The 123814-nt window shown below is 37.0% G+C and overlaps 5 protein-coding genes and 1 non-coding gene across 10 annotated transcripts; 3 read left to right on the plus strand and 3 right to left on the minus strand.

Moving 5' to 3' along the window:
- The first annotated feature begins 35027 nt into the window (after positions 1-35027).
- Positions 35028-41378, plus strand: LOC146141118 (uncharacterized). The gene is made up of 6 exons (XM_083391821.1): positions 35028-35136; positions 37131-37280; positions 37608-37796; positions 37926-38125; positions 38717-38927; positions 39483-41378. Exons 1-6 carry the CDS (start codon positions 35076-35078, stop codon positions 39863-39865), a joined length of 1194 nt encoding a protein of 397 aa, XP_083247947.1. The 5' UTR covers positions 35028-35075; the 3' UTR covers positions 39866-41378.
- Positions 35944-36080, plus strand: LOC146141119 (U4 spliceosomal RNA). The gene has a single exon (XR_014501386.1). It is a non-coding gene; the product is annotated as a U4 spliceosomal RNA (small nuclear RNA).
- Positions 41379-41505: 127 nt separating the features above from the next.
- Positions 41506-99614, minus strand: LOC146141120 (WD repeat-containing protein 64-like). The gene is made up of 29 exons (XM_083392819.1): positions 99246-99614; positions 97826-97956; positions 96170-96272; positions 95429-95535; positions 95324-95353; positions 94945-94998; positions 94520-94682; positions 93605-93713; positions 92446-92586; positions 92040-92116; positions 90511-90695; positions 89378-89462; positions 88528-88676; positions 87902-88025; positions 87517-87635; positions 85679-85807; positions 83262-83351; positions 76941-77036; positions 75826-75962; positions 74527-74752; positions 73882-74001; positions 72999-73141; positions 72364-72482; positions 71330-71519; positions 70217-70423; positions 65830-65965; positions 65116-65187; positions 62840-62962; positions 41506-41994 (listed from the first exon to the last, which is right to left on the minus strand). Exons 1-29 carry the CDS (start codon positions 99397-99399, stop codon positions 41926-41928), a joined length of 3588 nt encoding a protein of 1195 aa, XP_083248945.1. The 5' UTR covers positions 99400-99614; the 3' UTR covers positions 41506-41925.
- A 673-nt stretch (positions 99615-100287) lies between these two features.
- LOC146141121 (RNA-binding protein 4.1-like) lies at positions 100288-108203 on the plus strand. Of its 4 annotated transcripts, none has more exons than XR_014501281.1 (6): positions 100288-100674; positions 101208-101328; positions 101827-102010; positions 102506-102701; positions 104114-104217; positions 108048-108203. XR_014501281.1 is itself a non-coding variant. In XM_083391149.1 (6 exons), the coding sequence occupies exons 1-6, from the start codon at positions 100517-100519 to the stop codon at positions 103507-103509; spliced, it is 894 nt and encodes a 297-aa protein (XP_083247275.1). In that variant the 5' UTR covers positions 100292-100516; the 3' UTR covers positions 103510-104090. The 4 variants fall into 4 exon arrangements, 3 of the variants coding, with proteins under 3 accessions (XP_083247276.1, XP_083247274.1, XP_083247275.1); XM_083391149.1 differs by lacking the exons at positions 104114-104217; positions 108048-108203 and adding exons at positions 103059-103276; positions 103493-104090 and having other exon boundaries at positions 100292-100674; XM_083391150.1 differs by lacking the exon at positions 108048-108203 and having other exon boundaries at positions 104114-104941.
- Positions 107899-109492, minus strand: LOC146141122 (D-aminoacyl-tRNA deacylase-like). 2 transcript variants are annotated; one of them, XM_083391151.1, is made up of 6 exons: positions 109306-109492; positions 109142-109232; positions 108974-109076; positions 108729-108861; positions 108480-108565; positions 107899-108170 (listed from the first exon to the last, which is right to left on the minus strand). In XM_083391151.1, the coding sequence occupies exons 1-6, from the start codon at positions 109490-109492 to the stop codon at positions 108114-108116; spliced, it is 657 nt and encodes a 218-aa protein (XP_083247277.1). In that variant the 3' UTR covers positions 107899-108113. The 2 variants fall into 2 exon arrangements, with proteins under 2 accessions (XP_083247277.1, XP_083247278.1); XM_083391152.1 differs by lacking the exons at positions 107899-108170; positions 108480-108565; positions 108729-108861; positions 108974-109076 and having other exon boundaries at positions 109138-109232.
- LOC146141123 (protein lin-52 homolog) lies at positions 109386-110228 on the minus strand. Its single transcript, XM_083391153.1, has one exon. The coding sequence runs from the start codon at positions 110183-110185 to the stop codon at positions 109844-109846; it is 342 nt and encodes a 113-aa protein (XP_083247279.1). The 5' UTR covers positions 110186-110228; the 3' UTR covers positions 109386-109843.
- Between the last annotated feature and the right edge of the window lie 13586 nt (positions 110229-123814).

Here is a 123814-nt window from a genome sequence, read left to right on the forward strand (position 1 = left end):
TTTTTGCTTTAACAGCATTCAGGTCGTATAATACAGCAGCGCTTAAAGTCCAAGTGCGCTTCTCCACAGCAGATGGAACGCGTCCTGGAAAACACAACCTTTCGGCGGGGAAAATTATCACGTCACCGGTTTCGTCGCGTTAATGACCCTCTGCTTTTTGTGAGTAAGACAACCCGAAGAACCCACCGCTTCTGGTTTGTTCCCAGTTTCGTAACGGTTTCGGATATTGCGGCTTCAGCGTTCGACAAAGGCGTTTCTCCTTGGCGTTATATACACGTGCTTGAACCTGCGTTTGGTCTTTGGCATCAGCTAGCCTCAGGACTTTCCAAAGGCGACTCAAGACCCCCGTATAGGAATGAAAATACAGATTTTGGAACTCTTCTTTTGGGAGCTGATTTGTTTTCTGAAATACCACAATGAATGACAATGGACGAAAATGCATTAAATCTTCAAAGTGTAAAAATATATTTTTATCTATTGCATCTAAACGAAGAGGCTTACAGATAGCAACATAATTTCAACTTATATCAAAGCAACAAATATTCGCGTAAAGTCTTACATAAAACGTTGGTTTTTGTGACTTTCGGTGCGAATGTTAAACACACGGTTTCAGATATTCGGCGAAGCGTATCTCTTTTACGTTAAATACACGTGCTTGAACTTGCGTTTGGTCTTTAATGCCTGTTAACCAGGGGCATTCCAAACTGGAGGCATAGAGCAACAAGTTTTTGGTATCGAGTTTTAACAAGTTCCAGAAATGTTTCCATCAAGCTTCCTAGATCTTCAGTCCGAAAAATTGTTTAGATAAAAATGATTAAAACTCGTTCAATGTTAAGTATTTTTGCGAACGGAACTTCTAAAAAACCTTATCGCGCGATACGACAGCTATTATTACCGAAATTCTTATATAGAACAAAAATTATGTTAACAGACCCGCATCAATTTCCCACTATTTGACTTTCGAGGTGAATGTTTAAACTTATAAAATGCAATCCCGAAGCGAGTTTCACAAAGAGGTATAACAAGTAGGGGGCTGCTTCGTGGAGCTAAATTTTAATTTAGACACTTTATATAATTTTCACCAGCTTTGATTTCCTAGATATTTGTGAGCCTTTGGTCAATAAGAGGTACAAAGTTAGACTTTTGGGGATATAACAAGTCATTGATTAAACAAAAATATTCAATATGTTTATACGACCAGTTGTAAAACTGGTGTTTTAACTAAATCGTTTCGCAACTTTGCCACGCACACACGGGCGGTCGGTAAATGAGGCTTGTAAGTTAAAAGTCGCCAAACAATCAAGATTCACTCAACTGCCGTGTGTTTGCTGAAAGGTGATCGTTCCTTTGCACAGCGTAAAGCAGGGCTGGGCAATCTACGGCCCGCGGGCCAGATCCAGCCCGCCAACGTAAATCATTCGGCCCGCGACCTATTTACAAACTGGACACGAGGTCATTCTTCATATTTGTTTGGATATTTAAACTACCTTAAAGCAATTTGTTGTTCCGCTTTTCTAGTTCCTCCATAGAGTGTAAATTGCAAAATACCCCCTAGTTTTATCCGTGATTGACAGTCGTTAAGGTTGGTGTAATAAGATGCGTAAAGTTTACACAGTTCAAATATAACAGCACGCAAAGATATTTCTTAAGTTTGGTTTTGGCCCGCGACTATAGAAAAATGTTGCCCACTGCTAGCATAAAGTAACCGCGACAGGCCGGTGCTCAAACCTCAAGAGAAAGAAAAAAGGAGCGAGAGGAAAAGAGAAAAGTGAGAGGAGAAAAGAGCAACGCGAGTGAAGTTACAAAAAGTGCGACCGGGTATTTTCTCCTAACGTTTAAAGGGCCCACGACAAAAGACCAGAGTGGTACATTATTCGTGGTGCCTTGTGTAAACTTGGGCCACTCGGGGCTCCGCGTTGAGGACCCTTGGGGGCGGATGAAACACAAACGTCGCCATGACAACCGAAAAAGGGCCTTACCGAGTGTCGAACCGGATACATTGGGTTTCTCTGTTGTATTATTGTTAAGAAGGTGTTTTTTCGGATTCAAAGAACAGATGCTTTGAAGTGCTTTGGACTTTTTTTTAAGTATACGACTTGCGCGAAAGAGTTGGTTTATTGAAGTGTCTTTTACATTAAAACTCGAAACAATCTGGAAAAAATAATTTTTGTTTGAGAATAGTAATGACGTCATTGGGTTGCGGATCGGATTGCGATAACTTTTGTCAAAAATATCGGTATGGGAATAAAAAGAAATATTGCTCGTACTGCAACATTTTGCCGATTTTGTAAATTACGACGGAACTCCAATTTTTTAATTTTATCCATACTACCGGTGTCAGCTTCGATTGAGTGGTCAGTAGAATAAAACACAAAAAATAGAGGTACTTGGAAAGAAAAATAGAGTCGGAACACTATATACGGATCTGTTCATGAGTTTAATGGTGAAAATAACGGCCCAAATAGACGTTAAAAGCGATGGCCTTCATATCACTGATGATGGCATTAGAAATTGCCGAAACGTTTGTAAATAAAGCATGTCGCTTTTAACGTCTATTTGGGCCGTTATTTTCACCATTAAAATAGAGTCGGTTCGCTGAAAACATCCGATTTCGCGAGAATTAATCCGCATAACGTCCGCTACAATACAGCCACGAAACCTATTCTAATGTTACAAAAATCCGCCGACTATTTATTTATTTTTTGCTACAAGTTTCTTCAAATATACTTTTGTAGTTTTGACTATTTTAACCAGAGAGTCGAACCGTTTGACTTTTCCGTTTCAGGTTCGGTTCGGGTTCAAGGATTTTGTCGGAATACGGTTCGACAAAGATGTTCTTGTGTTGTTTGTATCAGGTTCGAACAAGCATGAACAGATGGAATTGTAAAGTTTATTGTTATTTGAGTGGGGTGTCCAATACTTAACATTTCATTCTGAAACCGATACCCGATACTTAAAACAACAAGTATCGCTATTTTATACCAAATGACGTCATTATTATCCCCAAAAGGCGAAATAGAAGAAACTGAGGCGTTTAAAAATAATATTCAGCTATTAGACCAAAATTTGCTTTCGCCTTATTAAAGGTTAGTAAAGTTTTCTTTAGTTGTTAACCTATTCTCTTTGATAAATTTACCTTTCATGGTAGAATCGCAAATTATGACTGAAATTCCAACATCAATTTGGTATCGGATCGGCACCGATATCACCCTAGTATCGGGCGAGTACCGATACTATCATTTGGTATCGGGTATTGAATCCGATATTATCAGACATCACTACGTTGTAGCGTATTGGCTATAGAGGTTGTAGTTAAAAACGTAGAATAAATATCAAAGCCCATTCTACAAAAGATGCGTTCGGGGAGGTTAACCGCTTTTCGGTTACATTCAGAAGTATAGAATATTTCGCATTTTGTGAACTTTTAAAATGAATTCTAAGATAACTGCTGATGGTTGTAGTTCGTCAAAAGCGTTCACAAAAATGCTTCCTCCCTTTGTATTGGCATTGATATTCATTGTAAGTTTATTATCACATGTCCGCAGCAACTCAAACAGCACTTGATAGTTCCTTAATTGTCGCTCTATTGTGTCTTGATGTGAGAAAGAGTGTCATTCACTTAACACACAGCATACGTTACATCTCGAGTCATCTGTTTACGTAGTGAGGCGCATACAATACTGAAAATACGCAATAGGGACATAATGTACGCACATACTCTTTGATCAAGTGTTACTTGAGGGTCCCGTGAAGATCAATTTCTAACGACAAAGAAGGTGCTTGCTAAATATAGAACGCTCGAGTTAGTTAACAACATTTCAAGAACGTCATTATTGTCCTTAACAATCGATTTTTAACAGTAGCATTGCCAATTATGTTCGTTCAAATAGGTGAATATCAGTTACGTAATATGAACAATTGTAAAACTATTTTGGTCATTTCTGTGATAACAATGTGAACAATTTATATAGTGCCATTTCATTAAGTGCTAAATTAATAATATGCAAACCTAGGAACTAAGCATTTTTACACTTTTGATTATTCAAAATAGTTACTTCTGAAAAAACATTTTAACAACGATAAAATAATTATCTTAAGAAATTGGGGGTAAATGGGTTGTACAAACAGACTACATATATATAGAAATTAAAAATCGCTTTTTATATCAAAAGTTTACCCTGTCGGTAACCACCGTTGCGATAAGCTGTGAAAACGTTGGTCCTATGCTGCGTTAGTATCAGTTAATTTTTTACGCTTGTGGCGTAACTATTGCTGTTTGGTGACGTCACACAGCAGTCGAATATAAATCAATCGACAAGGCTGAAAGCAAAGGGAAATTGCCACTTCAGGAAAACCAACAGGTTCGCCCGTTTTTGCTTGAGTAACTTCCGATAAAAGTATGAAAACTCAACAGTAGGACAAAAGCAAATACACACGCTACTGGGAAGCAATCAAACACAACCAATTGAAAGTTATGAATCGTCAAACTTCAGTGGAAGCGTTCACTTAACAGAAACCAACATCTAACGCTTATTCCAATAGCACCGGAGGCTACCAGCGCCATAAAACTGCCACATGTCAACCAACGCGTTAGAGAGAGAGGATTTAGTGCTTCCGCTTTGGATAGTTTAGGAGCCAAATATTGACTGAGAGCGGCGATGTTAAACAATTGGGCCGGCCTCGAAATATTCGAGGTGACATCAAGAGTTTGTAACCTGCTGTCGGTTCCTCTTAATTATTAACTGCTAGGTTGATTGCCTAATATGGGCTCGTGGAAAAATAGTTAGTGAGAAACGATATACGTTTTCGTGCATCTTGTTGATACAAGCAATTCTCAGTGCATAGTTTATAGCTCACATATACCTAAGGTAACTTCCCCTGAAATTGCCCCAAACCAACTGCAATTAAATACAGGCTGCGTCCTCTTAACACTTCTCTTAACTAAGAGCACCTGGAATGGAAAATACCAAGCAAATCTCCAATGTTCTGTTTGTGGAGAGAAAAGAATACTAACCAGCTGTAAGACAACTTATGGCGCAATATACTGGTATAGGATACTATTCTTGTCAATGGGCACGGAAAGTTTATCAAATAATATCTTACGCAAGGGTATCTTTTCGTTGAGACACATTAATGTTTATTGCTTTAATTTCGTACAATCTGCCTTCATTTTAAGTTGCTTTCGCATAGATGTTTGTGCTTTTCTTATATTTGATTCAGGATATTGCGATTGCATTTGTTTAGGTTGATATACTCAACATGCTTAGAACTGTTAAAAGGCATTTAACGTATTACATATCGCGTAAAATACGACAAACATGTGTTTTATTGCGATCTTTAGTGCCGGTGTTAATGTTATACATGTCATACAGAGATTTTCTCAGAATAAGCAAAACATATCAATTGCAGGTGTGAAACAATTACACAAAAACACCACTGTTACAAAACAGCTGCCGCCGTGTGACGTATAACAATGCTAACTTCTAGCCCCAAAATTTCCCAAATGAAATTCAAACAAAGCTGCTTGCCAAAACAGCTAGATTTAAGTTGGTCGCCACAAAACAAATTGTCCTAGGCTTTGCGGTTCCGGGGTATTTATAGCAGCAATTCTGTTTCCCCTTCATTAGCTCATTGAACACACAAATGAGATGATTGCAGAACTCCATTGCGCAAATAGAGGCTGTGATCTTTCCAATCGCTCACAGGTCAGTATTTCGTGGAGGTTTCACTATACCCGTATGGTTTTGTCATTGAAAAAATGCACAAAGTGTGATTGTTTTTTACAAGCAAATAAACAAATACGGCTGATTTGTTTATTTGTCTTGCTAAAAAATTTGGTCCTACAGATGTAACGTCACACCACCGGTTATTATGACATCATAATGCAGTGCCGTGTATGTTGGATCACGTGACAACCTCTTTGCACCACGTAACACCACGTTTATGTATTTATTATTGACAAACCACAATGAGGGCTCTTTCTCTTGCTTATGCTAGCAAACAGAGGATTGAATAAAAATCAAACTAAACTCCTTACACCTTATCACAGTCAAAGGAGTAGTTATACATTAGTTAGGAATGCGTGCAAATCCACTCGACCTTTTGAGGTATGAAATTCGTTATCAAGGTACAGTACAGATCTGTGCACAGTGTACCCAACTGTAAAATCGTTGTTTTATAAAACGTGTGCCGCCAATATGTTTTTGTTATTTGTTTAATGTGCCGCAAGCTAAAAAGTTTGAAAACGACTATAGTTTAAACTTTCAGTTTCGATAAATTCAAGTGGGCTCCTAAAATGTTAGTGAACTTTTATTCGAAGCCCCCACGAGGTGATAACCCGGGCAAATCGCCCCCGTACCCAACCACACGCGCGATCGCTTGTGTGACGTCATAATGACGAGTTAAGTTGACAGAACTAACGCTGTTTGCTATATCGTATTTAAAGACGGCGCAAAAATTCCAAAAGAGGGGTCTACGTCACATTGACGTAACATGAAGCAAACAAGTGTTAAATTTAGAGCAGCTTTACCATAAAATGAAATTGTGAAACTTGGAGTGGGTAGTGATAAAAATCGCTGTTGGCACTAAAATAACTGGTGATAAGTGCGACTTGAACACACAAATTTGAGTTTATTCTGCGTGGGTGCGAATAAAATTAGACTGTGCAAACCTATTAAGGAGCCTATAGCTGAGATTGAAATAAAATTAATAGCTCTATGATTACACAAATCAGCCAATTTTACCATATTTGTTTGTTTTGCATTTTACCGTAATTAAATATAGAACGAAAGATATCAGAAGTAAATATTACCCAACCTTAATAGAAAAGGGGCATTTTAAAGCAAAAAAAACAAATCTGGAAAATTAGGAAGTGATGTAAGGTTAAATCAAACAAAGACATATATTATGCAATACAAACAGAAATGAGACATATATAGGGCTAAAACAAATAAAACGCAAATACAATGCAAACTGGAAAATTTGACAGTGATGGACAATTAGGAAGTCAAATCAAACATGTAGATAAATATAACGCGTTCGTTTAACCATTCCGATATCGTCTTTGCTTTTTGAGGAAGTGTATACGAGTCGAAACTATTGAGGCAATCTTGTTCAAACAACAGTCGACGTCCTTTGTAACGATATAGACTTCCTTGGGAGTGGTTTGAAGTTTGACATTCTGGTATTTCAACTTAAAGGTCAACAACGCCACTAGAACATTATTTTTTTGTTGTTTTATGGACGTTTTGTCTAATGTCATGTTTGGTGATAGGGTTTGAACATGAAAAAATAAATAAGATATATTTGTAACGTTTAAAATGTTACTTATTTCTGTATAGGACTAACTAAAACTACAATCATTTTGTTGCGGATTAAAATATGTTCCAGGAATCCTTTTTTAATTTGTCATTAGTAGGCCTACTGTAAGAGTTGGCATTTCTTAGATTGAATGTCCATAAAGAGAAAGAATAACTTTATTCTCACCTTAACTTGTTATTATTATAGTGTGACGAATCCATCTTATCATATGCTTTCATATCAAGTAGTATTTGCCAAATGCGTTGGCGAACAAAGGGATTTGTACAACTAAAGTTACCGTAGTTCCATATTCGGTTTTTGCCGAGCAAAATCTGGGAATGTAACGCCTTCTGTTTTGTCAAAAAAAATACCTGGAATTCCAATCCGCGACGTAATCATTACGTAGGCGGCGTGAATATGTGGGTGGCGAAGCGTAATTTATCAGCAAAAAGCAGTTCTTGTCTTTTACTTGTCACTCATTCTAGGCTGAGACAATTTCTCTTTGTGACGTAACAGGGTAGATCGTCCGATATTGTGACGTAACACATTACGATGGATATCTTAAATAAACGTTGCAGATATCGCATCAATTTGGCAAATTGACAGGACATTGAGTGTGTTTTAAAACGCTCAACTTAGCCAATGCACAATAATTCTGATTCGAGTATATTAATTATTTCAAGAGACATTTAGCAAATCATCTTGAAGAATATATTGGTAAACATGTTTAAATTAGTTATCAAAAGTTTTACTATCAAAGTTTAAAGCTGACAAAGGTATCCAGATAATATTTTTTTGGAAATTTCTAATATAACTCCATTCATTTTCAATACATCACTACTGATATTTATCTTTCACAGCATTAAGCAAAAAAGTATGAATCACATTCAGACGCTGAAAACATGTCGAAATTTTCAGAATTACTAAATCGGCGCCATTTTGAAATTGGAGTATAGCCTCTCAATATAAGAAGAAACGATTGGACTATTGGCATGGGGCAAAGTAATTTAATTTAAAAAAAATAGTGCTGATTTTGTTTATATTTCTTTAAGATCTTTAAACAATCCTTATGCGACAATTTTTAAATTTATAGTTTTAGTTAAGACTATTTATACAAACAGGTATAAGACATAAAAAATATTACAGAACTATATATCTCGCCTTATGAATAGGCCTAGATGATATGGAATAACTCACACTGGAGAAAAAATATTTCAGTCATAATCTTAAGAAATGATTTCATGTTTTATACCTGTTTTTGTTAACAGTCTCACCAATTCTGATATGAAAGCAAGAACCTTATTTTTACATTTTATTTTCCGCGGAAGATTCCTTACTTCCAAAAGTGTTCAAGTTTTAGTTTATTCACATCCCTTCCAAGCAAATAGTCATTTGTCGAATAATAAACTATAGGGAAAGAAAATGTTTCACAGCGAGAAGTATTCGCGCAACTTGTGGTTAAACCCGACCGCCATTTACAAAAATCACGACAATTTAGCGCACAAAGGAATAATAAGGGTGACATTTCTTCACAAAGGCACACCTATTACTAGCACACGTGCGGCAAATTACATGGCCGACGGCGTGCGCTATTTTCGTCCGAATTCGCGTTTAATGTCAATGCGCAATCTAATTGAAGAACAGGGGCAAGCAGCTTGTTATCTCTCAAAGGTCAAAGTTCGTCGCGAAACTTGCTCTGATCCATTTAACTGGCTTCATACAGCATAAAGCTAAGGCCCAATTTCATACTTGTGCTGTTCCGTCGTTATATCAACATCACCAAAACACAAATTTTCTCACTTTTTTTGGATAAGCAAAAATAAACTTTTCCGGGAGCAGTTATAAAGCGGTTTCGATGAGACGCCTGAAAAAATCACAAAGCTTATATAGACACATGTAACACATGTTAGGGCGTTTCGAAGGTAAAAAGTCGCTAAAGACGAAGATGAACCTTCCAAAAACCTAATAAAAACGCTATAATGTTAGATAAGTATACAAGTTTAAATAAAGTTTAGTTGCCATACTTTAAAAATGCATAGTTATACCATTTGCAACGTGACAACTGATTATAACATTTGGAAGATGACCAGCTGCAAAAGACAGCGATGAAATTCTCCAAACGAAGCACATACAGACAACATGTAAAATATGTTAGGAAGTTGACAACTGATGGTAAAATTTTGAAGGCGACAAGTCGCAAAAGACAACGATGAACTTCTCCAAACGAAGCACATAAAGACACCATATGTTTGATCATTGTAACGCTTTCTTTCAAGTGGCTTCATATAGCTGTGTTGTCCTTTGATCTCACCGCGTTCTACTAAGAAATTAACCGCAAAAAAGATCAAAGACCTTGTTGCAGCAAACTAGCGTTTGATAAAGTTAAGAACACGCCGCGAGCTGCTTTGATTGTCTACGCGACAATGGGCCGCGACGCGACACCCGCAAAGTTCCGGGGGGAGGGGGGCATGCTCGGGGGCGCATCGTGAGAGCGCGATAAGCGAGTGTGACGTCACAAACGTGACTCATGCGCCTTTGTACGGCGGTCGGGCGTCGTGAGGCTGAAAGTGTTTTGTTGGGTAAAGTGGCGAAACACTTGCGTATACTTAGCTGGACGACCTTCTTTATAAATCTTATGGGAACCACAAGATATTTCATTAAGATGATTAAGGTACCCATATTGTACACTGAAAGCCATTGCAGACTCACCGAATCTGTCGATCAATGATGCAAGCAGAGCAGGCTAGAAAAACAACTAGCCTGCAGTGAGGTTCGAACTCATGACTTCCGGTCAAGCCGGGACCGTCGCTCTACCAACTGAGCTATGCAGGCTCAGAGAGGAGCGAGTCGAGAAACAACCATACGCCAATACTTGCTCAATCTGTACCCATATTGTTTGTTAAGTTTCCTTAATTTAATATAACTGTTGATCATGATAATCCAAATCCGCGGTCCACCCGGGATAGCATTATCGGCAGGCTGCATATATGGATGTCCAATACTTCGTATTGACAATTATTATGAGAAGCAAACGATGTTTCAATAAGAAGAGTAAGGTTCCCATATTGTTTTGTGTGAGTAAGGTTCCCGTATTCTTTATCCGAAGTTTACCTGGAATAGCATTATCAGTAGGCCGCAAATATGGATGTTCGATACTTGCATTTATACCAATACCCGTTACGTTGAGCAAATAGTACCGCGGTCTGCTCCAAAACCAAATAAGGTCATTAATATAAGCGAAATTGTTTACATTGAAACGCCCAACAAACTGAATATACTGTTGCTGCCAGGCATTATATTAATTATAAAGAGGTTTCTTCCGACAAATATTTATTCTGTACCGACGTTTCGATAACCTATCCAGGTATTCTTCTTCAGGGCCAGATTGGAAACTTTGGATATCGCGCGGGGGAGATGTTTTGCAGCTAAAAAAATGCGCGTCTGAAAATAAAATTTCGACTTGAACTTGCGCGGCTGAAAATAAACCACCAGGCTACCGAACGTTGTAAGTTGCGAGTCAGGGCATATATATATAGGCAATATGCCCTGAACAAGTCCAACAGAACGTTTTGCTTTGCCGTTAGAAGCCTATCTTACCTACGATTGATTATTCACTGGAGATAACGCTTGGTTTGACCACCGATATTGGATGAAATACATACATTAGTTTGCTATCGGATCAGCAGCGATATAACACTGATATCGGACGTGTACCGATATCACTCGGTATTTGTATCGGCTCGGATGCGATATTATCGGACCACCCCAGTAGGGATTCCCTAATCGCCAAACATAGTTTGATTTATCGATGACTATCAACTTCTTCTATTCGCTCACAGAACTATTTGGAGATTGAATTTCATTCGCGTGTCATTAATAAAATTTCTGTTCAATATATATATATACAAAACATCTAAGAAAGTTTAACAAATCAACGTATGTTAAAACAATTACGGGTGTTAATAGCCTATTGTGTATCTCTATATATCAGTAGTTTCTAAGCTGTTGGTAATTACCCCCATTTAGCAACCCTATAGACACTGGAAATCCTCTATCAGCCTAGGATACATTGTAGGAAGGTTTACGCTCGTGTTTCGCCGCAGGAGGTAAACCAACAGTGTGTTGCATAGGAAGGGCAGAATGTTGCCACAACAGTTGAGTTAAATTTGTCACATCGTAACAACACGGAGGGCCTCAATGCCAACAAGTGCAAATATAAACTGCTACCGAAAGGGCAACGACTTCCGTCGATGTTATGACAGCGAAAATCGTCACTAACTGTGAGAAAGACAGTCGCTAAAACTCGCGCGTAATAATCCTGCTTTGCGTGATGTCACCGCACGTGGTGAAAGAGGAGGCTTTATAGACTGCGGTGGCCACTTGAAATATTGCCCTTTGCACTTTAAACAACTTGTCAAAACTTTACAGCGACGGGTCTTGTGTAAACTAAACTGTTACACTACATTCGCGGGAGGTTATTTAACGGTTGAAGTCCGCATTACGTATTACGGAAGTCCGATAATGTCAAATCGTATAGCCTATATAGCCAGTGCCGAGTAGTCTAACAAACTCGGTTAATTTTTTAAATACGTCTACTCTAATTTTCGTTCAGATTAAAGCTTAATCGCATTTTGTTACAGCTTTTGGTATTTATTTTTAAATTTATTTCAAAAACACGCCGCGCCGGAGGAAGGTATGTGTTTTTATTTGGTTGTGACTGTTTAGCTTCACAACATAATATCTCACGTCGCTAATAAGCAGTAACGCAATTGATACATCATTATAGGCTCAACCATATGTGAGATAAATATTGTGCATTCAAGGAATTTTGTTTTTGTAAATATTGCAGCAGGAATTTTATTATGGTTTAACATTCCCGATGATCCGAAACTGCTTAATTGGTCACATTTAAATGTTTAGATTATTGAACTTATCAGCTAGTCGAAGTATGTAAAGTTTCATTATTTTAATCACCATTAAAGCGTAAAACGAAGCATGTTGTGTTTACAAAAAGACACAATAATAAATTTTAATTCTAAATGTATTATTAGGGGGATGGCTGGGATACATTTTCAGGGCTGACGTCACAATGTTATGCCATAACGTTAAGTCACAAGTTACGTTAAAACGTGACGTATTTTTTGTATTGTCACGACGTAAAAATCGAATGCAGTGTGAAAAAACGCCGTTGTATATCGTTCAAATTATGCCCAAGTAACCTTCCTAGTTAAATTCTTGCTAGCTTGAACATAAGTTAGTCCATTGCAAGATATGCTTGCCTGTAGTATTTAGTCAACCCGAGTTAAAGAGTTAGCCGGTCTTGTAGCGAATTCCAGGAAAGGGCGTTGGGCGGATGCAACTAAATATGACATCGTGGGAAGTGCAGTGAAAACTTCACACGGTCACAAGACTCTTGGTGAGAACCGGTACAATCCGGGCATCACAGGGCGTTACGTTGGTCTTACTCTGCACGCTTAGATAGAGAAGGACTTCGTTGTATGACCTTTGAGATGTTATTGGTCATATGAGCGTCTATTTCAAAAAGGTTTGAAAACATAAAGTTGCGAAGGACGGGTGAGCATTCAGCATTCATCACATGTGCTGCCAATTTCAAGTTAATTGATTATTCACATAAGACATGGTAAATTCGAGTATTTCAACTAATGATATGACTTAGTACAAAAAAGGATTTGTTTAATTTTTTTTTAAAGAAATTTTTCAGCAAGAAAAGAGACAGAATATGGTATGACGTTTCAGGCAATTCACAATTTTCCACGAGTCTCTATTACTTTTACTGGTGTGTCTAATACAGCGCTTTTTAACCGGTGCGCTATGGAACCTTGCCATGTGCGCCTCAGAAAACAGAAAACCTATCTGAAAATATAAAACATATTTTTTTTTGTCATATGTTAGTTACGCTTTCGGCTCAGCTAGTTCACCCCACGTCCACACGGTTATTTAAAGACAGAGAAACCGTGAAGCCTATAAAATGCAAACTAGAAAGCATTTCAAGAAAAATATCGGTCAAATAAAAAAATTGTGTGGGAGGTAAAGCACGTCCTATACACAGCCTTCGAAATTGCATCAGTCTAGCTGTTTGGGAATCCTGGTTGTTTTTTCCGTTGGGAAAAGTACTCAAAAAGGTGTTGAAGCCTCTTTCAAAATATTGTCTTTTGCTCACCATCGAGTCAGACCGAATCAAACGCTTTTAACAGCTGGTCGCAAAGAACTAGGCTCACAGGTTCAAGTCTAAATCAAGGGTCCGGAAAAAACAAACATTAGCACGAAACTAAAGGCGTTAATGTTTGTTGAAACTTGACGCGTTTCCGGCAAGTTTTAAGGCTTTCACAGTCTTGGACACTCCAAAGCGGCATGGGAAAGTGTGAAAGCAAATAAAAACACGGCGACGAGGCGCTGGCGCGACGGATATAATTGTCCTGCAGCGCTCCGGAACGACGAGACAGGTGCTGTTGATTCCGGTGGGCAAAGTTTTGCCGCTTTTTTTACTTTAACACACAACACAGCGACTATTTGCGGCACGAACACGTCGTTTGAAGTCAAGTGCTGATCCATGGGCGGGCACTTAACGTTGGCGCCTCGGTATAGTGCGAAATAAAGTGTTGTTATTTCGCGCCGTTGAGAACGAACAGGTGCTGTTTTATGGGCGGGCGGGGTTCTGTGATCTTCGCGGGCAAACCTGCAATTCTCCACAAAAACTGGGACTTTGGGTTTATGTTGGTGTTCGCCCCCCAGGGGTGGACGTGGACCCATTGGGGTTAGCGACACAAAAATTTTACACAATGGCAAGAGAACGTTTACGAGAATGAAAATCAGATTAGAATAGTTTATTTTGTGCTAATCTAATTTCCGGTAATAAGGAAACACAACATCTTGCTTCAATTGGTTTGCTATATATGCAGAGTTACCATAAATCATGATCCAAAAATAAGAAGATAACACAACACCAAAACATATTTTCCCGGATAATCAAATGTAATATCGCAATGCAGCTAAAAGTTACGCGAAACTTTACGGCGTTTAGTAGAAGTAATGACATTTTTATTTAAGAAGTATAGCTTAAATGAAATTCCTGGGAAATAAAGGCGGAATGGTAGCCAATATGCGTGTTGTCTGCAAGCAGGAGGTTTTTACAGAGCAACCGCTGGACAAAATGTTGCCCGATTGAAAAGACACTTAAATGAAAATATGAAAATTTACCTTTTCTATTGTATTGTGTTTATCATTTTCTATTATTATGAACATCCACAATTTAGTGCTTTACTTTGTGAGTTATATTGACGTTGTTTTCTATAGTGACCGACAACAAACAGAGGAAAACAACCATGTTGGTTGTGGAGTTAATTCGCGATGAAGGCTTAAGTGTAAAAATGTTGCGTCGCTTTTAATTATAAATTTTAAACAGGTTCGACTATTTTGTCTGGTCCGGTCCATCTTGAACCACAAAAATGCAAAACAGTTTACTTCTGTTCAAAACAAACAACAATGTTTCTACTGGAAAACTGCCCTGCGAATTATTTAAATACCACAAGTTCACCAGACTGGTAATTGTAGCGCACTTCTTTTTAAACAATATTTTTTGATTTGTATAATGATATATTATATTATGTTATTTAGATTATAAAATACACTTTAAAATGTTATATCCAAAAACAAGTGGCATGCAAGTTGGTAGGAGGGCACGTGTTTCATAAACCGAACGTCCAAAGGTCATGGGCAAGGTCATTTCTTGGGCACTACAACATGATTCTCACGCCCACTCAAACAGTTTTGTACTGGGGAAACTGAATAGCTGCAGGCGCCAGCTTAAAAAAATTTGTTCGGGCGTTTCTGCTGGGTTTAACCTTGGAAATACCCTATGAAGCACAACGTACAGTTACAGCTAAACTCACAGTCGTTTGATGTTAAATTGCAGACTGTTAGTTATCCTATAATGTCCGCGTTTGGTGAACAATTTTACCATTTTGTTTTTGTTGTAGCTTCTCGTGACCTTAAAAAATAGGAAAGCGTCGACAATTTACGAGGAGGAAAAACAAGATATTTGCATGTGGAATTGATCACAAACTTTTTGGCAAGGAAATTACGTGGGCGTGAAAAACGGAAAGCGAAATTTCCAATCTTTTCCCCCAAATTTTCCATTTTCAGACATTTGTTCGTTTAAATGTATCGGTTTAAGCTCCTTCTGTGGCCAGGGTTAAGTAATTTTTTTTTAAAGCAGGACGGATACCTGTAGCATAGTTTGGAATAGTTGGTTAAAATGGCAAATATTGAATATTTGCAAACATATTGTATTATTATAGGCCGATAAGACATACATCCTTTGATCAGTTGATAAAATAGATAAATTTGTACAAAGTCGACGAGACAAATTTTCCAGAAAAATCTGGCCCGCGGGTTAAAGTTGCCGATGCCTGTTTTACAACTTAAGTCAAACCAGCCAGTCGCCATTTTGACGCTTGGGTCTCTTGAAGCGATCGCCGCATACAAGCTTTAACCGAAGTTTTCTGCGAAATTCGTAATACAATAACCGAAAATGCGTGTTTATTTACTCAAATATGAATAAGTTTTTATAATAAAAATATTGTAAATTTGCTTTACTAATTTAGATTTATTTTTTTATCTGGACTCTAACGTAGATAAGAATTATTTGACAAACTTTCTTATAAGGCAAAAATTGAAAAAAGTTACATCTGCTAACATCTTTAATTTAAAACTCATGAGGATTGTTATGAAATTCCCTGTTAACTGTCAACAATAAAAAAAATTGGAATATGGCGTTAAATGCCCAGACATTATCATTTAGTAGTTAATTGACGTGTGAAAATTTCTTTGACCGTTTATAAATAAGTTTTGCATGAAGTTTAAGCTTTCAATTTTGTTCTAGGTCCCTAATTTTTTTTCTAAGTTAATTAAAGCAAAATGAGACTAATACTAATTTTAATCTGATTTGTTAATTGCTTGTGTGCTCTGATTGTAGCTCTAATCCAGGCTTCGTAAAAATGATACTTTGTCCAAAGGCATTTTTAGTCCCTCAGACAAAACAACAACAAATTTGAATTAATGCTCTTTGGCCGAAACTATTTGTATGTGATCGTATAACATCCCCATTCATCGATTCACGATCGACATTAACCCTTATATAAATAATGACGTAAAACATTTCAGTCAACCCTTCCAATGTTGCCCGGCAGACCAAGTCGATAAATCTTGGTTCTCTGTTTGTTTTTCCTGTTAACTTAACGCAGCACTTCAGAATTTTCGGGGATAAAATTACAAGATGCTGCCTCCGTGTAAACATAATGAAACGCGAGACGGCTGTATGACGTAATAATACCGCCATTATTACAGCACTTCAACCGCGACGCGAGACATCGCCGCCCGCAATAAAGTTTACCTTCGCGCCGCGACCGACAATTTTCAAACGTAAACAAAAGAACAATAACAACAAGGGCACTGGTGAGTCACAACCGGCCTGACAATGGGGCCATTCAGGGGGCAATTTACGCCTTTTTGTCGAGGGGAGGCGGACCCTGTCTTCGAATAGAAATTCAGGGGACGGTTTACCGGTTCCAGCCGCCCTGAGAAATGGATTTGTTACGTCACCTCTTATTCCCCCCGAAAATATGAACTGGTGACAATGGTGTGGCATTGTTGAAATGAACATTGGTCGAATTAAGCTGTTTAGGTTAAAGTGGTGTGAAAGGATATTTGATACTTGACCATTTGTTCCGATAACGATATTTTGGTCACAGAGATTGCGGACCAATCCGTTCCAGTGATTTCATTACTGAAGTCAGATTTAAGGGCAAAACCTTAAAACGGGCTATTGGAAATTATAATTTTATCGTTTATTTGTGTTGGGTTGAGAAGTTAAACGAACTAATATAAATATAGTTCAAATGCATCTAAAAAATATTATTAAACTAACCAGTATTTTTAGGTTTGGCTTTGGTAGGGGAAGTGAAATTTGGAGAAGCCGCAAATATTTCTTTTATTTATTTAACTGCTAATTCTTGGCGATGGTTATACAAGTGGGCAATATTGAAAAAAAAGCGGTTGGAGAAATTTAAAATACAGTATAGGTGTCTCAAATCACATTTAAAAAGAACCCGAATATGGTATTAGCTATAACGATTCGGTATTATAAATTAAGGATGATGATATAGTGCGATATAACACGTATCTAAGACCTTCAAAATCCGGTAGAACAACGGAAATCGGACATCCTAATCGGCAAATTTATCTTTCCAAAGAATAAGTTTCCGTTGCTTTGCAATTTGATTGATATAGGAAATCGCGCAAAACGGCAAATTTCGCTTCCTAAAGAATGACAAAATGTCCTGATTAAAAGTGACGAGGTAATCGCACAAAAGCGATGATTTTTAATCTCAATAGCAATTTGTTCGTCGCCAGGATTTACACAACACCTCCGAAGGCACGCGGAAATGCGCAGGTTGGTTAGTGGACAAACTTGATCGTGGCCAAATTTTCTCACGGGCCGACGGGAAATTGAATTACACAGTCGAGCGGCGAATGGCACACAAAACAAGCTAAGTCGCACTCGTATAAACTAGACCCCTGTACTGTGGAAGCCGTAAGCTGCAAGAAAGCGTAACGTTTCGCAAACAAATCGAAAAGGACCGCAAGATCGGCCACTAACCGCCACCGTGAATAACCACAAACTGCCGCAAGTTCATTTCGCCATTTCGACTTTTTCCAGTCACGCCATGGAGCGGTCATTAACGCACGATTTGCTTTTATAAACGCACGAATTGTCGGGAGAAAAGCTGCCTTATCTAACTTTAAAATTCATTACTACAAGTTAATTGGCGATCCAATATATTCCAATAAAAGTTGTTGTTCGGTTAATCACCAATAAAGGCAATTGAATAACTCAGGGCTTCGCAAACATTTTATTCCGCGACCCTTTTTCTTTTATTAATTTTTTTCGCAAACGTTGGTTATTTGACGGTGTTAACGTATAACGTTTGTGTAGCTCCGGAACTCATGTACTGAAGTAAATGCCTACCTCAAAGATTATGATTTTTTGCTCAAGTTTGCCATTTTTGTATCGAAGGAAAAAATTTCAAAACATTTTGTCTAACGTTGGTGTAGTTTTTTATTTGGGACCCTAAAACACGTTGCGCGACAATCTGCAGTGTCGCGATCCCCAGTTTGGGAAACAGTGAAATTGATCACGTGATAGTCTAGTTCGGGGTCAAACAGAGGTCACAAAATCAAACAGAGGTGACCCCTAAACTTAGTAAAAAGCGCAAGCGAATCACAAGAATAAGAGAAACAGCAATGTTTAATGACTATGTACAATGTGGAGTATGTTTAATGTATTGCTATCGCCAAAATGTTGTGCAAAGCGAAATGTGTATGTTTTTGGAATAATGGTTGCAGGTTAACGTTAGTTAACTGTAACAAAATAAGATAAATCGTCTCGTTACAAGTCATCTTACAAAGGCTGTCAAGTCAAATTATTGGCAAAATGACTAAAGTCCAAGTCAAGTGATTTTCAACATATAGGCTAACCAGGCAAATCCATGTCATTTCATTGTCATTAAAACCCATTGTACTCTTTGATATTTCGCATAGCAAACATTAAAAACGTAAGAAATATCTATAGTTGGCAATTTTACATTTAAATTGAGGTAAATAGCCCTATATAACAAAAATGCCTGTTAAAGAACTTAAATGTAAATCCAGTGTTTTTGTCCGCCAGGCCAAGTCATCTAAATCGGTGAAACTTAATTGAATTAGTTCATTATTAAGTCAAATGCAACAATGTCACTCACAATTTTGCTAAAAAATATCACAACACCCACTATATTTAAAAAAGGTAATTTTCCCCGCTTTGCCATGATAAATTTCGAAGGCGAAATGAAAAACGTGCCGGAAAAACCAGGCATGTTTGCGCTGTAGCTGTTTGCTTAATCCTAGGCCTGTTTGCCGATCTATTGTGACACACTTGTGGTGGGATTAGGAAAAAAGTTATTTTTACTTGCCACTAACGCTGCTTTGAGCCTTAACTTGTGTGGTTAACCTGGCAAATAAAGCCACCCCGGATTGCCTTAGCGCTGTTGATTATCGTGGCGAGGATTTTTTAGGTATTTTTGTCCATTAACAATCGAACGCTGCAATAAGTTTTCGCATCGGAACTTCCGCGGCGGATTTTTTTCTCTCGTTCGTGATAAGGAGAGGTCGGGGGGACAAAATTTCCGCCTTACAACGTCATCAGACCGCGACGCCCCTTGTTACGTCACACAGAAGAACAAAGCGTGCGCTTTTTTCGCGAGAAACAACGACTGAGTTCACGCACCTTTGCAATCGAGGCCCTTGACTGACACATTTTGTGTTTCTTTACACAGAAACATCTTTCTTGGGTACACTTTATGCACGGATCTGTAATGTAACTTAATAATTAATTGCAAAGCTAATAAGGTCGAGTAGATCGACATCATCTTCATTAAGACGTTGCGATACGAGCTTGTATTATATTTCAGTTAATGTCACGTTTTTTGCTTTGCAATTTAATAACATCCTTCTTAAGATTGAATTTTATTTGGTATATGTTTCGATTTGTTACAATCTGTTTGGACATCCCGATTTAGAGTTCTCTAAAACTCTACAATTATTCGATGCCGACCAGGACTTTTGCTTAGGCCCTGCTAGACTTTGATGTAAAATTGTTACTTTTTTACAGTTTTGTAATATTGTAAATGTGTTATACCTTGATACTGTTGAGCTACTTTATTATATTGGTGTCACGACAAAAATGCATTTCTCCGGCGATCAAATCGTCATCAAATCAATGAATAAAAAAATAGTGTTGTTAAAACAGATCCATGTATAATAATGTAATGTAATCAGGCCACTTAAGGGAAGGGTAATTAAACTCAGGACTTCAGTGTGATAGTCTCAAATGTACAGTGTGATCATTTTCTGAATCTGTCTTGTTTTGTGGTGACTCTGGTGATTTTACTGCCTAAAAAGCTGTTTGCAACTCTTCAACAATGAGTCGAAATATACAGAACTGTGCAAACCTTTATGGATATAAGCTACAATTTAACGACCGTGTGGAAGTTTTCACAATAGGCTGAAATCATAAATTGCTCAAAACTTTATTTTAAAATAAAATGTCCTCCTCGTTAAAGCTTGTTTTAACCAATCCGTTTGCCATCTTTTTTCTTCGCTCAAATTTCCTATTTTATAAAAGCAAATGGATTGCCGCGGAAGTTTCCAGAACCTTGCAAACGACCGTGACGTCAGGTAAAAAATAACGTTTTGGAGCAGTCAGGGCGGAGAACTGCACAGTCTGCAATTCTGCTGTTTCGGTCTAAATACACCCAGGCGCAAGCAGTTTCGACCGCAAAGCAACGCATCGGGACAAAGACGTTTGCCATGCATAGCCCCTGTATCAGGTCAAGCGTAAAGCAGGCTAAAAATGCATCTGCGCGTTCTGTTGACATCTGTGAGCGGAAAAAATGAACGTCTTGATTTAGAAATTCCGTTGGGGCATTTGCATTTGCGCCGGGGTGGCGAGAGTTTATAAATAGAGCCAAAAATATTTGCCGTCTATTTTTGCGCCTTTGATAAACTCTATGCTGGATGAAAGTGATTGATTGCTTGTTTTTTGCAGTATACAACCTCTTTTCAGTAACCTAATTCAAACATAAATTCTTGTTTAAAATTGGCTGGACAAAAATATATGTTCGGGGATTGAAACTTTTAAAAACATCAAGCATAAAAAACATTATTCTGATGAAGATAGTAAATTGAATTGATTTTTACATTATTTTTTTTGGACCTCATAAACGCGGGTGAGCTAATCTGCGGTTTGCGTTTGTTTAAAATATGCAACTTGGTAACATAGAAAAAATTATTATTTTTCCCCAGGACTATGCTATAAAAAAACAAAAAAATTAAAAATCCAACAAAATATTAAAATTGACTGTAAAGTTCAACAACAAATGTTTTGTGCTCGATTTAAAGCAGCCAATCAAAAAGGTGAATAAAAAGACTGTTGAAAAATTATACAAACAGTTGCTCGAAACAAAAAATAAAAATCCGTAAACAGAATGCCGCACCGGAGTAAGTACGTTTTCTCCTTTATGAATCACAAGCTGAGGTACTCACAAGGGAGAAACAAACTTCTGTGGAGCACTCTAGGGCGAAAACAATAGCATCAACCAAGATATCTGATTTTATAAATGACTGTAGGTGGTATACTTGTGGATATAGCAGGAAAATTTCCAAGATGCCGTGAGTTCAGATATCTATTAATAGTTAGTCGTTATGTTTTCTGTCTAAAATTGTGGCAGAATTGGCAAAGCGACCGTTTCAACAAAGCGCAACCAACCGTAGCGAAAAAAACGCCGACTAGACACGCATCGCTGAACAGTGAGAGATACAAAATTCCCGATTCTTCGAATAGCATTTTGAATCGCGGTTGAACGAAAACTTATTTTAGGTCGCACGAAAACCAAAGTAAACATTTTTCTTTTCCTATTTTAGCTCGTTCAGTTAACCAGGCAATACGCCCACGCTTTATCTGGTTATTTTTGGTTCAAAAAAGCTTCCATTTCGCTTTAAGTTTGTTTACCGTTACAGAATACAAAGATAGACCCCCTAAATTACTATCAACTGAAATGTGATACGTTACAATACGTGCACATATTTCGATGGGGACAAAAATCGTTATGCAAATGTCCACCGAATATAGAATTCTCTGACGTAAAATAATAATGATGGGGTGAAACAAAACAATCATGGTAGGTCAAGCAACAATTACCCATCTGGGTATTTTAGGATTTTTTTTGGTTTAGTTTTTGAGGTTGGTTACCCCTACTTAATAAAGCACCAAATCTTTCGCAGATTGTCATGCTTTTTGACTTATATGGATTTATACGATCAGAAGACAAAAGTCATTTTTTTAACTAATATATATATAATATATATATGATTATATATTAAGACCAACAGTATTACAAGCCCAGCGCCGTAAATCACCATTCCGCTAAATTAACGATTCTAGCATTAATGGCGTTATTTGCACCGATGTTAACAAGTGTTGGCTTTTTATCGTCATCCCGAAACCGTTATATCAAACGTTCATAACCACACAGGTTATACAGCGTTAACGAATAGCATATGAAAACTTGTACTTGTCAGTAAAACCTTTTTTCTTTAAAATTTAGCAACGTGAAGCAAGTTATTATTTTAAGTAAAAACGAATGGCAATATAGACTTACCCCCAAATGGTAGCACAACGTAACAGGGTTAAAAACAAGTCATTTTGAAAAATGCAGTTCGTGTCATTTGCGAATAATAATAAGTCAAGTCCCAGTCCACGTCATTGTCATAGCAACTCAATCCATTTACATAACAAAACTCGTAAAGTTGGTAAACTCGTCTGATCCTAAGCGATATTTTGATTAGCACACAAAAAAGCCTTACGTGGGCAAACGGTTTTGCAACCAAAAAATATTTCAAAACCCTCAGGTTAAGTAATTACAGCAGGGCAACTTCCCCAAACGGTGTATTCTGCAGCACTTGCCCCACCTAGCAGCCAACAGATGCACGCTCATAGCTCCACACCAGCTATACAACAGTGCCTCATTTTTTTCTATAGGCGCGTTGAGTTTTGGCTTGCTGAACCGCTAAATGACTCATGTATGGAGTTGGCTAATTGACCTTTCGATAGAGTTGGTCAGCGAAGCATAGAATGAAAGGAAATGATATTAAGCCTATAAGTTGATTGTATTACTTTGCTATAGTCACGTAAGTCAACGGTTGTTAACCGTTTTGTATTAGTACACAGAAAGCCATCGCAGACTTAACGAATCTGTCGATCAATGATGCAAGCAAGGCGAATATAACAATCCTAGAAAGATAAGATTGCAAAACATATCAAATGGTAAACTATACACTTGGTAGTAATAATTTTACGAAATGACCCCTGCGATATGGTTAATACAGCTACCGAGAATCAAGGAAAAAAGCAAAAAACACTGTTTTAGGGGATCTGCCCCTGTCGGAAAATTTTCATCAACAACAATAAGATTACAGTACAACGCATTTTTAATATACAAGGGGCTTTTTCCACTGGGATTTAAACCTCGAATCGTTACAGCATCACAAAAACCATTACAGCATCTCAAAAACTACGTAACAACAAAAGGGCAATCACCCTGGGCTGAGTGTCTGGAAATATTTCAAGTATCCGCTTCTTGACTCAACTGGGAAAGTATGAAGCCGCCTTACCAATTTCTTGGCACAAATGGCGCAATATAAACCATATTAAATATAGATTGATAAAAGAGCTCATCTTTATAGAATCCAAAACCAAAAGTTTGTTGGGCTTGCAAAGCACCAAGCGATAAGAATTCCAACAGTGTTCACCCCAAAGCCATTTTTGTTTCAAAAATTCATAATAATTAACAGCCGCAGTTTTTGCCTCGTAACAATATGCTTGAATACACATGTATGGTGATAATTTTATCTAAAAGCATTTACTAGCGAAATTAAGTTTTGATACGAAACAGGATTATTGTGCAGCGCCCTTTAAAATTGAACGCTGCTTCAACAAAATACGTCATGTTACAATAAACCAACTTATTACAACATCAAACGTAATCAACTGTCGCCCCTAGAAAAATTTTGGAAATCAGAAAATCCCTTAAAGGCTCTTAATTGAACACTTGTTGCAATAAGAGGGGAATCACCTATCTGGAGATATCTTAATCTTAGAAAGTTTAGAGCGGAAATCTTGGTGTATTACCCTGTGGGAATGCGTTGAAAAAATTGATAAAGCCTGTCGCTTAAGCGCTGTTCGTCATTTTGTAAATGTAATTAAGTGGAAGATGATGATAATTTTCGAAGTACTTTTTCGCGCACTGCTTTGGATTACGCTTGCAAGCAACTCACAAGTACATGGTAAGGTTATAAACGATAATGTACCGTATTAAAATACGAAAATATCTAAAATACGAAAATATGCTTTATTTCTAATCACCAGTATTTTGCTTTATGTTTGAAATCGCAAAATAGAAACACATTAATAGTAATTAAATTGTGATTACTGATTCAACCTGCTTTTATTCGGCGGCCATATCAGTGGTGACAGAATTTAACAATTTACAAGTTTTCAAATGTAGAATGGCATAACGCTATGGCAATCAAAATACTCACATTGTGCAAAAATTATAAGACAAATGATATTTAAACCACAAAAATCAGGATTTAGTATACGGAATGGTTATTTCTCGACATGCTCTTCACCGAGCCTGCAAAGCTCAGTTAGTAGAGCAAAGGTCACGCTGTGGCTAAAGGTCGTGAGTTCGAACCTCACTGCAGGCTAGTTGTTTTTCTAGCCTTGCCTTGCTTAAAATTAAATTCTTTAGCAGTCAACTACAGTAGTTACGGTTGGCCCCTCTAAATGGCTCTACGACATAGCTTGCGTTTAAAAAGCCTTTTTTAGTACTATACCACATGTTACACGCATGTTTATAGCTTATAGCACATTCAATAACTTTGGGATAATTATGTGAGAATATTCATTTGCATACACACTTGTTAAGCTGACTGAGGTTAGGAATTGCAAAACCGGGTTCAAACCGCTTAAATCAATGTAATCTAACAGTTACTTGCTGCACGAATAAACAGTATCACAACATAAACTCAGACAAACACATATATATATAACACTTATACGTGCTGTCGCGCATATTTTTAACGTTATAGGGCTCTTTTGGCAAGTTAATATCTAAAAAAAATGCACGATATACGTAGACAATCTATTAGCTTAATACGCTAGCGATAAGATTGAGAGTCGGCCTTGCGTAATACACGTCATTGCTTGCGTTGCGTCACTATCACTAAAGAGCATACCAATATAACCGGTGGCATTTAAACCGTCTAGTATATAGACGGATGTTTGTTCAAACTATGCTCAAAACAGAACTGGTAATTGAGTTTGTGCGTAAGAATTTTAAAGCGGACGAGAATAGGCCAGCTATATATGTGGTTTCATCGCCAATGTGATCGGATTAAGCGACATTATCGGGACCAGATCGGCACTCGATTAAGCTTCCCCGGCTAAGGCCGGCGAAGTTGTCATTTGGCAAGCGAATACGAGTGGCTTTGCGTTCAGTCATAGGTTTATCGAATTAAATATTTAGACGTTCCGGGGTGGCCGAGCCTGCGTCAGACAACTGCAACATGTTCGACGAGAATTATTAAATATTGCCGTTATCGTTGGCCAGTAGGAATTAAGAGATATATTGCATCTCTAGACACGTGTGTGTAACGGTTTTAGTCAACTCAAAGACTTAACCGTGTAAGGATATTTATTCCTAATCTGCATTTTTAACTGGCTGAGGTTACAAACTACTAAAACACGAGTAGTAAAACTACCTTATTACGATGTGATCTAACTTTAATTACCACAGAAACATACAGGCACACTCATAAATAAATAAACCGAGACGCATTTTACAGCTATTACTTTAAAATAAGAAAAACTTTAAGACGTTTGTCTTCTAATTTTCATCATTTAAAATCTGGCATTAAGTGACTGATAAAGCAACAAACGAAACACCTTGCTTCGTTACTGGTTTTTGCCTTTTTGTGTAGCCTTAAAAAAACTTAAAAATCGTGAGATAAATGGTTTGTGTTAAGCGTAAATTACATACAGATCTAAAGCAGGATAATCAAACACGATGAGTATTGAAACCAGAGCTGTAGAGTCCGTTAAAAACAACACGAGTTCAACTCCTGCGCATGCGCACGTCGCATTTGGGGTTTGTCTTACGTATTCTTACTCAAGTCCGACTCAAGCAAGATAAATCGACCTAGTCGAGTCCTAACTCACAACCCTAATTCAAATACGAGCGCACTAACGCCGTTTGGTCATGACGTCATCGATCTATGGTGCAATATAGCTGTTTGTTATGTCACGTATTGTTTTCCTGATGGCAGAGCACCGGGTTAAAAGGTCAGAACATTAAATTGCAACACCGTTAAAATATAAGGACACGTAAATGAACAATGCAACTCCTAGGTTAGAGCTGTACTTGCTATTTTTTAGGCTTTGTTCTCAGCTACCACAAATCTCTATTTCATTTACCCAACAAATTTAACATAACCGTAATAACCTAGTATAAACTCAGTATAGGCATGAAGCAAGATAAGTTCAGTGAATTTAGCCGACTATTCACAACAAATGATGTGTTCTGAATGCATTTAGGTTGGTGCAAGTGTAGCAATGCGCACAAAATTTATAAATGCCGAAATCTGTTGGCTACCGCTACAAACATTTCATTAAACCTTAGGTGAACCATTCGCCAGAAACACTTGTTTACAAATAAAAAAGTGTCTAAAATTCGAAGATTTTCATTCAATTTTTCACTCTAAATATGCACAATTTATAATAGAAAGCTCTCAGGTTAATGCGATAAGTATACGACATCCTGGTGTTTGGTTTGTTGTTATGGACAACAAACAAGAATAAACATCGCGTCCTGCTGAACTCCCAAAAGGGTCACATGATGAACAAGTTCCAGCATAAAAACAACGCGACGTAATCTCCCTTTGCGTCAAAACGGGACTTTTTGCGTCGTTAAATGTCACGCAACAACGCCATACAATAACGCAATAAAAAGAAAGTGATAAAAGGCCTTGTTTGACCAAGAACGTAACGCTTAGTAAAGTAAGCTAGGCCTTTATCACTGTGTGAAAAGGAGCGCGTAATCCTATCTAATGGATAGCTAATTCCAACGCTTGAATAAAACGTGAACCCCTATTCATACAAGAGAAAACTGAAAGAGCAGACAATCCATAGAAACAGCTTGTGGTTCATAATATCGCAAATTTAACTGATATTGAACGCTTTAGCCTGTATAAATAAGGTCTCGTCAGCGCCACAATGATTTACGTCGACGGAATTGGGATTACGTTAGACTAGACGCAGCATACACGCTTTTATCCATATAAAGCCATGGTTGTGGGTTTGGACAAAGAGAAATACTGTAATAGTGCCCTAATGAAAAAAGCCTGTTTCATAAACCTACTTGAATTTGACCCTTATACTACTGAAATAGTATATGATTTTCTAACTCTTTTAAACACAAATGGACAGAGCCATGTCCAACCAAGATTAAAATGTTTGAAATAGGTTTCATAACGCACATCACTAATGCAGTGTTATAAAACTTTTTTTTATGTAATTTGATTAAAGGATTTAGCTTTGAAATAAATAGCCCAGAAGGTGGTAACTCCTCTGCTTCGACTTTTGTTGAGGTCATGTAAACAAAACAAAGAAAAATATTTTTAAACTCTCGAAAGGGCTAAACGCCGTAGGAGAGGTTGAGTAAATTGCGGCGGAAAAAAGCGGTACGTCAAAGCGTTACGTAATCTTCACTGGCGCCAAATCGAGTATTTTTTGCGTGGCACAAAGGTCGCGCAAAAGCGACAGACAATAAAGTGATAAATCGTCTGGTTAGTTTAACCATAACGTAACATCCATAAAGCGATCAAATGAAATGCTTTAAAATCGACCGCACACTGAGTGTTTGGATTGGCGAAGAACGGAAAAGAACAACGTCGTTAGGGAAACAGGAAAACAGTTAGGGCAAAACAAAAGCTTTTGAAAAAGCATAACACATTCGGTGGTCCTTCGTCCACAAGCAAATTCTTGTGTTGGCTGCAAACGTTGATTTCGTTTTTGACTTTACGTATACGCATTCTCGAACATTCAATGGTGAATCTTTTAACGAAAATTTAAATTGAATCTAAATTAACCGAAAATTATCAGATTCGAAAAATTGCGGCATTCCAAATTTAATGGAAATTTGAATGCAAACTATTACTTCATTGTCGTGTTGTTACTATTTAATAATTGCAGCATATGATTTGGTAAAAAGGTTAAAAAAACATTCAATCTTCGGTTTACGATAAAAAAAACAAGAACCATTGCTCGCACAGGCAACAGTTGTGTATAACAGGCTCGCTGTTGTTTTAAAGAGCTTTTTCTGGTTAGTATAATATAGCGATGTTCACTGTATTTGTATTGGTAGTAATGAATTTGCGTTTCGCTTCTGTTACTTGTTCGTTGAAGAAGTTTGCCTATCCCTGACTTAGCAGGTGTAAAGGTATAGGTACAAAATATCGATAAGACTCTTGCATTTAATGAAGTTGTGACATCAATAGTGGGGCATACTCTCCTACGAACAACTGGTCATCAGGCTCAATTCGATACCAGAACAGTGTTTCTCAACCGTTTATCGTGGCGACACAAACACTCTGCGTAAGAATAAATGCGGAGCTTTATGGCGACCATATTCTCTTCAATAAACCACTTACTTAAAAGCCTAACGTGAACAAAAAATAAATATGACAGTAGCATGATTAAAGTCAAACTTTTATAAATATGGGTCACAGCGTCGCATTGCTTTCGCAACTTTCGCAACTTTCGAAAAGTTTGACGAAAAATCTTACTCAGAGCCAATTTTAATAAACTTAACCCTGTGAACTAAATGCAATCAAATCAAACGGCCACTCAATTGCGGGTCGCGACCCATGGGTGACAAAACACTAATACAGAACGAGAGAAAGCTAATCCACGTTAACAGAGCGCAACAAAACGACGCCAAAGCAGCGTAAGTGGATTGTTTGTTGTGGCAACGCAAGCCCGGTAGGGGATTCCCCTTGCGTCTGCACCACAAGAATTCCCTTTGTTCGTGGAATTGCAGCTGCGGCAACTGTTACGACATAATGAGGCGCTTTGAGTGAACGCGCGACACGGTACGTCGTGGTTAGGGCATCAGTGAACACTTGAGAGGTTTGCGAGCCCTCCTACTGTGCGTTGGGAAATACCCGTTGCGTCTGCGTCAAAACGTCCCAGTTTTTTGAGATGGTAATTACTTTACATAACCGTAGGGACGTGGGGTGAATGAGCCGAAAAATAAAGTACAAAATAAAACAAAAAAACATATGTTCTATAATTTAGGATATATTTCCAATAGCCTGTGGTGAACCCAAAAATGTTCCATGGCTAAGGAGCGCTGGCTTAGGCATTGCGCTTAGCCCACTACTGCAACAAGACCCACTTTAGCTATAACTGTTGCGTGGCACTAAACGTTGATGTTTTGGGAAAAATAAAAACTATAGGAAGGTTACCAAAGTCCCTCGTACGTTGGAAATACCCTTGCGTGTTAACCACATCTCTTCAACCGAGCATTACCGCATCGGCAGTAACAAAATTTGATGCAAACCAGTTTAAACAATCACGCACAGCATCAGATCGGTTGTATTTTGTAGGATCAATGAACAAAGGTTACAAAATTTCCGCCCTGCTGTGTGTCGGATAAATTCCCTTGCGTCTGTGTCAATACGTCCCCTAGCTTCGTAATCGGCCCATGAAGCAATTATTACGCCACAATAAGACGCGAACTAAGTCATTTGAGATTGATAAACACGAGATAATAATCTCACGTACCAAGCGTCGAAATCCTGGGGAATAACCTTGCGTCTGCGTAAAAACGTCCCAACGGTTCGAAATCGGCCCATGAAGCAATTATTACGCCACAATAAGACGCAAACTAAGTCTTTTGAGATTGATAAACAAGGGGAAACAGTCTCACGTACCAAGCGTCGAAATTCTGGGAAATAACCTTGCGTCTGCGTCAAAACGTCCCAGCGTTTTGAAAACGGTCCATGAAGCAAATAATACATCAGAATAAGACGCAAATTAGGCCGGACAATTGCAATTCATAAACAACGGAAAAATGTCCACGTTACGGTGCGTCGAAATCCTGGGGAACAACTTTGAGTCGTAAAAGAATGAACGTGACTACGTGCCTTGTGATGCACGAACATTTCGGAAAGGGGGCGGGGCGATTACCCTCCTGAATTTTTTGGGGGGCATGTCTTGCGTTTGATGCACGTACAACACGCGGGTAATTCCCACCATGCGTGGGTGTGTAAACACAGTTGTACAGCATTAAGAGGTCGTTAAATACTTCGCGTGTTTAACCAAGGGGTCGTCGTTATGGTCCCTGTTCTAATTTGGGGTGTCCAATAAAATCAGATCGGCAGCCAAGAACCCGAAACTAATTCCCTAATATTTGTGTTTACCCTTTCGACACAGTGCTAAGTCGAACTAAACTTTAGGTCGCATTGGCCAACGACAACGACACACATAAAACACATCATGCCTTCAGAAAGGTTTCAACTTTTTCCGTCGCTCTGCCTGAACCCAGCACACCAGCAACCCTAAGTTTGTCGCAACTTTTTGCGGCCCTTCGATGCCCAAAGCACCGCGGCATAGATGGCGTCCCTCGAACTTTGTCAAGCGTCAATTGTGTCAAGTGTTGCCAAATTAGCAAAACACTACAAGAGGTTTTGTTGTAACCACCATAACCGATTGGTTTCGACAAGGCCAACATCAAAAAGCATCACAAAAGGTTCAGCTTATTTTGACCGTTATATTTAACTATATGGGTAATAAAACTATTTGAACAATTTCCATGAGGTCATCTAACTGAATACAAGGTGTTGATCTTAACAAACAAATTATGGTGTTTTTGTATTAGCTTATGGGCCACTAAAAGAAAGCGGGTATTTTTTAACACATCTGTTGTAGGGATTGGCCCACAAATAGGATCTGCACTTGAAAGTCCCTCACACAACGTTGTAAGGCATATATTGCCCACGCAAAAGCCATTAGTCTTATAGTTACATCACCCACGCACTAATGGGGGAACGTTAAACGATAAATGTACAAAAAAACATCAAGGTTAAAACGATTAAATTTTTTTTTTGTTTTTCCTAAAGAGAAAAAACTACATTAAAATATAAATTAAAGCGACTCTTACGCAACATTCATATTACAAAGCTAACGTGAAGCAAAAAGCTATACGAATTCTGAAGATCCCCTTATTGATTGCGCGTATGCTGCAAATTACCCATTGGGTCTTTTCTCATTAATTGTTTATGCATCGCAAGTACAAAACGAAAAAATCACAAGTGGAAACCCAATACACAATGGTAGTTCGATCAAAAAAATTACTAGCGCAGGGAAAACCATAGCGCAACGGTAGTTGGCAGCTAAAGCGGAAATACCAAGTGAAACAGCTGGGCACACGCGTTGTATGTTAAGGGCGTGTTTTCAATGAAGCGTTGGGTGGAATTACCGCTAAGTTAGCAATTGAAGGGTGCTGACTGCAATCTGCAGCAATCTTGCACGACTGAGCTGTGCAATTGACTTGATTTTTACCCAATGTCCCGAGGTATAGGTAAACCTGTTGTGGTGCAATCTTTGTAATAAGCACGACCGTCGAAATTTCCGACCGTCGAAATTTTCAAGTTTATCGGTTTTTAGGGATTGCAGTGAATACTTTCTACACCTTGTCTACAAATACAATAATTTTTGTGAAACGTTTATGTTGAATAGCGTCGTAATGTTTAAAAAATAATTAGCAGCAGACCGTTATTTCTACAATAAAGACCTTATATGTTACGACGACATAAATACTCGCCAAACACAATACTTTGTATTCAAATAAAATATCGGCAATAACATGTTACACCTGAATTAAGGATATCCAATGGTAATAAATCAAACTGTTGTGAACCAAAGCCTACGATTTTTACAGTTTCAATTGAGATTTTAATAAAATATTAAACACATGCTATTTGCAAAGATCTACACGTTTTTCACAAACACTAACGATGGCATGAGGTATTGCCGAAACGTTTGCGAACAACAAAATGGTGCTAATTTCGAAAATTATGGCTTCAGTATCTTTACTGAAATTATTAAAAACCCGATGTACTGTGTCCCAAACTTTAAAGCATGTGAAAGTTGTTAGGTAATGCAGCACGGTCTTATAACCAACTAAACGTGTCCTACAGCGTATAAGCTTTACGCCGGCTTCGTGTACTTAAGGTTGCGTAATCAACAGCGATCAGCAGTTACACTAATTAATCAAGTTGCAACTTTGACTTTATGTTCGCCGAGCAAATTAACGCCGCAATCTAAACGCACCTTCAGCGACATTTTGGGGCTTCTGTGGAGAGGGAAGGTGACTTTTAGGGAAAGTACTAGAGCTCAATTTAACGCGGGTGGGTGGAAATTTCGTGCCGATAAACCCTGGCGAAATCTGGGTTGATCAAGACTACCGGGCGGTGATTACTTGTTTACTAAGTGGATGGAAATTCCTAGGCATGTGGTTCCCAGCCTGGGGGTCGCAAAAGGTTGTCAAGGGGTGTACTATTTGACGAAGGAAAAATTAGCAAGAAATAAGTCATACAAAAAATGGTTGTGTAAGGAGTAAAGATGCACCCCAAAACTGTATTTAAGCCATGGTTTTAAACGATGCGATTCAATGTTAAACAGTAAACTTAAAAAAAAGAATGTATGATAGCAACTATAGAAGTAACTAAACTCTTTTAACGCATTTTTGGTCGTTAGCTTGGTAAAATGGCAGTTGGACCTTTAAATGTCCCCTATTTTGCTGGCTTGATTACGGTAATGACGTCTTTTGGTATAGGGTCGCGATCCTCCAGTCCAAAACATCAGGTATTGGATTAAAAATGATCAAATATCGGACATCCATATACTCACAACCCCGCGTGAACGCGACATCAGCTTAGCAATTACTATGCGTGTTACAACGCTATCGAAATAGGAACCAGTAGCATCATCACAGCGTTCATACTGGAACCATACGCGTTTCTCACAAAGTAAACATTGCCGCATCGCCATGACAAACAAACGCTTCCGCGTGGTTTTGACTGTTTATCAATTGCACTTGCAACATTCAAGGCTGAAACAAGTCCGAGAAAAGAAAATCAAAGCCCATACAGAAGTAGGTATCATTTTGAAAGTTTCGAATAAGTCTTCAGGTAATTGTTGGAGGTTATAGTTGGACGAAGAATAAATATCAAAGCCCATACAGAAGCAATGAAAGAGACACACACGCATATAACATATGTGTTTATTACCAACTGAGATCTAGTACTTCGAAAGTTGCTTTTAAATCCAACGATTACGGCTTCCGTAACATTCAATATTGATAAACGGATGTACTATACATAAGTAGTAGCATTTAACTTCTTAAACAAATTTTAAATATAATGACTGGAGGTTGTAGTTAGACGTAAAATGAATATCACAGCCCAAATGCTGTTGGGGTATAGGGAACCGCCAGACGCGTGGGTGAGATCACCTTGTAACTTTCTCCGTTCGAACCTTCCGATACGAAAGTCCCTGCTGTTGATCTTAGGGCATTTCTCATTCTACGTCGATCATAAAGTGGAAAGCTATACAGCTAGCGAAGTGGTTTATTTGCAAAACGGAAAAAATCAGTCGTTTTGTAAGTCGTCACGGTCTCTTGCAGGCAATGCGCAATATCACTTAAATAATAATTCTACCGTTTAAAAGCAATGAATTACCTCCCTAGAAACTTTTTTTTTCTTAGAAGTGTGTTTATCTTGGAACATAATGGTTGGAGGTTGTGGTAAGACGTCGTAAGAATATCAAAGCCCATACAGAAGTATAGGTGGCACTGTTAACGTTTCAAATATCTTGTGTTTGTTTTTTACTTTTCGAGTTCGACAATCAAACAAAATAAATATATCTCACTACAGGGCCGCAAACATCGAAGATGCGCATCCAGCTAGAGTCATACACAAAAATTAATTTGCGGTGCTTTTCACAACTCGTTCACCGTGAGAACAAACACAAACGCTGCTTTCTTAAATTTGGGCATGGTTTACACATAGACAGACTACAACTATAAATCTTATACGGGCCAAAAACACTCATTCGGGCATGGGTTGCTAGGTTAGTCAGTACCGGATATGCCGCTGAATCATAGATGTCTGCGAGACAGCGGTCAATTAAAATTAGTACTTTGCATTTTCGAACGTATATATGCGTACATCAGTGAACCCATCGATAGAAATTTTACTTATATATTTGTTAGTTTTTAAAAAAATATAAAAATAAATCGTTGTATTTAGTGTTCTAATCTAAAATTGGAAACATTTAGGCTTAGTGAATTCTAATAGCCACCATCGCATTATGACTGCCAAACGGCCTGATTTAAAATAGACGTGCTTAATAACAGGTTTAATGCGACTTTTACATTAGTTCTAAACACAATACAACACAACATCTTCCCAAAAGGACTTTTCGCGGGAAAGTTCAATGTGTGGGTGGAGCAAAAAGATTAAAAGCAAAAACGCGAAATTTCCATAGATTTACGCAAAAAAATATGTGCTTTCTAACCGTGGTCTAAACCCCAGAAAAGAGTCATTTTAACCTGGGGAATAACCATAGGGGAACAGATCGTGGTGGTGGCGTTACATACGGACGGAGTTTGGCGTGAAAATGAGAGCAAGAAAAAGGCAAAGCTGCAGTCAATGGCACTTAGAAAAAATCGGCTTTCTTCTTAAAATGCAAAGCGGAACCTAACTTGTAACGAAGGACCAGGTTTAAAACGTGATGGGCGAGAGAGAAAAAAGAGAAATGCAAAGAGAAAAAGGGGAGAAAAAGAGAACGATAAATGAGGTTAGCGCTAAGAAACACCTCAGACTCCGATACCTAACGCTTTTACCATAAGGGGATTCCCGTTTCAAACACGGCTACTCGCCAGGCATTTAAATCGAAAGCACGCCTGTTGAAAGCCATAGAACGAAACGAGACGCTCACAACACTTTGTCTAACGCCGAAGAAACAGCTCACCGAAATGCAACTTTCAATAACACTTGGTCTTATCTACTGGATTGGCTTCTTCGGTTTAATCAAAGGTAAAACAACTGCGAGTTAGCGCCAGCGCTGTAACCAGTCCGCATACAGAGCAGACAGCAGCTGAAAAGCGCACGCACTTGTCGAAATGCCGAGCGCCAACTTACAATGGAGAGCGAGTCATAATAACGCGCGCCGCGATGAATTAAGGTGCGCGAAAGAGGGCTGAGGCGGCCGCCCTATGTTGAATGATTCACGGCCGGGCAATTTGAGCTGTTCAAATAGCAGCGCTGCGCTGTAAGCTGACGGCAACAGTCTAGCTGCGAAATACGGCGAATTGGCTGGATTTGTTTCAAGGCGAGCCGAGAATTAAGGTTTTAAAGTAGTGGTTACGCGTTAAGTGTCAGAAATTGTATTTTGAATGTAATACAACATTTTGTTAGCTTTAATGCGACTACAATCCTGCACTTAAATTTCGCCAGTATTTATAAATGTAGCTGCGAAATACGGCGAATTGCATGGATTTGATTTCACGGCGCGCCGAGGATTATCGGTTTAAAGCAAATTGGAAGCTATTGGGTCTGCGAATGCGTTTAGAATTGTCTGAAATTGTATTTTAAATGTAAGATAACAGTCCTCAATGTAATGTTTTATGTTTGAATGTAATGCGACTAAAATGCTGCCTCCAAATTTTGACAGTGTTTATAAATGTAGGCTTAATTTTTCCAAGTTATTGACCAGGGTCAGTGTAGAAATATCTAGGGGCTTAAAAGCTTCTTATATTCGACAAGTGTCACACAATTTTGGAGCCACAGTTATAAAATGTTGGTGAAATAGTAGCTTAAGAATATCTTGAACTACACGTTGTTGACTTTGCGCAGTGGCGATATCGTAGCTGACGAGGTTTATCCGAGGCGCGATTATTGCTAGTTGAAAACTATACCCAATACCCCGCTCGATTGCTTTAAAAGCTTTCGCGGCGATATTTGATTGGCAAGAAAATCGCTGTGACACATTCGAGCGGTCGCAGTGTGCGGCCTGGTAGGCAACGTAGAGAGAGATACGAACAGTCGAACATTTATATCGTCCTAACTTTAAATAGAAGTGCGAATTTACTTTGATTGGTAAAAAGGTAAAATCCGAACAGAATTCATAAATTTAAGTAGATTATTCAAGGGTCGTAATGTAGCTTGGTGAATAATTCATATTGATTGCGTAAATGGAACAGAAGGAGTCAAAATAATAAAGAATTAAAAATGTGTTGCTTATGCGTTTTAAAGATAGATTGCTTAAGTCGTATCAAGTGCTATGATCAGAGAGTCCGCCATATCAGTTTCAACTCAAGGCTGTTACTGTTGCCTTTGTTTATATATTTGTACAATAAAAAACAAGAAATTAATTAAGTTTTTAAAAGAAATATGATGCGCTGGCGTTTATACTCGGTCATTCAGAACCTAGTGTTGTTCTGTTAAGGCCATTCATAGGCTCAGACTGTGGTTTACTACAGGACGTTCCATTGTGAGGAAACAATGCGTGGCTTGCTATGAATGAAAGTCGGGGAACCCCCATGTGTAGCTCAGTGAAAGACTAAAATACTTACTGAGATTCAAAAACATTTTAAGGATATCGATTATTTATTTGTACTTTAAACGCATTTGATACTTTTAATCTATGTTTGAGCTGCTATGAAACGTTTAACCGATGTCTTGTAACTAGGGATGTCCGATAATTTCGGATCGGGACTGATACTCGATACCGAGTGATAGTATCGATAGTTGGTCGATACTAGGGTGGTATCGGTGGTCCGAAATTTACACACGCATTTTTGTTTTTGATCGAGAAATTTAAACCAAGTAAACTTATCCAATTTATAGCTGGGTAACCTAAAATATATAATTTAAACCGTTATAATTTCATCAATTTGTATATACAGTGTGTATGTATCAGTTTCAGTATAGTAATAAAATGTCTAGTATAGGACGACCCTAATATTAAGTAGCGTCAATACAAATTAACATTGTATGGGTCAATAAAACAACGAATCTTCTATTTGCAGCAGCAGCAAGGCTCAAACTAAACACTTGTCAAGGCCCAGTATGCAACTACAAAGGTACAAGGGTGTTGTGCAAGCACATCAGCCCCCCGCAATTATGCTGTGACAACCGAATCATTTACCCCAAAGACGGCAATACAGCATGCTGTGCAGGTAGGCAGTCGACAACTTTGTTTAGTCGAAAATTGAAACTGCATGTTTAAATCCATATTAATAGCTGTTCGAAAACCTAAAAAACCTAATATAATTGGCAAACAAAACTGTATAAATACCATGGTCGACAAAATAGTTAACATTTTTTAAAGCACTTTTTTATTAAATGCAAAGACTATTTAAAATACTTTGCATAGGGTTTTTAGAGACCTTTTAATATGCAAAGCCATTTAAAGACATTGATAAACCTTGTGGCAACCTTATATCTACAGAAGAATATTTTCACGTGTGCAAAAGTCCAAAAACGTTTCGTCTTGTTTTTGACAGGCAGCGAACGTGGTACTTATCGAAATGAAAGCGAACTTTGCAACAACGGAAGAATAATAGCCAAGACCGGGTCTCTAAAGCAATGCGGACTCGACATGATCTACGACTCAGCGACCGAAAACTGCCGCAGCGCTGAGCAAAACGACTCGTACGACAGAAGATACTGGATTGAAGCTAAGCCAACACACAGTAAGTAAAACCTAACACAGTCGCTAAATTGACCACTTGCTTGATTCACTCTTAACTTACTTAAACTCTAGCTGAATCATAATTAAACTATATTATATTGCTTCAAAATTGAACATTTTTTCTCTCCAGATCCCACTGTTAAACCCGACATTTCAAGAAGTCCCAACTCTGTTGCATCTACGGTTGGCTGCGAAGAGGGTGAACCCAACTGCTGTGCAGGAAAGCGCATTACCCAGGATTTCTTGTGCCATGATGGAAAGCTGCTTCCGAAACGAGACCACAGCCATGATCTGGTCTGTAGTGGGCAAAGCTACAGCTCAACAACACACGTAAGTTAAAGAACAGCTTTTTTAAGTTAATATTGTTTGGAGTACAATGGTTGGCTTGGAGGTTTTAGTTAAAGGAATGAATATTAAAATGTGTTGTTGATGAATAATGAGGAATTCAACACGTTCAAATTGTGCTACTTTCTTCTGTATGGGCTACGGTGTTTAATCACAACAAAATATCTACTAAATATAATGAAAAAAATAAACTACTTAAAACACATAAACGTATATAATGTATATATATACATATAATATATAATATATAATACAACTAGTCTTCAAACCCAGTAACAACTAGTTTAAAAAACCCTTTTTATACCACAAACAAGTTACATGTATGTTGGAAGTTAACCTGAACAGACACTTACATGAAGATATATATATATATCACAACAAAATATCCACATAAAACAAGAAAACGCAAAACCATATATACATAAAAAAACAAAACAAGAAAAGCATAATAAAATGACCTACATAAATCCAAAAAAACATCTACATAAAACAAGAAAGAAAACGAAAAAAAAATACCAAAAATAGCCGTTTTGGACGTTTTTAAATATAGAAACTCAAACCTTATTTTTTTTGCAGAGGTGCAACTCAGAGGGCAGACTTGTCCAACTTGGGGATTGCGGGCGGCACAAGTACAACCCCGAGACCCACATATGCTGCCAGAAAATGCTGCACGAAAAAATTGAAGGGGCCAGCATGAGTTGCTGCGGCGCCAACGCGTTTAACGAGGACACACACACCTGTTGTCATCAGGTCAACGTACTCCAAAAGGAATCCTCGAGCGACTGCTGTAAGTTTTATTTTCCTCTGAATGTCATTACTTCTCTTGGCCTTTACTTTTGTGAATCTGTAGTTGTTTTGCGTCGTTAGTTGTTTTGTAAATCTATGGGAAGGGGTTTCTTTAAATGGGGTCGTAGGACCCGCCTTACAAAACGATTAAGAACCACTGTCTTAGGCAAGTTTAAAATGAACTACACGAGAGTTAAAAAAGGACATATTTAATTTTCGAGTGGAAATATATTTAGTTGAAAATCAACACCCCGTTACGTTGTTTCAAACGTTTTATGTACGCCTCTATGACGAAATGGGGCTAAAATATATTTACATATAGAGTTCGTTAATTATACTTGAAGAGCATAATGGTCGGAGGTTTTAGTTTGACGAATGTAGGGAGATCCAAGCCAATGTCGACTTGCTCTACCTATTTGGCCTTGATATTTATATTCAAGCTACATTAAAAATCGGTGCATTGTTTACCCAACGCATATAAACATGTGAAAATCACACATTTTAATCAAACATCGCGTTCTAATCACTAACTGAAGCTTCCCTTTGTATTCAACAGGTCGCAAAACCAAGAAAGAGCTCCATTTACTGTTGGTACGAGCGAACAACGTCAGCTGCAAACGAAAGTGGTGCAAGCTCAAAGGCCCGGGGATGGAGCTGATGAACGGCGGGTCAGAGCTTGACGAATCCTCGCCAAAGATCCACGATTTATTCGATCTCAAGCTTTCGACCAAGATCCTAAAGGATGTTGCCGAGTGGCGCGGCCCGGAGAAATTGCGCGGCCGGTGGGTGCTGGTCGTTGTGACGCAACAATGGAAGCGACGTAGGCTCACGGTGCGAAAGAACAACTGGCACGCAGTCGAAATCTTGCCAAAGGTCGTGGGCAGAACTTATACGGAGATATATCGGCTACATCTTTCAAAGAACAGCGATGTCCGATAATATCGGATCGGGGCCGAGAACCGATGCAAAGCTGTAGTATCGGTTCTCGTCCGATTCTAGGGTGGTATCGGTGCCGATCCGATACCAAATTAATAAGAATTTCAGCCAGGATTTGCCATCCAACCAGCGATTTTTATCTTTAAATTTATCAAATAATATCAAGTTAACAACTAGAGGTAACTAACCTAATAACACTAAAGAAAATTTTGACATATTGACCTAAAACACATTACATTTAAACGATTTAATTTCTTCTATGTTGCTTGTATAATAATGACGTCATTAAGTTTCGGATCGGAATGCTTTTGTCCAAAATCGGGTAACGGATTAAAAGTATTGGACAACCCTATTCACCAGTTTAACTTAATAAACCCCTCACAAATGGTTCTTAACTTAAGGGTAATTGCCAAACTGGGAAATTTTGGAAAAGACACGAAATACTTTCTTCGAATGCTGCCTCTGAATTTTGGGTCGTGTAGGAAGTGTTTTTTAATACTGATCGCAGGTCATAACGTTCTAAAATTCGTAAGGGCAATTAAAAATATTTAAGTTCGTCTCGGGCTTACACACAAATAGTTAAGAACCACTTTGCTAAACGCCATAACCATGTTTTAATTGCACAGTAGCCAAGGTGAATCGGGCGATTTCCGAAAAGGTGTTTAAAACCGACGTTTATAATCAAACAGCATAGAACTTTTATACAACCTTTCCAATGTAACCCTCAGCAAATTCCTAAATTTAATTGGTATCGGACAGGTATCGATAGTGCCACTTGGAATCCAATGTAACCCTCAGCAAAAATATTTTCAATCTCGTATTTACTCCTATTTGTGCTACGCAGGTGCATTTTAGCATCGACTATTTATTGCTAGCTGAACGCTTTTTTAAGATCGCTTTGCCTGTTTTTTCCCTCGTTGTTTTGCTATTGCGATTCTATACCTTTCTGTACCAAATCTTGAATTGCAAACCAAATAATATATCTATAAAGCATTGCGGTTTTGCGCAATGGTTTTAGGAATCAATAAATATATACAGTTGCTGGCAGGCATTGTATCAATTAAAATAATTCTTCCCTGGCCAAGAATCAATGCGATATTTTGAAAATCACATAAATTCATTTTTAGCGCCTTATAGTATAATCGCGTATTTCTTTATATTTTTCGTATCGTGTTTAACTTGGGGCTGGCCCTTCTAAGTTACTTTGTTTGATTTCGTCCGTCTGCGATTTCTTCACGACTATCAAACATGTATTTGCTGTAAAATCGCCGATTTTGTTTCGTGTTTGTTTGCTTTTTGTACGTTTGGGTCAAAATATTCACATCACTAAAATATTAAGTTCAAAAACAGTTCACAAAATTTGCGTGGAATTCAATCCGAAATCTGTGTCCACTGTTGCGTCATAAACGCACAGTCAAAATATGATGTTGTCGCTTTCATACGATTTACTTTCATTGTGCTTTAACTGTGCTTTTTTATACGCTATTTATTCTATTTTTGTATCGTGCGTATCAGTTACACGAAAAATGTAAAAAGGAATAAATTTTTTAAAAAAAGATAAAATAGTGGTTAACTCAAGGCAACCGCTTTGTAGAGTTTAAAAGGCAAGATTACCGCTATACGCTTTATTCAGGTGAAAGTTTGGGCGAACAAATATACAGTTACTGAAAAGAAACAAAAGACAAAAAAGTAAATGTACATTCGAAAAAATAGTGATAAATCAATCAAACAGTTTAGGGGTGTAATGTGGAGTTAATGTGGATAACATAAAATTCAAAGCGAAAAAGAAATAATGAATAAAACACCAAAGTTGAACATTGGTGTACTGAATTTCGTTTTTTTAAGTGTTCAAAAAATTAAAGCACAAAAAAAAAACGTTTCCCAAACATGCAAATATAATAAATCAATGAAAAGAAACAAGTTTCAACAGAAATGAACGAATTGGAAATCATTTGAAAACAAAAAAACAAAAGACTTGGACTCTGCGTGAAAAGTAAACGAAAATGAATGAAAAAATTGAAAATTTGTGTAATTTGAAGTTACCATAACGCCCTTTCCTGAATTTATCGTCTTCTTTGAGGTGTAAGACCAGTGGCTTGGTGTCTTCTGGCTGGAATGCGACCGCCTCGGCCCTAAGTAACAAAACAATAATCGTCAGTTTTCGTATATAGTTAGCGCCAATGCGTACAAATTCAATCACAAATCTGAAATGCGACCGCCTCGGCCCTAAATAACAAAACAATAATCGTCAGTTTTCGTATATAGTTAGCGCCAATGCGTACAAATTCAATCATAAATCTGAAATGCGACCGTCTCGGCCCTAAGTAACAAAACAATAATCGTCAGTTTTCGTATATAGTTAGCGCCAATGCGTACAAATTCAATCATAAATCTGAAATGCGACCGCCCTAAATAACAAAAGAGGAACCCTCAGTATTTCTTATAATAAGAGCTTATCAAATTGAATTGTTTATTATTATTTGTTTACGCTTGAAGAAAAATAAAACTAGATTCTTGCATTTTATGTTGAATAGGCATATAACATAATAATCAACATTGCTTGTGTATACTGAAATTACAAACACCAGAGGAGCTGCTTTTGATTATGCCTGGTAGCAACAGTTTATATATAGGTGTTCAGGTTTTCAAGTAAAACCATGCAGGCTGTCCTATTTTTTCTCACTATTTCCTATAGTTAGCACCAATGCGTACAAATTGAATTATAGCTTGTGAAGCTTCTTAAGCTATTAAACGACATTATGTATTAGGTTGAAGGACAAGATTCTGTTGTTGGAACACATACTAAGTCTAAATTGAAATGTTTAATAATATTTATTTTAAAACGGAATAAAAATAAACAGGCGAATTTTTTGTTGAATATTTATATAACATGTTCAGTTTTTAAGTAAAACAATATAAGATGTTCCTATTTTTTCACTTGGCAATTTTGAATTTATGTTTCAAACTGTTTAAATAAATTTTTCACTCTAAAAATATGGCAACTTGTACATTTAAATCTCACGGCATTGTAACTCATGTGCATTGTTTTGTGGAAAAAGGCAAACTTAAGAGGAATGGGTATTTTTTTTGCCTACCGTCAAGTTTACAATATTTATGTTAAAGAACAGTTTACCCATTTTGCACATTAACCTTTTATCTACGAAGGTAACTGCAAGTATTGTTCGCTTTACCTGAATAGCATCAAAATAAAAAGTTGGAAAGTTTTATCTTTTGTATGACTGATCTCGAAAATTTGAACAACGGTAAATCGCCTTCAATAGAGCTCATAATACCACGCAGAGTTCAATTTACCACGTGTTTTGAAGCCAATTGGGTGTGTGGGAAAGCATTCGCAGATTAGGAGTTTATTCAAAACAGCGCTAATTGCTAATTGAACACTCTCTTCAAATCGAAGAAGAATCCTACAGGAAACTAACGCAAGGAAAAAACACGTTGTTTACTAATGTTTAGGTTGTAAAAGGGCGCCTAATCTAGCAATACCGTAGTACACAGTAATTAGATTTAATGTGAGAAAGCAAGGGGGCGGGGTTGTGGGCGTCAACATGAAACAAATAACACTGTGTCGGCACAAATTGCCACCCACATACTACTGCGGCGTCTAATCACGATGACATATGCAAAGGCACAAAAGCTACTAAAACAGCGCTGTACGGGACCCCTGCCCGAGCGGACAATGGTATATTTTGAGGAAAGCTAAAAGGGACTGGCCCGGTTTTTGTAAGTTGCTTGATTCGTTAACGAGGGAAACAAATACCGAAAAACAAAATCGCGACATCATCGTGATTACTCGTTTTTATTGATAACAAACTTCTGCACAAAGGTTAAGTTCGTGGCAAACAATATGCTGTATATTCAAGTAGAATCAACGCAGCGATTTGCACACGTGGGTGGTATAGGCAACTACATCTTGGTAAAATTTGCGAGGTCATCGTGAAACACGATATTTTGCATCCTTTTTTTCGAAAAGCTACGCGGGGTAAATTTGAAGCAGGAAAAAAATTAGGGAATGTCTTTTTTTCTTCCGTTGATTGTCAAATCCGAATCTTGGTCGCGAAAAAACCTTTCGAGTTTTACCTAATGAATCATAACGATAAAAAGGAAAACGGACCTCTAAAGTTAAGCTTTCTTGGCCTAAGTAAACTAAATTGAACTAGATGTAGCTCTTGTTAAGAGGTCGACTGAATTGTTACAGACAACATATTTATAATGCAATGAAAACGGGAATACCTATTGCAGGATAAACAATCAGATTCAATAATATGTTTATGACTGGGTTTTAGACGGAAATGTTAAATATATATTTTAACTATGGCTAGATCTGAGACTGGAATTGTAATATAATTAATGCCAGTAATCCGGTAATGATTTCGTTCGACACCGGAATTTTGATGTATATTTTAAAATTGGCGTGGTTAAACTTTAGGTCTAAGACTGAAATTAGGATTGAATTCATGCGCAAATGGCAATTCGACATAGAACTATAAATAAGCTAAAGATTAGAGGCATTTCAAGGTAATCTACATGTAGTAGCACTTTGTTAAAATGATAACGGAATTGCAACAGGCAGTATACTATAACAGACACATATAACTCTAGCCATTTAAAACCATCAGTAGGATGATCACTTGACACATTTGGTCAACTGTATGGAAACTATTACGTCACAATATAGCGCCGTGAAATAAACAGGAAGCTTTTCTAGAAGTTGTGCAACAAGGTATTATGACGTCATCTTCAAACAATGCTGCATTAAAAGGAAGGACACTTTGGGAGTTCGCCGTATTTTAATAAATGCTGATTAGACAAGACATTTGTAAAATGTCAAAATAGGAAAGACGCCAATAGAAAAACATCCCGATGAATGTTGTGCCCCTCTATTGTTAGTTACCAGTTAGAGTTAAGAGTATCCGGTTGGTGCATTGAATAGTATGCTGACGAATTCCATTGTTGCCCAATTTTAGAGGTGGAAGTATTTCAGGTAGAAAGGGTTAACAAACTATTATATTTAGGGCGAGATTTAAAAACACGGAAGGAAGGCACGGTTAGACAGCTTTCCAATAAAAATGGTCCAAACCAGACCTAATAAACTAGATAACTAATTTGAAGACTTTCAACGAAAAGCTGATAATTAATTCGAAGCTTGTAAGAATGTTTTTTTTTGCTTTAATGTAATTTAATTGTGTACTTTAGTTTCACTCTAATTTCCTAAATCCCAACTTGCCCAAAGGCATTGGTTATAGGTCTTTTAGTCGGCACGAGTTTTTAGCCGTGTGAATTTTCCAGCACGTAGCCAAAAGCATGTCAATTTTTGCCATTCATATTCTTTTGAGAATAAATTAAGATATAAACGGGAAGAATTAACTAAATGTAATGCTAGTTCGGTTTTGATTTGTAGGTATCGCGATGCCAACAATTCTAATCAAAAAGAATTCTACGCAGGAAAACTGAACCGTTGCAATCTTAATTATAATCTAATTGAGGAGGTTAAAAAATCTATTAATGGCTGGAGGTTTTAGTTAGACGTAGAATGAATATCAAAGCCCATACAGATGTAGGTAGCTTTACTAACGTTCGAAGATATCCTTATTCATTTTCAACAGATTTGGAAACCACTGATTTATAGTTTGGCCCTAATGGAAATAAAAACAAATGTCCAATTATTATCCACAATACGTTTTATATTATATTAGTATCGTCACATACCAATTATTATCAAGTCACCCGTTCCATAAAACCAAACGGAACAACGAGTTTGAAAATAAACAAAACTTAATAAAACAAGATAAGTACGTCATAGTGCAGTTAGTACCATTGTAGCGTTGCTGATCTAGCTCCGAGCCACAAAGATATTCTACCATGACGAAAGACAATGCTAGCATGACGCAATTGACGTCATTGGTATAACCGTGACGTCATTTTTTGTGAAAAAGTGCGCCAGCTCTTATTGTGATGGCGGAACCCTTTTGAACGCTTCCTTTGTTATACCGAGTCGGAATGCGAACGACACTGTATGTGTCATTCTAAGTCCGAAAATACAAGTTTGACTTTGATAGTTAGTCCCTCTTTTGCAACAGAGCGAACCACTAAAAATCCATCAAAGGATTTAACAAAAGACCAAATGTTTGGGGTTGGTCTTTTTTTAAATTGAAAAGGATTTGCGTAAAAGCGTGCTTTCTATCAGTTGCAAGTTAAACATATCATATAACAGTGGTGGTCAAACTGTTAAGCTTTTTCTATACACTGTTATACCACTACTATCAATTTTGTGAAGCGGTTTACTGAATGTCACTATAACAAACGCAATCCAATCCAATACCTAAAAATGTTTTTTTTCATTTTATAACAACAGGTTTGAAGTTAATGAAAATTTGCCCTCGTCAGTCGTCGGGGCGAGTGTATAACTGTCTGCTCTCGCTATAGGACGTACCACTTCCCGAAAATGTCGGTACACTTCAAATCCCAGACCTAATTGTGTTTTTTTCAAGTTTCAAGTTTTATTTTTTATCCCCATCACACGCAAAATAAGAGATCAAGCATTGGACCACAAGTGGTTATACAAAGAGACTGGTCGTTTTACTTTTGGCCAATATCTTGCCATCACTGAATTAACCTGCCTTCCTATTTCGGTGCTTACAGGGATGACCGATACTTCAATTTAGCCCGATACCGATAGCCGATATTTTGAGGCAAAAACTATCGCGATGCGATACAAAACGACATCATTCATCGTCTGATTAAAGCAAATATATGTAATTGAAACCCTTAAAAGGCATTTTTTGGCGGCAAACATTTCGTCAAAAATTCCTTAAAAATTAATGGCAAGCGTTACGCTACAGTTGAGAATCACTATATTATAGACAAGGGGTAACTTATACATAAAATGCAAAAATGGGTTTCTCTTGTTATAAACCAAATATATTAAACGACCTTAAAGCATTCCCGTCTATTAGCACACGTCATTTACTGTCATCTATTTGTCAACGTTTCCGTTATCCATTCTAGTCTCTATTGTGAGTGAAACGCTTCGCTAAATACTTTTAGCAAACAAGTCACTTACGGGCTTAGGCGCACTATGACTTATGAAATCAGTTACGGAAATTAAACTAAGAATTGGATCAACGAAAGGCGTTTAAAAAGAGGTTACCGGTTTTTCCTCCAGTTACAAAAGTCAATTACCGGCGTGTATTTAAAGTTGGTTTCAATATGACAACGTTAAATCCTTGCCCTTTATACTTTACATAGGAAACTATACGTAAGCAAAACTGCAAATCAAATAACGACAAGCGATTGAAAGAGATTATTAAATTTTCGTCCGGTCTTAAAAGACAATTTACCGGCGTAGATTTTAAAGTTGGTGTTAATACAACAAGCAGAATCCGGTCCCCTTACATCGCAAAAGCAAGCACGACAACAATTAAATTGATCTCTATTATTCAAAGTTATAAAAAAACTTTTTTTAAAACTATAGGCAACGTAAAACCTAGATCGAGGCTTCACACAATAAAGAATACCGAAGGAAGCGAAACAGCTAATCAAATTGATCACCTGCAATTGAAAAGTGATTACCTTATGCTCTTGTCAATTTTTTTGCAGTTTCTTAAGCACAATTACAGCTGTCTAGACTTTTTAACTTTACGTTTAAAGAACAAACGGCGTATATTTTAAACTTGAACAGTGTTGTTACCTGTCGCCTTACTTTAAAAACGAAAAAAAAAACAGCAAATTAAACTGACGAAAAGTAATTGAATAGATATTACCGGATTTCATGTTGCTATTAGTCAAAGTTACAAAAAAAGTCAGCAACAGGTGTAGATTTTAAACTTGAACATCGTTATATTCAGTCCATGGCTTTACGCAATAAGAAATAACGCAAGAAGCGAATCGGCAAATCAAATCAAAGACCAGCGATTGAAAATATATTACCGGATTTTGGGTTGTTCTTTGTCAATATTTTCAGTTTCTAAAGCACAACTACGCTTATCTAAATTTTTTTCAATTTACTTTCAAAGAATAACCGGTGTATATTTTAAACTTGGAAACGTCACATCCGTTAGCCGCACATTTAAAAAGAAATTAAAAGCGGAAAAGAAACAGCAAATTAAACTGACGAAAAGTAATTGAATAGATATTACCGGATTTCATGTCTTTATTAGTCAAAGTTACAAAAAAAGTCAGCAACAGGTATAGATTTTAAACTTGAACATTGTATTGGATTCACACAATAAAGAATAACGACGCAAGCGAAACAGCAAATTAAATTAACGACCAGCGATTGAAAAGTGATTACCGGATTTGTAGTTGCTTTCTGTCAAGATTTTTTCCAGTTTCTAAAGCCCTTTTACCCCGGTCTAGGCTATTGAAATATAATTACAAGGAATTACCAGTGTATATTTTAAACTTGGACCACGTTATATCCGCTGGCCTTGCATTTAAAACAAAATTTACAGGCGGAAACGAAACAGCAAATTAAACTGACGAAAAGTCATTAAAAAGATATTACCGGATTTTATGTCGCTATTAATAAAACAAAGTTAAAAAGCAGGAACATTTTAAACATGGAGAACGTGAAATCCTGTCCTCGGCTTTATACAATAAAGAATAACGACGGAAGCGGAACAGCAAATCAAATTAACGACCAACGATTGAAAGGGAATTACAGTTGTTTAAGCAAAGCAAACATTGTCCAAATCCCACGGAACATTGATTCTGTGACACTCGGTAGCTTCGATTAACCATTACGTCACGCTTTCGTTGGCACAACGCGATCTTTCCGGACCTTATTAGGTGAAAAAAACGACAAAGACGGTTCCGGAAAATTCCGGCCACCGGGACACCTGAGGTAATTTGTTACGCGCGAGTTGGCATTGTTACGTCACATACACGCCCACGCGAAAGCCGTATCGCGGTGGCGAAGTGACAACCGTGGGCTGCTGACAGGGCTAACGAAGTCCGTGTAAATAGCAGTAAATCAAACGCAAAGTCGTCACAGTTAAGTTTCTGGTCGGTCTGTGTGAGGAAAACCTAAGACCCTATCTAAATAAATGTTTTTCAACTTCTTCACCTTATGCATCTTTAAAATAACGGCGGGCCCCATTAGGTTTCGAATGTTTTTAAATCGCCTTACTATCCTTGTTTTAACATTCAAATCAGGACTCATATACAGTATTTATGGTATATACAAAGACCTATATAAAAAGTTGTCGACTTACCTAAATAAAAGGGGTCCCTAAAACATTTTTTATTTCGTTAATTATTTCGTTTGTAAAGTATACCCAGAGCACACCGATCACATTACATTTTATTGGCATTTAGGCATTTCAAAACTTATATACAGGAAGTAGTATATACAAGTCCTGTTCTGGCGGAACCCTTTTGGATCTCTAAAATAATGGCGGGCCCCATTAGGATTTTTTTAGATCGCCCTACCATCATTACTTAACATTAAAATCAGGACTTATATACTACTGATTATAAGAACTAAAACTCCTAAATGCCATTAAAATGCAATGAGGTTGGAGTGCTCCAGCTAGCATAATTTACAAACGAAAGAATTAAATAAAAAATTAGGGACATCTTGAAACACACCAAGTTTAAAAACCACTGGGCGCTGGAATATAATATAAGCGCACAATTAGTCGTTTTACTAAACTGCAATAATTTTTTTATCGAAATCGTGAAAAGTTCTGTTCCAGTTTACACGCCTCGTGTCATAAAGATGCAAAACCAAAAAATTGTTTTTATTTCTGGTGTACAGCTACTAAAACGTCAATGATGGACTTTATTTAACTGCAGTATGAAAATAGGGTGTTATTAGACAACAAATACGGGTTTGACAGACCAATTATTACAATTTTATAAAATGTGTTTTGGAAGAAAACCACTTATAGTCAAGGAAAAAAAACTCCACCAGCGATTTTACACACTGGTGCCGCATAATTTCCCCAACCTTATACAAAATAAAAAACGAATGGTTTTCCAACAGTAGTCCGCCTAAGTTTGAACACAATGCAAGAGGGGAGTGTCAAACAATACAAACAAGACCACGAAACCCCGACAACAAATCCTACAGCAGCTGACAGTAAAGCCTCTCGATTGCCGAGCCCGTGCAAAAGGCCAAGTAGTGCTGGCGTTTTGAGGCCATTGAACAATGCTGAAAACTTTCCGGCCAAACACACGAGCCATAGGTTCAAGGGCGCAAAAACTCCGAATCTATAGAGTTGGTTGCAGCAACGATTTGCCCCACGCTGCGTAACTATTAAGAAAATACCAATAGGAAAAAATTGTCTCGGAAAATCTTCAGACAAAAAAACTTAAGTTGGGTACACTATGCCCGGAACTGTAATGTAGCTTGATAATGAATTACAAAAAGGTCGAGAAGATCTTACTTATTAAGAAAAAGCGACCAAGTATGTCAAAGAAAAACAAAACAAAACAACTTTTAAGAAATGGCGACTGATTGTGCATCGTAAAACCCATTTCCACAGTTGACCCTTCAGAAACCCACCTCGCATTCAAGGTAATTTTGCGGAAAAAAATATGTTTGGAAGCCTTTTGTTAGTGCTTCCTGACTTTTTGTTGTGTGGCCATTATCAATATACGTGACATAAACGTTTTGCTAAGATTAATTGATCTATTCTATGGAGTATTTTTAGGTTTTCGCCGTATTATTGCGATGTTTTCCGCCCGAGAGAATTTTCTGGGGTAATTAGTTGCTCAGTTTGATATATTTACTTACCCTAACAAAAAAGGCAAACAAAACCATTAAACAGTCTCATTTTTACTGCTTTTATCGCCGAAGTTGAAATATAACCACAATACTAAAACCACTTCTAAATGAAATCATTTTCACGCTCAGGAGGTAGGCACTTAAATAACCGATTGTAAGAGAGCATCGAAAAACGAAGAGAATCTAAACCAAAGGAGAATTAGGCGTGAAATTTGCAAACAACTTTTATTGGTCCGGCGCTTACACGATTGACTAATAAGCAGTAACAAATCTCATCGGTGTTTGGTAAACCCAGGCGTTGATGAAAAGTGGGTGGGGACATACGGATATGAGCCTGAAAGAAATATGAAGTTGGGAGAAGATTTGTTTGGTCAAACAATGTGGACAAAAGAAAGCAAACGTTACTTAGCTTCAATGAAGAGCGAAAGTTTATCGTTGAGGTTGGTGACCTCATCTTGGGTCCCCTTGGAACAAAAATTGCAAAATCGGAACTAATACGTGGGAGAAAGATTGAAAGCACACACAGAAGTATCGGTAATTAAGTCCTACGCTTACCGTAATTACTGTGAATAGCAAAATATTGGAACACACACAAATACATATTAAGCAACAATATCTAAAGCAGAACAATCCATAATAAAATTACCATGTATTAAGAATTCAAGACCAACGACAAAATAAAGCCAAATACGCACTAATATCCAGTACAGCATAAGATCAAAAAACGTCTGAATAAAACCCAAACCTGTGGGAATAAGTCTTAAATTAACATGACCAGCATAAAACAAGCATGTGGTACCGTATATAGTGTATTGTTAAATTGCATTTTCTCGACGAACTGAATGGGCATTTAAGAGCAGGTATATAATACTATGGTGACATTACATAGAGTTTCATGTTGCACGTTTTCAACATATTTGACAGGTATGAGCATTACAGTAGGCCTATAGCAAGAAAGAGACACATAAGTGGATGCTTCCGTTGTCAAATATCGACTTACAAAACACAACAAATCCTCAACAGAACCCAGACATAAACCATGGGTTGGAAAGGGCTTGAAAACTTTCCATTGCAGAGAGTGTTTCAGCTATTGTAATTGCAAAGAGAGCGCATCAAAAGCCAAGCTACCCTTCAAAATAAACCTGAAATTCTGCGAATGACGAGAAAAAGGCAGCAGCAGTCACGAGACGGTTACGTCAGGGGAAAACCCCACTCGGTAAATCCCCGCCCGGTACGGCAGTTCAACTCGACAACATTGGAGCGCCTTGAGCGCGAATGAATCATCTTTTAAAATGAATCACCTAAATTTGTTGCATCAGAGTTAAGCGGTGATGAAACAAAGGTGTTTAAACGGCCTTCACGGGCATCGCACACACACATTAGAAAAATGCACAGACGCGCGTGCAAAAATGCTGCGCCTTATCTTAAAAGAAACGTGGCGCATTTCAGGCGAGGATGACAAATTGACGCGATTTGAAAAGGCACGAGAAACTTATTAGGATGGTGCAAGCGTTTTGCTGAAGATAAAGACTACTCAAACACGAAAAACGTGATCTGTTTTCCACTCAGAGTTCAAACCGCGGTTGAAGTGTTCGCCACAACACAGTTTATTATTTTGTCAACAGAAATCCATATGACATTGCACTTGATTAACAGCAACATTAATGACAATCTTGACAGCTTTACAGAATCCTGAAAAAAATTGGTACCTCATTCGTGCTTCAAACTATGGTTAGCCAATAGCCAGGTCAATTTACACCAGGGGTTCTTAAACTTTTTTTTACCGCGGACACCTAAAATTTTTTTTTGCTTTGCATGGACCCCGGTAGACAAGAAATCCTCCAAAATGGCGTCATAAATTGATGTCACAATACAAATAGACTTCAGGACTCTGATATTTCGGTCCGAAAAATTTGTAAGTTAAATGGAGTCTAACTATACATTCAGTCCAAAACCGTTTAATTTTTAATTAAAGTGTTTTCTTTTAAACATTAATTACTTTTAAGTATACACTAGTTTTTAATTATGCTTTCAAGGACCCCCAAAACTAGTTCACGGACCACCAGGGGGTCCATGGACCCTAGTTTAAGAACCCCTGGTTTAGGCTCAATATACAACGAAAAAATATATGAAAAGAATTGCGGCGCATTTTTGTTTTTGTGCTTCCAACTAAATTCGAATGAAAAGAAACGGACTTTTTCCATGCTTTGCAAAGCATAGCGCGTGAAGTCACTAACAGGGGCCCCATAGAACGAAACACACCCAATCAATAGAATATTCCACTATAAACGAAAACTGAATCTGAATTATTCTCGCAATGTATTTTATTTTTGAAAAATTGATTAGTATAAGTCAAGATTTAATACCAAGCACATACAGTGGTAATAAAAAAATAAGACTCACTTGGTGGCTAATAGGTTGGTGACCGTACATATAGATACGAACGATAAACAATCAAGTTACACCTGTACACCTGTAGAAGTCTATTTTACATCTTAATATGGACTGATAACCAGGTTGCAACAATTAATGTTTACGCCAACAAAATCTCGCGACTCTCTCAGTGATAACACAACACTACACCAAATAAACCCTGGTGTCTGAAAGGTGTATTTTGCCTTCGGTTTGTTTGGATAGTCGACAAATTTGATGTACGGCAACGCTAATCGATTTCCAATGTGAACACGTTAATGCGGTGAAGAACGGCAGATTATTTGTGGACTGCTATAAAGGCTTTCGGTAGCGCAAACTGTTTCATATGATAGCCACAGCCGAGTACGAATTACTTTGCCTGCAGAAATAACTGCAACATGAACGAATACAGTTTTATCACAGTTAGAAGAATATGTGTTTCAAAACTTCACTTTCGGATGCCATTTATTTTTCTAAAATCACAAAAGCTTGTCATTTTTATAAGCACGGTTTGCCAACGAAGTTGTTTTACTAGCAATTCACTACCTTGTTAAACGAGCAAACCAGACTATTTCCACTTGAGTGAGACATAAATGAAATAATGATAATAACACTGTAAAGACCCGGTTTGAATTAGGATTCAAAATGTTGCAGTTTTATTTAACAAAATTCCGGATTGGAGGCCGGACAAAGGTCAAGAGTTTATACACTACATTGTTGTAGAAACGTGCTTTCGATTTTCGTTGACGTTAAGAGATTCAAAATGTCAACAAACCAATGCGGTTACAAAGGGCAGTTATTAGTGGTCAGCTATAAAGGCTTTTGACAAAGCAAACGCAGTCATTTGGCTGCTGCAACTGTTGGTGAGTACGTGTTGCTTTAGCTGCAAACGGAACGCAGAGTTGTACGATTGAATCTAACGGTTATATGAGATGCCTACTAAGTTTTGCCAATTCTAAAACAGCGAACTCTATTTGACACTAATACTAATGAAAGGAATGTGTTTAATTTAGTCAAATTCCAACTTATTGCACCTTAAGTTTGTTTATTAATTATGCTTTTATTCTTAGGCTGATTTCATACCAACATTACTGAATAAAAAGTAGTCGATTTTGGGAATACAATTTGCCAACATTGGGAACAAATTGACATATTTGTTTTAAACTTATCTACCTTGCCAAATAACAAACCCTTTGATACAAACGCAAGGTTTAAACGCCTATTGCATATATATTTTAATCGCCGTAATGTGCAGGTGAATTGACCAAGTGGAGAACACGCTTTTAATTAGCAAAAATCCTGCTATGAAGCCTCTGTTCCATTGCGTCAAACGAAGAGTACATATTGCAAACTACATTCACGGAAAGAGGGCCACTTTCCTTATCGGCAAACTACATTGTCAAGATCGGACAAGATTCCCAAACTTCTACGTCATTCGAGTTCACTAATAGGAACGAACATAAACCATGTTTACTTGCCGGGTCAAAAATAAACCCGTAATCCCCAAACACGTTACTCAGAGCATGGCAAGAATAATCTCCCAGCCGCTAAATATATCACGATTTATTGGTTGAAGTCCAACAAGTGTTTTCCTTTCAAACTTTGTGACGATTTTGAGAGCTCCGCGCCGGCAACTGTTATTGACTGACACCCCCCACCGAGCATTTTATGAGGGGGCATAAATAGAAATCAAACAAGTGGGCGTGTGTTTTGTGACGTCAAAGTACGTCACGGGGGCGACAAGGAATGACTAAAAAAGGGGGTAGGGGAGGAAAAGTTGATTAAAATCGCTACAAAGGTGCTCAAACAGCGTCATTGGGTGTTTGTTTAAGGAATCAATACATTTGAGATTAATATAGATTGCGATCGTCGGCCTCATCGGCTCTGTATACATTGAGTAAACAATGGTGCTCGAATAGCAAGAATTGACACCCGAAATAGACGGGTTTGACTTTGCAAAGCCGCCCGCTGCAATGCAATAACCCACTACGTTCATTGGGAGGTTTAAAATAGCGTCCTAAACGCAAAAGTTACTGAACTTTTTATCTGTGTGACATTAGCGTGTTTAAATCGTAGTTCCAAGCGGGGTAAAATGCACCAATTTCGGAAGAGTTTGTATAACATATGAAGTCATGTAACCGGCTGGCTTTACACGCGGCCCATATGTACTGTGTTTAAATCAGGGCAGAAACAAAACTAAAAATCGTATATCACTAAGCGTAGCGATAAGGATGGTGACGTCATAAAGATTTAAATTCGAGATTAATATAGATTGCCGTCCTCGGCTCTGCGCACATTGAGTAAACATTGCTGCTAGATTAGCAAGAATTGGCACCACAAATAGATGGGTTTGACTTTGCAAAGCTACAGTACAATGCAATAACGCACGGTGGGGCGTAAAAGGTTTGTGATGCTTTGATTTACTTCTTCGCCACATCAACTGATGATGATACGAGTTCATTTTTTTCGACAAGAGTAATAATTAAAACTTCACGTTTGTTTTTTTGTCCCAGCCTACTTTGGCATCACACCTAAATTTCAATGCTCGAGGCAAGCGCACACTTTAGCGTTTTAGGAGTAGAATCCATTACAAAGATGGCCGCTGCAATGCAATAGAGGTCGGTGTAACTCTGAGGTTTAAACTAAAACTTGCGGAGTCGGGCTCGGGACTCGATGAAGTCGGTTTGTTTTGCTGGAGTCGGACTAAGGACTCGAGTAAGACTACGTAAGGCTACCCGAGTACGAGTCCGGCGTGTACCGATTTTCAAACTAGCAACTCTAAAAAGTACCGATTTTCAACCAGTACCAATTTTCAAACTAACAACCCCGAAAAATGTAAACTGTAAAGATGGAATAACCTGTGGCAGAGCGCTAGGACATTTGCCAACCACGTATCGTGGGGGAATAAATTATTAGAAACCTATAGAAGTGTTTTCCTGCATATCCAATATCCATTTTATTTAAGTTACATAAATGAGTAAAATACAAGCTGTAGAGTCGGACCCGATTTGGGACTCGGCGAATTAGTCACATTTGACAGGAGTCGGACTCGGGATTCGGATTCGGGTTACTTTTAAACCGACTCTGCAGCGCTGGTTTAAAGTAGAAACTTACACGCAAATTCAGACACACGATCGTTGCAGTTATGTTTGTAGCAATAAAAGCGACCACCCGCTATTCAGGAAACAGCAGATAACAACATTCTTAAACAACATTTTCTTCCAAACAGCGGCGAACGAAGTGAAATTGACAATTCATTGACAGTAGTTTGTTTTTCTAATAACAATAAAGTGGCAAAAAAGGTTTTATTGCAAAGCCGAATTCATACTGGGTTTAGATATGACCTACCTGCCTTACTAAAAGAGGAAAGGATTTTGCGTTGTGATGATGTTTTAAACTTCCGTTATTCGCGCCTTGTTTCCTTTTTTCGCCTCGTTTTGTCACCCTGTTTTTTGTCTTTTGCCTTATTACAAGTATTTTTGCCCTGAAGAAGATTACCCACATAGGTAATCGAAACGTCGGCGCCAAACACATATTTGTCAGAAGAACCCTCTATATAATTATATAATGCCTGGCAGCAACAATATATTCATTGATTTTTTAAACATTCTTAAATAACATTTTCCTACAAACAGCGTCGAACGAAGTTAAATTGACAGTACATTGACGGTATGTTTGTTTGTACACTGACATTAAAGGACAATAAAGGTTTTCTGAGAAATAAAAAAGCCGAATTCACACAGGGTTTCGACATGGAATAGCTGGTCCTTTACTAAAGAAGTAAAGGAATTTCATTTGTGTTGTTCTTTAAACCAACACAACGCGGCTGTAAAAATTACGTCAGTTCCTAAACACAACATAGTACATGGTTGGTTTATAAGTCCCTTTGTTTCCCAAAGGCACAACTTTAAAATTGTTTAAAAAAGGCAGCTTACTCTGCAACGAACGGATGTATCAGAGTCCGCGGTCAAATGTCGCGTGTCGCGCCATTGTTGTGCCACGCGCGACAAAAGTGTGTTTCGCGACACGCCGTGTCATTTTAGACGCACCGAAATAAACAAAAGATTATACCGGGGCATCGTTGTTGGTATGAAAGGGGTGGTGTAACGACGGGGGGTATTATTTACATAACGTAGGTGATTTGATATTTTTTTAGGAAGAAGCTAAAAATAAACATAATCATCGTGATTATGTTGAACACTCTCGGAATTTTTATTCCTTTGCGAAGAAAATATAAAACGACGTGGAATTGAATGGGTTGATATGCACCGCACGTACTTAAATGATGTCGATATAATTACACACCAGTAAGTAATGTTTATTTTCCGTTATACTTCAAGTATAACAAGAAACAGAATCATGTGCCATTCGGCCGAAGTAGCGATAGGTCTATTGGACCTTTCAGTCAGCTGCACGGTAAAAAAATATTTGCACTGTACAACATAAAGTCAAAAGTACTTTGGAATCGAAACTTTGATCAAGTTGGTATTTTTAAGCAACTCGAAATAAGTCTACAAAGAAGCCAATAGTCTAAATGGCGGTACATTGGATTCATCAGAAACGGAAACAAGATTTATTTGCGGCAAACATTGCAATCAAAAACAAGCAACCGGAAAGTGAAATCAAAAATCAAATCCGGTCAAAAAAGGTCAACCTAATCACGCTCACTGTAAACCAGAAACCGTGACCTGTAGTAGCTTAATGTTGGAAAGTAATTGACTTGTGGTTGCCTGATACGCAACCGGCAACTAGCCCACGGTTTAACTGTAAACTGCAGTCAGGTTTCGGCCAGCTATAGGCAAATTCTCCTAGATTTGAACTTGCTTTTCTAATTGCGCCAACTAAAAAAACAGGGATCGAATTTGTTAGTTGCGACGCAGAAACGAGTTTCTCGTTCAATATTTACCAATTCAAGTAAATAGCCTTTGGTGATATTGGAACTCACTATAACTCATATTGCAATCATTTAGAAAGAGTATAGGTGCGAACAATTTTGTCATAATTTTAAGGCGGTTTCAGTGAACAATTTACTTGGTGCAGGAACGTTTCATAATCAACGCAGCGAAAGCAACCATCAAATATTGACTGACATAAAACACCTACATGTATTCATTCAGGGTTGAAAAAAAAACGCAAACTAAAACGTCATTGTAAACATAAATGTCATTGTTAACACAATACCAAATGGCGACAAAATAAGTTTAGAATAAGAATTTCTTAAAACAATAATTTAAGCTGGACATAAAGTAAAACAAATTTAAAGACAATTAAAAGACTTACGAAAAAACATAGTTTTTAGGAATTTTGCAATACAAAGACTTTTAAAGCCTCAAGGACATGGGACAACCCTGTAATTTCACTGGTATTTTGAGCCCTGCTAACAAGCATCGGTGTATGAGCAATAATTTCGGGCTTACAGCGTTTTATTGATTGCCTTAGCCGGGCTCTGTGACGCAACAGACCGCAGCGCGCAAGGCAACCGAACGGCGATGAACTTCGGTTGCGTTTGTGACGTCACAATAATCGGGCGCGGTGTCAACAAAGCGAGAAACGAGGGTGGCGTGGGCTCGAGTATTTCGCCAAGTCGATGTTCCACCGTCGATATTAGCAAATTTAGAAATATACTTAAAAACGTATTAAAGAAAAACAAACGTCAGAAAAATTTAAATTATGAAGCAATTAAACAAAAACTAAAACTAAAATACAGTAAAGGCTTACGAGAAATTTCAAAAATATTGAGAAAACCGGCAACCTAAATATTAAGCATCGACCATATTTAATACAGCCGTAACATTTTTTCTCAAATTGTTGTGTGCTCTAGAACGTTTTTTAGGCACCCCAAATACTACAAGTGTAAATTAATAGCCAAGAATTGTCTACCCTAATTTAAAGAAATTGAAAACACAAACAGACAACACTAAAATCTAAAACGTTTATTGTGAACTAAGTCAAAATGCGAGCAAATTTTTTCATGATCATCCACAACCAACTTTCGTCACCCTTGAGTTAAGAAATGAAATATGAATATGTTTTCCGAACAAAAGGCTATCTATAGACCCTAAATCTTTGAAGTCCGACACGACGCAATTAAAGCAAATAAAAAACAGGGTTTGGTTGGTGGACGAACAAAAAAGCGCCTTAAATTGTTTCAACTCGCTTCGACACTAATTTTAACACCTGCAAACACACCAGTCTAATCGTAATACGAGGGGCCACCAGATTGGCTGGGTGACTAACAGCTTCACTTCCAAGCGTGCGTGACTCACAAGCCCAATTGTGTGACGTCACTATGAGCTCTTGGCAATTCGAACGCATGTGAATCACGATTTGTGCGCGGCTTTTGCAAACGAACGCTGCACGATGGAGTTGCTCAACTGCGGCAATCGTCAAATGACGTCACACAACAACCTAATAGCGTCGAACAACCTAAACAAATAGCGTAAGGCACTTTGATGCTAATTAAATACTTTTGTAGCCATTTTAAATCAACCAGTGTTGAAGTTCACAACGTCACAATCATAACACTATACAAAAGAATATGAGGTGGGTGAGTTGTATGAGACCCCTACGAGTGGATTGCTGAACATCCACCATATTTAGTTATTTAATAGGTGAAATACAGGCTGTAGAGTCCGAGCCAGACTCGGGACTTGACGGAATCAGCAAATTTGGCCGGTCTTGACTCAGAATACGGACCCGACTTTTTTTCGGCCGGAGTAAAATTCGAAAGTCGAACTCGGGTTGTTTTTAACCAACTCCGCAGCCCTGCACCACACACAAGCCGTACACAAGTAAATGTACCAATAGAACAGAAAACTTAAACTAAATAAAGTCCACTTTTGGGACGCTTCATTATTAGAAACGACACCCCGGATTTGGACTGATTTAGAGCAATACACACGGTTTCAATTCTAAATAGATTGGTTCCACGTATAAGATGGTTGCGCCCCAATATATCATTTCGAAGTGCTTTTCAACAAACCCTTCTCAAACAGTCTCGTGTCTCAGCAGCATCAATAACAAACGCTACTATTGGCGAGAAAGAGAGAGAAAAAAAGGGCACAATCGTCGATTGTTGCAAAACAAACGCCTGTTTGGATTCAAATCTGGGCGGAAAACTACAGGCACCCTTCCTACTTTAGCACGTGCTTTTGGAATGCCTTGCAGATACATCGATAAGAAAAACAGTCGGCAGAATATCGGCAATGTAACTCGAGAAACAGTACGCTTGGGTGGTTCTATTGATTTGGAGTTATATTAGGCGTATTACACAAGGCGGAACCACGTTGTTTTTGTTTTGAATATGAGGCCTAGTGGAAATTTACCAAAGTGTCTTCCAATGCCGGTGGAATAGTTTGACACTTGCTCCATGTGGTTCATGGACGTTTTCCACCTACCCCTTTTTCACATTTGCAAATCAATCGCTATTGCCCAAGTTTGATAGTTCGGTTCGGTTTAACGGTAGATAATGTAAGCAGCATTCACACTAAAAAAAGTACCTATAGGAGATATATTACAGTACACCTCGCTTACACCGATGTAGAATGTTGGAAACCATTCCAACAGTTTGCCTTCGATCTCTGACAACATTTGGACTTTAGACATACCAGAAATAAGTCAGATGTTTTCCAATTATGGGTTTGGCTTCGCGTTATCTGTTTTTTTCCGTGTTTTACAGTTGTATTATCCAAGGTTGCGGAACGCATGATAAATTTTCAGGGATGAGGTCACAAAAGTTACGTCATAACAAGACGTCTAAACCTTTTCCACATTTGCAAACCAGTCGCTATCGCCCAAGTTTGATTTCGTCCAGTTTGGTTTAACGGTAGATAATGTAGCCGCATTTACACTGGAAAAAGTACCTCGCAGATATAGTGAAGTACAACTCGCTTACACCGATGTAGAATGTTGAAAAGCCTTCCAACAGTTTGCCTACGATTTCTGACAACATTTGGACTTTAGACATACCAGAAATAAGTCCGGTGATCTCAAATTGGCGGTTCGGGTGCGCGTTATCTGGCTTTTTCGTCAGCGTGTTTTTATGCACTATTTCTGAAACCTAACACAACAAGTATACAACGATTACGGAAGCAAAACATTTTTCAAAAGCATTATGTAATTTCTGAATTTAGCTGTTATAAAAAGGTAACACAACGAACTCCAATGCGTCAGTTGTCTAAAGTGATTCAGTGTTTAGCTTCAGTGCAATTATACTACATCTTAGAAGTCAAAACCCAAACCCCACAAATGAACAAGATAAAATACAGGAATCGTAACAACATAGAAACACTGCAGACAAAACAAAAACAATCTATTTAAATAACAGACTAAAGATTTTTATTGGGCAAATATATTTCTCTTTTACATCTTATAAAATAATCTTTACATCTTAAAATTGAATTAGACTTTAATTACGACAGAAAAGCTCACAAAATCGTCACAGACAATATTTGCTATTTACGTTTATTCTGTTATATGCGCAAACAGCTGACTTTTAACAAGTTAAAACATTTTCACCCGAAATATTCCGCAGTTGAACAAGAGGTCGTGTTTTACCATTGTACTATCCAGGGTTGACAGTAGAACAATTTTACTGGAACGCATGTGAATTTTCAGAGATCACGTCGCAAAAGCTACGTCATAACAAGACGTCTAAACCTTTTCCACATTTGCAAACCAGTCGCTATCGCCCAAGTTTTATTTAGTCCAGTTTGGTTTAACGGTAGATTATGTAGCCGCATTTACACTGGAAAAAGTACCTCGCAGATATAGTGAAGTACACCTCGCTTACAACGCATTAGAATGTTAAAAACATTGCAACAGTTTGCCTACAATATCTGACAACATTTGGACTTTAAAACCTAAAACGCCAAGTGTACATCCAATAAGGAAGCACAACATTTATCGGAAACACTATGTAATTCCCGATTATAGCTGCTATAAAAAGGTAACACAACGAATTGCAATGCGTCATTTGACTGACGCGAAAAAAGTACCTCCAACATATAGTGAAGTACAACTCGCTTACACCGATGTAAAATGTTGAAAACCCTTTCAACAGTTTGCCCACGATTTCTGACAACATTTGGACTTTAAAATCTAACACAGCAAGCATAAACGTTTATTGCGTCAGTTGTCTAACGTGAGAACACGATTTTACGTTTCGTTACATCTAAAAGTCAAAACATAAAGAATGAACAAGATGAAATACATAGAAATCGTAACATCATAGAAACACTGCAGACAAAACAAAGGCATTCAGTTTAAATAAAAGACATAAAGATCCCTTTTTGGCCAAACGTATTTCTTTTTTTCATCCTATAAAATGATTGACTTTAAATTACGACAGAAAAGTTAAAAAGACAATAACAACAGACAATTTCGCTTTTTACCTCCGTTGTGTAACTTGCTTAAGCAGCTAAATTGTAACGGGAGTATTTCGCAGTTAAACAAGACTCCGTGATTCGCTATTGTATTATCCTGGGGTGGAAGTACAACAATTTTCTTACAGAACAATGATAAATTTTCGGAAATGACGTCACAAAAGTTACGTCATACCTGCACGTCTAAAACAACTAACCTTGGGAAACCTGAGGTAACCGTTCAACGTCGTGCACAGATGTGCAACTGAAATCTTAGTCTAAAAACATTCAAGGATCTGACGGAATGGCTTCGTGTAAAAAGGGACTTTATCAGGTGAAAACAGGAATCTTAGTCTTTTACCGGAAAGAACGCCGTTACTGTCCGTACTTTCACCACTGGTAACATCAATTAAGCTATCAGGAGACAACCACCACTGACAAATTTAATATTTTTACCTTGGCGGCTCCAGTTTTTCCACCCTGAGCCGTCTTGCCGCTTTCATTTCCCTCATCACCCCACCCACTCATGTAACCCATGTCGGGTTTGGGTTGGAGGGGCGGGGTAGTCACCCGGTAAACCTGGACAAAAAGTCGACAGTCAATATTTTAAATTTCGGCGTAAAAACAAAAAACCTTTAATATGAAGTTGTTTGTAATAATAAAATTCAAGTGATCGTGCTTTGGGTGTTTTCCACATGTGGGTCGTTTGATTTAGTTCAGGGTTTTTTTAACTTTTTTTACCGCGGACCACTAAAATTTTTCTTGGCCTCGCGTGGACCACAATAGGCAATTTGTTTTAAATGACGTCATGAATTTACGTCACAATACAAATAGACTTCATAAGTCTGCTGATTTCGGTCCAAAAATGTGAAACTGAAATGGAGTCTTAATGCATTCAGTGCAATACCTTATTTTTTATTAAACTGTTGTGTTTGATAAATTGATTACTTCTTAATTATACACTAATATTTCAATTAGGCCTTCATGGACCGCCTAAAACTAAGTGACGGACCCCTAAGGGGTCCATGGACCCCAGTTTAAGAACCCCTGATTTAGTTGGTCGCCGACTACAGTAGTTCACGTGGTTAGATATACTGAAATGGTTCGCAAAGTTTGTCCAAAATTTTAAAAAAATGTGTAACAATTATTGATATGTCAAGTTTATTTTCTGAAATTAAGTCCTTCCGTCGCTTTGTCTTAACCAAGTAGCACATGCATGGAACCAAAATAAAAAAAGAGATTAATTGGCGCTCTTATTGCATCCGATTGACGTAGACGAATTTCCAAACAAGGTGATTGGAGTATGCATTACATGATTAACTGATCAAAAGTGTTTGTGTATGCCAGGTATATAAAATATCGTCGGTATCAGCCAATAAAGTAGTGATATCGGTTGATCTCTGATTGAAACGCCTAGCATAATATTTGCAAATTATATGGATTTGTGTTCTCAGGGCTTCACATGGTGAATGGGGCGTGATTTGCGTGATTTTCGTGATTTTCTAAAGGAAACAGCTATTTAACCGGATCGCCATTTTACGATTGCAGCATTACGTGATTATTAATTGATTTGGGCTAGGGTTGACGCTCGCCTTTGGGTTTGAGTGGTGGTAGTATTAGATTGAATTTTCCGAGCTTTGCATAAGTTCAATTCTTTTTTCCGAAATTGATTTAAATTATACTTTGTTAGCCGGGTAAATAGCCTCAGAAGGTGTATATATGCTATTTGACCGGATCGCTCTTTAACCTTTGCACCCGTTGGTGGTTATGTGGATTTGTACTACTTTGGCGTCCGGGTGAATAGCCTCTTTCTCTAAATCGGGTGTGGCTTTCAGTAAAGTTTTAGATCAACTATGAAGTCATTTACAGCGCCAACAGAAGGTTGGGTAACAATAATTGAAAACCGCAAAATACACCTTGACTTTACGTAGTGTCATAAGGTAATCATGTTACCGTCTGTTTGCTATGACAACAATTATACATTTCTTCGTATTCTGCCAAACTTTAAACAGGAGTGTTTAAACAGCGGATTGGTAAATATCTTTGTCAAACAGCTCTTAGATCGCAAAGAACAACAAGTGACGCTAAGCGTAATATTTACGTGATTGAGAAATGTTTGGCACCTGGTCACATCGATCAGTGCAGTATTTCTTAACCTTTTTTCGCGGTGACCTAAATATTAAGCATTAGTGCAACAGCGCCTCGTTTAAACTGATGTTTTTTATTGTTTTTTTTTTAAGTAATATATTTTAAGTTTATGACATGTATGTATTATTTATTGCTAAGTGCGTAGCTGTGTTCAATTTACTTCATTTTCTCTTCAAAAAACTTTTGTAAGCGAGCAAAACGTAAGACCGTATCATTAAGATGTTTCAATTTATTTAATATTAGCTATATATTCGTATTGATTCCGCAATTCTCTCAAATTTCGGGAAAATCATTTTCAGAACGAATCTCAATAAATCGAACTATGTGAAGAAATGAATTCGGCGACCCATAGGTAGAGAAACGCTGGTTTATGGTAGAAATTTTGTTCTTTTAATTACAGGCTTTAAAAGAGAAGTGTGGTATGGTTAAGGAAGTAGCAGAGAATTTTTTTTCCTTATTTCAAAAATGTTCAGATTTAAAACTATAATTATAACTTTTGTCTTTTTAAGGATATTTGTTGTGACGACACTCAATTTTCAAGCTTGGATGCAAGAAAATTACAAAACAAAAAGTCGATTTCTCACCGGCAAATGATGGAATATGGCTCCCGTGTCCGAGTCCACTGGTTTGTCGCTCTCCAGAGCGCTTTTATCCGCCTATGACGTCACAAATAGTGTTTGTTATTTGCAATGCTTTAAAATGTAGACATGGTTTACTGGTTTAATGCGCAAATGATACGGTCGTCGCACCCTTCGTGCCTCTAATTGCGACAAACAACAATGATGATATTTTTAAATGAATAGGTTCGACTTTTGGCTTGGTTTAAAGGCGACAATAATATGCCAAAACGTTTTACTTACAACTTTATGGTTTCAAAGCACAACAGTGAATTGTCTTTTGTAAAACGAAAGATAGTCAGAATAGTTTAATGTGTTCGGATAGTCTTGCAACTTTTTACGGATAAATAAAGTGGGTCGGTCTTAATACCTGTATGATCTTTCCTTATGAAGCCGTAAAACGATAGGGGCAAAAGACAGTATAAATGTCATGGTCATTGGTCAACACAATTAAAACCATTTTTTCTTTGCTCTTTGAGGCTTAAAACACGGTAACTTAATCTGGGCATAAAGCGAAATACTAAAAAACATAACTTTTTCAAAGATTTCCAATATGTACATGAAATTATAACTTTCAAAGACTTTAAAAATTTGTGGTAAACCTGTTATGTATCGGCTCTGATTTGAAATTATCTGACATCGCTATAGTTACACTTGCGTAAGAATGCTTAAGTTTCCTACCTTAGGTTTGACCAAAGCACTGAAGAACTTCTTATTTCTGATCTCGATAATGTTCAGTGAGCTCTGCTGATTGGCTGGCACCGTGTGACGTTGTGCTACGTCACGTGTGTAGGCAGATCGTCTAAAAGGGCGCCACCTGGCGTGTAAAATAAGGGTAAATTTTTAGGCAACATAAGACAACAGAAGTGGGTTGGTACATTTAATAAGTTGTCCTATCTCGAATGGTTTTTGCATACAAACAAAACAAAAACAAAAAAAGTTGCATAAAAAATTAAAGGGATTATTGAGAAAGTGTTTCATGAAAATAAAATGCGTTCAATATATGTTTAGGGATGTCCGATTGAATCGAAACCGAATTTCAGCTATAAATTGCAATCAAAAGCAGATATTCGGATGCTAAGTTTATCAAAAAAATTGTCATGGTTAAAAAATTCGTGGTAGCTAAACTTATTAACGCAAAGTTATTTGAGGTATTATACCGTGAAATAAATACCTCTTCGACGTTTATTTTGTTGCTTGTTTGACCACGGTAATGACGTCATTTGCTATGATATCGCATCAAAACGCTAAATTTTGTCTAACATATCGGTATCGGAATAAAAAGTTAAGCATCAAACCCCAAAATATGTGAACAATTTTTTTCAAAGAACCAATCCCTATACTATCAGGGTTGGGCTTAAGCACTCGCCCGCTCGCCAATGCGAGTGCAAATCGCTCCGGGCGAGTGCTGATTGACACCCACTCGCCCGACTGGCGAGTGGCTCAGGCGAGAAATTTAATTAGTTGGTGCAGGAGAGCTTGCGTTAAGCGCCAATATTATGCGAACCATTACTTGATCCACTTATTTCCTTAAACACTAAGACGCAAATACATTCAACACTACACAAATAATAAGGTTAATCGAGGTCACGAAGGAAATTATAAGCAATTGCTGCAGTTTTCGGGCAACAATAAGTGCGAATGCAAATGTCTTATATTATTTGTAAGCAGTGTTTTTTAAGATGTTTTGAGGGACCGAAACGGCCCACTGAACACTACGGTATTTCAAAATACCGCCTATTGTGCAACTACAGCCGAGAATTAGTAATTAGTCTACAGTATGTAAGTATGTTGTTGCGATCTCTTAAGTTCATAGCGGTCAACCAAGCCAAAGCTTAAAAAATAAATGACTGTCTGTAACATTTTATATGCCAATTATGTTAAGATACGACTCAAAACTATTGCGGACGCCCATTGAAAACTGTAACGACCCACTATAGGGCGTCGTGCAGCACAGAACCTCTGGTGCATGTGGTTGTTAACTGTGCGAAAGAATGGTTTGGTTCGGTGAAACAAACGCCTTTCAAGCACAGAAAAACCACAATAGAAAAAAAGCTAGAGCGATGTCGTTTTTAAAAAACTGGAAAACAGGCAGGCTACTAAATTGTCAGTGCTATTTTTTCACTAAAAATTGTAACAAATATTTCGGATAAAAAACATTCCTAAGCGTAACCTGCTTTGTGTGTCCTTAATTCGTTCATCCATGCATGGAAATAAACGACCAGACTTTTATAAAACTAATGTTTACGTATAGAAACCATAAGAAAGGGTAACGATAACACAAGAAATGACCGCGCTATGACGTAAATGGGCAGACTGCGTGCCAACAAATTTGGCGAGTGTTATTTCGTCCGGGCGAGTGCAGATTGATAGCTGTAAATTTTAGCTTAGGAATAACCCTGACTATAAAGCCTTCGTGACAGTAAATAAGCTTTTTTAATATGTCGTCGGCATATTAAAGAAAAACATATATAAACATCAGGAATGTGTAACCGGAGTATATATTTACGAAAATACCGCACATGTGAATAATTAATAATTGTACATTACGCACGGATTTTTAATGTAGCTTGATAATAACAATAAATCCCAAAGCCCTAAAGTTCGGGTAAATCGACATCATCTTGATAAACTGTGTCCCGTATTTTATAAGTGAGGTTATTATATTTCAGTCACATTTAACTGAATGATGATACAAGTGTGTATCGAAACGTCTTTATCAAGATGACGTCGATTTACTCGACCTTTTTGGCTTGGAGAGTGATAAACTTGCTCTTTCAAAAAGGCTCTTGATGTATAGCTATGTGTCATAGAAGCCTACTTAATACATCACGAGTTAGTTATAAAGCATTTTGTCACATAAAAAGGAAATCTCTCAAGGACGTATTTCGACACTTGGTTATTTCAAGGCGCTCTCTACGTCACAATAGCGCTCTATGTATTACGTCAAATGCGGCTTAAAGTCGTTGCGACATACACAAGCTACAAAACACCGGATGGGAAAGTCCGAGTTCTTTGACGAACCAGCGATCGTCACATTTTTAACACACCGGTGCTATGGGAAAACTGATATCAATGTAACTAGGGTCCGATGGAAGATAATACTATTTTTTTGACAAATCTATTTTTTGACAGCTTTTACTATTTAGGCAAAAAATGTTAACATCTTGTGATTTTCACTATGTTTTCATCCTTTGAAAGGAATTTATTTTAAATTAGACAACTAGCCGATATTCTGGGCAATATGCTTTTTATTGGCCTTTTAATGCGTCACGTAAAGTCTCTTAAATTTGAAGTTTAACCCATTTTAACCGAACAAACGCATTTTTCCGCTCCTATACATTTCGCAAACGAGTTATCTTAAAAACAACACGTTTTTATAGATTAATTTTTATGATGTAACTTTGTGATGCCATGCCTGAAAAATGTCGCTTAGGAAATATGTGAATAATTCAATTTAAGCTGATTGATAATAATTAACCAAACTCACTAAAAATTGTAATGTACCAGTGGGTCCGTCCAGTGGTGTATGGATTTGTTCGCGAGATGCTCACAAAACTCAAATTTGGGTGGCGCTTAAAAAAGGTAGGTAACCACTGCTTTGGATGAACAGGGGAAAAAGTACCACCACGTTCAGTTCATAAAAAAGAGACTTAATCTAAAAAACATATCAGGCCATTTGTATTAACCTTGCTCCAGATGGAGAGGTAAAATGTTACGGAGCCAGTTATTGAAGGGTAGAACTGCAGACCTAGTGAGTGCATTGGCCAGAAACAATAGCAGGTTGCCGTCGTATTGACTTGCCGCATTCCGCAGCCAGGACGTAATTGTGCGACCACGTGTTGCAAAGTACCCCGCCGTTGTTCAAGCGCGCGCTTGTGAGTGGGAGGGGGGACGTTTCGGGGTTTCTGCGGCGCTAAAAATACATTGTCGTCACTCGCTACGTCACAATGGCGCCGGGTCGTGAACTCTTGACTGTTTGGAACATATTAGGTTTAGGAGAGTGGAATATTTTAAAATATTTCAAAGCCTTTATGCCATTGTGAAGTCGTGTTTGAAATTGTTGTTTATACGCTTTGTAAAAAAATGTTTATTTCAAAGCCTTTATGCCTTTAAGCTAAAACTCTTTCTGAAATAACGAATCTCCCACAGATAATAAAATGTAAAAGATAGATTCTTGCTTTCGTGTCAGACAATCTTAAGATCGGTAAAGTCGTGTTTGAATTTATTGTATAAACATTAAACACTTTGCATCAACTTGGAAGTAAAATTGTCGAAGGTTGTTGTTAATCTGAAGTACAGAACAATATATTATAAAAAATGTTCATTTCAAGTCATGCTTATACCTGCATTTGTATGGGTTTTGATAGTTGTCGAAAAAATGTTCATATTAAATTTGTCAATTCTTTACACAAAACAAATACCCAAGTGCCAAGTCCATACAGAAAAAGCACACATTTCTAAAGAATCATTTATAATTTAACAAAACCATTTCTACCAATGCATTGTATTTTTTAATGTTTCGTCTAGGTTTTTGGAAAACTCTATAACCAAATCCTACGTAAACCGGTATTGCAAACGATTAATTCTAACTAATAGGAATGTACTATTATGGCACGAAAATATCAAGCCGTCTGCCAAAGATAATCCACTTTATCTGACAACACTTTCGTGATTCTTAGCACATTTTTTTCCTAGATTACGAGATTGCGCATTTTTCATTAAACTGTTAGCCAACTCTGTCCGAAAATGCTCCCTTTGGCATTTCAATTAGTGTTAATTAGTGTTTTTTCTAAACATACACATTTTGTCACCAGTTTTGCAAAGGTCGTATCCATTTATAGGAAGTTATACTTTCACAGATGAATCCTAACAAAGGACCATCAGATACTATAACGCAAACAGTATATCGAGTGTCACTTGGAAATTCCAGCGTGTTTGTTCAAGATCATAATTCAAAAAAAAGTAACCAAGCACGGCCCATTGTCTGTGACTGTGACGTCGACAGTACCATTGTGTAACCTCGAACGGGAAAACAAAGGACTTTCAAACCTTAATATAAACTCACCTGTCAGCGTCAAAAACCAGCGGGTAGTCGTATTTCTTGAGCTGGGGCTTGCGCCGATTGGATCGGACATTTACGGGGTTGAGGGGTCCCTCTGTGATGTCATAGGGGAGCACGGGGCTCGAGGGGAGAGAGGGGTTGCTGGAAACGTGCCAGATGCGGTGCTGGCCGAAGTAGCCGACGTAGTGGCCGCGATGGGGGTACCAAAGCCTGGGTAAGGGGTCAATTGTTAGATTTCCAATACACTGAATTATGTAGACCTGTTAGTAATTGGTTACTTTGAAAAGAGCAACTTGACAATTTTCTGGGTTTTTGTTAAATGATACGAAGTGCTATCTTTCAACGCTGATTAGCAAAATGTAGTCTTCAAATAATTAAGTTTTTATGTTCACTTTAAAGCAAATTTTAGTCAACTCGAGATCTGATTATCCATCAATTGATCAAAACTTTATTATTTTTTAAAGGAATAATCCGATACCGACTTAATATACGCATTTTAACAAAAATAGTTTGCGATATTCAAGTTAAATTCCTAACATAGAAGTAAGTTAACAACTTAGGTAACCAAACTTTTTAGCGCTAAAGCTAATTTCAGTTTGTTAACCTCAAAAATAACCCTTAGAGATTGAAATGTAATCCAGTTTGGCTATTTGACCATAGTAATAACGCAACATGGTATCTAACCTACGCACATACGTACGTATACGCACCTTACGGATTTGTCCGTGGAAAATAAATCAAGTAAGATACAACCGTAGTACGTACAGTACGTACGTATACGGACCTTAGAATTCCGTCGGTGTAAAAAGTATCAAATTATATACATACATAAAGTTCTAACCTACGCACATACGTACGTATACGCACATTACGGATCCATCGATGGGAAAAACTTAAATACATCCGTAGTACAAAGCAACACGCACAAACGTACGTATACGCACCTTACTGAACGGTCAGTGGAAAACTATAAAGCTAAACACCTTCTTAGTACAAAGCACCACGTATATACGTACGTACGAATCCGTCGGTAAAAAAATCAAGTTTTTAGAAACCAAAATCAAGCTATATTCATCCGTAAAGTTTTAACCTACGCACATACGTACGTATACGCACCTTACGGATCCGTCAGTGGATGCGGTGATGAGCGTACGTGTTGCGTTTACGTACGTAACGTCGACCACCTTGGTGAGGTGCGCCCTCCAGCACACGATTTGCTTGACCAGTTCGGACCGCGCCTGGGGGGCCAATGCCGCTGGGGGGCGCTGCAGGAACTCGGACACGTCCCAAACTGTGACGTAACCCTCTGGAAACGTGACGTAAAGTATTTTGAACCTGACGTTGTTGTTTGTGCCGATCATAACAAATGTTTAAGGAAATTTGAGGTTAGAATAAGACACATTTGGGTAATCTACATATTTAGCATGATTGTATCGTTTATTTCGTTTGGTGGCATTTTGGTGGCTCCCTCAGTCAGATAAAAGAAAAAAATAATTCAGTAGCGCCACCTAGTGATGGCAACAATTCCGACTGGATTTAGATTTCATATTCGAATTTTTTTTTAACTCTAAGTCACAGGTCGGGAACCTTTAGCATTGAAAGAGCCATTTGGTCTCGTTTGCCTAAAAATAAAACCTACTCGGAGTCACAACACGAAATTGTCTGTAAGTTAACATAGACTTATTTATTTATTTATTTATTCACAATATGTTTTTCAAATGAGCTGTCTTTCTCAGAATCACGGGAGCCAGTGCACACAGACGAAGGAGGAGCCTGAGGTTGCAATGCAATGCATTATGCTTTTCAGAAATCGCCTCGGGTGATAACAACGATACGTATTGGCCATTTAAACGAAATCATACCAAAATAAGTGGACTATTATTTTTAAATAGTAGTACTCTTAGGTTATTTACGAACGTATTGGGGGATTTAAGTTCATTTCAAAACGAGTCACGTACGCTACAGTAATGACACTGCCTTGAAAACAAAGCAACGCGAAACGAAAAACGTCAATCCGCAAAAAAGTTTATTGAACACTTTCGCTGTTAAGCGACCTGGATGGGACGTCGAGACTAAAACACAATAGCCGTATTTGTTTCGATTGATATCACTCCTGGCGGCAAAAGTTTGAATATATTCGAACTACTTACTGGTATCAGCCACGATCAGTTGACATGCGAGCTCATCACAACATACGGAAGTTACGGGAGATAACACTCGTGTCATCGGATTTAGGCTGCACAGAAGTTCGCCTGATGTCGACCACAATCTGTGTGAAAATTAGCGAAATCGGAGTAAATGTATAAGGAAAAATGTGGAAGTTAAACAGCTAAAAATTGTAACACAAACAGGGAAGATATATAATACGAATTTTGTTCCGACACCATAGAAGAAAATCAAAGTCAAAACAGAAGTAAACTTTCTCTTTATTTAACATAAATATTTAGTCCAAGTCTAACTACAGCTTTTATTCATTATGCTTTTTTTACAAAAAGTTTTTAACAAAATGCAAAATACTTAATTCACAAACCACAATTTTCAGATAAAAATAAAACATATATTTCGCCAAACAGACATCCTCATTTTTTCGACAGCATAACAAAGGCTTAATCAAATAGTTAACGTATAAGTGATAAAACAACCAAATGTAGTCTTAACAACAAACCCGTAGAAAAAAATGATGTTTGATAATGTTTAGAACGTAAAGCAAGATAAATTATAAAATATTATTTATCGAAATTATTTATAGTGTGAAACATTTAGGGCAAAAATACGTCATCACTACCTGACGAAGGTGTCTTGATGACAAGAGGCGATCACAGGTGGAAACCTCACTTCCACCATCTTGATTGGTTCGCTGTCGATTCCGTAATCCACCTTTCGCTCATCGGAACCCGAGCCCTCATCCGACGAGCCGTCGTGCGAACCCTGTGACGTCATAAGGAGTTTTTTTGTAAAATGCGAACATGAAAGTCAATAAATGATAAAAAAAATAGACACCAAAAGCATACTACAAAAATATCCTTGCTATATACAAAAATTAATTTCCAAAAGTTTAAACGTTCTACAAACCCAGCTGTGCGCTACGCAAAAGAGGTGGACAAGTCGAAAATCAATCAAAACCGATTTGCCTCATCATAAACTTGAACTATATTCACACAACACAGACAGATTGAGCAAGCATTGTCGTATGGTTGTTTCTCGACTCGCTCCTCTCTGAGCCTATGTAGCTCAGTTGGTAGAGCGACGGTCCCGGCTTGGCCAGAGGTATAAGTTCGAACCTTACTGCAGGCTAGTTGTTTTCCTAGTCTGGCCTGTTTGCATCATTGACCGACGATTACGGCTTTCCGTATCATTAGTACACGGTCCCGGCTTGACCGAAGGTCGTGAGTTCGAACCTCACTGCAGGCTAGTTGTTTTTCTAGCCTGCCCTGCTTGCATCATAGATCAACAGATTCGGTGAAGAGTCTGCACTGGCTTTCGGTGTACTATATTCACACAACTAAGGATGTCCAATACTTGACATTTTATTCTGACACCCGATATTCTGGACAAAAAGTAGCGAGATCAGATACCAAATGACGTCATGACTTCAACTATGATAGAACTTAATCAATGTTAAGAGCTTGACACGTTTGCATCGGCAAGTGCTTGCGCCATCTACTCACCTCGAAGTCAAGATCAACTTCTTCCGACGGATCGTCCTCCTCTTTAGCCCCTCCATTGTCCCCCGTTTCTGCTGCTGCTGCTCCCACTTCCTCCTTGGCATCTTTATCGTTTTCTTCTTCCTATATGTTAAAGACGCACCAATTTTTAGTGTTGAGATGCCAATGCATCAGTGAAACTTCTAGCTTAATTTATTAAACGGTAGCTTCACACGTTTCAAAATCGGCCCGTTTAGCGTATCCCGGAGCCCAGGGGTAGCCAAACTCATTACATAAAGTGACAGACACCTGTAAGCAGACATGGACAACTAGATTTATTTTATTGAATCCCATATAGAAGTAGGGAGCAGTTTGAACGTTTCGAAAACCTTTTTATTCAATTTCAATTCTGTTGAAAATGAAGAACATTTTTACTACGTCTTGCTAGTACTACAGCCTCCAACCATTAGTTCTGCTTTATTTTAGCTTTTCAAAATGTAATTATGATTTTAAATTCCAGTTTAGATTCTGTTTTCTAAGAATTCAGTAATTCTAATTCTAATATAATTTGGAAAAACTAAAAAGAATTTAATTTTAAAAAGCTAATATAAATCTAGCTGTTTAAGTCTTTTCCCGATCTTCATAAAACCAAGGCAAACAACTTCAAACCTTATCTGCTCCCGACTCCAAATCCTCTTCCTCAGGGTCGATGAGTCCCTCCTCGATCATCCTTTTCCTCTTCAGCTTCCTTCTTCTCTTAACCTCCTCCGGATCGGGCCGGAAGATTCGGTGAGCGAGGAGAGCGACGTCGTTAATACGATGAGGGAAGAGCTCCTTGGATCGGTGACGATGGCTGTCGTAGCTACTCGCCAACTCCGATTTGGACAACTCGAATCTGAAAGACGTATTGGATGTCTTTATGTTTTATGTTGTTTTTCTATTCAATCGAATAGTCAACTTTGTTAAGGCTTTGGTAGCTACTCGCCGACTCTGATTTCGACAACTCGAACCTGTAAAAACATAAGACAATGTTTTTGTTTGTCGACTACTGCCAGAAACGAGTTTTTTCTTAAATGTGCAGAGTCGAGTAGCTATGGGAATTACAGTACAAAGCATAGGTTTTAGGCCAGGGTTCTTAAACTGGGGTCCATGGACCCCTTGGGGTCCGTGAACTAGTTTTAGGGGGTCCGTGAAGGTCTATTTGAAATATTAATGCCTATTTAAAAAGTAATCAATTTTTCTAAGAAAATAGTTTAATTAAAAATAAAACGTTTTTGCACTGAATGTATTTAGACCCTATTTTCCTTTCACATTTTGTGGCCCAAAACTGTACATTTCTAAAGTCTATTTGTATTGTGACGTCATTTTTAAAAAATTCTTGCTTACCGTGGTCCATGCGAAGCAAAAAAAGTTTTTAGGGGTCCGCGGTGAAAACAGTTTAAGAACCCCTGTTTTAGGCAAATAACACGTCAACTGGGATTTTAACAATTCGTATCTGCGAACCTAGATTGATATTTATTTACTTTATGATTTAAACGGGCCAAACAAGTGTTCAAACTTTTATTGTTACATTTTTTTGGTTTTATAGGATGTCGTAGCTAATGGCAGACTCGAACTGGGACAACTGAAAGCTTCCAGCAACCACTAACGATAGGAATTTTAATTGTTTAGCTAAGGTTTTTGTTAGGATATTTTTTTAATCGTATGACTTGTTCAAACAAGGACAACAACAAAAACGTTCAATTAGTTTTAAATGCTACACGTGACTTAACTTGTATTACAAGACTTACTCGAAACAAATCATTCCTGATAATTGCTGATTCAGACTTGTGTAATATCAGAACAGTGCATCCCTTTAGTCTAAAATCTCAATTGAACAAGGAACGGAAACTTTGTAATTAACTTATGGGCAACTCAAACTTTCTAACTCTAGAAACAGACAAAGGATAAAAACAGCGAAAGACTTACACGTCTTTTACAACGCATTGGTCGCGATCCCACAAGATGATATTTCCGTTCGAGCATCCAGTTATGACGCAACAAGGCAGTTCCGCTTCGTTGCACAGCGTGCAGCACGTGATCTCGTTGCGTAGCAACACGTCTTCCTATAAAAACGAGATTGCGGAGTCACTTAATGTGCAGTGGGTGTTTTTTATTGATTTTCAAACTTATGATCATATAATATGGAAGGGCGAAGTAGAAAATATCAAACAATAAGATAAAAGCCAGATTTAATGTGTCCAGTTTACTACACTTTTAATTTTTCCCTCATTTATTTTATCGTTTGTCTGATCGATTTTATTTTAACGCTTCATTAGTCTATTATATGTCAATGGTTGGCACATAAAGTCAAAAGTGAATGCTTTAAATACTTTAAAATCACAATTTTGGTCAAGGCGAATTAAGAAAAACACAATGCGGAGTTATCACAATGCAATAGCCCTTGGGTTAAATTTCTACTGAAGTGATTTTGAAAATTGAAGAAGTACTTTTTTAATTTTTGAGTTGCTAATTAAACCACTGACAAGATGGCCAGAAAATATAGTGAATTGTGTAGAGGGATTCGAAACCACAAGAACAGAACTAGCGTATAAACACCAAGAAAACATGAAAAATTAAAGAAAAATAGGTGTGGTTCAAACCTTTAACCTAGGAAAACTAACTATAAAACTTAGTTGTAGATTTGTGCATCTTAAAGAGTGGATTGTGTTGTACATCGTAAAAGTGTCAGTAACTTGGTTATGCTCTTAAAAGTAAGTGAACATATGCCACTGGTCGGAATGTAATCGTCTGGCAATTGTTACTTATACCAGCGTGGTTCACCATGACCGACTTCAGCTAAACTTGCCAATTTCGTCGAATCCGCGAGTCCATCTCCGACTCTACAGCTTACAGTATATTCCACCCATTTATTGATCAGTCAATCGATTTTAAACCAAACTGTATTATAAACATCCACCAGTTTTTGCAAGTTGCTAAACACTTGCCAAGAATATCGGTGCGTTCCATACATCCAAGCAACACATTCGCCAAACGCGCAAAATGAAGTTTCAACTACAACTATATGCTCCAGCTGTGCTCACCTTGCGTGGTATGACGTCATCACCGTCGTCATCAACGAGAGTTTTCCCGCTTTGCTCTTCCCTGTCACCGGCTTCACTCCCCACCGGGCTGTAAATCTGTGAGAAAACTCAATGTAAAGTTGCAATATATAAAAATAAAACATTGCGACAATACAAAAGTTGAGACGAAAAAAAATTGAGACGAAAAAAATTGAGACAACAAAAAAATTGAGACAACAAAAAAATTGAGACAACAAAAAAGTTTTTATAAAAAGTTCGACACAAATGCTTAGAGGTCACGTCATCTAGCTTAAAGTTTGTGTCGATTGATGACGCATTAAAAAGGGGATTTATGGAGTGAGGGGAAAATTAACGGGTGACTGCAGAGACTAAGTGAATTAATCGATGATATTGATGTGAAAGATAAACCAGAAGAAAATAAATGCAGCTCGGTACTACAAGTGCTATCAAGCAGTTATTTATTGTTTGCAAAACGTCTGATCCTGTTTTTACTCATGTTTTCAACTATGAGTTTTACTTGTTATTTTTTGTAGTATATGTTGGTAAAAATGGGTGGTGAAATTGATACAAAGACGAGACTAAATTTTGTAAAATTAATCCGAAGGCGGTTTTTGTGTTATTAATCTCAAGAAAATGGATTTTTTTATCAAAAACTTGTTTATAACAATTTATAGCTTGCAGCGACAAAGATAATATCTCATAATAGCATTATGATAACACGCAACAACATCTCTCATTATTCCATTTGTTAAAAGCCACGCTTAAGAACCATCGACAAATCCTAAATAATTCAACCATTAACGATTGCTCGTAAGGGTTTCCTTGTGCTCTGTGAAGTGGAAATCTAATCATTCCGGCAATGCTCACTTTGCATTTACCAAGAACCCGAAGCAAAAAGACTATAGCAAAGGCCGTGTTTGCAAGTCATACAGCAAATGCCCAAAGGTTCGGGCGCTAGACTTTAAGTAGCAATCTATTTTTACTATGGTTAGGTGGGCGGGCGTGTTAAATAGCGCTCAGCAGATTACCATTACACGGGGGCGGATTGCAGGAGAAAAAATACATTGTTTTCAGTTCTGCGTTGCTCGCAATTTAAAATCCCCAACTGGTGAAACGCTACACTTTATGTATCGCTCTATTTTTAACTTGCGGCCTTAAGAAAAAAAATCGTTAACCCTATGTTGGAAAAGACAGTTTTAAATTTAGCATCGGCCCCGGCTTATAACAGAGCGGCCATCTTGGGTGACGCAAGGTCCCCGCAAACTTTCTTCTAGTTGCAACAGAACCTTCTGGAACTCGTCAAAGTCAAGCAAGGAATCTATGGCGGCTGGGTCAAGGTAAAGTCGAATTCGAATAACAAGCTTCGTAAACCCCCGGGAGTTTAGCTTTTTTAGGCGTTCCAGCATTCTCCTAAACCTAAACTATTGATTATTACGGCATTTGCATGGGCATGTTAAATACCGACGATATTTTATTGCACACAATTATTACGCCTTGCCCATTCGCAGCAGTGTGCTATTTAGGTTCAAATTAAAATCTTAGTCTTTTTTATTTCATTTTAGTTATTTCCTAGCTGTAAGAAATCTAAACGTTTGATCGTAAGTTATGAACATTTGAAACACCGACGATACTCTACTGCACACAATTATTACGCCTTGCCCATTCGCAGCAGCGTGTTATTTAGGTTCAAATTAATATCTTAGTCTTTTCCAATATTAAACAGATTTTTCCAATATGAAATAGCAATAAACCAAGAATTATGATGAAGCCAAACAAACGTTTTCTTACTATAGCAGACTACGGTCCAAAGTGGAAATATTTTCACAAGGCTGCGTAATTGAAAATGAATAAAGAAATATTCGAAACTTTCAAATTGCTACCTACTTCTGTGTGGGCTTTGGTATTTCTTACCACGTCTTTACGTAATGTTTTGTGGATTACTCAGCAGTTGAGTCATATATAGTATGAGTCAATTGGGCTGTGAACTATATCAAGCTCTTGCTAAAAGGGGAAAATCAAAAAATCTGAGATTGCAGCTGCAAAAAACAGGTCTTCGACTTTACAGTTTTTAATTTGCAATCGTGTTAACTGTTGACAATGCGACAAATTCTTGGCAACGAAAAAACAACTTAGAAAGCAACATAAATTGTTTGTGGTTTCATGGAAATGTATTTAAATAATTGCAACATACTATCAGAATAGCAAAAAGCTGAAAACGCAATATTTCAAGTCAAAAAAATAACTCAAAAACAGACACTTTGCCCAAAATACTGCAAAGTATTAAAAACCACAATTCCGCGCAAGAGGGTTAAAAATGCAGTGCGTAATGGGCACTAAAATTAGCCCTGCGCGTCTTTATAAACGCCCAGCACACTTAGCCTTCTTTCCCGGCCTCACGTAACCTCAGTTCATTAAGGAGCACGCAAGAACGGCGCAACCTTGTCACCAAGTGCAATATGATGGGCATTTAAGGGAGAAAAAAGAACGGAATTTTCCGTCCATTTTGGTTGCGCTTTATAAAGCCGGTTGCGTGAGTAGCGTGTTACATCATTTCTCTGCAGTCCTCATAGGCCACGTTTTAAGGCCGATCAAACTGGGCCTGGCCTCGCGTTTTACCTGCAGACTGGCCAGTTAATGCAAAAAAGGTGTTTAAGAGGACCCTTTGTGCGTTTTAAACGAACAAATTGATTTTTCATATAAAAAATTGATATTTATAATACTTCAAAGCAGTTGATCAGGTTTAACACACACCAAAATATTGTTTTTTTCATCTAACCAAATTCAAAAATATCCAAGATCTCCTTTTTAATGTTTTCAGATCACCGCTTTTAAAATTGAAAACGCAGAACACACCGTAAAAACACGGCATACTAGTTTTGTGGTTGCAAAATGCACGAGAAAAAAGGGAAAACTCGGTGCTTGGGAACAAAGTTGCAGCGAACAACTAAGTATTGCATCATGCAGGGTTACGTTCAAAACGATTCCCAAGGGGTCACCAAACTACGGGCCACGTTTATAATTTGATTATGCCCAGTTTCAGCTGCTTAAAGGAAGAAACTAATACTGAGCGAAAATTTGGGGTTCGGCGAACGCTTGCAGAATAAAATTGGGGCAAAGGTTAAGAACCACTGTTTAGTGGATTAAGGTGAAAAGGTTTGAGAAACATTTGGCTAGCCAGTTAAAAAAATAACCAGAAGCACTAAAAATAAGAAAAGAAAAAATGACTTAAAAAGAAACACAATAAAAAAACGTGTCCCGCCCGGAGGCTTTGCAATATTCGGTGTCAAGCCTAATTGCCCAACCCACGTATTCCAGCACGCATCTACGCTATAAACGTTGCTAAATGTTTTGCAAAAGCCATTATTGCCCGGCCACAATTTTGCGCGGTCCGCCCTCAGGCTTAAAGCATTAGGTTTAGGTTTAAAAAAAAACAAAAAACGTCGCCGTGAATATTTCCAACTCAAAAATAGCCGCAAAATTTTCGCCACGCGACTCTCTACTCTAAACCAGCAGAGCTGGAGTTACGTCGACAGAGAGGGGATTTTCCGGTCGCGCATCGCTGCGTACGGCGCAAATATTTTTCGCGGTGCGTAAGGTGAACGACGTAATTGGGGTGAAAAGAAATTTAACCCTTTCGACGCCGTTGCACCTTTTGGGCAATCTTGAAAACTAAGGTTGGAAATACAAAAGGATTGGAAGTCATTAAACTTGTTGTTTTTGAAAATATATTTTTTTTTTTCAATGATAAAATTGATTTTTTAAAAAGAAAATTTGTTACACAGCTTTTTATGTGGAAATTTGTGAACATTGTGGGAAATAAATGACAGTTTGAAAGTTACAGCAATCCACATAAAACAGTAAAATCGATAGGTTTTCAAATACTCTCCGAAGAATGCAATTCACATTATATGAAAACATATCGTAATTAGCATTTTTTAATAAAGAAACCGTGCAAGTTCAAGCGCAAAAGTAGCACATTACTCTTTTGAGCAACAGTAGTCTATTAATGTTAGTAATTAAGATCAGATATGGTCATACATATATATATATATATAATATCAACCTCAAATGAATTTATCTTACTTTGATTGCTAGCATTGTTCAACTACTAATGTCACTTATCGATATATCACATTCAGTGCAACATTACTATTTTGTTGTTGTGGAGCCTATAGCATGACATTCGGATAGCGTGTTTTTAAATTTGCGTATGCTTGGCTTGCGTCATGGTGTAGTGGTGCAATGTATTATTGGGGCATGAAGTGCAGCATTGGGTGATAGTGGGGCTAGGATCACGCCACCCCTTTGAGGCGAAAATAGAACGTAACCCAATCTACGCTTCACTTGCTCTTACACATCGCCGTAAACTGGCGTTTTGAGGAACAGCACGGTTTGTCAATACAATAACGTCATATTTACGCATTACGTATGCGAAAAAAGCGTGACGTAATTGTTACTTTTTTTAGTTTGATTTTTTTTGTTTTTGTTTATTTTGATTTTGGTTAACAGCGAAAATACCATTGGTACATGGTTTGCAAGGCAAAAAATACACAAAAGGTGCTCGCATACGGTATTCAAAAAAATTCAAAGACACATGGCCCTTATTATTTTAAATTCGTTTTATTTATGCTAATATCTTTATAAGGGTACTTTACCACCAAAACTTTCCCAGGGGGCCAGGGGGGGGGGAATAAACGCAGTCCTGCAGATTTACATCACAAGGTGTGCGGTGTCGTTTAAATTTATCGGCACGTGCAGGTGAAGTAGATCAATTGATCCGCGAAGAACTTTCGCTTTCAAAGCGACGCCGCTAAAAATACGACGGTTTTAAGTTCACGCTATTTCGATCGCTCGTTTTTGGATCCAAAGCGGTTTGCGTGAAATCGAATAGCAGAACGCGAGTGCAAGGTTTCGACGCATGGCTGCTTTCTCAATAAGTTTGATGCGTCGTTATGATCTTTAGGGGGATTTGGGACGCAAAATTTGCGCCTATTTGTGGATAAAGCCGCAATTTGAAACAGCCGGTCGCGTCTATTTTTTAAATAATTTGGTTTGGAATTTTTAAAAATACCTTAAAATTTTATAAATGTTGCTCGTTCGGCCAATAAAATGCTGGCATAGTGTATCATGTACCAGCAAAATTTGCGCCTAATTGTGGATAAAGCCGCAATTTGAAACAGCCAGTCGCGTCTATTTTTAAAATATTTTGGTTTAGAACAGTGGTTCTCAACCGGGGTGCCGTGGCGCCCTAATGTGCCATTTCTAATTCTCAAGGTCGGCGATTTTTATTTGAGAATTTTCAGAATCTGATTTTTGCTCAATTGGTAAGCTTCCTGATCGACACTTTGTAGAGACCATTATATAAAAATACATTTTCCTACATGTTTTAAGTTGATTGTGTTGCTCCAGTTCCATTTATACTAACATCTCAGAATAAATACCAAACGAGACTTCCAGTAGGGGTGCCGAAAATTTATTTATTATTTTTGAGGAATGTCGTAAGCCATAAAAGATTGAGAAGCACTGGTTTAGAACTTTAAAAATACCTCGGCACGTTAAATTTTAGTAATGTTGCTTACTTCACAATAGCAGTGGTGTCATTTAGTTTCTGTTCAGCCAACATAATGCTCGCCCAGTATATCGTACATCGGCATAGCAACAAAATCCGTAAAATCTCTAGGACCTAAGCTATGGACCAGTTTTGGTTTGAACCAAAAAGGATCGGCTTTGGTTTGAACGAGGGTCAAAGAACATAGAATTTTTGAAAAATCAGAGGTTTGCAGACATCTTCAGCAGCATTCAGATTATAAATTTAATCTTTGGAAACCCAAAGTGCTCGGAGGGGCTTAAGACGTTTTGAGATTCAGGCTACTCGAGTCGCTATCTATCCAAAAGACCGCATCCCCGAATTCAGCGTTGACACCTTATCAACAAAGTGCTACATAATGCTGCGACTATAGAAACTCAGAATGATAACAATTGTGTCCGGCCTTATTCAAGTAATGCTTGAATTACTTCTAAGTCACATCAACTGAAGATAATACAAGCTCGAACCGAAACGTCTCAATCAAGATGATGTCGATCTACTCGACCTTTTTGGCTTTGAGATTCATTATCGAGTTTTGGTTTTGGAGCATAATGGTTGGAGGTTGTAGTAAGACGTAATAAGAATATCAAAGCCCACAGAAGAAAGGCATCGTTTTGAACGTATCGAATAACTGAGTGATACCTATTTCTGTACGGGCTTTGATATTTTTATTAAGTTTTGGTTTGTTTTAGACAAAAAGGTTTTTATTTTCAACGTCACGCTCTACTACTCACAGATGACGTAGAGGGGTCAGGGGTCGGCGGCCACTCGAAGGTTCCGTCGAATTGATGCGTCATAATCAGTTCTGTGCTGTCGTCATCGTCCTGCAGAAGAAATTCAAAATTTTAGTTTTTTGGAAATAATTATACAGGCGTTATGTTGTAGGACGATAAAGAACACGATATCAAACGAGATTACATCTGTCAGCTTGTCAAATTACAATATAGTTCGCATTTCGCAATTATAATAATATAAGCAACAATGAAAACAAAGTTGTAATGAGAGTGTTGCTATGACCTAAGTGAATGAATAGGCTTGAGACTTAAGTCTTAAGTCAATGAATTGGCTTGAGACTTAAGTCAATGAATTGGCTTGAGACTTAAGTCAATGAATTGGCTTGAGACTTAAGTCAATGAAATGGCTTGAGACTTAAGTCAATGAAATGGCTTGAGACTTAAGTCAATGAAATGGCTTGAGACTTAAGTCAATGAATTGGCTTGAGACTTAAGTCAATGAATTGGCTTGAGACTTAATTTGGTTTGAGTTTAGATAAGTCCATGTTGTCGAATGACTTGATTTGAACGAATGAGTTAGTTTGGACTTGACTTACTATAACAATGACGTGAACTTGACTCGGGCAACTGATGACTTGTACTAGGTTCGACTTGTGATTTATTGAAAATAACTTGACTTGTACTTAAGGTATTGCGCAAATAATTTGGCTGGGACTTAATTTTTAAACAAACTAGTTTACAACACGGCTATTTTATCAAAAAACGACTGCAAATACCAAACTGCTTTGTTTATTCAGTGCGGTAACTTTACAGTAGGGTGTTGCATAGTCTACTGTAAAAACTCACGGGTATGTTTCCTAGTGCCAGTAAGTTTCAATTTTTTCCATACTCCTATTTAAATTGAAAACTTAATCTATGACAAGTAGCTCTTTTTAATGAATGAACGACTTTAAAAAAAATGGTGCGTCAATATGTCAAACGCACCACAAAAAGAGGCGTTATGTACCACCAGCGTCTTCAAGCGGTGAAAAATCCCTACTTATCGAACCGCTAAAAGTCGCTCGAGAGCTGGTCATGCGAATTTGTTTTATTTTCCTTAAAACACAATAGGGAATAATTGTGCTCTCTCAAAGGCCCGAAATTCAATTGCTACGCGTGTCGTATTATTTTGTGTATTTTGTGTCATTACTTTTCAACAAAAAATAATAATTAAAACTGAGCATAATGGCTCGACATAGAGGAAGCTTATGCATAAGTAAAATCTGCTTGCTATTTGACTCGCTTATTGTGTTTGTACTGCGAAACTTGACGTAAACTTACTAATTTTACTAATTTAACCTTTAATTTAGATGCCAATGACCTGGACTTGGTTTGGGCAACTGATGACTTGAACTAGGGTTGACTTGTGATTAATTGAAAATTACTTGACTTGTACTCGCAAATAATTTGGCAGGGAATTTAGCAAATCTATAACTTGTTTACAACACTGCAATTATTTTTGAAAACAACTGCAAATACCAAACCGCTTCGTATATTCAGTGCTGTAACTTTACATGGAGGTTTAATTATGTTGCCTACTGTACCGTTAAAATTTACGGATATATAATTATTCTTAACCTAGTGCCATTAGGTTTGAAAGATTTCATATTTTCCATACTCCTATTTAAATTTTAAAAAAAATACTATAACAAGTAGCTCTTTTTAATGACTGAACAACTTTATGTTATATGGTGCCTTAAAAATGTTACTTTAATGTACTTGTGAAAGCACCCTATGTACCAATCTTAAACGCAACGCAAAAAGAAGTGTTATATACAACTAGCGTCTTTAAGCGGTAAATAACTTCTACTTATCCAACCGCTAAAAGTCGCCCGACAGCTAGTTTTGCGAATTTATTCATCACTTTGCAGTAAGTTCCCTTAAAACACACTTAGTTTTAGAGCCTTCACTTTTCAACAAAAATAATTAAAACTGAGCATAATGGCTCGAGGAAGCTTATGCAGAAGTAGGCAGAATTTTGATAAAGAATAAAAAATATTCGAAACGTTCACAAAATGCATTCTACCTATGTATGCAATAAAACATGCACACACATATGTGTGTTAACAACTGTAATTTAGCCCTTCTGAAGCTGCTTTTTGACTAACGTTTACGTCTTACGTATTATTAGTACATCGAAAAGTAATCGCAGACTCACCGAATCCTTCGATCAATGATGCAAGCAGGGAAAGCTGGAAAAACAATTAGCCTGTAGTGAGGTTCGAACTCAGGACCCTGCTTGCATCATTAATCGACAGATTCGGTGAGTCTGCGATGGATTTTGGTGTGCTAATTATGTATGGGTTTTAATATTCTTATTTCTAAATTACTGCCCATCAATAATGCTGGAGTTGCTGAACACTTCAAAGTTTTTTCACCTGGAATATCTTGAGGGTGTTGTTCCAGCCGAAAGCCACGAAACGTCTTGTGATGGGAGCCGTAACAACTTCCTTGTTCTCAATCTCAAACACCTCGTCGTTCTCGTCTTCGGGGATCGGCTCGTCGGTCTACAACAAATGACACAGGTCAGACTGGAGGACACGAACATTTATGGACACTCTGTCACAAATGCTCGCTAATGGGACACAGGTCAGACTGGAAGACACGACCACACGTGGACTCTGCCAAATATGCTCGCTGATGGGACACAGGCCAGACTGGAGGACACGACCACACGTGAACTCTGTCAAATATGCTCGCTGACGGGACACAGGCCAGACTGGAGGACACGACTACACATGGACTATGTCACACATGCTCGCTAATCGGACACAGGCCATATGGGAGGACACGACCGCACGTGGACTCTGTTAAATATGCTCGCTGATGGGACACAGGCCAGACTGAAAGACACGACCACACGTGGACTATGTCACAAATGCTCGCTAATGGAACACAAGTCAGACTGGAGGACGCGAACATTTATTGACACTCTGTCACAAATGCGCGCTAATGGGACACAGGTCAGACTGGAAGACACGACCACACGTGGACTCTGTCACAAATGCTCGCTAATGGAACACAAGTCAGACTGGAGGACACGAACATTTATGGACACTCTGTCACAAATGCGCGCTGATGGGATTAGCAGGGTAGCACCAGGTTACCCGCTATGACTAATTTTGTGAGGTAATATCTGAAAATTCCATGCCACACCCAAACACAAATCCTGTCCGTAAAGAAATAGGCTAACGAATCAAAATCCAAACTCGGTTGTGATATACGATACTGCATTAAGGACACAGCTCTTTGCTCACAGTGTTGCGGTTTGTTTATGCTACGTTGTGATTTGGCACAGATTTATTGAGGAGACGGTCTTAAAGAGAAGCTACAGTCCAGAATGGCTCTATGGTGTTCTATGATCTAGTACAGGTGTGGGCAACAACTTTTTCTAGTCGCGGGCCAAAACCAAACTAAAAAAGGTTTCCGTGGGTCATTATATGTTAGCTGTGTAGACTTTACGCATCTTATTATCACCGCAACGACAGTTAATCATGGATAAAACTAGGGTGTTGCAATTTACACTCGACGGAGTAACAAGATTAACGCAAAGCGCAAAAAAATATTTGCTTTTTCGTAGTTGAAATATCTAAAAACATGTAAGGAATGGCCTCGTGCCCAGTTTGTGAAATAGGTCGCGGCCGGACGATTTGCGTTGACGGGCGGATCTGGCCCGCGGGCCGTGAGTTGCCCACCCCTGATCTAGTATATTACTAAAGGTACGACCATTATTATTGGCAAGGTCGAAATTGAGTTTACGAGCTAAGTTTGTATAATTTTAAGGACATGGCAATGAAAAGACACAACCGTTAAGATTTAAGCTATTATCTGGTTTAGCATTGACGACACGACCATGCGTGGATGCAACATTAGAACTGGCTTTCTAGTGTAAGAAATTTTGGTTGAACAATTGACACTGTTGGCAAACTGTATTACACAGCTGGCGAGCTTTCGCACAACCGTGATTCATCGAGCAAGCGTAAGAGAATACGCTCACAACAAATGTCAAAAGTAATATGCAAGCACAATTTTAACAAAATTCCGTATATCCTTCGTAATGTTGTTTATCTCTGTCAAAGGGTAGCGAAACGTCGTACTAACCTAAAAACCTGTCACAGACTGAAACGTTTGAAAAGCCCCTATAGGTAAATTTTGGTAAAATTATACTTGCATATTAGTTTGGAAACCCCTCGTTAATATGTATCACCTCTTCAACTTGCTCGTCGATGTATTCGATATGGAACACGGAGTGGTCATGGTCGTCGTTCTTTGAATCTTCCAAAGAGTAAGACTTCATTTCCTGACCGCTACTGAACTCCCAAACCTTTAAGGAGCCTGGAAATAGCAAATATTTGCATATTTCAAAGAAATTTATTTTCTTCCATTTCAGAGTAATTCAGGACTAAGTTTATATGTATTTGTTTAGATCAGGATCACAGTTAGTTCTAAAAATATTGTCAATTATGCATAATTTAGTGTTCGTTTTAACATCTATATACTCTGATGAAATCTATAGTTTACAGGTTCAGCCGTTGCAACTTTTTACTTTAAAGTTTAACCGAAAAACATTATTATGATGGAACTATCGCCATAAATCTCACCGTCGTAGGCGCCAGTTACCATCCTTGTACCGAGGTTATCAACAGCAACTGAAAGGACTTCTATATTGGGGCCGTGAGCCTCGAGGATCTGGTACATTTGACGACCGGTCTCAACCTCCCAAACCTACAGAGCATTGAGAGTCGATATTACTAAAACTTATTCAATGAAACATACACACACCTAGGTTTTCAATAAATGTGACCTAGCCCTTCTGAAGCTGCTTTTTGACCAACAATTACGGCTTACGTATCATTAGTAGATGGAAAGCCACCGCAGACTCATCGAATCTGTGGGTCAATGATGCATGCAGGGGAAGCTAGCTCACGACCTCCGACAATATATATTAAAATTGTAAAATATACCTCATCGTCTTTCTAAACACTAAACTTAAGGCTGCACATAAAAACATTTCAAACGCTACTCAAAAACTGTTTAAAAAACGAGACTTTTTGAAAGAGTTTTCATTACACAATTCCATTCACAGTCATTTAAAGACTTAAAGACTTTGTGGCATCCCTGTTTTGTAACACAAGAAAAAAAACAATAACTAAGTAAAAACCTTTAGTAAACCTTGCAACACAGAATGCTTGCAAAGACATGGCGACTAACAACACGCATTTTTCACCTTAAGTATGGACTCAGTGCAAATGGTGATGACTTGAGCCAGAGCAGGGTTGAGCACCACTGTAGTGAGGGGATGGTCGTGGGTGTGGGGCACCGACATAGTGTCCTGGACTGTTCGAGTCATCGGCCACAAGTCTAGGGTGCTCGAACCTGTAAAAAGGGGCTTAAAAATCAGAATTCCCATTGAAACCAAATAGTTTTTAATACTAAGGAATAGTGGTACAAAAAGGCTTTCCGGGTGATACGCGAGCGGATTTTAAATCTCATATTTTCTTTACCACTAATGGAAAAGGAATATTTTGGAACTGTTGTAAGCCAGTCACTTTCTCTTTGTGCCACATTAAATCGACCTTTAATATAAAATATTTTGTGGAACTGGGAGCATTTTTTTCATCCATACTTTAGCTTTAATGAACACAAGCAAATTTAACCAGGGTACGCAGTGACAGTAGGACACCACTAGGCTGAAAAAGTGCACGGCTGAAAAAGTCGGACGACCTCTGTAGGGCTGGCCGATATTGGACATTTTATTGCGATACCGCTACACAATATTTTAAACATATAATTTAATTTTGCAATTGATAATAACTGAGCTCAATAAAGAATTTTAAAGTCAAAAATCTTGAGTAAATCGATATCATCTTGATTATGACGATTAGATACCCACCACCTTATCTGAAGATAATACAGGCGGGTATCAAAAGATCCTAATCAAGATGTTGTCAATTTATTCCACATTTTTGGCTTTAAATTTCATAAATAAGCTAATTTATTACCAGTTGCAAGGTTATATTATATCATTTTCGTGATTTGTTGTCTTTATGTAATAAGTTTCCACACAAGACACAAACCTGTAAATAGCCGGTCATGTCGAGCGTCAAAAAGCAGGGTAGAAATTCGCCGGTCGCCAGATCGCTCATCGCTGTCAGTAAAAACCTAAAAATAAAAAAAAAATAAAAACATTCACTATGTAAAGTGTAAACCTACAAAGTTTACAATTGCGAAAAACGGAGTAGTTTTTCCTCAAATAGGCCAAATTCTTTTCATAACTGGTCGGATAACTTCAAGTCCTGACGCGGGCCGGACAACTGAACTTAAGATTTTCGATCGCGGGCCGGGTATAAAACATGTTTTTCGAACTATATTTACTTGATTTCATTTTCGTTAAACGAAGAAAATACAAATATCTAAGCTTAAAGTTGTGAGCCCTAATTAATTGTGGTACAACCTTAAATTGAATCAAAATTTATTGGAAAAGCATCCGACGACATTTCAACTTGACTACTTCTTCATTAAGAAAATATGGCGCGGGCGAATTAATTGACCGAAGTTTGGCGACTCCTAAACTAGTCCAAATGATCAATTCTTTCTATTGGACCAACGACACCCATAACGCTTAGAGTAGTACATCGAGTGAGTTTAAAACGGTCACAGTCAGACTTGGACAATTAGATATTTTAGCTTTTTAAAATTAGATTAAAATTAGAATTAGACCAATTTCAGTTTTTTTCTAAATTAGATTAAACTTAGAATTACCGAATTCTTAAAACAACAAATTTCAACTTAATTTCATAATAAAAGAATTACATTTCATTCACAATCAATTTAAATCGCAAAAGTTTAAATCGCTAATTATTGTAATAATCATGTGAGTGGTAAATATGTGTGCTAAATTTTAAGCCTTTTTATGCTTTTCAGACTTTAAAAATCACCTACAAGTCTTTCTAACCACTATTTTTTATTCAAACTCGTTGTTTTAACAGAGATTAAAAATGCCGTTGGACAAAGTAGCCTATTTGGTAAAATACGAATTAGATTAGAATTAGAATTAGAGCACACAAGCAATTCTCAAATTAGATTAGAATTAGAATTAGTCACATTTTGCTCTAATCCGTTAAACAAGAACACAAGAATTATCTAAATGTCCAATGTCCATGCTTGTATCAAATATTAAAATAAAAAAAGATCAAAGGCCAGTATTTACCTGTAGACAGGCGAGGGTGTGAATGTCCCAGACCCTGAAAACCCGAGCTGTTGAGAGACTGACCACGTGTTGGTCTTTCTCATTCATTACGATGTCGACAATGGTGAAAAGATGACCCACCATCTTACCGGTGGGTCGCGAGAGAATGTTGGGATGCCAGACTCGAATTGTCTTGTCAACGCCGCCTGAAAGTTTATGAAATCGGTAAAACGATACCCATGTCTTAACTAGGGCGATTATTTTTTTACTTTGCAAAAAAAGTCAGAATTTTGTCATAATGCATAATATACATACGTTACAAATTTTTACTTATTTAAAATCGTTCATAAAATGCTCAAAAATCGTTTACAAAATTAACAAAAACTGTAATTAGCCATTTTAAATTGTGGTTCAGTTTACAATTTTATCGAAATTTTGTTTCGCGAGTTGGCAGAATTAACCAAGCAGACATGGGTTTATCGCATTAGGTTTAGCTCGAACTTTGTTTTCGTTTTGGGTAGTTACTTCTAATTTTAACGCATGTGTTGAACAGTATTTGTTGTGACTTTTTTCGGTGGTGATTTGAAAACATCCTATTTTCTATTTTGATGATATTCTGGGTCTTTGTTCCGGGGGCCGCGAGAGAATATTTGGGTGCCATACGCGAGTTGTTTTGTCAACGCAGCCTGAAAGTTTAAGAAAACCTTCCTTAAACAGCTTTTGGAACTTTTGAGCATAATGTTTAGAAGTTGTAGTTAGACGTACTAAGAATATCAAAGCCCATACTGAAGTAGGTAGCATTTTGAACGTTCCGAATATGATCTTTTATCATTTTTACATGGATCATGTTGATATTCTTACTACGTAGAGCTTTTAGGACAATTTAACAATCTAAATAACTATAGGTAATTAAAGTTTTGCAACACATATAAACTTTGGGTAAAAACAGGTTAACTTTGTTAGCCTACTACTTAAAAATGGGGCAACAAATTTTGGGGGTGTGCATATGAATTTTGCTGAAACAGATAAAATTGTGAAAATATTAATTAGCAACAAAACTGATAAGTTTTAAGTGAGCCTAAATATTTTATTAATGTTTTAGCTATGAACTTTTTAAAATTACATTTAGACCAAGGTAAGGCTAAATAAAAAAATAAAATATCTGCACCACATTTCGCTTTTGCATTTACAGAATTTTGATCTTAAAACAATTAACAAAATATACCTATTTTCATATCTCAATATTTTTCGTTCTACGAAAAATGCAAGATCTGTGTATTGCAGCATAACGTTGAGGTAGGGAGCAAGCCAGCAAATTCAATATTTGTTTTGTAGGTGCAGCCAATAGTTAAAGGCATTGTAAATTTTAACAACACGCACGGTGTAAATAAACTTTCAGGAAAACGTTAAACAAGTAGGTTTCTTTCAAGCAGCAAATTCTTTATTAAAACTTTTTTTTGCAAGAAAATTAAGGAGAGCCAGATTGTTATTATGGGGTTGACTAACTTTTTTGCTGAGTTTAAAAACGTTTTAGGGAGTGATAAACTTACCTGTAGCAAAAATATTTGATTTTTCTGAATAACAAAACGCATTTACTCCTCTGGGAATTGAGAGTTCGCTAACTGGCCTGTAACAAAAGTAACAATAATTAATTTCAGTTACCAATGATAATAGTTAAAAAACGTGTATCATGTCACACATAAAATAACCCGGTGTGAAGGTATTTGAATAATGCAATATTACTATTAAACCTGTATTTTGTCTGATATATATGTTACAGTTACAGTTAAATGTCAATAAGTGTAGCGTAACCACTAGTATCAATTAAAGGCCTTTTTTCAGTTTAAACGATAAAAGATTTGGAGTGACTTCCAAATACAAAAATTTACATCTTTAAAAAGGTAAAGCCATTTATTGCGAAGAAAAACATGTCTTTAAAAAAGTTATTTTACATACTGAGTGTCGTGCAGTCTTTTCAAATTGGCGATGACAAATGATAACTTGTCTCCTGGTGAGCATGACGCGAAGCTCTTCAAATCGGGAAGATATTGGATTTTTAAAACCCAGTCTTGGTGAAACTTGCGACGAATCCATGGCCTAGGAGTATTTTTTCAAGTTTTAACTAGGGATGTGCGATAATATCCGATCGGAGCCAATACCCAATGCGACTGGTAGTATGGGGACTCATCCGATATCACAGTGGTATCTGTCCTGATACTATACCATAATAATAAATGTATTTTAGCCATGAATTACCTTCCAATGCAGCGATTTAAACTTAAAAGGTAGATTTATCAAAAATTATAGTAGGTTAACAACTGGAGGTAACTAAACTTCTTAGCCTTAAAGCAAAGTTTGGCCTAATAACCCTGAAAAACAGGCTTTTGAATGTTTCAATTTAACCTATTTTGCTGGTTGAAGCATAGGAATGACAACATTTGGTATTGGATCAGATATTGGTATTGGAATAGAATATCAGGTATTGCACATGCCTAGTTTTAACAATTCTTAATTTCACCAAGCATTGAAAATAATATACACACTTTATAGAGTTATTTGTTTGACACTACAGTTATATTTTGCACTGTTTATTAATATGCAGTGTAACCTAATTCTATTTGGTCTTAATATGGGTGTATAAAGCACATAGTAGTCAAAAAAAGGTTTCAAATTAGCTACATCAGGGTTGCCACACAATTTTATGAAAAAAATCAAAGACATTTAACGACTTTTTCCAGTTTTAAAGCATCTAAAATTCGATTGCTCAGCATTTTGTTTTATTAAATAAAAAACAAAACAGTACTAATGTCATGGTCAACACAATTAATAATTCATTTAATTTATTTTATAGTGACACTTTCTAAACACAATAGTTAGAGCTGAACATAAAATAAAGTCAAAGACTGTTCAAAGACTTGCTAAAACATAGGGTTTTTCGAAGACTTTTTTAGAACATAAAATTAATTCAAAGACAATATTAGGAATTTATTGACATTAATAGCCAAACACCTCTAAAAATATTTATAAATGTATATATACAGAACATATAACATCCACAATAGCCATCTTAACAATATTTTTTCATCAGTTTAAACATCAAACACAAGTCACTTACACAGTGAGGGTTGATGGATCAATGACATGATACTTCATCACCCTTTTCTGATCTTTGCTTGTCTTAACAACAAAGTCGTTGTGCGTCAAACGGATCAAGTTTATGTAACCTGTAAACATGATGGTTCAGTGGAGTTTACTGTATTGTTAAATGTGACCCGAGATGTAATACAGTAAGATGCAGCTGCTTTGTACTTAAATATATGTAATAAATATTTGATAAAAAATAATGTAATATCTCTTAGTTTAATCTAGCGGTTGGGAGATATAAATTTTTGACCAGTGTCGATAACTGATTTTTCTATATACCTTGAATATAGTATTAACTTTAAATGCTTAAACATATTATATATCTTAAGCAAATTACATTCAGTTTCTTTAACTATACAAATATTTTTGGCCTAATAAATTTGCTGATGCCTAACACTGTAAAACTCTATGTGTAATCATTCTGCCATAAAAAATAAGTCAATTGGCAAATTTTAAAGATTAAAAAATTAGGTAATTTTGTAATTTTAAGAGGAAAATTAAATTAACCAATACCGATATATTATTAAGATTAGAATATTGGCTGATATTATCTTTTAATGTTTAATTTACAATACTGAAAACAAATACCAAAAATGACTTATGTATATACATAACTGTTATAATGGATCCAGATTATGAATACTTTTGCTATGAAATAAGTATGCAAGCGAACTTTTTGATGAAAATGAAGTTTTTTATACCCACATCAACTACTAATAAGTTGCAGGTAAATAAATAAGAAAGAGCATACAGTAAAATAGTTAATAAAGCTTATTTTATAGTTCTAAAGCCAAAGTTTTGATAACTAGATAAGTAAGGAAAGCAAAAAAGTCGTTTCTGTATATATTTTTAAGAAATCAGAGTTTTCAAATAAATAGTTTTATACCTGCGTCATCTCCCAATAAAATGGCATCTGCATGTTCATCATCGTTTGGTACTAAGCACATACACTGTGGTGAATGCTCCAAAGGTTTAATAATGTGAACGCTTGATTGGTTCTTAGCCTTTGCTCTATGATCCCAAATCACAATGCTGCGTTCTGTTGTTGCCTACATTTTTTCAAAAATAAGTATCATAGATGATTGAGTTTCAATCGTAGGCCTATTTTCATATTTTTTGCCTCCAAAAATGTTTTTCCAATTTGATGATAATTTTACCCGTGATATTATTGTTGTTTTTTGATCTGTAAAAGCTCTACATACAACACAAAAAGTAAACCTTTAGTTTTACACAATATATATTTGGTTAAAAGCACTTCCAAATCATAGAAGGACAAATTTTTGATACAAAGAATCATCTGGTTTTACTTACAATAACTTTCCTTAGTTTGGGAAGATACTGACAACTTGTCATCCAGGCTGATTCCTGTATCGAAACAAACGGTTTAATTTCAACATACTTTGTTTATTTTTTCTCTTTCATTAGGCTATTTTATACAAACAAATACCATCCAATGTGTATTTGTAAATACCATCCAATGTGTATTGTAATATTAGAACTCAAAAATGCTAAAAATTAAATTATTATAGAGTCAAGTGACTAAAAAATTTAATGTTAGCGGAAATTAAGTACAATCATGGCCTATGAGGCATAATGGTTGGAGGTTGTTGTAAGACTATGGGTTTTGAATAGAATATATTAGTTAAAAACAGTCATTCGATTAACACAAAACACATTTGACGAAACTTACATTAATGTCAAAGCAGTTTTGAAGTCGCAACTGAAACAACAAAAAAGATGGTGTTATGTCTCTTAGCGAAATACTTTACAAATAATATATATTGCCAACAATCACCTTTCCATTATAGATCGACAAGGTGCCCTTTTGTGATGCTGTAACATAGACATCAAACTCATTGGAGTAAATAACAGATTGGATTGTGTCTCTTCTTTTCTTATCTCCTATAAGGGCAAAACAGTGAAAGTAGTTCAATCAAGTTGTAATATGAAGAATATTTTTAACATTCACTGTTTATCTAAGGTACAGCAACAATCACAAACTACATAAGTTATAATATTTGTTGGATTTTGAAACATTTTGGATGAAGTCACTAATCACTATCACTATAATTTAAACAAAAAAATAGTAGGTAGTAGGCCTATCTAACTATATTTTGAAAAGAACATATAGGTATAGGTTAATTAAGTTTGTCAACATAATTTTAACTTCATTCAAAGCTAGTTTTTTCCACTATAACAAGATTGGAAACTTTTGATATTTACCTCATTCGACGAAAGTTTATGTAAATTAAATTGTCTTACTTGAGTCATTTGTAGAAAAAACTAGTCTAGACTATATTTTGTTAACTAAAATGTAAAAAATAATTAAGTTTTTAAAAAAAATACATTTTACAATTTTTTGCGGTTTGTTTATTATGTGTTAGCGAATCGGACCATTGTGAAATTGGCACTGGCCTAAAATCCTACCACTTTTTTACAGTAACAAAACGAGTTGTCAAAATTGTCAAAAAAAAATTCTTTCTAACAACCTTGTTATTACAAAACAACAACTTCCTAGCAACACTAAACGTTTTACCTGCAGCTTCGCCGATGGTTTTGCGTTTTGAAACGGTAAACACGCTAATTTCATCCGAACTAGCTTCAGTCTCTTCGTTTTCTGCTTGAAAATAGCCGAACACCTGCGAATTTAACAAGGCGGCGGTGTTATGCTTCACAGAGGCCTTACAAGCTCGGGCAAGTGTGAAAAGAGCTCCACTAGTTACCGAACAACAGAGGTAAACAAACTCTAGCTCTAGCAGACAAGTTTGCCGCCTAATTCCGCAGTTGCAGCCAAGCATAACATTTTAACATGCAAACATTTTTTTGGCTTAAGTTTTTTCGCGAGCTATACGGGAAAACGAAACAACAAGCTCGGAGGAAGGTTATGTCCTAGGTATTTTTAGTTCGCTGAAGGACATATATGGTTTTATGACGTTACTTATTATATTTTGTGTATTTTGATCAAGCAATTGTTAAGAAACATTTGTCGCATATTTTTTTTCGCGCAATGTCAATTTTCGTGGCGCTCTTTCACTTATGTACGTGACAAGTTATGCAAAAAACAAAACAAAATAATACCGCATACCACAACGCATATTGTTTGGGTTAGGGTGCGGGTTAGCGTTTGGGTGAGGGTGGGTTAAGTAATATTATGTTTATTATTAATAATAACTTGACCCACCCTCAACCAAACGCTAACCCGCACCCTAACCCAAATAATATGCGTTGTGGTATGCGGCATTTAAAGAAAGTTTTTTTTTATTAATTTTTACGTACAATAGTGAAAGAGCGCCATTTTCGTCACTTTATCTAAATTTGCGTTTAGTACGTTTAATTGAATTGATATTGACCCTTCTCGAAATATTATTTGCAGTCCAGAAGCCGTGCGTCTGGTATAGAGTCGACCTGCAATAAACGAATGTCAATTCGCGCAAATAATTTGTTCGCATTTTTAAATGGATTTAGCTACGAAAACAGTTGCACATTTACGAAGGGATCGACCTAGAACAGCTTCCTGTTTTGTTACGTTGCTTAATAAGTAACTTTCGTTATATAACATTTTTCATGCGTTACGGCGAGAAATGTTTTTTACTTACATAATTGCGTAAGGATAATTGTGTATTACGTTTTGAGTTTGGGTTTTATAATAGTTTATAAAATCGTTTTTAACTACATTTTTATTTTGTTAAATCCCCCCCAAAAAAGAAAAAATGTTATTTTTTTATCAAAAATCTAACCTGATATACGGTAGTCAATGAAAAAAACATTTACATACGTGTACACCAACTGTGATATGGCCCTTCTGAGGTCGCGTTTTGCCCAACGATAGCGGCTTACGTATCAAAATCGATAGGAGATCGTAAGTTCGAAGCTTATTGCAGGCTATTGTTTTTCTAGCCTGCTTTGTTTTCATTTAATGGCTGATTAGATTGTAGGTCGAGCGCTCCGGTCCTACTAACTGCACTTTAAAATTTGGAGGTTGTAATAATCCACCTTGGGGTGGGAATTTGTAAAAAAAAGTTGGTGTTAGATTACACCATCATCTGAAAAAGATGAAAATAAAACAACTAAGCGTATAATTTTGCACCAACACCAATAGCATATGATATTTATAGCATTGAAATCTCCACTCTGTGAACCTGTAGGCGTGGCGAAAGTCACCATAGTTCATTTACATTTTGTTTCCACTTACTTCACTCCAGTCAATTTTGACTTCAGGGTTGGTGCTCAGCTTACGGTGAATCGCTTTCAAATCCTGCGACTTAATGTCGGCCCCGAACAAATCACGAATGTAGTCGCAGAAGTAGGTGTACCGCAGGTTGTCTAAACAAAACATTGTCAGCTATACGCTATACCAGGGATGGCGAACCTTTTCATCGCGCGGGCCACAAACACGACCTTAATCCCTACAAAATGCACAAGTGGGTCATATATTTAATTCTATGCTAATTTTATGCGAAAACTTTGCTGCTGTGTCGTTTAAGTGTCATTTTGTCTGGGTTGGTAATTGAAGGTTTTTGAATTTTCAGTCTGCGAAACGCTTAATTTATCTTAAAGGATCGCCGTTTTACAGCGATAAAAAATGCTTTTAGTTATCTGCTTTTCTGCACGCATTTGTTGAAATGCAGCTAATGTAGGCCAACTCGTCACCCCTAAAACACTTTTGCACAACCAGAAGATTAGATAGCCGTGATTTGTATAGTGCTATCTAACGAAGAATTGTTTGTTACATTTAACTATTCCATAAAATGATGGATAACATTTCCGTAATTCTAATCTAGAGAGACAAGTAGGTCATAACAAATCTTTGGTGGGTCACTTTGTGACCCGCGGGTCAATGGTTTGTGCCAAAAGATGTGCCAACTATGTTCAGGGTATACAGGGAAGCATAGATATACCGTACAATCGCTACCTTTTTTCCATTTTGGAAGTTTTATTGGCTCTGGGAGCCTATATAAAACAAATTGGACCCCTTCGCTTGTTTATTTTGTAAAGAGGGCGTTTGAAGCTACATTTTAGCCTATAAAATTAATTAATTTTCTTTGTTCATTTATCATTCAGAACGTGACGATTTTTTGAAAACCCAGGGATAATCTAATTCTAATTCTTTCTAAAAATGATAAAACTGTGTAATTGAGGGACATTTTGTGCAGGTCAAACTCCTATCGTTCTGTGAACAGCGTGGCCACCAGTATGAAGCTGTTATTAGACTTTAATTCTTGTCACGTGTAGTAAATTCGTTCGTCGAATGCCCGGCGTCCAGTCGTTTTATTAACGAATGATTAATCACCCACATCTGCCCGATGTAAGCTTAAAAAGAACTAGTAGAAAAGTAAAAATAATAGCACATTGCAAGCACTGGTTTACTAATTGTATCTTGTTAGAAACTCCACACCTGTGCACGCAATGTTAAGGGCCCGGAAATTCTTCAAAATTTCGTTAAAAAAACATGCACATTTTGCAATTTGTTATAGGCCCACCAACATACTGATGTGTAAAATATTTACATTTATGTTTTGAATCGTCATCAAGTTGCATATTTAATGGACTTAAGACCACTAAAGTGAAGAAACAGTAAGACAAAGTTATACACATTAGGCAAAACTGTTTACCGTTAATGGACTGCCTCTTTTCTTCCGGACTTGCATCTGTGTCCTGCAAAGTGACCTCTGAAAGAAATTCCTTGAACTTGTCTAATTTTCCCTGAAAACTTTGCGAAGAATACGGTCGTTCTGACGGGGTCGTTTGCAGGTGGGCGTCAGTCATTTTCGGTGTGTCCAGATTACATAAAGTCGTTCTGCTCAAGGTGCAGCTGTATTCTGGCTGACTTTGAACTTATTGTACTCTTATGTTTACCGTGTTTTATCCTAAATCAGCTTTGTCCCGGTTTAGCCTTACGAATTTCGTGGGAGCACTCGCGAGCAAGAAAAACAATTTTGCTTCATTCAGAAAAGCGCCTGTAACAACACAAGTTGACAGCAATTTCCTCAAACCACACAAATGCTGTCTTTACTTGTCCACTCTCGCAGACCGACGGGCGAAATATCAGATTTCAAACATTTCCACAACAACGAATGACTTTCATTGACATTTGATCTTTATTTTCAAACAAACTGCTTTCGCACTTTTAACGGACGTCGGTTTTCCATTAATACGTTCAGAAAAAGTATGTTTGGTAAATTTTTGTATTTAATGGTTGTTTCGAGAAATTTCTAAAACGGATGTTCGAACTTTATTTTAAGCTATTGCTATAATATGACAGTTGTACCGTATAAAAAGCGAAAAAGTTGTTCTTACATTGGTTTACTCTCTAATACAAATTTTCAAATAAAAATTCTGTGAATGAAAACGATTCCAAATTATTCCCAGAGTAATACTACTTTTGTATTGCTAATTTCCACCAACTATAATACTAGTTTGTCTTGTTTTAATTTCCATTAACCCGGTTCTGCTTACAAGGATATTTAAACTCGCTTCTTTCCGATTTCGAAAAACCGTCACGTGATTTGACAAAGCGCTCGCCATTTTGCGAAAGTTGGAATTTCTCTTGGGCGTCTCGTAGTTTTATTCGTAGAATTGCAAGGTACTTTTGAATTTGAAGTCAGAAAAAGTAAAGTGGTTGGTTTAAATAAAGATTCTAACCTGTTTATAGACTGATATTTGAAGTATTAACCTAAACATAAGCGGTCTTAGCTGTTCATAAACAATTGGTTCAATATAGAAAGTTATTCGAAACTGTTTGAAATATCCAAATGAATCGAGTTTGTTTTCAGTGTTTTTTTTATAAATATTAGTTAGTCTGGCTTAGTTAAACTATTCCAATTTATTTCTGCCGTGGTTAAGAAACAAAATCGTCTTGCAACTTGTTTAAATAAGATCAATCATGGTGAAGATTTTCGTTGGCCGCTTACAAGAAAGTGTCGAGAAGGGAGACCTTGAAAACTTGTTCAAGGAATATGGCGAAGTTACCGATTGCTCTGTGTTGAAGAATTATGGATTTGTTCACATGGCAAACCTGGAGGAAGCAAAAGCGGCAATCAAGTGGGAAATATTATATTTTTTGAAATATGAAAACGTTTCAATTTTTTCTATTCAATTGAATTGCGAAGCAATGCACAGCAAAATGACGAATAATTTGTCAAAAATAGCGGCGCTGGTCTAAAATCCTACAACATTTTTGTCTCTGGTGTTGACATTATTTAATATAAACCCTTGTTTATTTCTTTCTCGCAATTTCAATTTTTACAACTCGTTTCATTAATGTGAAGTTGTAGGGTGCTACAACTTTTCTGTATTTAATAGAATTGCTAAGCGTCGCAAGGCTAATGTTGTGTAGGCAGCGACCAAAAAATAATAAGTAATAATTTCCAAAATATATGTTTTTTTGCTTGCATTTTCTATAATTTTCAATTTAAATGTAATTTTGAAATATCGTGTAATGAACATTTTGGCCTATTTAGAGTTTTGTTGATCTTTAAAATTGTTCATTATTTAAGTTTTACAGGTGAAAAAAGAGTTTTCCAGTTTTATAAAGGTTTTGTTGTATATTAAAAATTTTTGTTTTATTGTTCTAGTGGCTTGGACAAGCATAATCTTAAAGGAAACGCCATAAACGTTGAACTCTCAACAACAAAAGTCACAAAAACAAGCAAACTATTTGTTGGAAATTTGCCAGAGGGCACAAAATCTTCAGATGTATGATATTGTCATTTTTACTTATTCAGTAAATATCACAGTTTAAAATGACTGTAAAGAACATCCTTACAGTTATTCGGCATTCACCAAAAACTGGGTGACTGCTGATTTAGATAAATTCTATATATGTTTTGCCTACAGTGGGCACATTTCCTAAGTAATGAAGTGATTTTGTTGAATGCAGTGCAAACCTAAATATAAACTTCACAACAATTTGATAGAGCTGACTACAGTTTTTATTGCATAGTTATTTTCCATCGTTGAATAATATAATTTTTTATATTTCCTTCGTTGAACATTGTAATCAAGTTAATAAAGTTGGCCAATAAAATGATATCCTGCCTGTGATCAAAATTTATCTGTTCCTTTATGAGAAAAGTTTGGTGACCCCTAAAGTAGATATTCAATTTATTCCAATCCCTGTTTATTGCAACCTAACTTCGTTTTTCTTTTAGCATTAATCAACCATATATTTAATACTGTTTTCTATAATTGCAGATTCACAAGCTGTTTAAGAAGTACGGAACAGTTATAGAATGTGACGTCTTAAGGAACTTTGCTTTTGTTCACATGAGTCGTGAGTCGATGGCACAAAGTGCGATCGACGGCCTCAACAATACAATGTTCAACGACAGCAAAATCACTGTCCAAATGGGCAGAAATAACCGACAAAATGACAATGGTAACAGTTTGTTGTGTTTTAAATAAACTAGGATAAACATTGTTTTCAATATTTTTATTAGAATTAACACTTAAAAATGTATCTTCTCTGTAATTTTTTAGCTATATTTTTACTAAGCCTATATGTTGTGAACACATTGAGGTAACACCTATAAATAGAACAACTAGACCAGTGGTTCTCAACCTTTTTTTTTTTCATTGCACAAAAAATGCGGGGCTCAATTATTTTTATGAAAGAAAAAAAAGTATGGAATAGGAACAAAAACAGCAGAACGCAATTTAAAAACAGATTATTCAACCATTCATTACTTACATTCCCTCTCAATATCTCAGCACGTCATTATTTTTTTAAATTAAGTATAGTGACACAATTCAAACTAAATTTTCAATAAGTCTAGCTTTTTTAAACTGGTCTGTGTCACACTGGTTGAGAACTGCTGAACTAGACGAAGTGTGTCGTCATGTAGCTTCACATAAAACCACTTAATTTTGAAAGGTCCCCCAGGCTACCATCCAGGCGGTCGTGGCGGCATGGGTCCAGGTCCGTTCCGGGGCCGTGGTGGACCCAGGGGGATGCGAGGGGGGTTCATGCCCCGAGGAGGCCCGCCACCCTACCATAGGTTCCCCCCACGCAGACCGTTTGGGGACAATGGTGGGTTCGCTGACAGCCCACCCCCGTTTGCAAGGGGAAGGTAAGTTTGTAAATAGAAACAGCACAAAACTTTTTAGTTGACCCAATTTAAGTTAGGTTGCTTATACTGAATTGTAAAGCCAAAAGGTCGAGTAGATCGACATCATCTTGATTAACGTTTTGAGTCGCATTACCTGAAGATGATAAAAGTGCATGTTGAATCGTCTTAATCAAGATGATGTTGATCTACTCATTCTTTTCGGCTTTTCAATTCACTATTATCAAGTTAAAAGTTTTGTGTGTAATATTTGTAGTTTGCCTATCTTAAAAGTTATTGTAATATAAGTGGCCTATTTAATTGCTATTTCTAACTGTGTGCAGCAGATCATTCCTTTAAGTTGTCTCTTGGCGTTTGTAGAGGGTTCCCAAGGCCGCGCATGCCTATGCAAAGGAGGGGAGGCTATGGGGGGGTCTACGACGAAATGTTTGCGCGAGCTGGCGTGCCACGTCGACCAGACCCAGTCCTTGCTGAAAAATACTTGCGTGAGCGCGAAGCTCTGTCTGGCCGCTACGACGCCGAGGTGTTTGCGGATGCGTATAGTGGTTTAACTGCGCAGGACCGATACGATTTCTCAGGTGATTATCTAGGAGCTGTGCCGACACGACCTTCAATAACTGAGCGCCTGGCGCAGACAGCCTATGGCTCGGCAAGTCAGCTAGATTATGCGCTGGACGAATTTGGCTTGTACTAGCAAACTTGATACCTTTTTTTGACAATTTACAAAGAGTTTACCCGAAGTTTTGAACATTTAAATAGAAAATCAACTAAGTCGAAGTTTATTTTCTATGCAGGGATGCATGCTTACTGACTGCCGCGAGAAAGTCCTTCTTAAATGCGCCAAGCGAGTTAAACGTCGTCCGAAACTTCCTTCGTTCGCCTTATAAGGACAGTTGTTCACACACACTCCCTGCGATTATATACCTTATTTCCCATGTTTGATTTTTTAGCACGTTGCTGTATATTTCAAAAACTCGAGGACAAATTCCAACTATTCTCGCCTGTTTTATACGCCTATTATGTACAATATGTAGATTTCTGCGCTTTGGAATTTCCGCTTTCGTTTCCGCTAATCTGAAATCGTTCGCCAAATAAAACAGCTGAATGTGTTTTGTAACATCGTTGTACTGCGTCAAACAGAAGTGGTCGTCGAAAAGTAGTTACCAAGCTGATACAACAGGAAAGATTTGCGCTACTTCGTTCAATGCGCATACAAAGAAAGGAACTGCGACCTTCATGGGCTTCGTTTTACTTGAAAGATCGATTGCGGCATAGCGCTTCGAAGAACAAGAGACAATGCGCTTCAAAAAGAACAATGATTTCGAGCGTATCAATAGTGGGTTTAGTCTCTTCGTTTGGGCCATCTTAATGCATTGTATGAACCTTAAATTTAGAATTTCATATCATTTTGTAAGGATGAATTGAAAGAAAATGAACTGAGGCCCCTTCATTGGTTGTTGGGTTCATGGTCTCTTGGAATGATCAATGCCAGCCTTCGGTTGGAAATGTCGACATACAGGTGAGATATGTCAACTAAAAATGGAAGACAAACTAAGCCCCATTCTAGATTAATAACAAAAAGTAAGTCCAGGTTGATAAAAGTGCTATTTTTGACACCAAATTGCCCAATGGTTTTTGTTTTTATTATACCTAATAGACTTTTTTCTTATCTGGTATGAAAGACCAGGCCAAATAACGTGGATCAGTGCTCCGAAAACTATTTGTCATTTGCGGCACAACAATTAAAAGTTATACATAACGCAATAAACACAAGAGGCTAGTAAGCAATTCAGCCCTGGGTAAATAGATTGTTTATGGTTGCAAAATTTTGACCTATTATATTTCCTTGTAGTTTTATTTTCATCGGCTTTTAGTCCTCGAAAGTGCTTGCGACTTGACCAGGGCTTTGGAGCAGGCGTAAACGTTAAATTGCTCCAGCTCCGGAGCTCCCTTTTGTCATAGCTCCAGCTCCATTACGTCAACAACTGAGGTTTAAGGAATAACGCTTAATTTGTAATATCTAGCGTTTCAAAGTAATCACAAACAAAACACCTCAATAAAAAAAAAAAAAAAAAACGCCATGAAGGTTAGTTAGAGAAAAAAAAGCCACAATTCTTAATTTTGTAAAGGATTGCTGTTAAATTATGTGAATTCAGCCATTAGTAGTAGAATACCATCTTATGAAATGCATCGGAGCCGGAGCAATTTTACAACAGCTCCGACTTCGTTTGAATTTCACGTAGAGCTCCGGCTCTAAAGCCTTGGACACAACTCGTTTGCACTAACGATTACTGATCAGAGAATTTCTGGTAATGTGAAAAATTAAGTACAAACCGCGGATAATAAGAACAAGAATTCTGTTGAGTGCGAGTATAATATTTTCCGGGGTTCCGATTTTATACAAAGCGTGGAAAGCATATGGCTAAGCGCAAGTACTTGAAAAGCTCATTGAGCGTAATAAAAGCCGTAAGGATTGCTTGGAATTCTAGGACATAATTATATCACAGCAGTGGTCGGCAAACTTATCACGCGGCCCAAAGTACTTACAGGGATATTCTACGTAAAACCACTATGAAAACAGTGGCGAATTTAGGATATAGTTTTTAGTTGGGAGGCTTCAGAATGACGTCACAAAATTACGTAATAAACCACATGTTCATGGAAACAGCTTTTGTTCTCGAGCAAACTCGTGCGCAAACATGAAGGTTTTAGTTGGCCAAATCGTTTGCCTCGCTATATTATCTCCACAGCGGAATGGCGGCTCCCGCAATCTCGTAAAAAGTTCGGACGTAACACATTATAAAGGAAAACATTACGTTATTCTTGTTTTAAAATTTTGATAAATGTTAATCATAATACAACAGCCATATTACCAAGTTGAATAGCAAATTAAATTAACTAGAAATATTTCTGTAGAGATTTAATTTTGCAGGCAGTCTTAAGTTACACAGCGTTTAGGTTCTAGACACGAAGGAAAGGTGAAATATTAGACGGCGCTTTGATGCCGAAAACACTGCCTAATGTTTCAAAGAATTGCCATACCACGAAATCTAAAATTTTCAGTCTAACTTCAAACCAATCTAATTTCATTCTTAAAGTCTCAATGCAAATGCATGGTTGGGATTTTGCTTTCTTTCGCTCGAATGATTAACACCCACTCACCCGACTGACCTTTGACCTTTAGCAAAAAGTTCTTGTTTTTCGACTGAAGGCCAATTATTTCCTTCAATGGTTTACAATACAACAAGAAATTGTCCAAACGCATCCCACGTGGTTAAAAGTGCTACAAATACAAATACTTGGATAAATATCATTGAAACGGTCTCGTCGAGTTGTAAATAGTTGATTCGCTGAGCATCTGTTTAGTTTAATAATACTTCTTAAGAGTAGATAAAAATCCTACCCAATCAAGCCAAGACCACACTCTTCGTCGATATGTCTTACCTATTTTTGGCAAGATCGCTCTCTTTAAATGTCCAGTTTGTTCCCTTTTAATTTCAAAATGAGAGTATGATTAGTTTACTGTATGCTATTCTAAGCGACAATTCTTGTTTTATAAGCAAATTTTTTTAACTACTCCTGAAGAACGATTTAAAAGTCGCTCTTTAGTGTTTTTGGTAAAACTGCAGGACGAACAGTTACAAAAAAATGAATCTTTGAAACGTTGTCAAGTACGTTAGTAAAGACTATAAATCTGGTCAACCGATGGTTCAATAGTTATTGATAATAATTCAAAGTATCGTTAATTTTTTCAAGTTGTATACTTGTGAGTGTAAGGATTTTCGATAAATGTTATAGTGATGAGCACATAACTACATTTCATTTGTCCGTGCGTGTTTTTGCCTCTTAAAACTAGTATATGCACCGAAATAGTAGGGCAGGTTAAATGATTGAAAACAAGTGGGACGAAAATTTGCAGACGGCGTGGCAACAGCAAATGTTATTTCGTTCGAAAGAGTCCTTATTGGAAGACACTAGCCCGATTGGCAAGTGTACAATTTACTTACATGACTAGGTGTAATGTTAAATTTTAGGTTTGACGTGTTTAAAAGTTTAAACCAGTAAGACTAAAAGTCAAAATTAAATAGTATTGCGCCCTTTTCTATTCGTTCTCGTTTGTTTTCCTCTTAACCACAGCTTGTGTGTCATCTGTCTTAGCGCACAATTGCGGTACAAGTATTGCGATAATCGTGGCATTACAACACTTGGGAAACAATCTTCGTTTGTTTTTTTAGTAACGGCACTTTATGCATAATATTCATTTACTATGTGTCAATCAAATGATACTGGACGACGCCAACGTGTAGTAGTGCCAGGTGCAACGATTCGCAGTAATTACAAGCTAATTACTGAAGTAACATTTGATCATAAATCGCGCTGGCCGCATATGATAAACGTCAACTTTTGGTATAAAGTCAAGTAGTTGGCATTCTCCTTTTTGCGGAATATTACAAATCCTGTTCGAGTGTTTTCTAATTGCGAACAGAATTCACAAAGAGTTGGTTATGTTAAACGACACTGAAGATATGGTAAAAAGAATACCGTTGGTAACAACAGTTTGTTTAATTTTTTTAGGTTGCATTACAATACCATGTAAACTAGCCAGGGCTGCGGAGTCGGACTCGGGGACTCGAGTAAGACCTTGTAAAACTACCGGAGTCTCCCGAGTCCGACATGCGCATGCGCAGTACCAAATTTTAAAACTGATATGGCCGCCAAATGGAAATTGTAAAGGTGGAATATTATATGGAGGAATATTTTCCAACCATGTATTGTGAGTGAATGAAGTATGCGACACTCCTATAAGTGGATTGCTGAATATCCATGGTATTTAAGTTACGTAAATTGGTGAAATACAGGCTGTATGGTCCGGGCTGGACTCTGGTTATTTTGAACCGACTCCGCACCCTGAAACTAGCTTTACTCAATCTATGTTTTTTTAAATGCTTTTTGTCCCCTGTAAAAAGAAATATTAATGAAAAGAAATGCCGACCTTAAACCCATTAAATAACAGAATACTGGTCCAACAATGCTAGTAAACATCTTTAAAAGAGTCTCTGACCTGAACACTAGCTTTGTTAGTCTTTTCTGCTGTAACCTAACCACTATACTAGAATACCTTCCTGTTCTACTTTAAACATGTCTATAAATGTTTCTGTGTGATCTGCCTACTATTATAATTTTGTAAATTGTTTTGAACTTTTACCTTGTTAATTTTTATTTGCTACTACAATACAAGTAAAATAATGCAACTATGAGTAGAGCATGCCACCAAACGGAATAACATAACCCTGTTTTGCTTGAGATGATAAAGCATTCATTACAATTTCTTTTCAACATATCTCTAAGGTAGCTTTGATGTGATCAAGCAACGTTTCAAGGTGCTAAAAGTAAAATGAAGAAGATTGGTGAGGACTACGTTTCTTCCTCAGCCGCGGGTTGCTTTTGCTTCTCTTGATATGATTTTTTGCTCTGTGAAAGTTCAGCGTTTAATAAAACATAAAACGTTTACCGTTTGTATTTACTGAATCACGATACCAGCCTTACAATGTTTTAGCCGATACATTAATAGTAGCCCAAGTGTCTTACCAATAAAATTAAGCAATATGAAATATATATATGCTACTTGCTCTAGTATCATAATTATTTTATCAGATCATAAAACCATAATACTTAATAAAATAAAACATAGTAGGACATATTAGACATAGCAACTCAACAAAAAAAAATACAACCGAACCGAACCGAAAAAAGAAATGTCTGATAATGATTTTAAATTACCGTTTTAGGTGGAGGCGAATTTACTTCTATTGTAACAGGACCATCATTTTGTATGTGAACCTGCATTAAGGCTCCAAATCTGCCTTCTGCAAACAGATAAAATAATTTTGATGCCAAGTAAAAACATGAAATATAACACATTGATAAAAACTTTTAATGACCCATGTCTCCTGAATATGAATTCATAAGAGTAGCTACAAAGATCATATTTAGAAAACAAAAAACATGCAAGGTACTAGTTTATTTTACCTTGGATTTTTTCTGGCACATAGCTTTTGCGCAATTCTTTCAAGAAGTCATTGTAAAACTGTTCGGAAGACCCAGCAGCCATCGCTTGATGGAAGTCTGGCTTATTTCCTTTTAAAACACATTGTAGAGTAAACTGCAATCAAGGTTAAGTTTATTAAAAAAAACAGTACTGTACTGTAGTATGCTAGAGTTCAAAATCTCCAAATGAAACATAGATTTTGTTTCTGAAATAAACTTAAACTTACTTGACTAACGCACAAGATTTCTAGATTTAAGTCTTTAACACTCTTTTCCCAAGTTTTTCCATTTTCATCTTCAAACAGTCGCAAATTGAGAAGCTTTCTTACCCTGAACCACAAAGTGTTTGCTTTGATTAAATTACTAGTTATATATATAAAATGAAAGTTTCTCACATAAATTCAGTATCTTTTGCAGTGTCGTGTCTTGAAATGCCAATCAAAACACATATTCCTTTTCCTATTGAGCCTACCAGTTCATCGCCCACTAAATACAGCCAACAACAGTTTATTTAATGATTATTTTTATTTATTGTTGACAAAATAGTCTTGTTACTTACCGGTAACTTTTGCATTTAAAACTCGCTGAACAAGAGCTTTCATTTTGAAGTAAAAATAAAATATGCTGATTAATGAAATCCTGCTTTGTAAAAAAATAGGTGCACAATTTGAAAAAATACTTAAAGAAAACAATATTCTAGTTTGCTTTGTTTTATGAACAAAACCATGACTTAAACATACTAGCATGCCATTTTATGAAAACTTTGTTTTGTTGGAAGACATTACCCACATAAAAACATAACATAAATATTATGAAGGTCAACGGCACAGTACAACAAAAAGGTTTAATTGTTAAGAAGTCCTGTACACTGGTAAATTAACGGTGTAAATAAAAAACAACAATAAATATACAATTTTGTTTCTACCCTATTTCAATTCAGGACTTTTGTTAGTTTGGATGTTTTTTAGGCTGAATTGTATTATCCTTCACTTTTATCTCAATTATTTTGTGATTCATGTTAAAATCGTACATTCAGAACAATATATGAGACACTTGTGGAAAAACAAACTACAGTAGAAGTGCACAAAACTACACAATCACTTCTGCTTAGGTTTGTCCAAAATATTCAGGAATTTTCCTCGGGTCATTTCTCGCGACTCGTCCAAGCCGAGTTGATAAGCGAGGTTCTGCAAGTCCCGAATCTTCTCCATTAACCCAGCCGTTGTCAGACTTCCGAATTCCTGGAGCATACTGATGTCATCTTCAACCTCTCCTGACCATTTTTGGGGGGAATTCGGCGACATCGGCCCTTTCAGAGACGACATGAAGTCGGAAACGCCGGACATTTGTTCCGGCCATAAGTCCGGCGAAGCTCGATCCAGTTTCTCACAGCTGAGTAGCTGTTGTTCGAGTTCGTTACTTCCGTTTGAATTCGTCATAGCTGCTAAGCTCTTCTTGTTCAGATAATTTACAAATAAAGCTGTAACACAAAGGCTGTAAGTGGCATTTTTTATTAATATACTAAAGTGTTTTAAAAAATCAACACACAGTTATTTACAGTCTGTATTATATGGCTGGTCGAGATTTTTAAAGCAATTTATGTACACACTATTTTTAGTTAATTGAACACCTAATATATGGAAAAGTGGTGGTAGGGTGCACTTTGACCATGGTTGTGCCTTTTTGGCCATGCCCATGCACCCCCCCAAATTTGCCAAACTTTCCAGATGAAGTGTAAGAATTCTAAACTTCAAGTTAACGAATACAAGTGGTTCAGATAGCAAACTACCATTGGCTAAAATCTGTAAAAATAACGGGTTCAAATGGCCTGAAAATATTAATTTGAGTCTAGGTGCCTGTCTTATGCAAGTTATAAAAAGTTATCTAAATTTGGTATTTACTGATGCCTGTTATTTTACTTCCTAGTTAAAAAGTTTTGGCGCTCTTTCACTATTGTACGTAAAAATTAATAAAAAAAAAATTTCTTCAAATGCCGCATACCACAACACAAATTGTTTGGGTTAGGGTTAGCGTTTATGTGAGGGTGGGTCAAGTTATTATTAATAATAAACATAATATTACTTGACCCACCCTCACCCAAACGCTAACCCGCACCCTAACCCAAACAATATGCGTTGTGGTATGCGGTATTATTATTATTTTTTTTTGCATAACTTTTCACGTACAATAGTGAAAGAGCGCCAAAGTTTTTGCCATGTCTCATTTATTTTCGGTGGTGGTAAACATTTAGCGAATTATTTTGTTTTGTTCTACTTTAAAACGTTTATACAAAATACATATTTTGAGTAAATTTATTAAAAAAAAATTGTTTGCAAGTGTTTTAAACAAAAAAGGTAATTTTTCAGTAAAACACGAATTCAAAAAAAAAATTTGATATTTTAAAACGGCTATTCTCGTGAGGGTTCGACCACAGGAAAATGATGTTTATTGCCGAAATACTTTATAGATTTAAAAAAAAAATCTTTGTAGATTTCGTGCAAAAATTATAATGTTGAAATGCTTTCCGAATGATCACCCTTGCGTAACGCCGTGCTCGTTGGCGCGTAACCAAATTCATAAAAGCAACATGAAAAAAAAAACAATATTTTGTTGTTTTACTATGGCGAAAAAAAACGTAAAAATAAATTGCTGCTATTTCTTAAAAATATGGTTCAGTTTTGCCTTTCTTACACTACCAGAATTTGAAAATGAATTTCCAAGTGGTTACATTTTTTTTTATATTACAGTAGGCTATGTGTTATCTGACACATTGCTTCACAAATCTCCTGCTGGACTCCAGTCATAAGACCGAGATAAGAACTACACCAACGTCAGCAGACTTATTCCGATTAATTTAGGCCTTATTCCGAAGAGTTTAGTACTTATTCTGATGAATTGATGCCTTATTCCGATGAATTTAGGCCATATTCCGATGAATTTAGGCCTTATTCCGATGAATTTAGGCCTTATTCCAAATAATTTAGGCCTTATTCAGATGAATTTAGGCCTTTTTCCAAAGAATTTAGGACTTATTCCGATGAGTTTAGGACTTATTCCGATGAGTTTAGGACATATTACGATGAATTTAGGCCATATCCCAATGAATTTGTGCCTTATCCTGATGAATTTAGGCCTTTTTCCGATGAATTTAGGACTTATTCCGATGAGTTTAGGACATTCCGATGAATTGATGCCTTATTCTGATGAATTTAGGACTAATTCCGATGAATTGATGCCTTATTCTGATGAATTTAGGACTTATTCCTATGAGTTTAGGACTTATTCCGATGAATTGATGCCTTATTCTGATGAATTTAGGACTAATTCCGATGAATTTAGGCCATATCGCAATGAATTTGTGCCTTATCCTGATGAATTTAGGCCTTATTCCGATGAATTTAGGCCTTATTCCAAATAATTTAGGTCTTATTCAGCTGAATTTATCTTATCTGTAGGCTACTGGATATTAATGCGTATTTGGCTGTATTATGTCGGTCTTAATATTATGGTTTTATATATTTTTTCCTACTCTAGGTATTGCTGCATTTTAGGTCTTATTGTGTGTTCCCCTCCTGCTGTCCAACTTGTAGCTGTGTGACATTCGACATAGATTGTATTATAAACTTACAGCTTGTAATGAATTTCAATCTAAACTACACCCATCGAAAAATTGCGTTGCCGTGTTTGATAGTACTGTCGTTTTCTTTCCTTTGTAGCCTACATTTATAAAATGTAACTAGGCTACAATCATTGTTGTTACAGTAAACCGTGATTGTTGATAATGTTTGAATACCTTTACGTAAGGTTGATACTTGTGTAAAATGTTTAACACAGTAGGCTTGCCTGACACGCACGCGACTTTATATTCATTTGTTTCTGTGTTGTTTATTGGTTGAGCTAATTACAAAGAAAACAAGAGTACTTTAGAAGCAACTCGTTTAAAAGTTACGTTCAAAGATAGTGTGGGTAATCAACGGTAGCTTTTGGTTCTTTCTTCTCGAAAGTCAGCATACACTGTAAAATAATTCGGCAAAATGACGGCTGTTTGAATAAGTTTGTTTCAAGCCGTATTTTTGAGTAGCCTACACTTACAATAGCAAATAGAGTAGAAGCCAGATTTGAATGTAGATCTTCTCCCGCACACAAATGCTGGTGCTCCAAGTGAACTGGATTGCGAATCCTCCAAAAAAACACAAGGACCATAAAGAGTAAGCTATATTCTGATCGTTTGAAAAAAAGGCGGCGTATAAATCTAAAAATGCAAAAAATATGTATTGCTACCTTTTAAATAAATACTTTGCAGAGAACAGAGGGGTGAGTAAAACAATTTTTTTTAAAAACGCCGTAAATTTATTTTAAAAATTGAAATAAATTAACCTGTCGTACAGACGTTCCACATCGAAGTGACTATTCGAAACAAGACCAAGAAGCAATAAACCATCCAAGTGCTGCCAGCAGTCGGCGTCCAGGTCAACATTAAAGTGTAGATTGTGAGGCACAGAAGGACGGCGAACATCTGGGGTTTGATCCGTCCAAAACTTGATATAAGCTTGCCCGTTAGAAGGCCACCGACAGCAATTACAAGGCTATATAGGGGAGCGCATGATCCAACCGATGAACAAAAGCAGTGTCGCGATGACTTAAGTCAATGACTTGACTTAAGCAAAGGGCACTTAAGTCCCTTTTTGACAAATAACTTGACTGTGCCCTACGTAAAACGATTTACCTGCTCTATGATTATTGTTCGAATCGTGGAGGGTAGAGGCTGAACATCAAAACTGACGTGATTCTCTCTGCATGCTACAAGCACCTGCTGAGAGGCAATCGCTAATTAATTTCTTATCGTTTCGTTGCTTGCATTTATATCTGCTTTTTTCCGTTTTTTGCTTTCCATTTATTGTACGAGCGTCCAGCGTCATTCACCCTGACGAAGGCGGCTTGCATAGGTTGCCGAAACATTGGAATAGAATTAAAATTTCCAGAGGATCTGTTTTTGATTTATATTACCTGCTCAAATTGCGTTTGGATTATTTTTATTTGAGTTGTTGCATTTATCGGACAATTATAGCATTTGAATCGTTTGACGTTTTATTGTTATGTTAAAGAATTGTCTTAAAATTGACTTGCTCTAATAGTGACTTGATTGGGCGTTTGCTTAAAGATACGGGTTTTGAGTTTCACGCTTCAATTAGCCGAAGGTGAAGGCCACAATATGACAAATCAACCGGTGGTTGACCAAGTTTCTTAATACACGAGTTTTCTGCGGTTATAATTTTAGCGGCGAATGTCTCTCACTTTGTTGCCTGTAACAGTTTCTATGCACGAACAAATACGTTCGAGTTCTTTATTTAGTCTTGATTTATATCTGACACAAAACACGATTATTTGCGTTGAAAATAAATTTCATTTGGCAGTGTTGTAATGACTCGTGTCAATGACTTGACTTAAGTGGAATTATGTCACTGTTTTTCAAATGACTTGATTTACTTAAATCTTTTTCACTTTAGTCTTAATTTAGATTTTATCTGACACATAACACGATTATTTGCGTTGAAAATAAATTTCATTTGGCAGTGTTGTAATGACTCGTGTCAATGACTTGACTTAAGTGGAATTATGTCACTGTTTTCAAATGACCTGACCTGGAATAATATTTTTGACAAACGTCTTGACTTGGACTTGAATAATCTTGTCAAATAACTTGAGTTAAATTTCAGTGTTTTTAGTAGTTAAATATTTTTTTTAAATTTTATGTCAGAACTTGACTAGAAGTTTGGAACACAATACACGGGTTTCATAGGAATTTCAATAAAAATATCAAAGCCATAATATTCGATTAAAACGAAAAATTGCAAAAATGTCGTTTTGATCGAATATTATGGCTTTGACATTTTTATTGAAATGACTTGAAGTTGATCTAATAGTGAATCGATTTACAACAGATTTATTACGTAACGAACATTATAATTGATCTATAACACATGAATTCTCATTACTTTTTTCTCCACATCCAGTAAAAATTATCTTGTTCTTTATGTTATATCTCCGCGATATCAGAGCTGTAGAGGTACTAAATAGTACCGTATCCTTAAACTAAAGAATATTGACAAAATTCCACTGTAAATCGTGGTGTTTGCAGTGTTTTTAAATGTGTTTTGAGTTTTCGAAACAGCCTCTCAAATTTTGATGGCCGCATCAAAACAAACTACAACAGAATATATTTTTATTTTATGTACTTAGATAACATAGTTGCGTTATAATAAATTTCGTAGCGGTCACCAAAGCTAGATCTTAACAACCTGGGGCGTATTAAAAACAATAAATGTAAGAAATAAGTAACAAAATTATTAAGATTTCTATGTTCAGTTAGGTTGCCGCTTGAAATTCACCGAACTAACATTTTGGCGGATTTGTCGATTAATTGAAGTCGGTGATTGTTTAAATTAGGCCTTTTAGCTGATTGTCTACTGTATGTCTGTAGTTTTGTTTGATACTATTGAAGTGTTTAGGCCTAAGGGACGTTTAGCTAGAGTTAATTGATTAACCTTAAAATTGGAGATCTTAAACCGCCCTAAGTATGACTCCTTGTATCTGATTTCCCTTCAAAATGCCTTAAACTTACACCAAGCCACACTACCTACACTCAATTCAGTTTATCAGCAGCTTAGAGATGTGTGTACGGCAAAGATCTGTCGGATACAATATATTTGGTTGACGTAAGGTTTATACTTGTGTAAAATGACGTAAGGTTGATACTTGTGTAGATACTTGTGTTTTTAACTATTCAAATCGTTTACGATTTTCATTACCAGAAATTACTACTGGAAAATAAAATTGAAAAAATCAAAGAATAAATGGCCACACAACTATAGCCAAGTATGGCGTGAAAGCAAAACGCAAAATAAGGTGAGATTTTAGTATTATTTTAACGTTTTCTCGTAGCCATATATACAAGTGAGGCAGTTTAAAGGGGTCGCCGAACGAAATGACGCAATGCAAGTGAACTATTTTTAGGATACTTTACCATCAATAGTTAGTTTTTTAACTTTGAATCAGTCTTTATGTTTAGTAGAGTTTATCCTTTTTAAGGTATTTATATTCCAGAGGAACGCGAATCATTACAATACATAAATGACAAGGGCTGGCTGCACTATACCTAACGTTATTCAATAAGTCTTTAAACACTGGTCTAAATAACTGTAATACTTCTTTCTTTTTGTTAATATGTGTTTTTCTGCGAAATGAACCTTGCTGTACTTTTTTGGCCTTTTAACTACAAATTTAAATTTTGTTTTATACAGTATTTTGCGAATGTGATCTATCCTAATTTTTAAACCACTGTGACGTAATTTCCGCGCGGCCAACTTTCACCGGACGTTTTAACTGTCACCGGTTTGTTTATGACGTCATAACTGTTTTACCCGGGCCGTCACAGCACTGCTTATTTCAACGCTCAGAACTATAACTTTTTTTAGATTCGATAACTTGTTTAAATCTTATTGACGCTTGTAATAACTACTTAAACTGCCTTTTTTAACGCACTGTGACGTGATTTTCGCACGCTGGATGAAGTCAAGTCAATCGCCAAGTTTAGTTGACAACATGAAATGTCTTTCGGACGTCATAACAGTTTCCTTTTTTGTTCCGGTGCGGTTAATTTATTTAAAAAATCTTTTTTATTGAGACAATTATCTAACTCTATAATTTTCTTGTTTAAAACATCCTGTGATGTATATTTTTCCTTGGATGTTGCAACGTCAATCGTTTCCTACAGTATGACTGATTTTTTTGTGACGTCATAACTGTTCTACTTGTGCCGTCATAGCGACACTAGATGGGTTGAGTCGTAACACATTCAAAGCTCAGACGAGTAAAGCAAAGCCAATGGGTAGAATCTGTGAAGATCATAGCCACGTTTGAGTCCTTATTTGGCTATTCGAAGAAAGCTGCTACTAAAGATAGCACCGGCCAGTTTGGCAGGCTCTTACGTTAAATCGTGCGTTATGAGCCATAAGCGTCCCTTCCAGTTATAAATATGCATAGTAGTTTGTCACGCGCGTTTCTGAGAACATCTTTCTGCAATGATTACTGTCTCCTAGCAACTCGTTAGCAACCTTAATTGCCTCTTTCAGACTGGTAAAAAAGTTAATAATTTCAAGAAACCTACCTTAGGTGAAAATTAATAAATGTTTTTACGTTGAATAGATGCGACTTTACTGTCGACTGTCACGAAATCTAGGACCATACAGCTGAATGACATAATCCATGTGAACGTATGCGATTGCAGTACATTTTAAAAGGTTGGGAAAGTATGTTTCAAATTTCTCACGGAATTCAAAGATCTTCGACGTTTCCAATTGTTCACAATCTGGTGGAAAATTTACACCCCCAGGCTAGTAATTAAAGATATTTATGTCAAAAGCACTGTGTATCCCGACTTCCGTGAAAACGCTTAATCTGCAAAGGAAGTGCGGAAAGCTATTTCTCTGCTGTGATTACAACAATGTATATATTTCACTAGAGACCGTTTCAAGCCAACAAAATACCTTAAAAGCACTGTACGATTCCTAAAGCCAAAAGGCTGGGAACCGATGTTGCAAACCACAGGGGTCGACAACCTACGGCCCGCGGACCGGATCCGGCCCGCCAATGTTATTCATCCGGCCCGCCGCCTCTTTGACAAACTAGACACGAGTCCATTTCAAATATTTTATGACTATTTTAACTACGTAAGTGGGAAAATTTTTTAACTAAAACGGTTATCCCGTTTCCTCAATGTACTTTTATGACACTTTTTATATCTAGTATGGATGTCGACGTGTGAACTAGAATTTTAAACCAAACAAACGCTTTTTTTCCGCTTTGCGCCAACAATTTACTGCCTTCTTAAATGTAATTAAACACGTTTTAAGTACAAAAAAATATACGAGGCATGCCTGAATAAAAGTTGTTCTAACATTTTAAAAACATAATTCGGAGTTAGTATTTTGTGCGGCCCGCAGAGACCTTTCTGAGTTTTGTTTTGGCCCGCGACTAGAAAAAGTTTGCCGACCCTTGTTGTAAACCAACGATTGATCTAAATTCGAAAAAAAAATACCAAAAGTCATACAGTAGACCTGAAATGGCTTCGCGACCCCCTGTTTGGGAAGCACTGGTGTATAGGTAGGTACAGTGTGTTTTTAAGGGACCGAAACGGTCCCCCAAAGTTCTCCATCGGTTTCCCCAATTTTGGACTTGCAACTTTTTGGTATATAAATGAAACACTTGCGGTCTCTTAAAACTACTTAGCGGTCACCCAAACCAAACCTAAAAAAAAAATGTATAGGTATATTATCGTCATTACAGGAATGTGTGAACGTATCGCCAGACTGAATGACTAAACTTGTATTTTATATTTTTATTGTTTGGCTGCTCTCTCTATATATATAGATCGCCCAGTGGCAAGTTCATTGCACTGATGAAAATGTCCCGTATAAGTTATCGAAACGTCGGTACATTTAATAATGAAAAAATATTTTACGGAAGAACGATTTCGTAATTGAAACCTGTATTTAAAGTCGTGAAACAAAACCAAGAATATCGTATTTATATTACAGAGAACCTAACAGAGCGAAGAAATGCCGTTTCCATGCCTGTACTGTTTAAATCGGAGTTATGTAGGCAGCTTTCTGAACGTGAACTATGTCAATAAGTGAAGCAACATAAAAATTACATTTCTGCCGAAACCGAAAACTTAGATTAAAGACGACTTTTCCGACGTGACATAGACCCCAGTATATGTACCGTTCAAAAGCTCACACAAATCGTCGTGACACGCGTCAAATCACGTCATAATGGGACGTCGCGCGTCTTCGGGCAATGGGAGCCTTCACTTCCGACACGATTTTAAATGAAAAAGCAAAACACACACAGTGAGCTGTAAAACTAACAGTCAAACTTTGCTGACTCTTTGAAATCTAAAGAACAGTGGATTTAGAAGCTATCAGCATTTTAGCCAAACTGAAAAAAAAATCGTTTTTCGACTGATTTTCTCTTCTTATGTTCTGCGCTTTGTTAAATGGAATAAACAGCCTCGAAAGTTGTGCAGTTTTTTTACTTGCAGCAAGCCAGTAATATGAGAAGGGTGGTTGCTTTGCAGTTTTCGACACTTGTTTTTATTTTGTCCTATGGACAATGCTACAGTCAAGGTAGGCACCTTTTTTCAAACACGTATTTGTTGCCTCAGTTTTAGCAAGCAGTTATCTATGCGTTTTATGTTGGTATTAAGTAAACAAAATCGAGTTTGCCTTTAGTCATCCTAATAAAGGTGACGGAGTTTTTTAAGTGAATTCTTAGAGCGAAATTTGTTACATATTAAGCAGTGCCTAACATCGTAATAGTATTCGTCTATGGTTGGTAGTTTATTAAGGTATAATTATATGATTAAAAAATACACAGCGTTAATTATATTTTTAATAAATACACAGCATTAACAACAAGTGAAACCCAAAGGCCAGGGCTAAAAAATATTGATAAACGTCCAAAAAACGTATCCGTATAATAATGAGATTCGCAAAAATCGTATAACACAAATCAATTTTATGTATATCTTTTATAAACACTAAAAACTGCATGTCTAAAAACATTTCGACAGAACGTTAGAAATTTATTTGCAAATTTTTTTCAAGACTTTTTTTTATTTTTGTTGCAGACTGTCCACTGTTGACATCAGGATCCAGTGTTTTCAGTTTTCCAGTCGATCCAGCCACAGCTAATGAAGCAAACGCACGTTGTCAGTTCCTCGGTGGCAAACTTGCCCGTGTGGATACTTCAAACGTCGAACAAGTTAAAACTATCATCAAACAAACATATACTCAAGGTATAAAAAGGGTGTATCTTTATGAAATCTGAAAATATTTTGCTTGTCGATCACTGTTTTACAGACGCGTATATAAACGATAAAACTCAAAAAACAATAAAAAAAAACTTAAGTTCAAGAACCCAAGAAAAACTGACAGACATGTTAAAAATGTTACGTTTTACATTTTTAATTGTCTAATTCTAAGATTTTTAAACTTTGAGTTTTATTGTTGTTATTCCCAAGGTACACATAGCATTTGGAGGCTTTAAAAGCTGTACAGAAATAAATTTTGTGTAGAACTGTTGCAGGATTTGGTAAAACGTTTGTTCAATTTACGCAAGCAGCTAGCATTGTCCCAATGTTCTAATAAAACAATAGGCATTATCGGCGTTATTAAGAGTAAAGGTAACGCAGAATTAAAAGTAAAGTGGATTTTGATTCGGCGTTACAAATAGAAAATCAGGTTACTAACAAAGATTGACTTTAATTTGCTATTTTTTGAAAAATTACTTAACTTGAAATTGCAAACAATTTCCTCATTAACAATTAAGCCTATGCATTTTATGTTATTCAGTTCTGTCACACGAAACAAAAAAATCGGGTATAGTAAATGCTTCCGATTGTCACACATATCAAAATATTTTACACCAATTATAACGTTAAATAAAACTATCTTATTCAGTGAAATTCATGTCTTGTGATTTTTAGGCCTGACACGGGTTTGGGCTTTTCAAAACCGCTTGAATGACGCTGACAGATTCAGATATTCGCTGTCGCCAGTGGCAACCAGTGGATGGCAAAATACAACTCTTAACAACCGACGCTTTTCATTCTTTCTGTACGAAAGGTGAGTTATAGAATGTTCACTTTTTTGGTCTGAGCTTAAAGTTTTTGTAAAGTTTAAAATGTTAAATTTATTTAAAAATTGTAAAAACTTCCATTTCGCGAACCTTACAACAGGCTAGTTTTTTTCTAGTCTGGTCTTTCGTCCTAGGGTTTATATATTGCTAAAATTATTTGGGTTAGGATGCGAGTTAGCGTTTGGTTTTGGGTGGGTTAAGTATTATTATTAGATTTATTCTTCCGTCTTTATTTCTCGCTTAAAATTTCACTTTGAAAAACTAGTTTCTTTACTGTAAAAAGTGGTAGGATTCGCCGTGGTTGCAGTTTATTGATATGATGCTACAAATAGTGTGATTTGTCGCAAAGTGTCTAGTCATGTTTGGATGACGCGCGTTTCAAGTCACCAGAAGTTTAGGCTTCGTCATCATATGATCACCATCCTTAGAATTAGGCAAAAAAGTAAAAAAAATAACGCATGCCAATTGCCAAGTAAGGGATGCATTGCAACACTATATACCAGGCTTACAAAAGTTTTAAGCAGATATTTTCGTAGTTTAGAATTGTTTTAAAAATAGTTGAGGAACGTTAGATTTTTCAAAATTTCGTATTTTTAAGTTTGTTAAGATCAGAGGTTCTCAACCTTTTTTCTTTCGTGGCCGATTTACTTTGCAAAAAATTATGTGGCCCAAAAAATGTTTATGAAAGAAAAACTGTAAAAAAGGGTTAAGAACAAAACACAGCAGAGCACATTTCAAACAGATTATTCATTCAACCGTGCATTAGTGAGATACTTTCGGCTGAACAATAAATTTACATTCATTTTTAATTCCTCCCCAAGCCATTATTCCTATTAAATTAAATATAGTGACACAAATGAAACTAAATCTAGCTTTTTTAATTTGGTCTGTGGCCCACTGGTTGAGAACCGCTGGTTAAGATGATATTTTTATAGCTCTATCCCATTCGATCCGATATTATTGGCCATCACTAATATCATATATGCATGAGTTCTATCTTTTACATTTCAGTTTATCTCCGCTACACAACGTCATCGTCAGGTTCTGTAGAGATGGCCAATCCAAGAAGTGGCTTATCAACATCGACAGAAATTGCACCAACGGTAAGATAGCTTTTGTATCTTGGGCATTCATTTTTCACAGATGAGCGAAACTGTTGTCTGATTGTAGCAAAATCCGAGAAGTGCTTCGTAAGCTTGTTCACGTGGTGGATATGTTTTGCTTTCTTAAAATAAAGAATTATCCAACAATTTGAAACAAAAATCAGGGTCCAATAAACATATAATCAATATACTCATACATAGTATTTACTGTACACAAGCTGTAAAATGATTAAATTATCAAAAATTTATGGGGAATTTTAAAATAATTTAATACAGGAAACCAAAAAATTATAGGTACAGGAAACAAATAACACCTGAAGGTGCTAAATTATGCTCCTACTTTCGAAACTCAGACTGATAACAATCGCGTCCCATCTCTTATGAGTGATGCTTAATGTGCTTCTCAGTCACATCAACTGAAGATGATACAAGCTCGTATCGAAACCAGACTTGGACAACTAGATTTATTTTAGCTTTTTAAAATTAGATTAGAATTAAAGTTAGAGCATTTTATTTTTTCTAAATTTGATTAGAATTAGAATTACCGAATTCTTCAAAAAAACAAAGTTCAACTAGAATTTGAACTAGAATCACATACAACCAATTTAATTTAATCGTAAAGTATTCTTATAAGAACGTGAATATGTGTGTGCTAATTTTTAAGCCTTTTTATGCTTTTTAGACTGTTAAAATTACATACAAGTCATTCCAACCAAAAAGTTTTAATTGAGTCACTAAAAATGCCGTTGGACAAAGTAGCAGTTTTGGAAAAATCCGAATTAGAACTAGAATTAGAACACACAGGCAATTCATAAATTGGATTGGAATTAGAATTAGCAGCATTTTGCTCTAATTCAATGAATTAGAAAACTAGAATTATCTAGTTGTCCAAGTCTGATCGAAACGTCTTAATCAAGATGCTGTCGATCTACTCGACCTTTTTGGTTTTGGAATTCATTATCAAGCTACATTACAGATCCGTGCACAGTGTACCCAAGGAAACAGATAGATATACAAGTACAGTAAACAAATACATTTTTGGTACAGGAAACCAAATAAATATGTATGTTCGTATTTGATACTAGTACAAACTTCTTCAGAAGTCACATTGACTAATAACAGCTGCATATAGAACACTTTTCTGCGATCAATGAATTAAAAAGAGGTTCGCGGATTCCTTGAAAAACTTCCCCAGAGCGGAACCGATACCACCCTAGTATCGGACGATTAGTGACACTACCACTAGCATATAATATCACCGCGGAACCGATATTATAGGTGATGTCTAGGAACAAAATATTCCCTCACTTAAATAAACCTCTCTTTGCTTTTAGCTTGGTTGGAAGACTTTACATTATACGCAAGTCAGGGGCCTTCCACCGACACCACCGAGCTGCACCGCTTCACTAGGATGAAAACCTTTTCATCCAAGGTTTCACCGAACAACAGCATTCCCACTGGATTTCTACAGCGTCCCAAGACCCTCAACGTTCCAGGTGACTTTAACCCATTCAAACCTATGCAAATAATGTGAAATAGAAATGTCGATGCTTCATTCCGATAGCGATAGCTGATATGTTTGACGAAAAAATACCGCGAACCGATCCGATAGCTGACTAAGCTCAAACAAGCAAAACAATTTCAATTGAAACTTTTAAAAGTATTTTTATTCGAGTTTTTAAGCCAAACTTCCAAGGCTTTGGCGTTAAGAAATTGAGCTACCTCAAGTTACAAAAGAATGAAAAGTTTAAACACTTTTTCTCTGGTTATCACGCCAAAATTTGTTTTAGTGTTAAGTACTTTAGTTACTTTATGCTGTGAACCTATTTTATTTTTTGTTTTTTACCTTCCAAAGTAGGCATCGCACAAATCATGGCTGAAATACTATTTTAATTTGATATCGGATCGGCACCGATACATATCTAGTATCGGACGAGTACCGCTACTACCACTTGGCACCGGGTATAGGCTTCGATATTACTAATGTGAAATATTTTGCCATAAATATTGCCTAAAATATCAAGTATTGGTATCCGACACTGCTATAGACACGGGGTATATTAGGTGAATATATGATGGATAGAAATGTCTCGTTTCAAAGCACGAGTTTCGCTTTCTAGTTGTCAACGTTCGTGCTGGCTCCTTTCCACCAATAACAACAACAACAAGCGGATCAAGTTCGACTCCATGTAGCCCTGCTATCTACCGCCTCCAGTGGGGAGAGTGGAGCAACGACTGTGAAATTGAACTGAACGCAACGACCAA

Source organism: Ascidiella aspersa, chromosome 6, assembly GCF_963924565.1.
Source record: "Ascidiella aspersa chromosome 6, kaAscAspe10.2, whole genome shotgun sequence".
Taxonomy (NCBI): Eukaryota; Metazoa; Chordata; class Ascidiacea; order Phlebobranchia; family Ascidiidae; genus Ascidiella; species Ascidiella aspersa.

Excerpts from the sequence above, each read along its gene's own strand:
- LOC146141122 (XM_083391151.1), bottom strand. The coding sequence starts at position 109,492 with ATGCTAGTATGTTTAAGTCATGGTTTTGTTCATAAAACAAAGCAAACT. Across the intron at positions 109,233-109,305 it reads TTTAAATGCAAAAGTTACCG|TGGGCGATGAACTGGTAGGC; the intron begins GTAAGTAACAAG and ends GGCTGTATTTAG. Across the intron at positions 108,862-108,973 it reads AAATCTTGTGCGTTAGTCAA|TTTACTCTACAATGTGTTTT; the intron begins GTAAGTTTAAGT and ends CCTTGATTGCAG.
- LOC146141118 (XM_083391821.1), top strand. The coding sequence starts at position 35,076 with ATGCAACTTTCAATAACACTTGGTCTTATCTACTGGATTGGCTTCTTC. Across the intron at positions 37,797-37,925 it reads TGAAGCTAAGCCAACACACA|ATCCCACTGTTAAACCCGAC; the intron begins GTAAGTAAAACC and ends TTTTCTCTCCAG. Across the intron at positions 38,126-38,716 it reads GCTACAGCTCAACAACACAC|AGGTGCAACTCAGAGGGCAG; the intron begins GTAAGTTAAAGA and ends TTTTTTTTGCAG.
- LOC146141121 (XM_083391148.1), top strand. The coding sequence starts at position 100,517 with ATGGTGAAGATTTTCGTTGGCCGCTTACAAGAAAGTGTCGAGAAGGGA. Across the intron at positions 100,675-101,207 it reads GAAGCAAAAGCGGCAATCAA|TGGCTTGGACAAGCATAATC; the intron begins GTGGGAAATATT and ends TTATTGTTCTAG. Across the intron at positions 102,011-102,505 it reads TAACCGACAAAATGACAATG|GTCCCCCAGGCTACCATCCA; the intron begins GTAACAGTTTGT and ends TAATTTTGAAAG.
- LOC146141120 (XM_083392819.1), bottom strand. The coding sequence starts at position 99,399 with ATGACTGACGCCCACCTGCAAACGACCCCGTCAGAACGACCGTATTCT. Across the intron at positions 85,808-87,516 it reads TCGAATACATCGACGAGCAA|ACCGACGAGCCGATCCCCGA; the intron begins GTTGAAGAGGTG and ends CATTTGTTGTAG. Across the intron at positions 71,520-72,363 it reads ACTGATCGTGGCTGATACCA|AGGGTTACGTCACAGTTTGG; the intron begins GTAAGTAGTTCG and ends TCACGTTTCCAG.
- LOC146141123 (XM_083391153.1), bottom strand. The coding sequence starts at position 110,185 with ATGACGAATTCAAACGGAAGTAACGAACTCGAACAACAGCTACTCAGC.